The 144,179-nt window shown below is 37.1% G+C and overlaps 2 protein-coding genes across 3 annotated transcripts; one reads left to right on the top strand and one right to left on the bottom strand.

Moving 5' to 3' along the window:
• Positions 1 to 83,852: 83,852 nt before the first annotated feature.
• LOC133529282 (uncharacterized) lies at positions 83,853 to 86,076 on the bottom strand. Its single transcript, XM_061866979.1, has 3 exons — positions 85,690 to 86,076; positions 84,710 to 85,411; positions 83,853 to 84,226 (listed from the first exon to the last, which is right to left on the bottom strand). Exons 1-3 carry the CDS (start codon positions 85,811 to 85,813, stop codon positions 83,853 to 83,855), a joined length of 1,200 nt encoding a protein of 399 aa, XP_061722963.1. The 5' UTR covers positions 85,814 to 86,076.
• A 19,793-nt stretch (positions 86,077 to 105,869) lies between these two features.
• Positions 105,870 to 142,737, top strand: LOC133529047 (phosphorylase b kinase gamma catalytic chain, liver/testis isoform). 2 transcript variants are annotated; one of them, XM_061866657.1, is made up of 12 exons: positions 105,870 to 106,218; positions 106,835 to 107,010; positions 116,700 to 116,832; positions 120,239 to 120,390; positions 124,375 to 124,465; positions 129,553 to 129,582; positions 132,201 to 132,307; positions 132,988 to 133,085; positions 135,553 to 135,636; positions 137,723 to 137,884; positions 138,703 to 138,858; positions 142,485 to 142,737. In XM_061866657.1, the coding sequence occupies exons 1-11, from the start codon at positions 106,130 to 106,132 to the stop codon at positions 138,835 to 138,837; spliced, it is 1,257 nt and encodes a 418-aa protein (XP_061722641.1). In that variant the 5' UTR covers positions 105,870 to 106,129; the 3' UTR covers positions 138,838 to 138,858; positions 142,485 to 142,737. The 2 variants fall into 2 exon arrangements, with proteins under 2 accessions (XP_061722641.1, XP_061722642.1); XM_061866658.1 differs by lacking the exon at positions 135,553 to 135,636 and having other exon boundaries at positions 105,871 to 106,218.
• The last annotated feature ends 1,442 nt before the right edge of the window (positions 142,738 to 144,179 follow it).

The raw sequence follows: 144,179 nt of genomic DNA, 5'->3' as shown, positions 1-144,179 counted from the left end.
TTTTACTCGGTATTTTAAGTTTCACTGGTTTGGTGTTTTTTTATTTAATTAACATTTGTAATGCTTGTGTTTTTTTTAAACTAACGTGTGTTACGTGCTGGGATGTGAATGCTGTTCAAAAGGCTTTTTTCAAAGCCGCTTTTGTCATACTCGATATACACTGTTTACGTGAAGTCAGTGATGACTAGTATGGCAAAGGTGGTTTATGCACTAACTGCAAAAGGTCGCGCCCAAGGACACACATAGCGCACGCTTCACTTTTATCACGGAAAAATAAGTACATAATGTCAAGGTAAGTGTTTTTTTTTTGGTCCGAGTTGCCTAGCCAAAATTTCCACGCGCCGCTACTGCTAGATAGCAAATTTAATGAAATTACATTGACGAGGGGATTTATATATAAGTATCGCAGTCGTATTGTATAATCCGCCGTATTACATTACGGCTAGCCGATATCAAAATAAGGGCCATTTTGAAATGCGGCGGTTCAACGATTAAGGTATGTTGGGTAAATACCGGATGCGGGTGAAGAACGTAGGACATTCATTTCCCCCTAATTTGGCTTTATTTTTTAATGTTGACAACATTGTGTAAGACGCCATTTCATTGCGCCTCGACTGTCAGTGTCCCCGCGTCGCTCAGGGAGTCGGGCTTGTGCTATGTGCAATCACAGAGAGCAAGGTAAATTTCGCGAATTCTTCCTTCTATCCGATCTTCGCTCTGTAATTTATTTTGCGTATTGTGATGAAACTGTGTTTGTTTTTGTAATTCTGTTAACAGACCTAGCACTGCTGTAGACCGATATCCGATCTTGATCCTTCCAGGTAAAGATCGGACCAGAAACAATCAGATCTTTACCTATTTAAAAAACAGCAGTTATTATCAAACTTTAAATTTTCTTCAATTTACCTACTGACCTTAATTATCACATTTATTGTTTTCTTGATCACACTTTCGTACCATTATTTTTATCCAGTACCACTACCAGCGCGACGGTTACTGACAATGTAATTTTTTTAATTTCCGCAACCCAAAGGTTGCCTTTTAGCGATAAGACCGCATGTTGTTTACCTGTGCTTATGTGTATGTTTTCTTTTGTATTGTTTTCTTTTATTGAGGTGTGCAATAAAGAGTATTTATATTGTATAGGGATGATGATACATGTTGAAATTTATAACAAAATCGAGTAAAATAGATAGCAAATGAGCAATTTTTCGCAATAAAGTACCTACACATACGGATGCATATGTAGATGTGCACGCATACATACATTGCTAGTTTCGGATACAAAATAGAGATAGGGCTTCGAAATTAGTTTCCTTAAAATGCTTCAAGAGGGCTCTCTTTTCCTATATATTTAATTATTTACTTTACTCTTTACATACGATCCTTACATTTTATCAAAAAAAAAAAGATTGTATATCAACTATATATTGCAAAATTAAACCAACAAAATCGCAATTTTAATTATTTTCCATACTTCAAGATGGGCTCTCAGTGACCTTGACCTTTTTAAAGAACTACTTAGTCTTTTTGATTTCTAAGTTTGATTCTTATTTTTTTAGCGACCTTCATTAAAAATGACTGGGCACGATAATTTTTATTTTTATTTTTGTCCCTCCTACTTAAGTACTTAATATCTTCCAGTGCATTCCATTCAATAAACAATACATTTACACTTTCCCTAAACCTGTACAGTTCAGGAAATCTTAAATTGTCAAAACTTCGCAACGTATCTATTATTTTAGTAGTTTTTTTCTATTACTTCGGGTAAACCTTACAATAAGTAGTTTCTTAGCACATTGTTTACTTATCAAATTGCCTTATGACATAGGTATCAAAGTTTGAGAGCCACAATTTTACCAATTTTTGTATCAGGGTTAAGATCGGATACAAAAGGGTAGACACCGGACCTATTTCTTTGTGATACCTTATTCTCTTTCCATTAGAAGCAACTTTTTTTCACCATCCAATGTTCTCCCTTGATGGCAAAACACTCGTTACCATAAAAAAAAGTATGTCTCATCTTTACACAGGTACAAAGCTAAAACCGTTCTATATTGAAGATTACCAAAATTCAGGCCGAATTTACGGTTATTATTTAACGATTCGTTACGTACTTCAAGAATCTTTCACGTGTTGAGATCTTGAAAAAACATTTTTTCACGAGTTCTCTCAATTGGTCCCAAAATTGTCCGGCATTATCCCAACATACTTTACCCAGATTGTCATTGCGATACGTTCTTCAATAAGGCGGCCCAAGTTTAGCCCCATCGTACTACAAGTTAAATAGATTGTAGTTTAACCATAGGTATATTTATACCTACTTACAAAATTTCACAACACACCATGATCACTCCCAACTTACTGATACGGATAGGTACAGTCAAGTGTAAAAATATGGGTGTACACATCTTACTCAAAAATATGTCCCATAGCATCTTATTCCAGTGTAATAAGAGCGTAGTACCATATTTATGAGACGATTCTTTCGATACATATTTTTGCACTTGACTGTACAACGACAACCGAAGCTGAGACATCATTATTTTTTGCAGTTTTTACCTATATGGTAATTAATATCAATCAATCAATCAATCATTTATTATTTCGTCATCATAGGTGTAAAATACATTTAGTACAGGTGATAGGGTGTTTGGTATTAGGGTGTAATAGATACAGTATAATATAAAAATGAAAAACAATATTACGTGGTAACAACAAAAACAACTTGCGTCGGGCAGCGCAGAATAAATTCCGTCTGGCTCGCGGGCGATGTCGACGGAACGGCGCGCAATGAGCGAGCGCACGAGTCTCGCGTCTGTGTGCGCGCACTCACACTTATATAGCTCCGGCTCCCGCCCACCGCAGCGCGACAGAAACATAGCTTCAAAAATTCGAGATTTGAAAAGTTGCTCAGCTAGGAATTGCTCTTAAGCAATTTAAGTCTGAATTGACGTGCAGATATCGTTTGAGATACTATAAAATATTCAAGTTCTAAAAATATAAGGCAACGTCTGAAGAGAATGTCGAGGATAGAGAGAAGTGGAGAATAAAAATAAGGAAAGCTGATTTTAAGCTCGAAACCGAAACGAAACCGAAACCGAAAAAGTCCAGGGCTGCCAGTACACAAATTTTGATTATACAGTCCAACGTCAAAAATTATACGAAACTCGATTGCATTATACGAAAACGATTATACCCGACTTTTTTAATACTTACTTCAAAAACCACTCAAACCGTCACCGTATCGTATTATCAAGTTGGCAATCCATCTCTGTTAATCCCGTGCTGAAATAGAAATGCAAAATAACCATTCTTGTTCTTTCGTATCCAATTATACCGAACGACTACCTATACATGATAGATACAATAATCAGTCCGATTATACGAAATTCGTATCGAATTATACGATCTGGCGTTCCTGCTGAAGTCTCAGTCATGTCATCATGATATATCTTAGGCGCTTTTTCTGTAAAAAGGTAGGTGACTATGAATGACTTCCCTAAAATAAGGTTGACGAACCAAAGGTAGCCGACAATTATGGTGGATTACAAATTATCTCGACTTTTAATCAGGCCTATAGCAGAAACAAGCTCAAACAAACTGGTATACAATGCAAAAATAAAACAATAGCTCCGTAAACAATAATGAAGCTACAATGTTTTCTGCACGGGAAATGACTTTCATTATCGAGGACGTTACATTCCAGATTGAAGATTTTCAAATTCGAATGCGTGCTGGATTAGTGTCCGGTGTTGGACGGTGGGTTGATAAGGAGCGTTGGAAGTGACATAAAGGAAAGTGCAGTTTCCGATCTGATACGAGGAGTGGAGACGTAGGCGTAAGTCCACCTACGCGGCGCCCACTGCAGCGCTGAAATATGCCCCCTTTGTCGACTTTTGCAATTTAAATTGTCACCCTTCATAACGGTATTTTGCAAGAAATTAAACTGCTTAAGGGATCGCCCACATAGGGTTTATAAGCGGCTTGTGATTTAAATTTGTTTATTTCACGATAAAAATACACTATGAATGCTACGACGATAAGACGTGGCTAAATTTAGCTTGCTCAATGAAAAATACTAGTGTAATAGAAATTATCAGTCAATTCAATACTTCACCGTGTTAAAGCAAAACTGGCTATATATTACTTTAGTTTTTCTATTCTAATTCCTATGTAGAAATAGAGATGCAACACAGTATTGTATTGTATTGTATTTATTTATTTGCTGAATATGGGTTTACAAAGGTGTACAATAATATATTTTAGTCCAACCATACTCTGCTTAGTGTAGCATGCAAATTTAAGGTAGATATAGTCGCACTATAACATAAAATAACATGAAAATATTAAAAATAACATGCCAGATTAATTATTAACATTAGAAAAATCATGCTGCGATTTATTACAATTTCAAATTTCTATAACTGTTCAATTTCATAATCAAAGTATTCATGTATGGAATAAAAACACATGTCACAAAGCCATAAAAATATTTTTTTTTTAAACTTGTTGATTGGAAGGTCTTTTATGTCAGCTGGCAACCTGTTAAATATTTTTATGCACATATAAAACGAACTTCTAGCTGTTTGTTTGAGACAAGTTTTTGGCAAAAACAGTAGATTGCGCTGTCTAGAAATACGGTCAGTGTAACTTATCATATCACTGTTTTTTTTAAAAATAAGTTTCATTAAGGCGAACAAAGAGAGCCATTTCAAATATGTACAGTTATTTGAAGGAATACGACGAAATGTCCAGGCGCCATTTTGTTTCCATGAGCGCATTCCACAGACTGATTTTAAATATTGTACGTACAGCACTTTATTTGTAACCGACGAAAGGAATCCATGCTAGTCATAGATTTGTAAAGCAGAAAATACCATATCCTACTGAGTCCCAGAGGCTCCTTATTCCAAAATTTAATTTCAACTTTTATTAAATAAGACAAGGTTCCAAACTCATAAACAAAACTTAAACTTCTGGGACTTAGGGAATAGTCGAAAACATGCTTTTGTATGTACGTGAATGAGACAGACTAGCCTATTAGCGGTAGTACTATTAGTTATTCTGTGCTATTAGTTCCCGTTGTCGTAATAGTATACATTTGGTACGAGTTGTAAAGTACTTTATTATATGTATAAAAAAGAAAAACAATACAGGAAAAAACCCCCATCATTAGTACAAAGACTACAAAGGCTTTTAAGGGATCTCTTCCAGTTAAGGTTTGAGGGAGAATTTTATACGGTAGACAAAAGTACTGTACAAAACGTACAGTCATTTATTATATTAATATTAAGTTTCTCTATTCATTCGCGTTGATAGTCCTGTATTAAATACTTGTAGTATATAATATTAATGTATTTCCTTCGAAATAAGTGGGTGTAAAGTTGCCAAACCGGCAATATCGAATGGCGAGAGGACGTTGGCAGTCTAGCCCACGCCCAAGTCTAGGCGCACTGAGAATTAGGCCAGGAAAATCGATAGATGGCCGGAATCTATCGTGAGACGCCCACACTAAATTTGTACGGTAACACGCCATTGAAATAGAAAGCAAAACACACACGTCGTGTGTATTCGTGGTTTCTTGGTGTCGTACATGGGCCGATTTTTACAAGCTATCATTTAACTTGCGCTGTTAGAACTCGTATGTATGTTTGTGTGGGTCAAATCTTGAAAACTAAATTTGACCAACTTCCAGGTTTATAATTGAGCTGAAATGTCGCATACATATATAAGTTGGGTGACAATGCAATTTATGGTACCATCGAGCTGATCTGATGATGTGGACAGGAGGTGGCCATGGGAACTCTGTGATAGAACAACGCAACCTAATTGTGTTTGGGGTTTTTAGATTGTCTCGATGAGTATTAGATGCCTGTGACAAGAAAAACGATTATCTAATATACTAACTGACCATCGACCTTTTCTCTTTGAAATAAGGAACAGGTACGATTGATCAATCACTGTGTCAAAACGGTACGTGAAGTCAAGGTACGGGTAAAACTTATGTTAGGAAATAGTAACGTAATCTAGCTTATGCTCTTGGGACTCGTGGTTTACTGGTCGGTTACCAAACAAATTGCTTAAGTGTGTGGGGATATCTGTAGGCGTTGGTATCGAATTAGTTAATCGTCAATTCATTGTACACTTATGTCCGGTAACCCCCCCTATCCCTATACACGTATAGATTTATACGTCAGATCCGATGAGGTCCGACAGATGAGGGAATTAGGCACAGATGTGTTCCTCAGAAGATCTGTGTACAGTGTACACGTGGGATACGTACTCGTATAGCTGTAAGTGTAATGTATGTTAAAATCTGATTGTATGTAACGTTTTATATGGTACCTATGATATATGCCGGAGACATTTGTAACGTTAACCTTTCCATGAATTATGCAAATAAATGAAACAAGAAATATGTAGGTAGGCGATTGTACTCTTGTTGCCATGATCAACTTTAGCAGTAACTCTTGAAATAATAATAAAAAATCTGGTATCTATACAGTTTATTGAATTTTAGTACCCCTGGATTATTTTGGAACCCCTGATCCTTTTTTTGCAATTTCAGGGTACAAACATCTCTCACCGAGTACAGTTGCATATAATATACCTTGTATCATCAAAATTACACCCTTTTTCAAATTACACTTGAGATACAGACAAAGGTACCTACTGTTCACCAATCAACCCTTACTGCAGATGTAAAATGTTATTACGCAAGAGTTTCCAGCCTTTCCAGGTCGCAACCTAGAAACGTCTAGAAGTTAACTGGGTCAAGTGTACACCGGACCTCGTACAGTGGAGCTTTTTTCACACGAGCAATTCCCTGTCTGCACGTAATCGATATATTTGCTTTGCGGATCCTGCAGTGGGTGTGTATTCTTTATGCTGCATGTATCCTTGGTGAATTATTGCTGCGGTTGCATGAATTAGCTTCAAAAACACATCTTAAAATGTTAGCACATTAAATATTAATAAAAGTTATTAGTACACAATTATTCATATAGGAACTTGATACCGAAAAGTAAAACTATACGGTCTAATCTCCACTGCCTTGAGTGTTAAACTATAGTCCTTAATTCCTTACCTTTAGGCCTCTGTAGATCATTAAACCACAATTCTACTGCATACTTAATTGCCCCTAGGCCGTGGCGGCTTTTTGAATAAACACGCGATCAGCATGATGGGATAAAGATATCTGGAATATCTCTAGTCACTTTTGGAAAAGACGAGAAGAACAATGGGTTCCGAAGAAGTAATTGAGGATGCAACCATATAAATACCTACATAGATGAGATTTAAGGGTAAGTGCAGATCAGAACCGGAATGGGTGACTAAGTTTAATGATACCTGTTTCTGCATCTGATGGTCTGGAGCAATAAGGCGGAGTTTCTCTAAACTTACATACGAAATGGTATTTCATATTGTCAGCTGTTTTTCAATAAAGAAAAAGTGGAGACCCCAGCCCCTTTTACATTCAAAGACGGTCTGTGACGGGTGTGCCAGTGGTGGAACAGACATAGTAACAGTCTAATGATGACCACAAGATAATTAATTCAACGTGGGTGTTGAGATTCTTGAGGTTAATCTCACATGCAAGCCCGTACCTACTCAGGATCAGGACCATTATCGGATCAACGACATGACTAAGACAGCCTCGCGACCTTAAAAGGCCGCGTGAGCTGCGCCCGCGTCGCAACAGTCATTTCCGCCCACGCTTCCGTAAACAACTGCTATCATGTGGATAGGAAAAAACACGGCATATAGGAAAGGACACTGCCAAATGTCATGAGGAAAATTTGTGTAGGCCATCTTGATTATGATAATTTAATTCATCACAAAGAGATCGACATTTTGCAAGTGCTGTTTTATAAGTCTGTCTTTTTTTGGCGAATATGATGTGTGAAGCCGTACTGATCTCTTACAAATACTTGGTGATGAGTGCAACTTTTAAAGTCCGTTTTGTACTTAACGTACAAATAAGTAAGTACCACTTATTTTGTTTCTTGTATTTGTCATTTCTTTTGTCTTCCTGGTTGCCTTCTGTAGCGCAAATTTTATCTGATTTGTAAATGTCAACTTGTAATTTACATATCGATATTTAAAGCAGTTCATTATTCGATCCATTGCGTAATTAAATATTAAATATTAATGGCTTTTTAATTTGCCTACACTGAACTTTACGATGTTAATGAGTTTTAATTTAGGTTAGGCATTTATAGACACTAATCTTAAAAATATCTTTATTTTTAATACCACGTCGGTGGCAAACAAGCATACTGCCTACCTGATGGTAAGCAGTCTCCGTAGCCTATGTACCTACGGGTGTAACTCCAAAGGAGTTATAGATGCGCGACCTTGCCGTTGCCGACCCTAACACTGCACCCTCGTTGAGCTCCGGCAACCTTACTCGCCGGCAGGAACACAACACTATAAGTAGGGTCTAGTGTTATTTGGCTGCGGTTTTCTGTAAGGAGGAGGTACTTCCCCAGTTGGGCTCTGCTCTAGACCTGGAATGACATCCGCTGTGCTGTACCCTACCCAGGGATCGGAACCGGTTTCTTGCAAAAACAACGAAATAACCATATATTTCGGTTTATTTTATACTCAAAATGTAGGACTCAGTTGTGTTTTTAGATAACGACTTCGTATTATTAGATTGCCCGATTAGGAATGAAATAATTAACAAAGAACGAAAAAATACCGTTTTCGTTCCCATACAAAAAATACGGGTATCCGATCCCTGACCCTACCACACAAAGCGAGATGACATTCACAATGCCCATACCTCTCTTTTGGACTTAGTTTAAGGACGTACCCCCGGGTGAGTCCGAAAATGTAAACAGAGAATCTAAAGAATCAGAAGGACTAGGTATTTGACTAAATTATATTATTACTAATTATCAATCAATAGCAATCAATATGTTACTAACCCAACTCATTTCACAGATCACTCTGAGACAATATTAGATCTTATTTGCAGCAATTGTAGCGTTTCCAACTTGAAGGTTGATCACATCCCAGACCTTAGCAGCCATGCATTTATCTCTTGCAACTTATGCGTCAGAAAACCCAAGCCGTTGCCTAAGTTGATAGTGTACAGACCTTTGAAAGATATCGCTTTGAATGAATTTAATGCTTTTACTAAATCTTTCAATTGGGTTCGACTTTTAAACGATAATATCAACGACTCCGTCCAAGCTTTTAATGCGTACATACTGTACATCTATGACTCATTTGCTCCAATAAAAAAATGTCTAATTAAAAAACAAGGCTACCCGTGGATAACACCTACGGTTAGGGAAATGATGAGACTGAGAGATGAAGCTCACTCTAAATTTCGCACGTCTAAATTAGATTCCCATAAACTGTATTACAAGCAACTAAAAGGTGTCGTAAATGAGGCTTTGTGGTCTGAAAAAAAGGCATACTTTCAACATAAAATTAATAATACTTCAAAAAATCCTCGACAACTATGGAAAAATATTAAACGTGATATTGTTAGCTTCAATTCAAAAGAGAGTAACCTTCCTCCCAATTTAAATGACCCAAATTCAATAAATGCTCATTTCCTTACTCTCCCAGGAAATGATAGTGTCGCGATCTCTGAACTTACCTTTTATGAATTTAACCGCTTCAGCTCGTCTTCATTCAGCTTAAAGCCGGTGAGCGAAGATACTGTTTCCAAAATTATCATGAAAATTAAGTCAAATGCCCTAGGTGCAGATGGCATATCACGCGACATGATCGTACTGACACTACCACATACCCTAAATATTATTACAGCTTTAGTCAATAAGTCCATCCAAACTGGAGTTTTTCCGGATATGTGGAAGGAAGCTCGAATCAAACCAATCCCTAAAAATAATAACCCGGTTGATTACAAAGATCTCAGACCGATCAGCATTTTACCATTTCTGTCCAAAGTAATCGAAAAAATCGTTTGTCAACAAGTAACAGAGTACCTTAATGCTAACGGGATCTTGCCTGAAAAACAATCCGGGTTTAGAGCACGTCGTAGTACAGCTACAGCACTTCTAGATGTTGTCGATGACATTTTATCAGAGGCAGATCTTGGAAACGGAACGTTATTGGTTTTACTAGACTTTTCGCGTGCGTTTGATACAATTAATCACAACCTACTTATATCCAAGCTTGCTTACTATGGATTTGACTTCGTTGCGTTGAAATGGTTCTCTAGTTATTTAAAAGACCGTTCTCAAAAGGTTGAACTGTGCAGTGAAAGTGGCACTTGTAGCTGTTCTGTAGCCTCGCCTGTGACTCGCGGAGTTCCACAAGGCTCAATATTAGGACCAATATTATTCATTCTGTATAGCGCGGATATAATAAACTGTCTAAAGAATTGTAGCTATCACATCTATGCCGACGATCTACAAATATATTTGCCATGTCAACCCAGTAAAACCATATTCGCGGTAGACGCCATTAATCAGGACCTGAACCGTGTAGCTGATTGGTGCTTACGCAATAACCTAGTTTTAAATCCGATAAAATCTAAATTTATGGTTATAGGCACAAATAAACAAAGGCAAAAAATCAACGAGTTTGTACCGCTGTTGAAAATAGGAGATAACAACATTGAACAAGTTACACAAGCGAAAAATCTAGGAGTGATCATGGACGAAAACTTAAGATTCCATAATCATGTTTGTGATGTTGCTAGAAACTGTTTCTATAGGCTTAAGATTCTATATCAAGTTCGGAATTACTTATCCATAGAGCTCAGAATTACTCTATGCGAATCACTGATACTATCAAAACTTAATTATGCTGACACAGTTGTAGGTTCCTGCCTCTTATCTCACACAAAGAAAGTGATTCAGCGAGTCCAAAATGCCTGTGCACGTTATTGTTTTATAATTCCACCAAGAACTCACGTAACTCCCTATCTTAACAGAAGCGATCTAATGAACATGGAATCTAGGCGCTCTCTCCACTTTGCTTGCCTACTGTTCGGGATCGTGAAGTTTCAAGCACCTCGTTACCTGCATGAGAAGCTCCGGTTTTTGCAGCGCCAGAGATTATCTACTCTTCTCATGTGTCCCAAACACAAAACTGCAGCATTTCGTGGCAGTTTTAAGTACACCGCCACAAAATGCTGGAACAACCTACCACCACCTTTTAAGCAACTAACTTCTTTGCAGTCTTTTAAAATAAAAGTAAAAAGTTACCTTCTCTCTAAGCAAAAACTATTGTCAGAGTGATTGAGTGAAGCCATTACAAATCTTAAGTACTGTAACTAATTATTTATATTATTATTTTGGGTACATATATATATATTTTCTGGACCATGATAGTCATGCTAACATATGATGTCAACTGCTTCATTGCCGCTTTGTTTTTTACCGTCGTAATTATTATAGTTATCTCAGTAACTTAACTGTAGTTGGTAGCTGCGCGCAACTACGCTCCCTACAGGTGTCCACGGAAGACCAGCGTCAGCGTACTACTTCAGTAGGACCTGGCATTATGCTGAGTGTTCACCTTTTTCAGTATAATTATATACAGTGTACAAGTTAGTTATAAGTCATTTTTTCTCTTTCTTCCTCTATATGTATTGTATAACTGTGTACTTATACTGAAATAAATGATATTCTATTCTATTCTATTCTATTCTATTCTATTCTATATTTCCATAGATACATAATGCTGCAACGCCACTGGTTAATGACCAAAACACGTCTACTTTGTTTACATTATTTTAAGTTTTAAAAATAGACTAAATATTAGGCTTACAACGCACTGCGATTAATTTTTTTGGGGTTTCAGAACCGCAAAAAGTGTAAGGTACGGCATGCTTTATAAGCGCACGCACTTGCAAGTCTTGTATTAAAATTAAACGTACTAGGTATGATATATTATTAGATAGTTTCATTAAAGGTGAAGTAGATAGGAATAACATGCATGTTTGGGGCTCATTTTACACTAGTTCAATTGTACAGTTATGATGTGTAATTATACATAATTTGAATAAAATAAGTTTATAGCAAAAAAGAACATTTTTGGTGCAAGCTTTTATCGCTTCCTGTACTTTTTTAACCACAGGCAACTAATACTCATCGAGACAATTCTAAAAGCCTCAAACACAATTAGGTTGCGTTGTTTCATCACAGAGTTCATAAGGCCACCCCCTGTGTCCATCATCAGATCAGCACGATGGTGCCATAATATTGCATTTTCACTCGACTTACATATGTATGCATATTTCAGCCAAAACGGAAATCGGGAAGTAAGTCAAAAACTTCCAAGATTTGACCCACACTGACATATACATACATACCTAGCAAGCAAAATAAAAACCTGGTAAGTTACATAAAAGCTTGTAAATAAATAAATAAACAATTATTTCATGGGTAATATATCCTCTCCATGTCAACTGTGTTACGACGGGTAATTTCGTATGTCGGATTCCAATCGGGTGTAAATTACCCAAAATTCTATAATAATAATAATCCCTTTTCGGAATTTAAGCGGGGTTTTTAATATTCGGAATTATCCGAACACATCTTATTTTACTTCGCGTGCAACAGTCGTTTTAGTCCGTATGATATCAAAACAAAGTAAACAAACCATTACCATATTTCTAAGAAATGTAAATGTTCGTATAAATGCAAATTTAGAATTATATCATAAATTATGATACAATCACGAAGTTTACCTACTGACTTCGTCGGAAGTCGTAAAGGCTGATAATAAATATTTTAAACTGGTATTCAGGATTACATAGAGCAAATACCTACTCATTCGTTTAAAAAAATAAATGAAGAAGTAGAATTTCTAAAAGAAAATATCGGTAATGCTTGTTAGATGCGAGTTTGTAAATAAGTGAGTGAGACTCAAATAAAATTACTATTTCAACACGTGTTGTCTAAGTACCCTCAACACAAGCCTTATTGAGCTTACTGTGGGACTTAGTCAATTTGTGTAATTATGTTCTATAATATTTATTTATTTATTATTGACACACATATGTCAAATCGTTTAGAAATTCTCTGCTTATCTCTTAGGTATTATAACTCACTGGATGACAATGCATGTTAGATCCAATGAGCATTATGTGTTCCACTAACATTAATGTTAACTTTATTTTTAAGATTTTTCTTGTTATTTTACTAACACAGTCTTGTAGACAAAAATATGGATACTTGGTGTCTGAATTAAATATTTAATTTCATTTCATTATCGAACATCGCAATATCAGCCTTAAATTGTCTATAATCGAGTATACAATACAGGGTGTTTATTTAGTCACCTGCAATAATTTACGGGTGAATATATACGTCACATTGAACAACTTTCACTGTGGGACCAACAACCAATGCCGGATTTAGAGGTCTGGAGGCCTCGGGCAATAAAGGAGTGGAGGCCCCCTGGCCCCAAATTATTTTCCAAATAAAATGGTAAATTTTCCGAAGTCTCTATTGTGGGGGCCCTCTTTTGTGGAGGCCCCGGGGCTGTAGCCCCGGTCGCCCTCCCCTAAATCTGGCCCTGCCAATAACGAAATCGCGACAAAAAATTTACTCTCCCATAGAAAATGTCAAGATCAGACATCCGCCAAAATGTATGAAACTGCCATTTTTTTTTCGCGATTCCGGGGCTGGTTCCGTAGTAAAAGTCTAAACGTAGTAAACGTATATATTTACCCCGTAAAATATTGCAGGTGACTAAATAATCACTCAGTATAAGTTTTCATCGTTCAACAAGAAATTTCTCTCCAAATTAAGTATTCTTTTAACGCCCCAACTTCGGCTTTAACTTTCATTTCCCACACATTCCAAGCTTAAACACTCAATAAACTACTGAGACGGATGCAAGGCTCAAATAGTGATGCGCCATACGTTTGGGAATAAGCAACACGTGGCTTTATTCTTGATTTATTATTATTAATTCTTTATTTCAGATAAAAATTTATCTATATAATTGTTAGTATGGCTTATGGCTACGTTAGTAACTTAACTACTACGTTACTTATTTATAATTAATTGAACCCAAAATTTTGTGAAGGTACAATCCACCCTGTCAGCTATGACCTTGAGTATGCTGTTCTGACTGCCCCGCACCCGGCACAACAGAGACGCTATTCGCTTACGCCTGATGGCATAAAAGTCGTCAGATCAGCAGTCCGTTCTGCGGCGAACATCCCTGAAGCGCTGCAGTAACGAGGCAGTCGCAACAGCATCTTGAAGGCGTCATTATATTGGATTCGCAGGGCGTTGTATGTCTTTTGAGTATAGTTGACCCATAGGCTGCTCGTGAATAAATAAATAACAGTATGTGAAATTTAATAAATGACAGTATTGTACACAATTGTGACATAAAAGAGAGAACTAAAGACATCAACGAGTTTATTTTTCAGTAAAAATAAGCTCGTTGATGTTTTCTGGTTTTATCCGTTTTGCCCTCTTGCCGCGGCGCGACGCGATTAGTTAAATTCATTATAGCTCGCAAGTGTTTCGTAATAAAGTAATTTTAATTGAACCGGAGCACATTGTGAAAAGTATGCAATTATAGTGGTTTACGAAGTCTCCATCCAACATTGTCGACGAGTAGAACATTAAATAGTATGGGACAATGTTACACAAATCGACTTAGCCCCACAGTAAGCTCAATAAGACTAGCTTGTTTATTTATGTAGTCGTACGACATGTACAGTCACCAATGCTATTCGCTTAGCACCTTTGCATACGAACTTCTATGCAGGCGGGAGGGGGGATCACTTTTCTCTGCCGCTGACTGTAAGTGAGCTGCGAAATTGCACGGAGTAATTATGAATGAATTCATTGATAAAGTCGCCATGTAATATTACGGCTGATACTACATACAATCAAGTGACTGATGTGCCATATGTGACATAACCTTTTCTTGATAACATGCTAGATTTATCCGACTCCAAAAATTTGGAATTCTATTTTCTATAAATATTAATTCATAAACAAAACGATAGAGGTGTATATGTACGTACATTGTGTATGCATTCTAAGCTTTCAGTTTGACTCATGCCTGACCATTTTAAAATTATAACTCATCTTATCGAGGTACTTTCGGCGATTGCAAACTATTTAATTTATTGAAAATGAAACTAAAAAAATGAGATCTAAGTGTGATGCTAATTAATATTGAAAACACACCTTTTAGATCGGAGGAACATTCCTGGAAATATTTGCATAGCTACTTAATATTTTCGTGATCGGAAATATTTACGCCACATCACTAGAGTGAATGATTTTGTGGGAAGTGTCGCTTTTACTGTTAATGTTACGTTTCTCATTAGATTTTAGCGCTTGTGAGTACTGCCGATTCCAAATATATGTACACACTTTGGATCTTATTGCATCGGAATAAGGTGAGCACGTGTATAGAGATTTATGACCGTATGGCGGAGCAAGAACAAACCATTATGGTGTTATAACTTGCGTTGGTTGTATTCCCATTATTTCCCAGTCCCACGATACGTTTTGCATAAGAGCATTGTTAAAAGAGGAAACCAGAGACTGCCCTTTTGTAGATCCCGTAGTAACAAAAATATTTAAAAATGTGAAGAAAAACATGTACTCAAATTTTAAAATAAACTAAACTTCAGAGTCTCCAGATCACTTGACTAAAAAGCCGCACCTATACAATCGAAGTCACGCTCTCATTTCAAGACGACTTTGTGAAATGACATGAAACTTAGCATGGACATTGAAGTAATGCCATGGTTTGCAATAAATAAATGATTAAGATTATAAAGTAGATAACATATATGTACTTGTAGAAATTTTGTACAGTAGCGGCAAAAAATATTATTATTACGATACTATCTACCATATTATTATGACTTTACTATATTGCTTTTTTTTTTCAGACAGTAATTAGAAAATTCGTGACATTAGACTATGCTTACGTCCCACTGCACGTGGCAACAGGGAGCCACGTCAGCACAATGCGGATTGTGGACTTCATACACACCAATTAATGTATGTTATAAATATAGAATTTGTTATTAGAAAACATTCAATAGCGAATCTTACCAACAATACCTAGATGGATCGATGTTTCGCCCTCGTTAGCCTCTGGTTTGAAATAAAATCGAATCATTCATTACTTTACAATTTAAACCGGGCTACCACGTAAATTCAGGCAAACTAATTATTTAAAAATGTACCCTAGTTTGATCGAATTGTCGTTTTCATAGGTCGTCTCTATATTGTAAATTTCATCGAAATCGCTAAAGTAGTTCTTGAGAAATTACCGAAAAAAAATTATGCAAAAAAATTTGAAAAATATGATAGATTATTTGCCGCTACTGTATGTAAAACGTTTACTCGCTCTATTTTCCATTCCTGGCAATGAAAACTAGTGCAAGATACAGATATATGTAACTTGAATGTCCATGCCAATTTTGCCAAGTTCGATGTCATTTGAGTAAGTCGTATAAAATGAGAGCGTAACTTTAATCGTATGGCGGCGGCTATTAGGTTCTTATTAATCTCAATATTTGGCACTAAAACTGACTAAGACAACAATGTCAGTTATCTACAATGTAGAATCAAGGTAAGTCCTTCAAGGATAGTCTTAAGTGTCTAAACTAACTTTAAAGATAACTATGATAAGAAAGCACTTCGAAATAATCATCAAATGAAAATCATCCCATCTCTACACGAGATAATATTGCACGCGACTGTACAATCGTTTACACGAGAAACATACAGAGAAATATGCTATTGCGAATACACACTAAACAGTCCAAGTGCATTTGAAGTATTGGGACATAACATAAACGAGAATAGACTTTGTTGGACACTCTGTTTGAGGATAAATACGAGTACTTACTTACACAACCACTCTCATGTCATTCAAGAAAACGCTTGCCTTGTCTCGTATTGCCGTGTTATTAAAGGTTAGATTTGACAAACCTGTGCGTCATCGTGGATGACATGACCATCGTTAAACCTTACGTCTTCGCAATAAGTTTTACGAATTCTCAGTTAATAGTGGACAATGGTACAAACGCCAAGTGCTTTGCGAGGCAAAATATTTACTTAAACTTTCTGAAGTAACATTTAAAAATTCTCTCGTTTCTTTGCGCAACTGTCTTCATCTGCCGCGCGGTTTCGAATCGTATTTGTTTATAGATAAGGCCGATAGCAACAGTTATAATTAACACCAATTGTGACAACATTGGTGAAACAAGTAAACAGCTGATTGACCCAAATAAACAAGATGGCGATACGTCAGCGCGGCATGGGTGAATGGGACGGCGATGGGTGTCGGGACGCGGCGTACGTCACGTAGGCACGTTTCGATGGGTTAGATAAGAATCGAATCGTCCAGAGGTGAGAAATTTGATGGTGACGTAACGTAACGGTGTGGAATGCGTTATGAGGTCATAGCGTGGTCGTGGGATTAGTTGTACACATATGGGTGTGTACCGGTGGCGTGGTGTCAATTTGATTATTATTGACAGGATTAAGTAATTGACAGTTGAATTTTATAACCTCATGTCGCTTATCACTTAATATGGCAGAGGCATAGGTATATTTTCCACCATGACGACCTGGCCTAGTGGGTAGTGCCGATTATTAGGTTAAAAAACCGTTATCAACATTTTAATCCATTATTTTTATTTTATTAACTAAGTACCATAAGACTTTACAATTTATAGATTGTAATGTGGTACGTTCCATAATAAAAAATAAAAAAAATATTTACATTTACCTTAAGAGTCATTTATTTAAAAAATCGGCCAAGTGCGAGTCGGACTCGCACAGGAAGGGTTTCGTACCATTATCTATAAAAACGGTCACCCATCCAATTACTGACCCCGTGCTTAACTTCGGTGATTGGATGAGAACCTCGAGATTGGAAAGAAATGTAAATACCTATGTATGTATTAGCACTTAAGTTAGGTTTAAGGATAAAATTGCCATACCCATTCTGGGTCCATGAGATACTTACTCTTTCGCATGTAAATACCATTTTGTAATTACCATGGTGCAATAAAGGAAGGATAAAGAAAGAAATATTTATTTTATTCTGTTTTTAGTATTTGTTGTTACAGCGGCAACAGAAATACATAATCTGTAGAATTTTCAACTGGCTAACTATCACAGTTCATGAGATAAAGCCTGGTGACAGACGGACGGACGGACGGACGGACGGGCGGACAGACGGACAGCGGAGTCTCAGTAATAGGGTCTAGTTTAACCATTTGGGTACGGAACCCAAAAAAAATGGGTTATTAACAAAATCTCATAATGAACCCACATTTGGGTTTTACCTAAAAAAAAACTTGGAATCCCTTAAGTAATAATAAGTAAAGTAAAGCTGATTACCTAATTTTATTCTTGTTTAGCCTAATTCTATATACTATCCTCTCACATTTACTCGTACTTCTTGATATTACCACTTTTAACAAATTTAATCACTAGTGGTTCTGTGAGCTGTAGACCTCGCGAGCGCAACTTAAATGTATGGCTAAGCCATTTTGAAAAACATATCTCAGAAAACTGAATATACACAAAAAATCTATTTAATCGCCTGCTCACAGCTAGCGCACGGTCAACAAATATGATAGCCAATCTGCCACTTTCGCCAAAGGGGATTTTACTCGTAATATATTTATCGGCCCAATAACGTCCACTAATGTATAGTTGTTCTCGAGAACGTTCTCCGTTTTGTATGGGGAATGTTATCGTGCGAGAAAATTCCCTATAGTATAAAGAACATTCTCGAGAACGGCACATCTATACACTGATGACATCATAAACCTTCTCGAAAGATGTCCACAACGATCGAACGCACGCCCTCGCCCACCCGACTAGATGGAAACACAAGTCCAAATATCCTGTTATCCGCTATCAATTTATGTTCTATTCCCACCACATTATTAACTAACAATTCATCAACCTTATTGCAAACACATAAGGTGCACCAACGGTCAACGAGTGTTATTTTCTAGTACAGACAAAACACGCAACAGTTTAAGGCAGGTTAGGGCTTACACGCCGCGGTGGGGCTTCGCCGGTCTTCGTGCCCATTCAAGCGATGATTTGCGAGCACGCGAGTTTGTTTCTAGTAGTTCTGTTATGTACTGAGAATAATCTATTTTTGTTTACAATTTATTATATATATTTATGTAGAAATGTGGCTCTGGCTGGTAGTGGGTGGGTTTTGTATCTACAATTAAAAGGTGATTACATTACAATTTGATGACTTGAATTCATATAAGTTTAAGGAGTGAAACTAACTCAATATAATTTGGAATTTGGATTAGGCTCTTTTTCAATTGAAAGTGAAAAGATACCGTTTAGGTTTTGTCAATGTGGAGAAGAACGGATTTTTTTTGTTTGTTCTTTAACTCTCGTATTTACATACGCACGTCGCTTCAGACACATTCAGAAAGGAAGAACTTGACTCCTTGTGCTCAATGTGCTCTATCAACCTTCAGTAAGTGGAGTATGTGTAGATACAAGAGTTAGAAGCGACGGAAGTGCCAGTACTTTACTTGTAGACTATAGAGAAATTGTGGTCTAGTGCTAGTCTTCCCATAAAATTAAAAGACTTAATCATTTCAGGTTTAGACGGTGTTAATTATAACGGCCAACTCAGGCCAAGATACCAGGGTAACATAAGTAACAAAAGCATTGTGTAAATCGGTCAACGGTGCACCCGCTAAATCCACACTGATTAGAAGACACATGTTAATGCAGTTGACATTACTCTTTTGGCGCTCTGTTGCCCTAGTAACGCATGTTAAAATTATCGCTGTGACTCTAAGAAGGGTCCCTGGTCTATAAAGTATTAGTAAACACACAAGTTAATGTTCTATTCCATATTTCTTATTTTAGACTAACTCCATTCCATACCCATACCAATAGTACACACGCGAGGATGTTAACAAAGAATATGTTCTTTATAAAATGCAGGAGCATGATGATTAGTTAGAGTGAAAATAGCTTCTAATAGAATTATTGGGAACATATTCCCTCGAAAAATGATCATCGATTTAAGGTCCTACACCGGCAACATCTAAAATTTGAAAAATGTTATCTGCCTCTCTATCGCTCTTGCATATTCGAGCAAGAGAGGCAGAAAAACACATTTGGAATCCCTTTTTTCGCGGCAGGTCCTCTGATCTCAATTTCGAGGAATGGCCCAGGACAGGAACAGATACAGCGTAAGTCAGAAGCCTATGTTTCAGCAGTGGACTGGTTTATAGTGCCGATGTGTGTGGGCAGGTATGTTCCGATAAATAAATCCAGGTCGCAGACATAAAACGGACAAATTTCGGTTTATCGTCGCCTTAAAATAGAATAATGCGTGGACGGATTTTATTTTATCGACGATCCCGTAAGATGATTCGGCTAGCCAGACGGAAAGAGATCGATACATGCAAATAGACACTATATTTCCTATACAGTTTTCTAATACATCATACATACGAGTACGCGCCAATGAAAAAATTGGATTACTAGCCTTACGGCCAAATTTTCTACAGACCAACCATAATTTTGTATTGATATCAATCTCATAAAGATTAACGTGAATATTATCTTGTTCTTTTATACCTCATCTTAAGACATAAGTACGTCCTTGTTGTTGACATTCTAATTCTAATAATTGATAGCCTGTTTGTCACCTATATTACCATGAATTTAGATTGAACGAACGTGGCAACTAATGAGAGTGGGTGAATGAGATTATTGCATAAATACAAAATTAAACGGTTTAAAGCAGGGATCTGAACCGGTTTTTTGGAAAAACTTTGAAATAAACATATATTTCGGTTTATTTTATACTCCAAATATAGGACTCGGTTGTGTTTTTAGATAACGACTTCGTATTAATAGATTGCCCAATTAGAAATGAAATAATTAACAAAGAACGAAAAAATACCGTTTTCGTTCCCATACAAAAAATACCGGTTTCCGATCCCTGGTTTAAAGACCAATAACATTTTCTTAATTAACGGGACTTTTAAACTATATTATTCTAACAACAATGTCAGTAAGTAGATTATTAAATATTCCGTGAATAGAGGGGTACCATGGTACAAAATTGTCATCAGTTATCAGTAATTTAATAGTCCAATTTAACTGTGTTAATCGACCCACATTCGAGCCGTCTGCCACTCAAGGGGTCATTATTTAATTCTATTTTGAACAGTCAATCTGGCCATTATTCCTATATTGGGTGACATTTTAGGTGATATAAGATATTGTAATGTATTGTATTCATTTGTGTGATCATTTATCAACTTTTACTATAGCAGCAACTTTGAAATCACAAACAAAATCCAGAGCTCTATACAATTGTGTCGAAATGACCTGTTTTTTTTGTTTGCTTTAATAACAAAAGTTGCTTACAGTAATGAGTCGCGTTTGTGTGTACATATATATATATATATATATTGTGGCTTTCCCCCCATGGTTGTCATGTCGACAGCTGCCGTTAAAAAGTCCAATACCGCTCCAGGCATGTTTTGAAAGCTTTATTTTTATTACAGGACGTTCCGAACGGTTGCACAAAGTGCGCAGCAAAAACGACCCTGGACAAAATGGCCGCGACCTTGAACCGCAGGGAAGGGAGACGAATGCTGTCTGGACATTGTATACATTATGTGTATATGGCACAGACCAACGACGGTAATATCATTATACCAGTACCTATGTCCTATAGGTGATCGTAAACAAATGTAATATACATCAGTGATGGCCTGGTGGTGCGTGGCCAGCCATTTATAATAATTTGGCTTTTCTTTTCTTTATAAACTGTAGAAAATGTGTTCTAATAATTGTTATTAGGTAAGCCGGTGGGAATCTAGTTATATAGACGCTTCGCAATTGCTATACATTGAGATTCATCCGTTCGGGTTCACCCAGATTGGCCAGATTACTCCTAGTTCAGCAGTCCGGGTGTCCAGACGGAATTATTGAAAGCGTCAGGGTAAAATCCGGACTGCTTCTGTGAGAGGGATATTCCCACAAACAGTTTCATTATTGAAATAAAAGATATTATGCACAACATTTCTCAGAATACAACGAAAAAAATATTTGCGCCTGGACCATGGCTTTGTAAGGAACATAACGTAAAGTAAGGTCTCCAAACATAATCATTAATCACGTAACGTTTCGTTTTCTTGAATTAGAAAGACAACATTTAAAAAAGTTTTCTAATAACTTAATAATTCAACGCACACGTTGTGATTAATAAAAAGCTACAATTTGATTTCTTAAGGACAATTCATATAATTGTCGATAAAAAAACTTTTTGAAGCTAATTTTTATTCTTAACAAGATTACTTGACTAACAAAAGAATTTACTTTTGAAACGAGCTCAAGCGTAATGCAATCAGGAGAACATTGAAGCTACTTCGCGCGCAGAATTACTAAATATAACTGTGAGTGTCTTTTTAGGGTTCCGTAGCCAAATGGCAAAAAACGGAACCCTTATAGATTCGTCATGTCCGTCTGTCTGTCCGATTCTGTCACAGCCACTTTTTTCCGAAACTATAAGAGCTGTACTGTTCAAACTTAGTAAGTGGATGTATTCTATGAACCGCATTAAGATTTTCACACAAAAATAGAAAAAAAAACAATAAATTTTGTGGGTTCCCCATACTTAGAACTGAAACTCAAAAAATCTTTTTTCATCAAACCCATACGTGTGGGGTATCTATGGATAGGTCTTCAAAAATGATATATAAGGTTCCTAATATCATTTTTTTCTAAACTGAATAGTTTGCGCGAGAGACACTTCCAAAGTGGTAAAATGTTGAACGAGATCTAGTAAGTAGTTTTTTTTAATACTTCATGAAATTAAAAAAAAAAAAAATTTATCATACCCATACGTGTGGGGTATCTATGGATAGGTCTTCAAAAATGATATTAAGGTTTCTAATATCATTTTTTTCTAAACTGAATAGTTTGCGCGAGAGAACCTTCCAAAGTGAAAAAAACTGTCCCCCCCCCCCCCCTGTAACTTCTAAAATAACAGAATGAAAAATCTAAAAAAAATATATGATATACATTACCATGCAAACTTCCACCGAAAATTGGTTTGAACGAGATCTAGTGAGTAGTTTTTTTTTAATACGTCATAAAATTTAAAAAAAAAATTTTTCATCAAACATATACGTGTGGGGTATCTATGGATAGGTCTTCAAAAATGATATTTAGGTTCCTAATATCATTTTTTTCTAAACTGAATAGTTTGCGCGAGAGACACTTCCAAAGTGGTAAAATGTTGAACAAGATCTAGTAAGTAGATTTTTTTTAATACGTCTTAAATTGTACGGAACCCTTCATGCGCGAGTCCGACTCGCACTTGGCCGCTTTTCTTAAAGCAAAAACTGGACAGGACGACTGTATACAGTGCAACACAGATTTCACATACAGACATTATGTCCATGAGCAGAGGGTTCAACTTCGGTTAGTTAAGTATGCTGATGTTTCTGTGTCAGATATCTTGCTATGCGACTAATTGGTGTCTATCCTTTTCAATGCAGTGCTAGGGAAAGATTTTGCGATAGCCTTACTTGGACCTTGGATAGAACTATCAGTTAGGCCGCAGACTGAACGCACGCGGCGCGCGGAACTGGGCGGCGCGAGCGGTGGTTCGCGCGGCACGATAAAAAAAACCGAAATTCGCAAATTGCGGGGATCTTTCTCTTTTACTCTCACTAGGATGTAATTAGAGTGACAGAGAAAAATGCCCGCAATTGACGAACTTCGATTTTGGCGGTTATAAGCGCCTGTTTTGGGCGATAGCGGCGGCGGCTTGCCAAGTTGCCTCGCCGCCCGCCGCCCCACTCGGCGCGCCGCACGCCGCGTGCGTCCAGACCGCGGCCTTAAAAACGTTTAAAAACAAAAAAAATGCGGAATCCTGTTAATCCCATAAATACCCGGAGATATCGAGACTAAAGACAGGCCGCGTGGTTGGAAAAGCTTATCCCTAATCGAAACAAATAGGTAAGTAACTAAAAACGATTGCGTGAATTGCGTCAATCGAAAAAAAAATGTTTTACGGAAAACCCAAAAAGACTTAACCCCTAGGACAGAAATTAGTTCATTAGCAGGAAATTGCAGCAGTGATCACACAGGCAATTCTGCAACTGTCACCACTGTCATAATTGAAATGTCGGAGACACAGGCGTCTAATGGGACGGAAGACTTACCTGAGAAATTCTCGCCGGGAAGTTGTGAGACGAACAATTTTGCGAGTTTTCGCCAGGCTTATCGACTTAACTTATACGGCTGCGTGTCACGACTTACCTGTGGAAATATAACTTGAATTTAATGGCAGTAACGACAGATGGGCACTTACTGTCAAAATGTGGTGAGACAAGTAGAATGCACTTAGAACTTTATCATTAAAAGTACACATTTGCAGAGTAAGGTACCTGCACCAAAGAAGGCCCCTCGTTTTTTTTTCTTGTTATATTTTGTCTATGGTATTATACTTGCCGCAAAACTAACTGGCCACTGAGATCATAATGCTATCTCCTTTACCCTTGTTAAGACCAACCAAGAGTGAAAGAGATGGCATTATGACCTGACCGGCCAGATAGTTTTGCGGATAGTATAGCGAACATCGGCAAACGACATGATTGCCTGCGACGTTACAGTGGACGACACGTCCGATCAATCAATCAATCAAAATATTCTTTATTCAAATAGGCCTAGCAACAAGCACTTTTAAATCGTCAAATTTTACAAATATCATCTTAATCTAAATATCAGAGCAATTTATTGATGCAGTTATTATTGTTCTAAAAAAAAACATTGAACTATTATAGATATGGTAAACTTAATAATAAGAATTTCATAAAAAGATCGTCATACATCAAAATTGTATAAAAATACTAGTCTAGAACCTTTCTAGAATAAAATCTAAATGTCAAAAAATACGGTATATATATACATTGAATTATCAATTTCATCATTAGTAACATAACAATAAATAATTCATTCTTTACAATCACACTTAATCCCACGGTGTTTCATCATTCATGTAGTCTTGTGTGCTATAATAGGCTTTAGAGATAAGCTTACGTTTTACATAATTTTTAAATTTACTAACAGACAATTCAGTTATAATATTAGGAAGTTTATTGTAAAATCTTACACAATTACCCATGAATGATTTCTTAATTTTATGGAGCCTAGTGAAGGGCACTGCGAGCTTATGCTTATTTCTAGTATTAATATTATGTATTTCACAGTTTTTCTTAAAACTGGCAATGTTTTTATGTACATACAGAATATTCTCATAAATATATTGACAGTGTACTGTCATTATGTTAATGTCCTTAAACTTATCTCTAAGTGTGTCTCTATGGTACATTTTATATATTGCACGAATAGCCCTCTTCTGCAGAACAAAAATGGTATTTATCTCTGAAGCACTACCCCATAGTAAAATACCATATGACATAATGCTATGAAAGTAACTAAAGTAAACTAATCGAGCTGTTTTCACGTCTGTTAACTGACGGATCTTGCTCACTGCAAAAGCTGCAGAACTCAGTCTATTCGAGAGATTAGCAATATGGGGACCCCATTGTAGTTTAGAATCTAAAGTTATACCAAGAAAAACTGTGCTATCTACTAGTTCCAATTCCTCATCCTTGACAATGACACCTGTTTGCTCATTCCTTATGTGACTTGTAACAAACTTAATACACTTAGTCTTTTTCTCATTTAACAATAAATTATTAACATTAAACCAATTTACTACTTTAGAAATAGCATTGTTTACATCACTGCAAGCTTGTTGCTGTCGTTTGACTTTGAAAATAAGTGAAGTATCGTCTGCAAACAATACTATGTCATGGTGGGTCTTTACTAGGTAAGGCAGGTCATTAATGTAGATAAGGAACAGGAACGGCCCCAATATTGATCCCTGCGGTACACCCATAGAGACCAATGACCCCGGTGATCGCTGTCCACTCACATCAACCCTTTGTATTCTACCGTGTAAGTAAGACTTTATTAAATTCAGTGCCGAGCCTCTTACTCCATAATAGTGCAGTTTCCTGATCAATGTTTCATGACAGACGCAATCGAAGGCCTTAGATAAGTCACAGAAGATACCTAAAGCATCCTGTGACTCCTCCCAGGCATCGAAGATCTGTTTAATTAGCTCAACACCAGCGTCGGTTGTTGAGCGACCCCGTGTAAAACCAAATTGTTTGTTGTGCATTAGATTATTAATGTTAAAATGTTTCAATAACTGACTCAAAACTATTTTTTCAAAAATTTTGCTGAATGTTGGTAACACTGATATCGGTCTAAAGTTAGTGGGGTCGGATGTGCTACCTGATTTAAATAAAGGAGTGACTTTACTATGTTTCATTAGATCAGGAAACTCACCGCAGTCAACACTGTTATTAAATATAACTACCAGGTCAGGCGCTACAACTTCTATTAAGGATTTGACAGTATGAACGGAGACTCCCCAAAGGTCACTAGTTTTTTTTACATTAATTGATTTAAACGCCTTTAATATATCTGAGGCACTCACATGTTCAAAATTAAGGTTTCTAGTACATTCTGGGACATTCTCTTCTAACAGTGTAACGGCAGACGAGGGTGATGAATTTAAGTTCTTAGTTGTGGAAGCTGGTACCTCGGTGAAGAATTTTTCAAATTCTGTTGCTACATCTAAACTGGAATCTACGATTTTGTCATCAATTTTTAGTTTAAGATCTTTCATCCTTTGCTTTGATCTACCAGTCTCCACATTAATTACTTTCCACGTTGTTTTAATTATATCAGAGCTAGTTTTTATTGTTTGACTTATATAATTACGCTTAGCGATATGGCAATCTATTTTAAACTTCTTCGAATATTGTTTAACATATTCCTTAAATTCATCACTCGTATTGAACCGCCGTTCCTCATACAAGGCATACAATGCACGTCTTCGTTGATGTAACTCTGCAGTAGCCCACTCACTAAAAACTGATGCATCACTAACCATGACCGATTTTGTAGTAAATATCGCATTATAATTTTCCATAAAAGTGTGAAAGAATGAATTATACATATCATTAGGACTCATGTTGGAAGACAGAAAGGGTAGCGCCTGAATTAAACTTTGTTTCATTCGTTCCACGCGGTCAGAGGTTACTGGTACAAAAGTTATTTGTTTTCGCAAGGTATTTTTCCTTACAGCCTCAAACACCATTAATCCGATCGCGAGAAGGGGAAAGAAAAGATAAGGAAAGCAGACCCCACAATCAGATGGGAATAATAATGCTGCGGAGAGAGAGAGGTATTAGCGTCCATCGACGCAAAATTTGAACCCTCACACTAAAAGTATGAAATTTTTAAAGTAGGCAGGCTTAAGAACTAGATATTCTTTGGAGCAGGTACCTTATACGTCAAAACTCAGCTCAGCTTTTACGAAGAAAGAGTTAAATTAATAGTTTGCTAAAATAATAACATTAAAAATAACATTATTTAGTTGTGTTGATAAGCTATCGCCGGTCAAGTGTGAGATCAGCAGTACAAAGCAAACCAATACATTACATGAAATAGGTCAGGAACAAGTGAGTGAATTATATTTTTTTGGCGACCCATTTATTCACAAACGGCAAGATTCGATGGATTATTTATATTCGGATCAATTCATAGGAAATATGTGTCAATAGCTATTTGTTTTACAAGGGAGCAAAGTTGTTGTTTAACCGCTCTTGCTAATAATGATACCCGAGCAAACGAAAGATTCCAAAATTGAACCACGTGCGTAGCAAGGGGTTCGAAAAGTGGAATCTTGAGCGTTGCGAGGGTTTCAAAGCACGAGGGTAAACAAATTTTGCCAGCGAGTGAAACACAACATTTTTCACCACACTAACGCGAAGAAGATACTAACTGTAAAATATCAAACCAAATTTTTATTTTTCTTTATTGGATAAACTTAACAGAAATCGTACAATATCATGAAATATACAAGTGTATATCATGACTTAGAAACTAGCACAAGTCACAAGGGCGTCGGCAGTGCCGACTCGGCACCTAATATTATGATATTGATAATTTGGTACAGTCGCCATCACTTATATCGAAGCGGCCAAGGTGCTCACAAATATCTGAACACGCCTATTGCCAAGACGTTAGAGTGCATGTTCAGATATTTTTGAGCACCTCGGCCGTTCCGTTAGATATTGTAGATGTGAGGAAAAAAAACTATTTTTTGTAATACCTACCAAATTACGTTGAATATTTTTACAGCCATTAGTTTCCAAATTACTAGAGCAGCCCTAAGGGATGCGCAAACGCAAATACTGGATAATAAGTAAAAGAAGGCGCAGATATCCAGCTAGCTTCTTGCAAATCATGAGTTGTAACCCGAGCGACAAAGGAAGACCAACGGAGGTAATACACTCCTCACAACATTCATAATAAGTAAATAATAATAAATATTATAGGGCATTATTATACAAATTGACTAAGTCCCACAGTAAGCTCAATAAGGCTTGTGTTGAGGGTACTTAATTATTTATAAATACTTAAATACATAGAAAACACCCATGACTCAGGGACAAATATCCATGCTCATCACACGAATAAATCCCTTCGGCCGCGTACGCAACCAGAGCTTCGTAACCAGATGCGATCGAAAACTATTTCTGCCTTGTACGAAACCGGTTGCGATCAAAAACTAATTTCGTCTTACCCGTAACCAGTTACGATCGAACACTTCTCGTTCTTATACGAAACCAATGTCTGGGCCATCTAGCTATAGGTTTTTTTTTTTCAAATATTTTGTCATGATACTCATTATAATTTCTTATCCTGTGCATTTTTTGGAAACTATTGATTTAACAAAACTCAATATAACATATTTAGATCTTATATGAAACCTTTACAGTGGGTAATATAACAAATCACTAACCACTTAAACATTACTTCAAGTGAGTTCTAATAATCTGATTACTCTAGATAATGTCATTATATTGTTAGCTGTCATTAGTTATTATTCGCATGTCTGCAAATAATCTATGTACTTTGTAATAAAAATGAATGATATAAACGCTGAAATTGATTTTATTACGACAAGAAGAGGAGGGCGTTCGATGTTGTTGTTGTTAGCTGGTACAATTTTTGTGTTCTGATTTTTGACTAGATATATAATGTGTACAGTACTTATACTGTATAACAAGGTGTATAAATATAATCTTAACTTATTTTATCAAAGGTCGAAAGGTTTCGTACAACAAAGAAAAGTGTTCGATCGTAACTGATAACTAGTAAGACGGAATTAGTTTTTGATCGCAACCGGTTTCGTACAAGGCAGAAATAGTTTGCCTTCTCAATTTAGCAGGATAGTAATCTCATTAATATATTGCTACCCACTCTATATCCGTTAAACTTTATCACTTTTTTTCTTGAATAATCGTGGGTTATTTTCTTGTTTACTTTCTATTTGCGTCCCGATGTCATATCTGTGACATGACAGCTGTCAATAATTTACAACTTTTTAATTTTGTTTTTACGTTTCGTTTCACGCTCAATTTTATTGTCACTTAAATCATGTACATGTTTTTACTTTTTATTTTCTTATAGGATTGTGTGATGTACTTTTTTTTTTCCTTAAATAGTTATTAATATTAATTAACTGCTGGTGGATAGAAGACTTGGCGTAGTAGAGTTGGTATTACCAACTAATACCGGTTTTATTTATACAAACATATTTATATTTATATTTTTATATAAACATATTATATTTTATGACATTGGATTGCAGTATTGATAGTAATGTATCTACTGATAATTTTTCTTCTTGTACATCGGATAACGACACCGACAGTTTTTATAGTCTTCCTCCTCCCCTGCGTGATGTTCTTATTAATGAATTAAAAGATGTCTCTAAACATTTGAATATTATACATATTAATGCACAGAGCGTTCCAGCCCATTACAATGACCTTTTAACTTCTTTCGATTTATCCGAAATTCACGCTCTTCTTATATCGGAATCCTGGTTGAAACCATGTCTTCCTTCGACTTCCTACTCTTTACCGGGATTTCACTTGCTTCGTAATGATCGAATAGGTAGAGGAGGTGGTGGAGTAGCCATTTATCTTCGATCCCACATCACTCACTCCGTTATTTGTTCGTCGGTGTCATCTTCCTATGACGCCGAGTACCTCTTCCTTGAGCTAACGATTTCTAACTCTAAAATCCTTCTCGGAGTTTTTTACTCTCCTTCTATTCACATTGACTATTTCTCTTCCTTTGAAAAGGTACTTGAAGACCTTATGCCTTCTTATAATCACCATATAATTATGGGCGATTTTAACACTTGTCTTTTAAAAAACGATTTCCGGTCTAAATCCCTTAAGTCCCTGGTTGATGCGTGTAATCTTTCGATTTTACCTTCTGGTGCTACTCATCATTTTCCCAACTGTACGCCCTCTCTTCTTGACATCACTTTGGTCTCCTCTCCTTCGCTAGTTGCGAAATATAGTCAACACTCCGCTGATGCATTCTCCTATCATGATTTGCTTTGTTTGTCATATAAAATTCGTCCCCCTAAAGCTAAACCTAAAATTATTATGCAGCGCAATTTTAAAAGATTGAAGGTCGAGAAACTTCGTGAGGATGCCTATAATATTGATTGGAGTGTGATTGCTGATGCTGACACCGTAGAAGACCAAGTTGCACTTTTCAATTCTTTACTGATTCAGCTTTATGATGTCCACGCTCCGATTCGCCCAATCAAATTAAGGCATCTTCCTGCTCCCTGGTTGACTGACGAAATTAGGGCGTTAATTGATAAAAAGAATCAGGCTAAATGTAAATTTAAATTAAACGCTTCTGATAGGAACAAATCCAAATATCACGCGTTGAGAAATCATTGCAGCACTGTGTGTCGTGATGCTCAGCGGCGCCACATTCATAAGTCAGTAGAGGATGGTCAACCAACCAAAATTTGGAAATGCCTGAAGTCTTTTGGAGTTGGTAAGCCTGTTAATAATCCTTTACCTAATGATCTTAACTTAGATGAGCTTATCCAACATTTCTCTTCCTCTACTGTATTTAGCGGTCCAAATAAGGCTAAAACACTCAACTATCTTTCCTCCTTGCCAATTCCTGATTCTTCTCCCTTCTCTTTCACTAAATTCTCTGAGAGTGAGGTTGAGAAGAGCGTTATATCCATAACATCGAATGCTATTGGCGTTGACTGTGTGGGCCGGAATATGATACTCCCTTTACTAGACCTTCTTCTTCCCATTATCACCAATATCTTTAATAATTCAATTTCTCTATGTAGCTTTCCGAACTCCTGGAAAGACGCTGACATTATTCCCCTTCCAAAAAAGTCCAACCCTTCTTCCTTCTCTGATTTTAGACCTATATCCATTCTTCCATTCCTCTCAAAGGTTTTAGAGCGGCTTGTACAGTCGCAATTAACTTCTTTTCTAAATAAAAACTCCTTGTTTAATCCTTTCCAGTCAGGGTTTCGTTCCGGTCACAGCACGGTCACCGCACTAGTAAAGATTTCCGATGATATCCGTTCTGGCATGGATAACCGGAAGCTAACGGTATTGACGTTGTTAGATTTTAGCAACGCATTCAATACCGTTGACTTTGACATCTTGTTGGGGGTATTGCGTTCTCTCAATGTTTCTCCTGCAGCAGTTAAGTGGTTTCACAGCTACTTGGATGGTCGCCGGCAACGGGTTAAAGCTGATAACTCTTTATTTTCATCTTGGTGCAGTACGGTGGCTGGCGTTCCGCAGGGTGGCGTGCTGTCCCCTTTACTCTTTTCAATTTTCATAAATTCTATTACTTCTAATCTCCTTTCTTCTTATCATCTCTATGCCGACGACCTCCAAATCTACTCCCAAGGCCTGCTTGACGATTTACCCCTTGTTGTTCATTCCATTAACACCGACTTAGAACGCATTTCTGAATGGAGCTCTTGCTATGGTTTAAATGTTAATCCGTCCAAAACTCAAGTTATTATCATTGGCAGCCCGAGAAGCATAGCAAGAGTCGATTTCGAAAGTTTACCTGGTGTTTTATTCGATGGGGTACTCATTCCCTTTTCTAACCAGGTTAAAAATCTTGGCGTGATAATAGATCGAACTCTTTCTTGGTCTCCGCAGATCAGCGAGGTGAGCAGGAAGATCTTTGCTACAGTTGGTTCCCTACGTCGCCTTCGTAACTTCTTGCCTCTCGCCACTAAAATTGCGCTTGCTCAGTCTCTCCTTCTGCCTATTTTAGATTATGCAGATATCTGCTATTTAGACCTTACTGAAGAGCAATTGAACAAACTTGATCGACTTCAAAATGTTTGCATTAGATTTATTTTTGGATTGCGCAAATTTGATCATATTTCAAGCTTTCGTTCAAAGCTTAAGTGGCTACCTATTCGTTTCCGTCGCAACGCACATATTCTCTCCCTCCTGTATGCCACTCTGTTTCACCCCAATACTCCTTGTTATCTTAAAACTCGGTTTAAATTTCTTTCCTCTATCAGATGCTCTCAAAAACTGTTACTAGTTCCCCCTCCTTCCTCTTCGAAATTTTACATTAACTCTTTCAGTTTTCGCGCTGTCCGGCTGTGGAATGCTCTGCCCGTTGACATCAAACGTGCTAAATCGCTCTCTATTTTTAAAAACCGATTAAAAGAACATTACTTGTCTCTTTCATAAATGTAGTTGTTATTCTTGAAATTCTTCGTTATTTGTATGGCTTTTCCTTTGTCATTTATTTATATATTTATTTGTTATTTATATATAGTAATAAATGTAGTATACCTATATATATTAAATATTTGTAGTATATGTATTTTATTTTATTTTTGCACCACCCGTTACCCTGATTATGTTCGCCATTTCTCTATCTGAAGGTTGTCTGGAAGAGATCGCTGTTTAGCGATAAGTCCGCCTGTTGTTACCTACATATTTATACCTTTACATACTTTGTACCATTTTTTTTTTTTTGTAGTGTGCAATAAAGCATTTTATTATTATTATTAGTTTTCGATCGCATCTGGTTACGAAGCTCTGGTTGCGTACGCGGCCGAAGGGGAATAAATGCCCTTACCAGGATTTGAACCCGGGACCATCAGCTTCGTAGGCAGGATCACAACTCACTAAGGCCAGACCGGTCGTCAAATTCATGAGGGGCACGACCGTAAATATCGCGAAAAAATACAGTAGAAGATGAAAGAACGCAGTAAACAAAGCTATCATATCAGCGACCAACACTGGCGCCTCAATACAGATAGCGTTGTCGCCGCGATAACGGTACCGAAACTATACTTTTATCATTATCACGGCAGATTGTGTGAGTTGATAATATAATAAAGTACCTATAGATCGTGTCATTCACGAAGACGCGTGCCTTGACTAGTATTGTCATGTTATTAAAGGTTAGATTTGACAAATCTGCGCGTCATCGTGGATGACACAAACTATACCGTACAAACAATAGAGAATTATTTATACTGACACTGCAGATGGTAAGGTCCAGTTCGAATAATGCTTTTAAGATGTCACAGCGATACGCGATCTGTCAGTGTCAAAAGTGACATTTCTTATACCAACGTCACTTTTGACACCGACAGATCGGTAACGTATCGCTGTGACATCTTATAAGCATTGTTCGAATTGGGCCAATAGTACCATCTGTCCATCGGTGGACCTTATTACAAAGGGCATAAGATCCACCGATGGACAGTTAAGAGTGTAGCTGTTTGTACAAATAAATTTTTGTTCGTACCAAGTCTCATTCATATGATTGTCACTATCAACATCAACGGTACAGTAGCCGCCATCAGATATATCGGAGCGACCAAGACTACTCATAGTGTTGTGTTCCTGCCGGTGAGTAAGATTGCCAGAGCTCAACGAGGGGGGGGAGGAGGGTTATTAGGATCGGCAACGCGCATGTAACTCCTCTGGAGTTGCAGGCGTACATAGGCTACGGAGACTGCTTACTACCAGGCGGGCCGTATGCTTGTTTGCCACCGACGTAGTATATAAAGAAAAGGTGCTCTCAAATATCTGAACACGCCTCGTCAAGGCGCTCGGGTGTTCAGATATTTATGACCACCTCGGTCGCTCCGATATATCTGATGACGACTGTACATACCTACCTATGTAGTTCTAGGTTAGTAATTAGGAACGAATTCCAACACCATTATCCCCAAAAGTAAACGAAATACCAACATTAAGCCATATAATTACTCACGCATTTGATTACCAGTGACACGAATACGTATAACATCACACCTTATCCAATTAGGGTGAATATATTTTCACCACACCAACTGGTAAGATCCTCTTGATTGTTTAAATACGAATGAGAAAGTTGCATTTTATCCACATGTGGGGCAAAGTAATCAACTAATCAGATGCAAATTTTGAGTTGATTTATTTTATTATACGTTTTTGGTATTTTATAGTTAGTAGTTTCCTCGCGTTGGCGTGGTGAAAAATGTTGTGTTTCATTCGCAGGTAAAATTTGTTTAACCCTCGTGCCTTGAAACTCTCGCAACGCGCAACGCTTCCACTTCTCGAACCACTCGCTACGCTCGAGGTTCAATTTTGGAATCTTTCGCTTGCTCAGGTATCAAAATTAGTACGAGCGGTTAAACAACAACTTTGCCCCCTTGTAAAACAAATAACTATTTTATAACGCAAGTTTTGCTTCGCACACACTGGTTAACTGAGAATTTGTAAGCTTTTTTGCACATACATGAGGTTCATTTCATAGCCATGTACCGAAGCGAAACGTGGACAATGAGGCACCGTGATAGAGAAGCTGCAAATACTGCGTTGTTTCGTCACAGAGTTCCTGTATCCATCATCAGATCAGCTCGATGATACCACAATATTGCATTGTCACCCAACTTACCAAAAAATGTTATATGTGAAGTTCCAGCTCAATCAAAGAAGTGAGTCTAATTTAGCTTGCAAGATTTGACCCAAACAAACATGTTACTCGTACAAACAAACGTTGCAAGTTAAATAAAAGCTTGTAAAAAGTATGATGTTTACGTAACTTAACAGAAAGTTAAATTATTTTTCGGGGCAAGTTTTAATATCCTATAATATTTATCTCCCTCAGAATGAGGAGCTCTTCAAATCAGCTAATTTGTACCGAAATGTAACGAAACGAAAATCGACATCAAATAAAAATCGCCCCATTTATCAAAGATAAAACGCTCTCGAATGACCCAGCGATGGGCGTCGATACGTACTGAATTAGCCAAGGTCGCTGAAGCTGCAAACAGTGACATTCGCGGGAACCTTGACACTCGAGTGGGCGATCGGGTGCGAATGCTCCGTTTGGTATAATTAGAATAACTGGTTCAGGGCCCTGCGCAACTTCTCTTTAATTTTTTTTACATCTCTACTAATAATACTAATTCCTACTCGGCCTACTAATATTACAAAAGCGGTAATAACTGTCTGTCTCTTCTTGCTTAAGACGACGCATTGTAAATTTTGGCGTCAGGTATCTTGATTTATCTCAGCAATTACAAAACTCAAGAAAATATTGTTTGGTGAACTGGTTATTCATGGCATCGACCTTATTTCTGTAGTTGCCGTTACACGATTGGTAACTTTTATAGCAGAGAAAATCGTATCAAAGATACATTTCATTTTCATTGTACAGGCAAATGGGACCGATTCAAGCCTCTAAATTTTCCATGTAGATTAGTCTAAGCACACACTTCAATTCTGTAGTTGTGATTTTTCGATTATTATTTTTTACATTAAACTGTAAAACCTGTTTGCATACGACTTTATAGAATAAGCTAGCGGAAAAGCAAATTCACTACGCGCAAAGTATCGGGATAAGCGCGGGTTTCGGGAAACCAGCAAGCGCCGCATTTTTAGATTTTATTGTTTATCGATGCGTCACCTAAGTCACCTTGAACCGCTGAGCCGATTCTGATAAAATTTGGCATGGAGATAGTTTGAAACACCGAGAAGAACACTGGATAGTTTTTATCAATCATCGCATCATCCACGCAAACGACAAAGTTGCGGGAAAAAGCTAGCAACAAGATACAACTGAAAATAAATGAAAATTAGATATGTTTTCGTGATTATTTCTTGAGCCAACTCTAACCTTTTGAGGTTTTGGTTATTAGATTAAGATTCTAGTTTCCGTATGCTTTTTTAATGGCATTTGCTCTTGACACTCGAGTGGGCGATTAACGGGTGCGAACGCTCAGTTTGGTATAATTAGAATAACTGGCTCAGGGTCCTGGACCAAGAACTGTTCGTATTGCGACTTGGGTGAACCAGAGAATATGTGACCCCAAGAGTAGTGACAATTATGTGAAATTGAAGAGAGCCAAGTATACTGGCTTAATACAGGACTAATTTTGTCTACGCTCGGAAAGCCATCCGTTCCATACACTTAGATAATTCCAATAGATAAATAAACAAAACTAATATCATAACATCTTCAATAGGGTATTTGACTGCTTGTCAAATCAGTTTATTTTTTCGAACCGTCACAACGATTTGCTACTATGGAATTTATATGAAACACTAGCAAATGATGTCACTGATTCACGGTCAAGTTACCTACTTTTTAAGTTCATTAATAGAAATATTGTCCAAAAATATGTACCTGCTGTCTACTTTTCTCTATTAATGTTGTGAAGCTTTATTTCGTGCATGGTGTGAAATAATTTATTTTACAGTCATCCCTATTGTTTCGTCAGCGATAAAGGTATCCAAGCTAAGTAGAGTTAGACCGAGATAATTCTGCAACAATATTCAAAGACTGTGCAAGTGTTATTTATACGTTATTTCATAGAAATTTGACGTTTAAAATAACACCAACCACAAATAGTGCCCGCGATCGCTTGTGTCATTCTCGGGTTGTGTTGTGACGAATGCGTGCTGGCGTCAAAGAACTTCGAATGTGTCGCTGTCGCTAACTCATAATGGCCAAAATAAGGTGCGCAATACAAAGGACGATGCAGTTGCAACGTGCATCGTCAATTGCCATCAATGTCCGATCGGGTGAATCAACAATGATGTGTCACATGGCCATTTAAAGGCAATTAAAAACCTTTTTAATGCTACCGTTTTTCTGTTCACGAGTTGGCGCCATATATAACTTTGTTAGCATACTAATGTGTATAATAATTTAAGCAAAGTATATGCGTAATAAGACTGTGCGGAAAGAGAAGAGTCATGGAATGTATGGGGCCCAATACATTCCAAGACTTCTCTTTCCAAACAGACGCTAATTACATAAAAACACTTGAATTTTCCCTATATCTTCACATGCTGTCTCTACAATTGTAATATCCTATCGTTCTCGATTGTAGGTTAACAATAGCGGCATTTTCAAAGCACTTTACGTCATAATAATTGTCTCAGTCTTATCTCATTGTATTGTCAATACAATAACTAACAAAAAGTGCGTCTAGACCCGTTACGTGAACCAAAACAAAGATTTAGTCACCTAAAGATTAAAATAGATCGATGATTGATCAAATTGCGGTGTAGGATTTTATCGTGATATAGTTATTGATTAAAATATGTACCTTTAATCCATTTATCTTGATCCCTTAGTATTTCGTTTATCATTGTTTTCCTTTGAAAAGTAGTAGGCAGGCGGGTATGTATGTGATAGACACGTGCGCAAAGCGATAAGTGTTTCTTAAGGTATTTAGGGGCCTATCTAAGCTGACAATCGTACATCGAAAATACATAAATATCGGAATGACGTGAGTTTTGATGATGATAGAGAATTTCCATACATTATTTAAGTTTCAATTGGTATTTTCTATTAATCATTGTCATCTTGGCTAGGTCCCTACCCTAGGGAATAAGTTATATAAATCGGTAGCGACCTAAAAGATTGATTTCTCAAATACGGTTGGAATGATTTGGAAAATGCATTGTCCTGAAAATATCTAGGGGACTCTTCAAATATTAAACTGACCTTACACATATATTTGGGTATGATTTCTTTATATTTGAAAAAAAAAATTGACATAAAAAAATACATGTACTTAAAAGTTCCCCTGTGACCTATTTGCTGAATAAATGTTTGATGTATATTTACTCCCCCTCCTTTCGGAAAGCAGACCATTTGGTGAAATGAAACTGCTGATGAAAACCAGAAAATGTGAAACTGTAATGAAATACTATTTGAGCTGTGCCTGGACTGATTGTAAATTTTGATGCACTGTGAACATACATTTTTAATTCTTCTTTTCTTTGTTAAATATTATACTAGCTTCTGCGACTTTGTCTACGTGGAATGATCATGATGATGGTTGGTAAAAACTATCCTATGTCCTTCCTCGGGTCACAAATTATCTCCATAATTACCTAATTTTATCTAAATTGGTTCAGCGGATTAAGCGTGAAGCGATGACAGACAGAGTTACTTTCGTATTAATAATATTAGTAGAGATGGAGAAGTCATTGACATTCTAAGGACGGGCCTTACGGGCAATAAGAATGGGGCCAGTACAGCGATGTCACGTACACACCAATCATGCATTCTAACGCCACAACGCGATTGGTTGATGAGTTCGCGTCACGCGCACGATTGGTCGCAAATTGTAGTTGCGTTAGACTGCATGATTGGCTCGAACCGCTAAACTAGCACAATTCTAAGTGCCCGTAAGGCCCGTCCTTAGATATATGTCAATGGGAGAAGTGTATTTTATAAGCATAGTCGCTCACAATCGGAAATTCCCTTTCTATCTGCAAAATTTGACAACAAAGCTACTGTATGTATCAGTTTTTGCTACAATATGTGACCGCGTCCGGCAGAACGTCCCACTTTGTCGCTTCCCGTAAAGACACCTTGTCAGGTTATTCGTATACAAGCAAATCTCGTCCATATGGCAAGATATATATATATAATGGCCATATGACAAAGTGGGACGTTTTGCTGGCCGCGGTCACATATTGTCGAAAATACATTTTTTTTTAATACTACGTCGGAGGCAAACAAGCATACGGCCCGCCTGATGGTAAGCAGTATCCGTAGCCTATGTACGCCTGCAACTCCAGAGGAGTTACATGCGCGTTGCCGGCCCTAAACTCACCGGCAGGAACACAACACTATGAGTAGGGTCTAGTGTTATTTGGCTGCTGTTTTCTGTAAGGTGGAGGTAATTCCCCAGTTGGACTCTGCTCTAGATCTGGAATGACATCCACTGGCTGTGCCCTGCCACACAAAGCGAGATGACATTCACAATGCCCATACCTCTATTATGGACGTAGTTTAAGGACGTACCCGGGTCCAAAACCTTACAACTTGGCCATGGCAAATTATAAAGCAAAAGAGTCACAAGTTTTAATATATGTAGTTATTTATGTAGATAGTGATAAATAGAGTAATGAAATGATGCCCTTGAAACGAACAGCCAGTAAGGTCAAAACATGTTTAATGAGCGTTAAATAAAACTTGATTTATCTTATCTATTTGTATACAAAGATAACATTTCACATGTTGCTCTTGTACACATTGTTAATATATAATAATATAATATCGCACGATTTATATATGAGTTTTGTTATATCGGGTGTGGCTTGGCCGGGTGGCTCCTGGAACGACACTTTTGTAAAAAAATCAATTTTTTTTATGGCCTGGATGCTGGCCTTTTAAGCCAAATTGCATTTAAGCAAAATAGAACAAAACTAGAGCCATTTAAAGCCTTTTCGGGCGCCATCTATAGTTGACAGTTGCAAACCCTTTGGTGGTCAGCAATTTCTCTTTTGTATAAGTTGCCGTGACGATACGATAATATTTTTTTCTACTCGTCTACTGTAATGGTTGAATTATGATTTCGTATATCGAACTGTAATTGCGTAGTTTTCATGTATGGGCTCCCCAAATCAACTATAATATGTATTCATAAGCAAACGCTGTAATCAACTATAATGAAATTGACCAATCACGTGGCGCCGCAGTCCAGTCAAAAAGACACCAACGCGCGACTATTTAATGAGTAATATTCTTAGACAATGCGCACGCGTTGATGTCTTTTGTACTACTGAGATAATTACATAATTTTGTTTAATTATTTAGGTTTTATAGTAGAAAAAGTGTTATTTTAGATGACTCGTTGAAAAAGTATTGTATACAATAGTGATTGCCTAACAGAAATGGTCCCACCTTTACGTTTCGCAGGATGTTATGATTGTTATACAACTTCTGATTTCTCATGATTGCCTGGTTGTGTTGATTATCTCCAGAAAGATCTTTTATATTCATTACAATGTCAAGCGTTTTCGCGTCACCTTACGCTATCTAATTTAAAAGCTACCTTTTCAAGTCAAGTAGATTTTAGTAGTACATTGTTGAAGAGGTTAGAAAGTGAATAGATGGACGAGTTAGTTTAAGATCTGTCCGAGATATATTTCTCCAAGCTTTTATTTAACTTGCAATGTAGGGTGCAGACTGGACTCACTTCCCAGTTTTCAAAGAAGCTGAAATTTTGCACACATATGTAAGTTGGGTGACACTGCAATATTATGGAGACAGGATGTAGCCATTGGAACTCTGTGATAAATCAACGCAACCTAATTGTGTTTAGGGTTTTTAGAATTGTTTCGATGAGTATTAGTTGCCTGTGGAAAGAAAAGTACAGTCAGCAATAAAAGCATGTTTCAAAAATGAAAATTTTGGCAATAACTTAATACTTGAGTGTTCATGTGAAATTTCATGTTATATCATAATATCGTTTTAAAATGGGAGGTACGTGTGACTCTTCACCAGGCATATCTCAAGTTTAATAACAAATTTAACTGAATGAATCACGACACTTTGTTTATAAACTCATATACGAAAGTTAGACAGTAACATCGCCATTACACCTCCACGGCTGCTGAAGTGGTGTACACCAGAAGACCTACACGCTGAGGGTGTTCCATCTTTAATCGCGCCACTACGTGCACTTCAACTCTTTAGTGGTTGGTGGGCGTGCTGCGACCGCTGCAGGGGTCCATCGAATGCGCCGACATCTGGCCGAAAGGCTTTGTTGCCTACGTATTCTGGCAGCCTTTTTTTGACATCCCCAAACCACTTTCTTGGAGCTTATCGGTTATGTAAACTGCTTTTTCTACACAAATACTATCTGCTCTCTATGATGTATTCAGGGACCCAATGTTACGACCGCCATTGAAGAAATTAATGACTAATGATGACACTGTTGCAAATAACATTTAATTTCGAATAAAACGTACTCTAAAGAGAAAGACATCCAGAAAGAAATCTAGCCAACGTCAGTACGAGCGAACGAACCAGTCATGCGGAATGCAGTTAAGGCAGCTCGGCTAATTCGCTGTGTATTTTTATGCGACGCATCGCCCGTTGTTCCGATCGCCTTTCGAGTGCGGCTTACAGACCCAGCAGTGCTATGTTGCTATCGGTCACAAACGCACGTAATCATACTGAATGTCACACAATGGTACAGCGGCAGTCGTTTGAACTAATTTTACTGCATAAGATTTAACGTATTGTTTTCTGTATTGAGGTGTGCACAATAAAGACTATTTCTATTGTATTGTAGATCTGGAAGTTCTCTTCTCGGTGCACTCGGTAAGTCGTGAGAATACGACGAATGCGATCCGTCCAAATTTAAAAGGCGTGTCATTTATTAGATCACTGTACGCTTACACCCTTTTAATTCAGAGTTAAGCGATGCGTGTGCACGTATTTATAAATAGGCGGCATTCGCATGCGAAACGGCATTTTTAAATGACCGCAGTGTACAGCAAACTCTTTGATTGACGCTGGACGTTATATCTTTGAGATAAGGGTTATGATTTGTCAAGTCAGTAAGGACAATGGTACAGGTCAGTATCAGTAGCTATACGGTTCCACTGTTTACGTTTCGATTATGAATACAAAGGTATACGTACGATCGATAGTGTCACAATGATTAAACCAGGGGGCATAGCCAAGACAACGCCAAATCGTGAAAATTTATCGGGATATTCGGGATGACAGATGTAAACGATTTCCATAGATAAAACAAAGTTTCTATTGTAGTTTTAAACTTTTTATTGCAAGGCCCTAGGCCCACTGGTGATTAATTCTAATTATATAGTTCGTGTCATCGACGATGACGCGCGGATTTGTGAAATCTAACCTTTATTAACGTGAAAATACGACTCAAGGCACGCGTCTCCGTGAATAACACGATTTTACACGATCTATAGGTGGATTTTGAATGCCGGATTATGGCAGATTAAAATTATAGGTATACTTAATTACACTTTTGCACCTATGGGTATGAGGGTACAGATCGTGTGATTCACTAAGACGCGTGCCTTGACTAGAAGGTTAGATTTGACAAATTTGCACGTCATCGTGAATGACACAAACTATAATAATGTATGCATTATGCTTCTTACTTTTGGTGTCAAATGTGACAAAGACTTAAGCGCATCTCAGTGAAGTTCATTCTGCTAAACCTTATTTTTGTTTATGCTTAGGAAAAAATTAAGATCTATTCAAAAATAGACACACTTCAAAAATAACAATAAAAAATAAACTGTACTTCCAAATGTCCCCCGACAACAGGATATCAGAAAACAAAGGCATTCAAACATTGGTTGCAAGTTTTATGAGACTACGCAGCGGCAACAAATGCTTTGATGTCTGGCGCCTCCGCAGTTTGCATTACCATCGCTTCAAGCTCATAGATCGACCAGCAAAACGGTGAACTCGACATCCATAAGAGTAACAATAAGAAGTAGCAGTTTACTAGCAAACACAGATACAAAGGAGAACATTATGAAAAATAAAAACATAAAGGAGGAAGTGCCACCAAATGGTCTCATCTCAGCATGATGCTGGTGACTTCCAGCGCTGATCTTCCGGTGAGACGATTAGGTGAAAAATAACACGGCATCACGGCAATAAAGGGCGCTGCATGAGCAATTGAGATGTTTACAAATATAGAATACAGCAAGTCAGTTAGTCCTTGAAGATCGCATTTGCAAGTCTCAACGGACGGACGGACGAACTCGACGTAACACAAGTTGGTGGCGTTGGTGCCATTGTCAACAGATTAGGAATTCAATCATCAGGATAACGGGATCCTGAAGAAATCTAGGGACAATTCAACTATTTTTTTAGCAACTCGTGTATATTTTCGTGTGGTAAAAGGAACTTTAAGGCCTATTTAAGACCGGAATATAAAATGTATTGCTGATTGCAGGGAAGACCGGCATAGGGCTACAACTTGTATACGTATAAAATATCGCGCCTTTATGTTTCCGCCACGGCTGAAGATGTGGTGGAATATGTTCGCAAGAAGATTCGTTACGAGCTGAAAGTTTTCCAGCTGCGATTGCGCCACCACGTAAACTTCCGCTCGTTCGTGGTGTGAGTACCGCAGCCACTGGTGAAAACCATCACAAGCGCGGACTTCTGGTCGAAGAGTATTTCGGCGATTCCGTGGGAATCTGCCAAATTCTACACCGGAACATGCGACGCAACAGAAAACTGAGTCGCCGAAATGATTTTTATTATTGTATGTATGTTAGTAATGTATGTATACATACTTCGCTCAAACAAAGGAAGAGCTTCACTCCTTATCTCTATCGACTTTCTGAAAGTGGAGTAAAGCCCGACCAAAAATATATGATCATTGTCAAGAGGGCGCTGTTATTCTCATGTATAGGGTCAGTTCATGTATGGGCGGTTCAGTTTAGTATGAAAAATTTCGTTCCAAAGAAATACCGCAATAATAGCGACGAAAGAGGTGTATAAGCTCTTTCGTCCCTATTATTGGCTATCACGGTCTTCTCCACATTGACCTTACTGATGAAGACTATACCATGATGGCATACGGTTTTATGCCGTCCATTCTCTTTTATTAGATATTTATTTTGTTACACGACTTTGGCTAGGTTCTACTTATACTGGTTCCTCAAAAGCACTGCTTTGGATGGGAATAGGGAACGCCAGTTGTGAGGATTTTAATTATAGCAAGTATTTTTGGCTGCATTACGTGCCGCGATGCACGTGACAAGGGAACGTTTTGTGCTCAATGCTCATTTAGAGGGGAAATAATTAATCAAACGCTGAGGGACCACATTTTTGTCAGCAGTAATTTTTAGTCAAAAGATATAATTTCAAAGAATACAAACGAAAATGAACCGAAACTATAAGCTTTGAGTCTTCAAATCTGGGCGTGATTCGGGTGAATTAATTATAATTTCAGAATTTAAACAGATTTTTCCTTATTTTTGTTGGCAGAAGATTATCTAAGGTCAACCAGCTGAAAACCACTCGGCTATGAGATTATTGCATCTATTTTGGCTCTATCTACATATATATATACATAAAATAAATAAATAAATATTATAGGGACATTCTTACACAAATTGACTAAGTCTCGGTAAGCCAAGAAGGCTTGTGTTGAGGATACTCAGATAACGATATATAATAATACACAAAAACTCTCCTTGTCCAAGCTCTTGTTCTGCCTGTCCTTAATTATGCTGATGTTTGTTACACTACTCTCACTCAAGATTCTTTGAATAAATTTGACCGGCTCCTTAATACCTGCATTCAGTTCGTGTTCGGACTTCGTAAGTATGACCATTTCTCCTCTTTCCGTAGAAAACTTAATTGGCTCCCTATTCGAGAGCGTAGGTCCCTTCGTATTCTATGTACTCTCTACTCAATCTTGTTTGACCCGTCCGCCTCAAATTATCTACGTTCGAAATTTAAATTTGTTACCCTACGTCCAGGCACAGATCTTCGATCTTCCCGTAGTCTTAAGCTCATCGTTCCCCAACACCGAACGTTTCATGTCCAATTCTTTCACTGTTCAGGCAATCAGACTTTGGAACGTTCTCCCACTCTCTATCAGACAAGCGCAAGTATTTCCTTGACAAACTTTCTTCTTCATCAACTTAATGATTCACACATGGTATAATTATGTATGTATTAATATATGTATGTTTATTTGTATTAAGTATATGTGTAAGTTCATCAATATATTAGTTTATATTCATATATAGTCTCGGTTGCAAATTCATTTACTTTAAAAGACACTGCACCTACTTAAGCTTTCTGGTTTTACCCATTGGTTGACTGGTAGAGAATGCCTTAAGGCATTAAGTCCGCCATTTGTACCTTCATGTAATGTGCAATAAAGATTAAATAAATAAATAATATACAAATGCTTAAATACATAGAAAACACCTATGACTCAGGAACCTGTGCTAATCACACATAAATGCTCTTACCGGGATTCGAACCCAGGACCATCGGCTTCATAGGCAGGGTCACTACCCACTACGCCAGACTGGTCGTCTAATGAGTATGTTTCGTCATTGAACACACCTTTACATTTTACAACTAATAAATCTCTAATTTATCATTATCAGATATTTTTGTTCAAAATCATACATGGCCTTATTGATTCTCCCAATCTTTTGTCTAAAATTTCAATTAGATGTCCTGATCGGCGAACTCGCTCCACAAGCCTATTTGCAATTAACTTTGGTCGTACTACATATGCAAGAAATAAGTTCTTAGCTAGAGCGTGTAGAACTTATAATGAAAAATTTTCTGATATTGATATATTCCATTTATCATTACAGCAGTTTGTTTCTGCAATAAAATGTACAGCTAATAATAATATTGATTAGTTAGTATATTTCAGCATACTTGCCAATTTGTTAATATTGTTTTCAACAGTTAGTGTTATTTGAGTTTTGCATGTTTTAATATTAATGTTAATTTCTGAGCAACATAATTGTTATTATTCATTAGTGGAAACTGTTTGGCTTATGAATGTGTAATCTGATTAACTACATATATGTGTTGTTTTTGCCTGTTTGTTTCCCAAAGGTTTAAATAAATAAATAAATAAATAAATTATCATCTTTTAAAGGACTCTTATCATACTAATGTTGACAAGGAAGTTCGTACTCGTACTACAACCAAAATATCAAAGGATAAAACAATAAACCTTACGTCGTTAGCAAAAGGTTGAAAGTCGGTCAATTCGCGGATTTCAGGGTTATTGCCACAAGGGCGCATGCGCAGATGCACGCGCGAGGCCATTTTGTAAACAAATAAACAAGTTAATTTGTTTACCGAAATGATCGAGTCAATGAAACTGCAAGCTATAGCAAATACAGGGTGGTTATTTAGTCTAGTGTATAGGTCATATTAAGCAACTTTTACTATGGGACCAGTTCCGAAAACGCTAAAAAATTTAACTCTCCCATAGAAAATGTCAAGGTCAGACTGCCGTGTATGAAATAGCCAATTTTTTTCGCGATTTCGGGGTTGATCCCATAGTAAAAGTTACTCAGTATGAGTTATATTCACTCCGTAAATTATTGCAGGTGACTAAATAAACACCCTGTATGTAGTCTGTAGTCTTTTGGGACATGAGTGTAAATAAGGAATATCAGCCAAAAATTTACGCAATTTATACAATTAGAGGGAACCTAATACAGTAGAGTGGCGGCGCGTCAAACTATTTGCAGATTGCCAGACTCAATGTAGCTTTCAGTCGTAGAAAAAGTTGGTCAACTGACTGAAAACAGGCAAGGCGGTGGAAAGCGAGTATTATGGACCCTCAGTCACGAGCATCGTCAAAACCGGAGCTTTATACTTTTCTTGTACATTCAAAAAAGAAAGAAATAAGGTTTTTTTTAATCAAAATTTTATTGGACGTCTAAAAAATCTCCTATCCAAGGGATGCCCAATCTATGCGTCGCGATGGTGCGTCATGGTGATGACAGTGTTCATGCAGGAACATCGGAAATCGGTCGACAATGTCGACATAAATATTCAAGATAATCTAGTTACGTGCACACGTTCTCTATATCGTGCTCGTGCAGATATATTTACATTTAAAAAATAATCTCAAATAATTCGAACTTGTAAAGGAAGTTAACTAACACTAAGTTTGGAAACCGTGCCCTATCATATACAATTAACTAATAGGCAATAGCGCATATGTGTACTAGTGTAGGAACCTTATATTTCGTGCTAAATGCAATTATAACATAAAATTAACCAACAGGAAACTCCCTATGCATATAAAAAGATACAATTAAAACGCATTAGTATCCCACCATGCAAATAATCACCGCATTAATTATAACGTAATATCAATACCAATACTTGACATGATAATTGGGTGTGATGAAGCGTGAAGTTGCAATTTCCGAAATCAATAATACATACCGAAGTAGTGGCACGAGTTATTGCAGTTAAAATAATGATGCAGGGAAAGATTCAAGGTAAGACCGGATAAGAAGGAAGAATATTCTAGCTTCAAAATCTGTGGCAAAGGTTTTGAAAATCACACGTTCCGCTGTTTAGGTCTGCTGTGTCAAAGTGTAAGGTGTTTTGACTAAATTAATTTAATAGGTAATAATTTGAGGGTAATCTTAAAATCAGTTGAAAATTAGCTGTCAGTTATGGCAGGTTGGTGGGACAGGAAGTGAGAGCATGGCGGGCATTCTGGTGTTAGCGGCCGTACGGGTCTGACGCTTGGCACAAGCGAACGGTGTTCAGTTAAAGTTATAATAGAAAATACTTGTAGTACCTACAGCGTAATAGTGATCAATAAATTATATAATCTGTCATATCGTGGAGTTTTACTACAGATCAGACGTGGTAAGTACATGCCCACACATCTTTTGTTCAGTGTCTTGATTGATTTAAGTATGTACAGCGTGTGTGTATGTGTATAGTGTTCAAGAATATTAATTGTTTCACCTATAAACGTTATTACTACATGCGCGTGCAAAGTTAAAGCTATGTATAATTTTAAAATAATTTGACTTATAGTCGTTATTGCTGTGCATTTTTTTTTAACGGTATAATTTTTAAATCATAAAAGGTACAAAAGGTTAAAAGGTTATTAGGTTATAAGGTTAAAAGGTTAAAAGGTTATTAGGTTATAAGGTTAAAAGGTTAAAAGGTTAAAAGGTTATAAGGTTAAACGGTTAAAAGGTTAAACGGTTAAAAGGTTAAAATGTTGAACGGTTAAAAGTTTAAAAGATTAAAAACTTCAAAGAAATTATCGAAAACTTTGCATTTATCAATTAACTCCTTTGTATTATTACTTTGTACTATTTATTATACAAAATAATAATAATTCAGTGATTATACCAAATTGAATTCGATAAAATTACGCAATTTTTCATAAATGTTTTCTTATGACGTTATCAATCACGCAAAATTATCGTCCGTAAGCCGACTTTACAGACAACAATTATTTTTTTTATATTTTTACTTAAGAATCACACACTTTATTTAAGTTATTGAATGCTATATCAACCACGTGGTAAGGATTTGAAGGATGAAAGATTTTCTTTTCAGCAAATATATATATTTATTAAGCGTAGAGAAAGTAGGGTTGAGTTTAGTTTTACGAGAATAATAATGCATCGACCGCTGTACACATGTGCTCAATTTTATTCCGTGCAGAGTGATATGATAAATGATGAGTAACAAATACTAATGTTTCTCAATAAATATGTATAAATTAACTATGTGAAACTGAGACATGTTATTGTTTACGAGTTCCAGAATATGAGTGACAAGGAGCCAGACCGTAACAGGCGCTTACGCACGCTTAGCGATCGGCGCGAAAGCGGAATGAGAGAGGACAATCGCACCACCCGGAAAAGCCGAACTCCTGAAAGACGAGGGCATTCTCGCGGAAGTCGTACGCGTAACCGAAGCCGCAGTCCAATTCGGAGTGACAATCGAAGTAGTCGACGCAGCCGAAGTTATACCAGACGCAGCGGGCCTAATGGTAATCGCACTCGTCATAGGAGTCGCAGCCCAGATAGGCGCAGCGGAAGTCGTCGGGGAACAGGAGAGGACTTGCAACGAAAATGTGAAAAGCTGGAGCGTCTAATGGCAGAGCTACGCTCAGAGCAGCGGAGATTGCGTGGCACTACTAGTGAGATTTCCGTCGTGACAAGGCCGGGCAACCTAGGACACGGTGGTCGATCTTCGAAACCCCGATCTACGGAGGAGCGTACACGTCACGAGGAAGAGGAGCGAAGTCGAACGCGTGCTAAAAGGTCGGCTAGCCCTGGTTTGGTCCTGGTTTTTCTGCTAAAGATGTAGGTAGTATTTTAAACTCGATCGTCTCAGCCGCAGTCTGGCTCATTCGATAATAACAGCGGCAAATTAAACCATAAAAATATTCTACCAGAGTTTGACCCGTCTGTAAAGACGCAAACTATAGACACCTGGCTTAAGAAGGTCAATGAATGTGCCACCGTCTGCGGCTGGGACGACAAAACGATAGTACATTTTGCTGTGTAAAAGCTTCAAAGATTGGCCAAAACCTGATACGATCGCTTGCAAACCATTCCGTTCACTTAGACAGAGTGGCAGGATAAGCTTAGAGAGGCATTCCCGTATGAACAGAATTATGGCTAATCCCTTGAAAATATGCTCAGGCGTAAAGGTAAGTTCAATAAACCTATCAAAGTTTACTATTGCGAGAAAATTGCTCTTCTGAACCGATGTGGTATTGAGGGTAAAAGGTAAACATGCGGTGGACTGCATAATACACGGATTAAATGATAGAACTATGAGATCTGCAGCCAATGCAATTCGATGCTAACAACCCGACCAATTGCTACAGTTTCTACTTACAAATAAAGACATTTCTCAGAGTTTTGAGCGTCCTCTATTTAAGAATAGATTGGTTGCAGATGCCAAGTTCAGTAACAGTAACGTAGATCATAAAAATGGTGACAAATTTAAAATCAATAATCAAATTACTTGTTACAATTGTAAAGAGAAAGGTCACCCGTACTCGAGATTCCCTAAACCCCTATCTAAATGTGTAAATTGTAATAGGTTTGGTCATGCGGCTGACAACTGTCAAACTAAACTAGGCGGCACTGAAACTAAAGACGAGATAGCTCGCAAAGAGTTTTGCATTAATTCAATTGGATCAAACACTAAATTATAACTTTTGTTTAACAATACGCAATTTCCAGCTTTCATAGATTTCGGAAGTGCAGCAACCTTAATAAATAACAGAATTCGCGGCAAATTCGTTAGTGTTCGTATCTTACAATACCCCCCTGTCCCTTTTAAAGGATTTGGTAATACGATTGTGCGAGCTTACGGAAGTGTAGTTGCTGATCTATCTGTTGACCAGCTCAGACTATGATCTTAATTCTCCGATACTGGTAGGGCAGTCGTTCACGGAACTACCCCATATAATTGTCATTAAGAACTCCCAAAATCTGATGTTCTACGATATTGGAAAAGAAATACCAGTTCCAAAGAACGTAATAGATGATGATAGGTCTGTCGGGTTAAGGTTATGGCGTGTGTTGACATAAGTGGACCTGCTACTGTTAGAGTCGTTACTGAGCCGAGTATGGATGGAGAAATTCTCGTAAGTGGCAAAGTTGTAAGAAAACCGTGTCAACAGTATTATATATGTGAAGGTATTTGTTAAGTTAAAAATGGTCAAGCTCATTTAAATATCATACTCGTCTCAAGCCAAGTCCAACTGCTGGCCGGAATTACTTTCGAGCTTATCGAGCAGTACAACCTCAAATTGTCAAGCGTATTATTTCCGATAGCAATCCGATTTCGTTGCCGGAACCGAAATAGGAGAATGTACCAGTGATGCGGACAGGCTAGAGACTTTATGATATATTGCATATATAGTCATTGTTCTGCGTTTGAAATGAAAGAGCTAGGTTGTACTGATGCGGTCGAAATGTCTATTGAACTAAATAGCAAGCGTCCTGTAGTTTATCGCTTAACGCACAAAGAACGCGAACAAGTCCGCAGTATGATAAATGATATGTTAGAGTTACGGGAGAGCGTTTCGGAATTTGCGAATCCAATAATGTTAGTTAGTACGCAAAAAGGATGGTAAATTGTTCATGTGTGTTGACTAAAGGTTACTTAATTCAGCGACGGTTAAAGAACGTTACCCGATGCCAGTAATCGAAAATCGCGAGACTTTCCGGACAGGCTTATTTCATCACGCTTGACCTGGCATCGGGCTACTATCAGGTCCCAATATCGGAATCATCCAAAGCACTGACGTATTGCAACGCCCGCGAGGTAGTAATGACACTTTCCGTCCGGTAGCGTTTTATACCCGACAGACTAGCCCTGAAGAAAAACATTTCCATGCTTATGAGCTGGAAACTTTGGCAGTAATATGCTCCTTAAAGAAATTTCACGTATATTTGATAGGTCAAGACTTAAAATCGTAACGGATTGTAGTGCTTTAAAGAGTACGTTTTCTAAACGAGACATTGTACCACGTGTGGCTACTCTTACAAGAATTTTAATGCCCCGCCGAATACCGCTCCGGTACCTGAATGACACACGTAGATGCTCTATCTCGAAATTCTATTCCTGATAAAGAAACACCCGACACCTTAGACTCGTACTCATACTCATAGTAATGTCTATTACTAGTCACGATTGGCTGCAAACTCTTCAATTAAGGGACACTGAGCTAAATAGGATCAGGGACATTCTTTTTTCAGATATAGATGTTGATTAGTTGAAACACATTAAAGATAGCTACGTAATTCAGGGCAATAAGCTATACACATGTATAGAAGTCAATTGCGTCGGGATGTACCGAGGGGCGCGATATGGCAGTTGTGCTGTCTCAATCATGATGAGATGGGTCACTCTGGTGTTGAAAAGACACTTAATCGAATTAAAAAGACTTATTTGTTTCGAAAGATTATTTGTTTGACTTATTTGTTTGGTTGACTGGCAGAGAATGCCTTAAGGCATTAAGTCCGCCATTTGTACCTTCATGTATTGTGCACTAAAGATTAAATAAATAAATAAATAAAGATGGCTAAGTTTGTTCAAAAGAATGTAAACGCGTGTGTTCAATGTGCTTATGCTAAGAAGTCATCCCCTTCAAAAGAGGGACAGTTGCATGTCATTGGAAAGGTTGACATTGTTTTTCACACCATGCACCATGCACATTGACCATCTCGGGCCCTTTGTGCGGTCAAAACGGGGAAACACTCATTTATTAGTCTTGGTGGAGGCCTTTACCAAATTTGTCTTCATTCGTCCTGTCAGAAATACGAACACCGCGCGACTACAATTCTAGCGTTACAAGATGTGTTCTGTTCATTCAGGTTTCTAGACAGGTTGATTAGTGATCGAGGTTCGTGTTTTTACATCCAATGTTTTCGTAGATTTTGTCTTGATATGTTTTATGCCCTTAATAAAACATATTCTGAATGCCGTGGCGAGTCCGAGATCGAACGGACAAGTGGAACGATACAATCGTTCTATCTTGGACTCACTGTCGGCGCAAAACCTGAATCAATATCAACATAAAACAGAAGACAACTGGCAGGGCTGAGATCATTTTTGGAGTTCCAATGAATGTTGAGGCAGATCCGAGGCTTAATGAGATTAAGCAGAGTTTACAAGAAAATAGTGGCGTGATAGCCATTTGAGAAGAGGTTAAGGATACAATCAAGGAGAGCCAGATGAAACAGGTAAGACTAGGCTTACATAATAGGTAAGACTAATCTTTCAACAATGATGGCAAAAGCACAAAACATATGCCATCATATAATGGTCCTTATATAGTAGTTACAGTTTTAGTTCAGGATCGCTATAAAGTGACTGCTATTCCAGGGTTAACTGGTAGTAAACACAAGCGATCTACAGTAGTTGCGTCAGACCGCATGATGCCTTGGGTGCATATAGCTGCCCTTGAAGTTCAGGATAGCGATTCCCATGACATGATGATATAAGTTGCTCTATATCAGATGGTGATAATGATGCAAACATATTGTACTTGCGATTGAATATGTCGATTTTGCTGTTATTACGATTATATATGCATATTATGGTTGTGCTTGGTATCAAGTATACGAATGTAGAAGTTTTATGGATAAATGTTTAATATAATCTGTTAATGATTGATTGTCGATAATGTTATGTTGAACTGGTTGTGATATCTATTTTTGCTAATGTGGATTGGCTAACAAAATAAGATTTGATAATATACTCGTGAGAATCGATGGGTTCACGAGATCTGTTTTTGTTGTGTTTGGAACGAAATACATTTTACTAGAATGGATGGGTTAGTAAAATGATATTTCGTAAAATAATTGTGCCTCGTGAGAATGGATGGGTTCACGAGTTTGTGAAATTGATTTCGCTAAAAGAGAGAAAAATGGAAAATGGAAAATTCATAAGCGAAAAACAAAAGAGAGAAAGAGAGAAATATAGAATAACATGAAACAATGTAAGAGGATGATTGTTTCGTATTTGATTATTTTGTTGATTACATTGGTCGAATTGGACAAACTAATGTTAAACATTTGTTATAATAATATTGTTGTAATATTAATGTTCGTGATCATGACTTATATGTTACTTTAATTTAAACCTTTTGTAAACCCACGATGCTCTCAATTGCCGAGTGTAAGGTCAATGTGTAGTTTCTTTTAATATGACCACCCTGGCTTCGTGTATGGGGACATACACGCGGTCAGGATGGACGAGTGTAAGGTGTTTTGACTAACTCTACTAGCCAGTTAAAATTGTTCTCAAAACACGAAAATTTCATACGGGTGTCAGGTCCAAGTTATGTAAGTTATTGTCTAGAATGGTTTTTGAAATAGACGGCGCCAGGAAAACGTGACGGAAAATGAATAACAATGTTGCAGTTGTAGCGTTATTGTTTATGTTTTATAGATATAAGGTGTCGTCATTGGGTTATATATTAATATATTTTATCTTATATCTTATAACTGCAGTGATCGGAATAGGCAGAGTATAAATACCTCAACTTGGTAGAACAAAGTCATATGGAGACTGCCTTCCGATAAAAAAATCGGTATAGTCCCGTAAAAAGTACTAAGTTAATAACATTGTCATAAAAACGGTAAAAAGCAATGCATTCCTCGTTTTTGACCAATTTGATGGAAAGCGGTAGCTAATGGACGCCAGAAGAGTCACATACGCGTTACCACACAATACAAAAATAAACAGAAGGTCCGTTCCCGCCGTTCTTGAAAATACATACCTAAACTTGCCCGGCTTACTAGGGTTGCTTCTGTATTAATTTCGAATTTAAAAAAGGAGTAGGTTAGGTAAGTTTACAGGCATACATACATCGATTCGTTTATACATACATCTTATCATGTTAACGCCTGTAAATGTAACGTCTGTGTGCGTAAATGTCAAATCTGTGTGCGTGCGGCGATAATGGCACTTTATACTGAGCGGACTCTCTGCTCCGGCGCGCAACGCCGCTATTTACTTTGTGGCGTTACTGACTGTTTGGAAATCTGCACACTTCTTTACCTATAAGCTTTTGCCTATAAGTAGTTTTCGTACTTTTAAAAACGGGAAATGCAGGTAAAACCCCGTAGCTGACGAGACAGGAACGGGTCTTAACGATTGCTTTGAACTGATCATTTCGTTATTATACATTAACTAGCGAACCTCCCCTACTTGGCACGGGTTAACAAATAATTATATACCTAAACCTTCCTCCAAAATCACTCTATTGATAGGGGAAATCCGCATGAAAATCCGTTCGGTAGTTTTTGAGTTAATCGCCAACATACAGTTACAGACAGACAGACGCGGTGGGGGACTTTGTTTTATAAGGTATGTTAAATATATATTCAAGAATATCATTAGGACTTAAGATTTTAACGCATGGTTTCCGGTATAACAATGCAAGCAAAAAAAGCTTGCATGAATTGTAATTAGAATTATCATCATTAACAATGCTAAATATGCATTTTACGTTCTCCATTAGCTGCCGTAACATTTACACAAACATAATATTTTTTTTAATGCTTTGTCGGTTAAAATAAATTCCTTTTTTTATCTAGAATAAAAACCGAACAAGCCTTTGGGATTACCAGTGCTTAGTTTGACAAATTGGTCCCTGCTGTGACATTTTTTATACCCAAGTTTTACATTTTAATATTTTACCATACATATTTCATTCATGAACTTCATTTGGTATAGGTATTAGGTACTAAAGCTATACGTTTGTTTGCGTGGACATGAGCGGAGAAATTATGCGTAACTTTTCATTCTTGCGAACTCCAATAATAGATGTAGCTCGAAAAGCTGAAGTTAAAGTGGAGCTGGGCTGGTCATATCTGCCGCATGCCGGGGCCAAGATAACCACGGAGTGGGTGTCCCGTAAGTCAAACCGGGGATCCCGCAAACCTCGTCGGCGACTGCGGGATAACTTGGACTTTTTGAGAGACTGGCCAAATTTATAGTTCGTGTCATCCACGATGACGCGCAGATTTGTCAAATCTAACCTTTAATAACATGACAATTCGGGTCAAAGCACGCGTCTTCGTGAATAGCACGATCTATAGCTCAAAATCGGGTGCGAGTGGAAGAAGAGGGGACACTTCGCGGAAGCCTTCCCTCTACAGACGGAGCGTGCGTAGAAGTAAATTCTCTTGTTTCTTCTGTTTCGACAACACCATGATGACAACATACAAAGAAGCCAAGCTAAGCTTCACTTGTTTATAAACAGGGGTCGTACAAAAAGTGCGGATGACGTCAAACCACTTATAGGATGATTTCAAATAGTATTTTTGATTTTCATAAACAATTATCACTTATCATTTATCAACCTCTTTATTAAACGATATCGCCACTTGAAATGAGGCGAGACCCGAGGTCACAGCCTAAGAATTGTTCGCACTCCCACTACTACTAAAGCTGCATATCATTCTTTGTCCAACCGTGTCGTGGCGGCTTGGAACCGTTTACCGGATAGTGTTGTAACTGCTCCCTCGGTCAATGTTTTTAAAAACAGATTGGACAAGTGGCTTTTAAACAATAAGTTAGACTGATGTTACTTAGTGATGTGATACGACTTTACAAACTTTGAACTGTATAATACAGGACACTGTGTGACATAGGCTCATCAGCTAAATAGCTGCTCGCCTATAATTATATAATAATAATAATAAATAGGTTTAATAGTCAAAAGTGGGAACAGTAGGTAAGATTAGTAAAAATAAAAAAAGATAATTTGATGTTATGTTTGCTGCTATCATAAAATTTGTAAGGTTCATATTAAATTCACTTTGCCCTTTTTTTCTACGTTTCCGACATGTTTGGTTGTCTCCAAATGTCTTTTAATATTGCTTACCTTCGTTGGTGTATCTTGATTACAGCAAGAGCAGTATACGTGTTTGTCACGTACCTCCAAAAACGGAAAATTGCCACAATATTCGAGTAAAGATGACATTTTAGAGCGTTTTCTTATACATTAGTAAATATAAATTTTAGCTAAATATAATCGTGAAGATACAATAGCTAAACAATAACGAAGTCAATTTATTGTTCATCTGATTGACAATGTGTCAGTCAAAAACGTACTTACTCATTTCAAGTGGCGATATCGTTTAATAAAGAGGTTGATAAATGATAAGTGATAATTGTTTATGAAAATCAAAAATACTATTTGAAATCATCCTATAAGTGGTTTGACGTCATCCGCACTTTTTGTACGACCCCTGTTTATAAACAAGTGAAGCTTAGCTTGGCTTCTTTGTATGTTGTCATCATGGTGTTGTCGAAACAGAAGAAACAAGAGAATTTACTTCTACGCACGCTCCGTCTGTAGAGGGAAGGCTTCCGCGAAGTGTCCCCTCTTCTTCCACTCGCACCCGATTTTGAGCTATAGATCGTGCTATTCACGAAGACGCGTGCTTTGACCCGAATTGTCATGTTATTAAAGGTTAGATTTGACAAATCTGCGCGTCATCGTGGATGACACGAACTATAAATTTGGCCAGTCTCTCAAAAAGTCCAAGTTATCCCGCAGTCGCCGACGAGGTTTGCGGGATCCCCGGTTTGACTTACGGGACACCCACTCCGTGGTTATCTTGGCCCCGGCATGCGGCAGATATGACCAGCCCAGCTCCACTTTAACTTCAGCTTTTCGAGCTACATCTATTATTGGAGTTCGCAAGAATGAAAAGTTACGCATAATTTCTCCGCTCATGTCCACGCAAACAAACGTATAGCTTTAGTACCTAATACCTATACCAAATGAAGTTCATGAATGAAATATGTATGGTAAAATATTAAAATGTAAAACTTGGGTATAAAAAATGTCACAGCAGGGACCAATTTGTCAAACTAAGCACTGGTAATCCCAAAGGCTTGTTCGGTTTTTATTCTAGATAAAAAAAGGAATTTATTTTAACCGACAAAGCATTAAAAAAAATATTATGTTTGTGTAAATGTTACGGCAGCTAATGGAGAACGTAAAATGCATATTTAGCATTGTTAATGATGATAATTCTAATTACAATTCATGCAAGCTTTTTTTGCTTGCATTGTTATACCGGAAACCATGCGTTAAAATCTTAAGTCCTAATGATATTCTTGAATATATATTTAACATACCTTATAAAACAAAGTCCCCCACCGCGTCTGTCTGTCTGTAACTGTATGTTGGCGATTAACTCAAAAACTACCGAACGGATTTTCATGCGGATTTCCCCTATCAATAGAGTGATTTTGGAGGAAGGTTTAGGTATATAATTATTTGTTAACCCGTGCCAAGTAGGGGAGGTTCGCTAGTTAATGTATAATAACGAAATGATCAGTTCAAAGCAATCGTTAAGACCCGTTCCTGTCTCGTCAGCTACGGGGTTTTACCTGCATTTCCCGTTTTTAAAAGTACGAAAACTACTTATAGGCAAAAGCTTATAGGTAAAGAAGTGTGCAGATTTCCAAACAGTCAGTAACGCCACAAAGTAAATAGCGGCGTTGCGCGCCGGAGCAGAGAGTCCGCTCAGTATAAAGTGCCATTATCGCCGCACGCACACAGATTTGACATTTACGCACACAGACGTTACATTTACAGGCGTTAACATGATAAGATGTATGTATAAACGAATCGATGTATGTATGCCTGTAAACTTACCTAACCTACTCCTTTTTTAAATTCGAAATTAATACAGAAGCAACCCTAGTAAGCCGGGCAAGTTTAGGTATGTATTTTCAAGAACGGCGGGAACGGACCTTCTGTTTATTTTTGTATTGTGTGGTAACGCGTATGTGACTCTTCTGGCGTCCATTAGCTACCGCTTTCCATCAAATTGGTCAAAAACGAGGAATGCATTGCTTTTTACCGTTTTTATGACAATGTTATTAACTTAGTACTTTTTACGGGACTATACCGATTTTTTTATCGGAAGGCAGTCTCCATATGACTTTGTTCTACCAAGTTGAGGTATTTATACTCTGCCTATTCCGATCACTGCAGTTATAAGATATAAGATAAAATATATTAATATATAACCCAATGACGACACCTTATATCTATAAAACATAAACAATAACGCTACAACTGCAACATTGTTATTCATTTTCCGTCACGTTTTCCTGGCGCCGTCTATTTCAAAAACCATTCTAGACAATAACTTACATAACTTGGACCTGACACCCGTATGAAATTTTCGTGTTTTGAGAACAATTTTAACTGGCTAGTAGAGCGAAATGCTCGTTGTGTGTTGGAAGGATAAGTGTGCACGTGATTCCAATAATATGCAAGCAAGTAAACATACACGCGAATCGTGACGACTCGATAACATGATACATACGTATGACAAATGGGGATAAAGCGTTACTAATCAGAAAAATAGGGATCACTGGGCAAGTAATCGGAGACGGCTATATTTATTTATTATTCTATTAAATACAACAAATGGTCCAATCAGCAAGGGCAGATACATAGCTCACATAAATACATGTACAATATAAACTATATAATGTACACGGTGTTTTTTTTAACTCCGTTATCTTTGGGGTATTACTTTTGTTATGGCATATATAAAAATAAATCTTAAAAGTAATCAATAGCATTGTTGTAACACGGCCATTATATTTAAAACCACCAAACAATTGAAAACTATGACACTAAGTACTTGCGTTTAGTAGCAAATGTATGAACTCTAATCAATGTTATGTAAATAGGCACTATTAAGGCCCCTAAGGCAATACACGCTCGTAGGAGCCTTACCAGATAAAAATAACTCATTGATTATCCATAATGGAGTTAATTAGAATACCGGTTTCTTTGAAAAAGTTACTTAATTTAAGCTCAGGAATACACCCTTGACATAAACGGACTTAAAAAAAACACTATGTATAGACTGCTTAACTAACCCTTCCCAATTCAAGCAAAAAAATTAATAATATAAAAAAAAACATACAAAAAAAACTCTGTGAAATTCTATTCTTTAATTTTCTTTCCTATCTGTATTACCTACTCTGTTTTGTAAACCAGCCGCGGTAAACAATGTTGCACTAAAAGCAATTTCGTTATCAATATTATCGATACGTTATCAATGCAGTTGGCGCTTCCTAGATAAATAATACATATTCCTACCTGAGCATATGTGACCTTCGATAATATTCAATACTATTGATAGTATTTAGGATTTAGATAACATTGTGTGAGTTTAGTTAAGGCCCTGCATTGAAAAATAACGGGATCTTTGAAGCGTGGCAGTGGCTAGCCCCGGAAACAAACAGACGTGATTTTCGGATATATGTATCTTGACTATATGATAAGAGATATGATACTAGTCGAAACAAAAAGGCTTAAAATTTTCTCGATAGAATATAAATCCAAAGTTACATCTACATTTTTAGTGTTTACCTCAGTGCAACTAGAAAACACATCTTCATCCAGCATAATCCACTTTAAAGTAAAGGTTTTCATCTCGTCTTAAACATCATTCAACTAAATATTAACTTATTATCTTATACAAACGGATTTATTCTCGTTTTTGATTTTATGAATTCAACAGAAAACGCCCATTTTACGCAGTTCGACTTCTCTTTTTGTCATGCGTCAAAGTCATATATGCGTCCTTTATGCCAGTAATGTTAGATGGCCGTGGTGCCTCAAAGAGGTAAGACCTATGTCAAATCGCGCAGCGCTTCAAATTACGTAAAATCGACATATCCAATAAACGTTGAGTCGTAGCTCTATTAACTAGTAACGGAATCCGAGGTCTACTACGAATGGAGCTATCTTTACAGGCCTATACGTTACGCATGTGTGCGTGTTTGCTTAGCTACGTCAAAGTCAAATACTCTTTGAACAATTACAACGGGTAAGGAAGTTTCGACAGCATCTGTAATGTATCGGTAGCTGTGTGGTCGTGTAGACACCAAAGAAAAAATGCGAGACATCTATAGACCGATCGAATCTAATCGTAACTTTTTGTTTTCTTTTTTTGTTACTATATAATATCTTTATTGCTTATTTTCTATTTTATTGTAAAAGTAAATCTTGTCTGTCTTATACAGAAATAAAGTTATTCTTTTAAATATGTGTATTAAAAACATATTTTAATGACACGAATAATTTTATTTTATTCATACCAATTTTTCTATAGCCTAGGTAATCTTTATGTAAAACAAATATACTTATTATATAAAAAAAAAAACGAAAAAAATCAACATGTTTATTAGAAAAAAAAAACTCGTTTGCACGGGCCGGGGTTTGAACCAGCGACCTCTGATTTGTAATCCGCATGCCTTAAGAACAATTCACATAATTTATTTAACAGGATACTGTCAAAACGTCAATGACTAATATGACTTTTCAGCAAAGAGTAAAGTAACTATGCTTTTCAGTTTGATTTTACTTGACAAGGAGCAATAAGAAAAACGTACCGAATCGTCCCTTTCTTAAAATTGCCATTCAAAGAGAGAGATGGGCATTGTGATAAGAGAGGTATGGGCATTGTGAATTTCATCACGCTTTGTGTGGTAGGGTACAGCCAGTACAGAAAACCGCAGCCAAATAACACTAGACCCTACTCATAGTGTTGTGTTCCTGCCGGTGAGTAAGGTTGCCAGAGCTCAACGAGGGGGGGGGGGGGGGGCGAGTTTAGGGTCGGCAACGCGCATGTAACTCCTCTAGGCGTACATAGGCTACGGAGACTGCTTACCATCAGGCGGGCCGTATGCTTGTTTGCCACCGACGTAGTATAAAAAAAAAAGAAAATTCAGCTCGTGTGTGGTGCTATCTATAGTTTTTTTATATGGGTACGCTGACAGCTGTCGTTTCAATACGATTTTGCGAGATTTGGCGTTTTTAGGTTAATAATTATATAGAGATAACACCTGTCACCCTACCCATCGAGTTTGAAAAATACTATAAATGTTAACATATACAGGATGGTTTTTGATAATGTATATCTTAGAACTTACACTGTTTTTAATTTTTTTTTTCAGATTTTAAAATTATACTTTTTTACCTTAATAATATATCTTAGTCTTGACAAAGACGATTAAAGTTTTATACTTAGCAAAATCGCTTACTAACAATGTCTTTCCTGTAAGTTTAGGCAACTGCTATAGCAGATACCACCATTTAACAGCAGTATCAGTTCATTACACTTGGTTCGGTGCTTCAACCTCTTGTCTAACTGTCTGATAATTAAAGTAGTTCCTAATAGACGGCGTTGTGCAATTTTGGATATCCCGATCAAACTTTTCATTTCAGAGGAACGCGATTCTGTGTTGATAATGTTAGTCAATACTTTATTTGTCCATGCTCTTGAAACCATTAGCCAACCAATTAGCTTATGGCGGGCATTGAAGGGTCGTTCTTTGAAATCAGATTATTAAATATAATTTCAATATAAGCCCATCAATCGAATAGGCATACATTTTGGTCAATTTCTTACCTATCAGGGGAATAATAAAATCGATAAAAAGAATGTAAAAGCGACGAGGGAATGAAAAAAACCGATAAGGGAATGACAAGGAATGACATAATGACAATGAATTTCGGAACAATTACTTCCAAAATAATACACTGAATCATAGAACGCTCTTAGCAACTTAATGTTATTTTTAAGATCTATAGAACGAAGTACCAAACGTTGATTTTAGTTGAAACCCCAGTCCAAAGGCATTGAATGAGAACCAGGGGAAAAGAAATAATTATGTCTTTGATCGACTGTTATGATTACGATAATTTTTACTTAATCCATGTAAATAATCATTTACTTGACATATGATTTTACATTGTACATGCCCATGAAGAATACATTTTATATCAAAACACACGGGAATGAAAATCACAGTGAACCAAAGCCACGGGAACGATATTATGAAATCGTTTATTTCAGGTGAAAGACCCATAATTACATCACAAACAAAAGAAAATACAATACAAATTAACTTAAATTAAAAACAGTCAAAATAACAATCATAAATACATACGTCAATTTTGTGTTACCTGTAAGAATAGCATATATTTTTAAGAAAATAAGTAAACTAAATATCAATATCCTTAGTAATTTACCTCTAGTTTTATGTCAACCTAATATCCTAAGAGCATTTATTAGAAACATATTAAGAAGTTCTAAATGTCACGGAACGTGTAGTGTGACTTCCTCGGATTTTATGATATTTTATTTTTCTTTGAAAGTGTTTTTGGAAGAATTTTATATCAAATGTTAACACTTACACCTATTCCACAATACGGTTTAAAAATTGTATGGATATATAACGACTTTATAACAATTTTAATAACATACATCTTGTGATCAGTTTTCGTGTCACCGCCGCGCGTGGTAACATAAACATGCAGTACTCGGTAGAAAGTTACCTTTACGCCTGGCAGCCTTTTTAACGCTTTTTTTTTAGAACAGCAATACTGTGTTGGTGTCAGATTCGCAAATGGCTGAAGGGAGAAATGTTGTCGAAAATTATTTTTTTGTGTTAATTAAAAAAAAAAAGGTCAACCTTAACGCGTCACCGCCATGTTTGAGTTTTTAAAAGTCAGTGCTCATTTCACGTTATTGTTTGTAACATAAGATATACCTAATACATTCGAGATTGAGCTAATTATTTAATATTTGCAAAGTCAAAGGTAATTTTTAGGTAATACCGAACATGTTTCAAATTGTCACGACAGTGGCCTCAAAATTCTCTCCCCGCCACGGACTATTGAATCCACGTTCGTGTCATATAGATACGTGGTCGTGACATTCTCAATTCGTTTGATTAATTTAGAGGCATATTCACTCTTTAGAAATGGATTTTATTAGCTACGTTCATTTGTTATTATTGCCCAACTGCCGAAGCAGAAAAATGGTTTCCGCGTGTATGTGGATGTAATATGATGTGTATCCGATTCTTTGTCACGCTCTACAGCGTTAGTTTGACGAATTTCAACGTATGAGCTGTCATTCGATGTGTCGTAGTCATGGGAGTAACTTAGGCTATATTAAAAATATTGTATAATTCAAAATAGTGGAGTTGGCCGCCAAAATGCCGAAACGTCACGGCTGAGGGACACTTTGTGACAACCGTGATTATGTACTCATTTTATTTACCTTTCCTGAGGGTATTAAGCTTGACCATATGCATCAAAAAATGCTTTTTATACGTAACAATATGTGAAAAATATTTTTCTGGACACAATTTAAGAATCACCCTGATTGTTTGAGTAATTGTTTAAAAGTTTCACTTTTTTTGTAGTTTTCGTTGTTACCATATACTTACTTTTTTCTTTTTTATATGTAGGTGACAACTGTGATTCACTATCATCCGAAAAATTGGTCCTCGGAAAACGGCACCCTGTATTTCCTGCCTCAACAATATATTACTAAATAAAATATGATAACTAACAATGTAAGATACCGAATTTAAAAAGATAGGTAGTGTTATACCTACAATTATCTATACTATTGACATCTTCCAAAAATCAACAATAAAAATTGGCTATATTGTAGTCTCAGATTTATTACAATTTACAACAATATAATTTTTTATTTTCTAGTAGCAAGTAATAACGCCATCTTTATTATTTTCTAAGAATTAAGTTTCTGGCCGACCGCGTATAATCGTAGTTAACTTTTGTAACGCTAGATGGAGCTTTCACCTTCACGTGCGCCGCGGACTCCGCGGAGCGCTTCCATGTGTGCGTGCTAGCGGGGAGTGAGGAAGCTATCGGGCGTGGCTTACGAACCGGTATTCACGGCTTTAGTAGGCCCTTAAACCTTTCCGGCACATCAATGAAGTAATAAATAAAGTGTCATCAACGCCAAGCCACAAACTGCAAGTAAACAACCCGTATAACATGTCAAGTGGTGGCGTGTGGGGCACGAATTGTACTAACTTTATATCAAGTCGATGGCGGCGAAAAGGTTAAAGTAGGTACATAGTGAGAGCCGAAGATTACTCGCGTCCGCAAGTCCCCCGGGTAGTGCTAATGAGTAATCTACCTTGGCTGCTGTTTTGCTCTGGAAGAGTCTGGTAGCCTAACACTTACGAGTGAAAGCAGATTTTGATGCTTACCAGATGCAATTTGAAGGATACTGACAGGCATCGCAAGCCTAAAGGCGCTAAGCCGATGAAAAATTTACCTTGAAGTTTTGACTATATGTTGAACTCTTCTTCTTCGCGTTGTCGCTTCCGCGTGGAGTCCGCTTGACAACTAATCCCTAGAATTGGTATAGGCTCTAGTTTTTACGACAGCGACCGTCATCTAACCTTCCAACCCAGAGGGTAAACAAGATTTTATCAGGATTAGTCCGGTTTCCTCACGATGTTTTCCTTCACCGAAAAGCTACTAGTAAATATGGAATGACATTTCGTACATGATTAGCGAAAAACTTATTAGTACGAGCCGGGGTTTGAAACCGCGACCTCCGTATTGCAAGTTGCACGCTCTTACCGCTAGGCCACCAGCAGTTAGATTTGTTCAAATATATATAATATCACAAAATATAATGGAATGGAATACTATTTATAGGCCCTTGTGTTGCGTGGCGGACAAGCATTATTGACTATATGTTAACCATATTTTCAAAATCGGTAATATTTTCCGGGCACAGCCAATAAGAGGGAAACACGATGTCAGTAGATCTAAGACTGGAATAGGCATTGGAGCAAGAAATGGAAGACGCGGTTATAGCGGAAAGCGGCGATTTGCGGCCGTTTCTCGACAACCAATATTTCCTGTATTTAAAATAAATTATTTCACATCACATCATGCACGAAATAAAGCACCAGATAATTATTGCAAAAACCTGGAGAGCAGTTATTTTGAGTTTCATACAATTTCTATTTAATAAATCGGATGGAACTAAAAATTGTAGGTGATTTGACCGTGACTTGTGCAGTTTTCATATAAATTCCATAGTGTTTAATCGTTTTGACACATCGAAAAAAGAAACTGTTCTGACTAGTACGAAAGTGCATAGTATTACTAATATTTTATTGTAAAGGACGTATATTTTCGCAAATCACCTTTCAAAATAAAATTTATTTCTGAAATGTATTTTCTAAAAATATGACCAGGTCTTGACTTTCAAATATCAGACACAGAACGGTAAAATATTCGCGTCGTGAGAACGACAATTGTGACTGGCGTTTCGAATCATTTAGATACGTTCTAAAGAAAAATGTAGTCTTATGCAGATGTCTACAGTAGCTTTTTACGTTACAAAGTCGGTAAATAGAATAGAATAGAAAATATTTATTTGCTTCATTACGTAACAATCATCAGTACCCCTAGTGTAAATTTAGTCGATAGCGAAACGTGACGTACGCGTTTGCGTTAAGTCTCATTTTGTATGGGTTTTTAAACAGCGCGCCAAGCGTGACGTTTTGGAAAGTCAAAAATCTCATACAAAATGACACTTAACGCAAACGCGTACGTCACGTTTCGCTGTCGAAAATATTTACACTAGGGGTACTGATCTTATAAAATAGTTACACACAGTATTCAGTCGATACAACATGCAAAATATGTATGTATTTACAAAATTGTACGGTCACGTGTGAAAATATAGATACGAAAAAAGTGCCAAAAATATGTATACACGACTTTATTGCCCATAGATTAAGGTAGTGTATACATATTTTAGGCACATTTTTCGTACCGATATTTTCAGACGTGACTGTACATTACGGTACTAATTTACTAATTATTAACATTCAATCATTAAAACAATATAATTATAAACAATGTCAATGAAATTAAAATTGAAAAATAAAGTAGATATTACGGTAGATTATTGGAGACCTTAATTTTAATGAATTTATGAAAAAAATTAACTACTGAATATTATTATTTACATATTAGATGCTAGCGACTCGTCTCGGTTTCGCACGGGTTATACAAAAAAAAAAGACGTGTGGCACTCGGGGACTGCCGCGGTAAAGCTATTGCATAGCATTTTGTATCAACTTATGCAATTATAATTATTTATTTATTTTATTTATGCAGTATTTCTTTTTCTTTGATATTAATACCACCATAACCAACCACCAGTAAACCAGTATAACGATATGATCTCAGTTGATAGGGATCTCGAGGTTTCACTTCTGATGGTTTTTCGGAAAAGACAAGTACGCTTGACTAGAGATAATGTAAACACTGGTAATTCGTAGTTACTCCTGGTATTTATATATTCCAATCGTTCACCGAGCGCACGACTCAAGATAACCAATATAAAAGTGTGAACCTTGTTTATTCATAGTTACGATACGTATACGGATTCACTTATATTGGACAAGTTGTAAGTCATGGGAATAAGCGCCTTCAACGGCGCGGCGGTCTTTATTAGGTAGCGTCAGGAAACAAATATTTATAAAAAATATACGAAATTAAAATAAATAGGCACTTTATTTATTTTATGGAAAACAATTTTTTTTCGCTAACACATTAAATAAAATATGTAAAACTGTATGTATTTTATATGTAAAACCGATAGTTTATCTATAAAATTAAAAAAAATATGCGGAGAGGGCGGTATAAAAAGGAAAATTATAATGTATGGAGAAAAAAAATTTTCATCAAAAACGAAACCGAGCATCATTTTTAATTTTCACAATTCAATCGCTAGGCATTTCCACAGCTGCAGCTCGTTTTAAAATAGAAATAAGTGAAAGTTTTTTCTCTAAACATTATAGTTTTCATTTTTTTAACGTTAATACTGATTTTGAAGTTATATTTTTTTAAATCATTCCCTATCGAAGGCGAAATTAGCAATGTCCCACTTTTCTCGATTTGAGACGGCAGCGTGCCCTTACATTAGAATGTTCAATTTAAAGTATTCGTTCTGATTTTCATCGTTTTCATTTTCATCACCTTAGTTGCTCTACAAAGAGGACAAATTAATACAAATACTCAAACGGTAAATACGTAGTTAGGGAGTTTCGTTCTGTTTATCATCAGCAGTTCCACTACACTAATTGCCAGTTTTTGGATGAAAATGCTCAATTTGTAGACAAACAATACAAAAATCACTATATGTGTACCTATAAGATTTTAAGTGTTCCCTCAATTCTTCATGGATTCCATCATTAGAACTTTGAACCCGGGACGGGACCATCGGCTTTATAGGCAGGGTCACTGCCCACTAGGCCAGACCAGTCATCATACATTTTACTTGACAAATAGAGATGATTATTAAGCTATTGCATAGCTTCTATCGCGGGCCTTGAGCGCGGGGACCGAATCCAGAAATTCCGTAACGAAAAAACCTCACGCTCCCCACTTCGTCTAACGTCGTTTCAGTTCGGCAGTCTTCGACACGGCGTTGTGTGCGTGCGATTAGACTACTCAGAGACTTGTCATACGCTTCGCTTGACAGACAGATGAAGTGTGCGAAAGGGAAGCCATCACGTATATGAACAAGCCACGAGTGTGAAAGAGGCAGACTACATATGAGAAAACGTAACCATTTTTTGAATTCGAAGGCGGCCGAGGCGGCCAAAATCATATTGCCGTATTTTTTAACGTTAAAAATATACGAGAATCAAAATCAAAAATAAATATTAAGTAAGTAATTTAGTGAAGATGGTGTCATGTTGTGTGCCGGATTGTTGTGTTTCAGGGCCAAAAAACCCAGGGAAATACTCATTTCACAGGTAATTATGATAATCGTAGCGAAATTTTCGTAACGATATTATATCAAATTAACAGCATAAAAAGTGTAAAAAGCCAATTTATACAGTTCATTATAAGTTTTTCTTCAATTGTGTGTTAATATTTCATGATATTAGTCAATAATTTAGAATATTTTGTGTAAAAACCTAAACTGTTACTTTACGCTAGGGCTTGACAAAATGTTCATATGACTGTATCGATAACTTGTCGGTATATTAGTAGGTATGGAATTAGTTGTTCACAAGACATCATTAAGATATTAACCTTTATAACCGACGTAAAATAATAACGATTGTTATAATACCTTTTTTGAAGATGCACATGTTCAGCGATAAATTTAAACTTCACTTTCCAACACATTACTTACATTTTAACCACTTTTCCACGGCTTTGCCGCTAACACAAGGAAACACAAGACAGCGTATACACACCCAACCCAACTTGTCAGGCGGAAAAGGCGCGAATTTCAAATTTTCTTTGGTAAGTCAACTATTTGCGCCTACTGTTAACACTTAGCATGTGTTTGTGTTAACGACATTGCACATGTTACACCACTCACACCCGCATACGACAGAAACCTGCTTTATCAACGCGAGTCACCTGCTTTACCGACAGCGCCGGGTTCCATAATGCTTGATCGGACTACGTTAGTAATTTAGTCAAGTAAAAACGAAAAAACGTAAAAAGAGCGTACCTGGGTCGCCTAGCAGGACGTCCTATCGGACGCCCTAGGTATCGCTGGAGCGACATGGTGGAGGCGGATCTGCGCGAGCTTCGAGTCGACAATTGGCGAGAGGTCGCACAGGACCGAGAAAAGTGGCGCTGTCTTGTGTCGGAGGCCAAGTCTCATTTTGGGTCGCTGAGCCAACGGAGTAAGTAGTAAGTAAGTAAACGTCCCAGAACACCAAACCAGGTGAGAAAAATAAAAAATCGCAATGAGTGGCGATACGATTTTAAGTCGACACGAGTTTCGAATTAACTATTCGCAAATGTATTACAATACATATGGCCCTTAAAATGTTCGATATAGTTACGTAATGTGCTAATTATCGCACTAGTGCGGTAAAGTAGCTCCATATGTACTGTAAAATAAGTAACAATATATATTTGACCATTGTGACACATGTGTACCTATATATTTGACCATTTTGATGCTGACTGAAACGACTGTAACTGTAGCCTCGGTTATCACTATCAGTATTGTTATTTACTATGCGTCCGCTGTAAAAGAAAATTAAAGGTACTAAAGGCGCTAATAAGGTCTAATAGTAGTAATAATACTCATACCTATTACATTTTTTTATAAAAACAAACACATTTGAAAAAGTAGTCGATAAAGCAGTTAAACATCGATAGATTATTAATATGTTGTAACATGACATCACTATTTTTGTTCGCACATAGACAATTTACGCACACACTTGCATTTCATTTTTGGTCACACTTTTGAAGTTTGACAGTCGTTCTATACTATCCTATTTCTATGGTACTACTCTACGAAACTCGCACGAATCGAGACGAGCTGCTCCGAAATCGGACAAATACATAAGCAGCTGTTTATAGTAATCTGTATGTATCATTGATGTACGTAATAGGGGTAGATGAGGTACCAGGCGGTCGATCGTGAGCCACAAAATATAGGTTCCGGGACCTATATTGAATTAGTCGTATGTGTGACGCTGAAGTGTCAACATTGTCATCAAATTCGATAAAATATTGCCAAAGAATGCCGTGTTGCGCCTTTTTCCAGTGCTTCAATAGCTCCAAGCACAAAAACAAAGCTCACGGTATCACTTTTCATTCGTAAGTACTATTATAACATTTGAAAACATATTTTTTCTAAATAAAATTAAAAATTTCCTTGTTATTGAGTGAGCGCGACAGCTAAATAATGCATTACCCATGTGAGAAACACGTTTATCCGAGTGTCAAGTAGGCATGCCCGCTTCATGCAGTGCATGCATGCCCGAGTCAGCAATTTTTTTTATAAATAATGCAACTTTTTAAATCATGTGCTCCTATTCCTTGAAACTATAGAATGTAACCGGTTTTTATTTTAATATACTTACGAATAACCGGTTGTTAACCAAAAATCCAGTTTTTCTGATAGTATTGTTAAAACAATATCTTGCATTAACTTGAAACCCAAATATCGGGAATAGTCCATCAAAAATTACTAAATAGTACTTGTACAACAATAGGAAAACTATGGACAACATTTTTAACGAGAGCTCGGATTTACAATTTTAATATGCGAGTTATAGTGTAGTTTTTAGATGTATTTATGTATGTTGAAAACTGTGTGAAAAATATTTAGAACAGATATTAGATCAATCAAATTTAACCTTTTATCATAAACAAAAGAAATAAATAATAATCATCTCTATTTGTCAAGTAAAATGTATGATGACTGGTCTGGCCTAGTGGGCAGTGACCCTGCCTATAAAGCCGATGGTCCCGTCCCGGGTTCAAAGTTCTAATGATGGAATCCATGAAGAATTGAGGGAACACTTAAAATCTTATAGGTACACATATAGTGATTTTTGTATTGTTTGTCTACAAATTAAGCATTTTCATCCAAAAACTGGCAATTAGTGTAGTGGAACTGCTGATGATAAACAGAACGAAACTCCCTAACTACGTATTTACCGTTTGAGTATTTGTATTAATTTGTCCTCTTTGTAGAGCAACTAAGGTGATGAAAATGAAAACGATGAAAATCAGAACGAATACTTTAAATTGAACATTCTAATGTAAGGGCACGCTGCCGTCTCAAATCGAGAAAAGTGGGACATTGCTAATTTCGCCTTCGATAGGGAATGATTTAAAAAAATATAACTTCAAAATCAGTATTAACGTTAAAAAAATGAAAACTATAATGTTTAGAGAAAAAACTTTCACTTATTTCTATTTTAAAACGAGCTGCAGCTGTGGAAATGCCTAGCGATTGAATTGTGAAAATTAAAAATGATGCTCGGTTTCGTTTTTTATGAAATTTTTTTTTCTCCATACATTATAATTTTCCTTTTTATACCGCCCTCTCCGCATATTTTTTTTAATTGTATAGATAAACTATCGGTTTTACATATAAAATACATACAGTTTTACATATTTTATTTAATGTGTTAGCGAAAAAAAATTGTTTTCCATAAAATAAATAAAGTGCCTATTTATTTTAATTTCGTATATTTTTTATAAATATTTGTTTCCTGACGCTACCTAATAAAGAACGCCGCGCCGTTGAAGGCGCTTATTCCCATGACTTACAACTTGTCCAATATAAGTGAATCCGTATACGTATCGTAACTATGAATAAACAAGGTTCACACTTTTATATTGGTTATCTTGAGTCGTGCGCTCGGTGAACGATTGGAATATATAAATACCAGGAGTAACTACGAATTACCAGTGTTTACATTATCTCTTGTCAAGCGTACTTGTCTTTTCCGAAAAACCATCAGAAGTGAAACCTCGAGATCCCTATCAACTGAGATCATATCGTTATACTGGTTTACTGGTGGTTGGTTATGGTGGTATTAATATCAAAGAAAAAGAAATACTGCATAAATAAAATAAATAAATAATTATAATTGCATAAGTTGATACAAAATGCTATGCAATAGCTTTACCGCGGCAGTCCCCGAGTGCCACACGTCTTTTTATTTATTTCTTTTGTTTATGATAAAAGGTTAAATTTGATTGATCTAATATCTGTTCTAAATATTTTTTACACAGTTTTCAACATACATAAATACATCTTAAAACTACACTATAACTCGCATATTAAAATTGTAAATCCGAGCTCTCGTTAAAAATGTTGTCCATAGTTTTCCTATTGTTGTACAAGTACTATTTAGTAATTTTTGATGGACTATTCCCGATATTTGGGTTTCAAGTTAATGCAAGATATTGTTTTAACAATACTATCAGAAAAACTGGATTTTTGGTTAACAACCGGTTATTCGTAAGTATATTAAAATAAAAACCGGTTACATTCTATAGTTTCAAGGAATAGGAGCACATGATTTAAAAAGTTGCATTATTTATAAAAAAAATTGCTGACTCGGGCATGCATGCACTGCATGAAGCGGGCATGCCTACTTGACACTCGGATAAACGTGTTTCTCACATGGGTAATGCATTATTTAGCTGTCGCGCTCACTCAATAACAAGGAAATTTTTAATTTTATTTAGAAAAAATATGTTTTCAAATGTTATAATAGTACTTGCGAATGAAAAGTGATACCGTGAGCTTTGTTTTTGTGCTTGGAGCTATTGAAGCACTGGAAAAAGGCGCAACACGGCATTCTTTGGCAATATTTTATCGAATTTGATGACAATGTTGACACTTCAGCGTCACCCATACGACTAATTCAATATAGGTCCCGGAACCTATATTTTGTGGCTCACGATCGACCGCCTGGTACCTCATCTACCCCTATTACGTACATCAATGATACATACAGATTACTATAAACAGCTGCTTATGTATTTGTCCGATTTCGGAGCAGCTCGTCTCGATTCGTGCGAGTTTCGTAGAGTAGTACCATAGAAATAGGATAGTATAGAACGACTGTCAAACTTCAAAAGTGTGACCAAAAATGAAATGCAAGTGTGTGCGTAAATTGTCTATGTGCGAACAAAAATAGTGATGTCATGTTACAACATATTAATAATCTATCGATGTTTAACTGCTTTATCGACTACTTTTTCAAATGTGTTTGTTTTTATAAAAAATGTAATAGGTATGAGTATTATTACTACTATTAGACCTTATTAGCGCCTTTAGTACCTTTAATTTTCTTTTACAGCGGACGCATAGTAAATAACAATACTGATAGTGATAACCGAGGCTACAGTTACAGTCGTTTCAGTCAGCATCAAAATGGTCAAATATATAGGTACACATGTGTCACAATGGTCAAATATATATTGTTACTTATTTTACAGTACATATGGAGCTACTTTACCGCACTAGTGCGATAATTAGCACATTACGTAACTATATCGAACATTTTAAGGGCCATATGTATTGTAATACATTTGCGAATAGTTAATTCGAAACTCGTGTCGACTTAAAATCGTATCGCCACTCATTGCGATTTTTTATTTTTCTCATCTGGTTTGGTGTTCTGGGACGTTTACTTACTTACTACTTACTCCGTTGGCTCAGCGACCCAAAATGAGACTTGGCCTCCGACACAAGACAGCGCCACTTTTCTCGGTCCTGTGCGACCTCTCGCCAATTGTCGACTCGAAGCTCGCGCAGATCCGCCTCCACCATGTCGCTCCAGCGATACCTAGGGCGTCCGATAGGACGTCCTGCTAGGCGACCCAGGTACGCTCTTTTTACGTTTTTTCGTTTTTACTTGACTAAATTACTAACGTAGTCCGATCAAGCATTATGGAACCCGGCGCTGTCGGTAAAGCAGGTGACTCGCGTTGATAAAGCAGGTTTCTGTCGTATGCGGGTGTGAGTGGTGTAACATGTGCAATGTCGTTAACACAAACACATGCTAAGTGTTAACAGTAGGCGCAAATAGTTGACTTACCAAAGAAAATTTGAAATTCGCGCCTTTTCCGCCTGACAAGTTGGGTTGGGTGTGTATACGCTGTCTTGTGTTTCCTTGTGTTAGCGGCAAAGCCGTGGAAAAGTGGTTAAAATGTAAGTAATGTGTTGGAAAGTGAAGTTTAAATTTATCGCTGAACATGTGCATCTTCAAAAAAGGTATTATAACAATCGTTATTATTTTACGTCGGTTATAAAGGTTAATATCTTAATGATGTCTTGTGAACAACTAATTCCATACATACTAATATACCGACAAGTTATCGATACAGTCATATGAACATTTTGTCAAGCCCTAGCGTAAAGTAACAGTTTAGGTTTTTACACAAAATATTCTAAATTATTGACTAATATCATGAAATATTAACACACAATTGAAGAAAAACTTATAATGAACTGTATAAATTGGCTTTTTACACTTTTTATGCTGTTAATTTGATATAATATCGTTACGAAAATTTCGCTACGATACCGTATACGTAATTACCTGTGAAATGAGTATTTCCCTGGGTTTTTTGGCCCTGAAACACAACAATCCGGCACACAACATGACACCATCTTCACTAAATTACTTAATATTTATTTTTGATTTTGATTCTCGTATATTTTTAACGTTAAAAAATACGGCAATATGATTTTGGCCGCCTCGGCCGCCTTCGAATTCAAAAAATGGTTACGTTTTCTCATATGTAGTCTGCCTCTTTCACACTCGTGGCTTGTTCATATACGTGATGGCTTCCCTTTCGCACACTTCATCTGTCTGTCAAGCGAAGCGTATGACAAGTCTCTGAGTAGTACAATACGTCTAATCGCACGCACACAACGCCGTGTCGAAGACTGCCGAACTGAAACGACGTTAGACGAAGTGGGGAGCGTGAGGTTTTTTCGTTACGGAATTTCTGGATTCGGTCCCCGCGCTCAAGGCCCGCGATAGAAGCTATGCAATAGCTTAAAAATTATACACCTAAACCTTCCTCAAGAATCACTCTATTGATTGGTGAAAACCGCATGAAAATCCGTTCAGTAGTTTTTGATTTTATCGCGAACATAAGTACGCACAGACTGACGCGGCCGGGGACTTAGTTTTTTAAGGTGTAGGGAATTCTGTCTCCTAATAAATTATCAGAGCAATAACGCATTCTAACATATTTGCTTATTCTAAAACAAAATGCTCTTTCAAGATCATACCTACAAAACATGAATAATGAATCATAGGATTTTAACCTCATACATTAAAGTTAAGTGTACATATTTTTGGCACTTTGTCCGTATCGATATTTAATACCTTGACTGCACATATTTCATTTCATTCTAATTCAAACCTATCATGAACCAAATAAACTAGCATATCTTTTGTTTTATTCCTTAAACAAATGAATTTCTTCCCAATTTACTTATAAAACAAGATTCAAATTAAAAATAGGAAAATCTTGTATGGTTAGTACGACTACAGCCAAGAGCGAACGAGTTACTTGTGCAGTTTATCCGGCGATAAATCTGAGGATATGCAGAGGACTTAACGCCACAGACCGGTCACTTCGACTCGTTTGCGGGACATAGACATATATCATTTAAGGGTATAAAATTTATACGAGTATCAAAGCATTTGCACTTTAGTTAGTTAAGTTTAGTTAATAGTTTATATGGTTATAATTACCTCAAGTTACCAAAGGAAGAGCGGTGTCTCCCAACACAAGCATTTATTTTGCTTACAGGGAGACTCCATCCCTTTGATCATAATTTACGTGTTTTTGTTGAATAAAGAATTTTGTATTTGTATTTATACCCGTTTAATATGCGTATTTCTTGTTTGTCATTGACTATTTAGATACATTTTTCTAAGACAATAATAGTATTAGTTACAGTTATCATAAAGTATACCCGGTCAGACCTTTCAATGTACCTGTCAACCATCTATCTGACACATTATAATACTGTAGGGCTAATATGATCGGCTCTTTACCATTTGTCACCATGCCTGTCACGTTCTAGCAAGTATGTAAGTGCGAAAGTGACGGGCATAGTGATAAGCGATAAAAATGGAACCATGATGCCACCAGTAGAAAAAAATATAATAAACTGTAATTCTAGACACGAATGTCAATGAACACTTCTACTTTTTGTAACTTTGATAAGACAACTCAGAAACTATATTTCTAGTTTAGTACTTATATAAGTTATATGGTTTTCATATTCTAATTAAGGAGACTGTAAGTCTATAAATCTGATTACCCTATATTGTTGAAAATCAAACGAACTTACCAAGTGAAGTTCGATGACAATTATGTAAACAGCTTCATTCGACGCGATTTATTGTTTACATGCTGTAGTAGCGCCACCTAGCGTTAGCCTTGCACGGGTTTTTAGAGGGTCTTCTTTTTTTTTTTTTTTTTGTCTTACCCCCACTACTAAACCAACACTCCTGAACGGTCCGGTCGCCGCTCTCGAGTCATTTTGTTTAGAGTTACGTACCTACCTATTTTTCACATTTTATTATTATAGGGTAGGGCAGACAAACTTGTATTTGTATAGGGAGGGTTTGCATAAATCGCGTCGAATGAAGCTGTTTACATAATTGTCATCGAACTTCACTTGGTAAGTTCGTTTGATTTTCAATTATGTCTAACAGCTTCATTCTTTGCGATTTATTGTTTACATGCTGTAGATGTTCAGAGCACAAAATAAAATGTGAAATTCAGATACACCATTATAGGTGAGTAAACAAATAAAGAAGTAAACAATCATTAGTAGTCAATCACATTTATTATATGAATAATTATAAGTACATACTCATCACATAGCTTATCGGTAAGTATATTGTAATATTTCAGAATGAACGAATAAAACATTGTACCTTTAACCTCATCTATGTCAACATTACATCTTTAACATTATAACCATATTATATAGGTATACGTGTAATTTTTTTTTTTTTTTTTATTATTTACAGATTACTATTGGAAGAGAGGATTACATTTGCAAAATCATTGGGATTGGCACTAATTGGCCTATTGTAAAATCTAGCGAAAACTGAGGAGGAATCTGTCCAGCCTGCAGTTTTCCTTATGACATCTATACTGATCCCAGATCTATTGGCTGCAGACGTCGCTGCGTGTCGAGTACTATGCGCACTAAAAATGGTTGTATCTATTCCACTTTTAGAGAGCACATCTTTAATCCATTTACCTATGGTTTGAGAGGTAACCTTCAAATGAGGTTTTTTGTAACTTAAAAATAAATAATCATCCTTTCGAAACATTTTGGTTTTATTTATGTAGGATTCTAAGCATCTAGCTGGGCATATTTCAGGTCGGTCGTCAAAATAAGGTAACCTCAGAACTGGCTGTGCTAAATTGGGTTTCGAAGTTTTTATTAGATCAGGTATCGTAATCATAATTTCTTGGGAAAAATATATTTTAATATTGTTTAATTTAATTAAAGCAAGTGTTTGTATTCGGTGTGCAGTTACTAAAGCCAATAATGTTGCAGTCTTTTTTGAATGAGTTTCTAAATCAAGATCTAAATTAGGAAATTTCTGTGCTAAGTAGTCTAACACAATGCTTGGATTCCAAGTTAAATTGTATTTTGGATTTGTAGGGCGTAATTTGAAAGTCCCTTTCATAAAACGTTTTACCCTATCATCATCTAAATTACCCAGTAAAAGGGATAGTGCTGATTTATAAGAGTTTATGGTACCATATTTAGCACCCTTATTAAATATATCTGTGAGAAAATTTAAGACAATCGGGACCGAAACGGAATCATATTGATAATTATGAGTATTACAATATGATATCCATGTTTTGATACAACTGTCGTATTGTTTATATGTAGAGTCGGACAACGACGATAACATGATTTCCACCGTACTATTCGACAAGGATTTTTTCAAAAGAGTTTGCCTGAAAGCTTCGCGGCAACTAACTTCAGGCTGCGGTGTAAGTTGTGTTGAGTTCTGAAAGGAGAGATTAATAAATCAACATCCGGGCCGAAAAATAATAATTCAGAGTTTTTTAATCAATGAAATAAGGGGAACCAAGGTTGTGATGGCCAGTATGGTACCACGACTATTCCTTCTGCTTTTTCCTTAATAATTTTTTGCAAAACTTTAGTTATCAATGCGAATGGTGGAAATGCATAGAAAAACATATTTTTCCAAGATATTGTGAAAGCGTCAATAGCCCATGCTTCTGGGTCATTTTTCCATGTTACAAAGACATCACACTTAGCATTGCACCTGCTAGCAAACAGATCAATTTGAGGGAGACCAAAATAATAAGTAATATCACTGTAAACACTAGCATTAAGTTCCCATTCTGTGTCATGAAACTTTTTACGCGACAAACTATCAGCTTCACAATTGTCCTTTGTATTAATGTAAGACGCGAAAATCATTATTTGACGCCTCTCACACCAATGCCAGATTTCTCTGCATATACCATTTAAGTGTTCATACTGGACACTACCCATTCGGTTAATACAAGAAATGGCAGTTATATTGTCAATACGTAATAGAATGTTAATATGAAATTGATCTTTTGCGAAACTTTTTAACGCTAAATAAGCGGCTTTGAGCTCTAATTCATTGATATGCAAACATTTCTCGTGATCTTTCCAGTAGCCGAAAGCTTCCTTATTATTACAATAAGCACCCCAACCAGACAGAGATGCGTCGGAAAAGATTTCCATTACAAAATCATTACAATATAAAGGATTATTTCCCTCGTCAATTTTCCTTAACCACCAAATAATATCAGATTTTAATTTTTCAGGTATTGTTACAAGTTGATTGTAACTAGAGTTATTAAGTAAACATGACAATTTAAATTGTTCAAAGTATTTTGTATACAACCATGAATATCTGATTGCCGGACAGGCAGATATTAATAAACCGACAAATCTTGCGAATTCTCTCAATTTGCATGTTTTAGTTTTTAGCATGTTAGTAAGACTGTGTTTTATCTTTTCTTTTTTAGTAAGAGGCAATTTCATTATCAAATTCTCAGAGTCAAAAACAAAACCCAAAAATGTACACTGTGTTTTAGGCACAAAGCAACTTTTTTCGAAATTAATGAGAAATCCTAAATCCTCAAACGTCTGCTTAGTCAGTGCAACGTTAGATTCGCATTCAGAAAATGTTCCACCAACACAAAAAATGTCATCTAAATAAATAACTGAAATCATGTGATGTACTTTTCTTAAGTATTCCATAACTGGTTTTAAAAGTTTAGTAAAAACCAGCGGTGCAGTGCAAAGGCCAAACGGGAGGCAGTTAAATTCATACAAAAAATTATTATATTTAAATCTCAAGTATTTTCTATGTGATTTGCGCACTGAAATCAAGAAATACGCATCTTTCAGATCGATTGATGCCATGTAGCAATTTTTAGTAATTAATTTACACGCTGTTCGGTAATCTTCCATTTTGAAATGCTTATTGTCAACAAATTTATTGAGGCATTTAAGATTTAAAATAAATCTTTTATCTCCGTTTGGTTTTGGCACTAAAAAGACTGAAGAAAGGAATTCGCCAGGTTCATGATTACAGTGAGATATAGCGTTAATTTTAAGTAGTTTTTTAATACAGTGATCAAAATCTATTTTTTCCTGCTTGGTTTTAGGACAAACACTAGGGTTGTCTGTTCGATAAGGAGTCTTTTTGAAAGGGATAGTATATCCTTTTATCCAAGACAAGAGCATATTATCATCAGTAATTTGAGACCACTTGTCATAATATACCGTCAAGCTAAAGCTAAGACAACACCTTGTTTATCTGCTCCGTTGTTTTTAATTGTAAAATAATGTAAATAAGTGACTTTTTAAGAATTTTACCCATAAAATCTGTAGTGTGTATAGTGACCTATTCAATACTTTTTACCCTGTACAAAACGGACCAGTAATCAGTGAGTAAATAGAATAAATTTAAAAACAAATTTCTCGTCTGACCGGCGAGTCGTCGGCTGAGTACCCGCTTTGTTCGAGTTGAAATCTTGCGCGCTTTACCTTAAAGCGCTTGCAGCGCTGCACACCAAAAAAAAAAAGCGACCCAACATAATGCCGTATTTTTGTGGTGGGTGTAATGAAGAAATAAAACGACTGCGAGTAGCATGTCCCAAATGTAAAAATAGCTTTCACCAATCGTGTGTAGGTTACAAAGGAACTCTAACTCTTCCTGCAAGTAAAATTTCTGCTGATTGGCTCTGCCCTGATTGCACCATAAAAATTCCGCGCGTGGGCGACAACTCTAGCACGCCGGCACGAGGACCGGCGTCTGATACCAACACTGCCAACCCGCCGACGATTGAGGCGAACACAGAAACGTGCACTGACTCTGAGAACGAGGACTCGCTTGTGGCCCCGGAGGCGCGGAGAACCGTCTATCTGGACGAAAAGGTTACCAGTGCAATCCGCCTTGAAATAAGAAACGCTCTTAAGACTGAAGTGTCCATATTAATCAGAGGCATCCTGAAAACTGAACTAGCACCAATTCGACAGGACCTGCAAGAACTAAAGCAATCAGTTGATTTCAATAGCAATAGGCACGACGAGTTTGAAAAATCTTTGAACTCGCTAAACCTGAAAGTAGAAACAATTGGATCTTCTGTCAACCAAATTCAGCCGACAATTCAGAGCCTCGAGGATCGCGTTAACGACCTTGAGCAGCAGCTACGTGAATCAAATTTGGAGTTTCACGGCATAACCGAGTACGCAAGTGAAAAACTGAGTAACGTGATTCTACAGGTGGCTGAAACGGTTTCTTATCAGCTTTCGGAATCGGACATTGTTCATTGTACTCGCGTGGCAAAGCTGAATCGGGAGAACAAGCAGCCGCGTACAGTGATCTTAAAACTGAAGAATCGACTAAGCCGTGACGAGTTTTATTCGGCTGTTACCAGATTTAACAAGGCCCACCCATCTGACAAGCTAAACACATCCCATCTTGGACTGGCTGGTGAGAGGTCACCAGTATTCGTGTCCGAGCATCTGTCGCCATCTAATAAGAGACTGCACGCAGCGACTCGCATTAAATGCCGAGAGGCCCAATATAAATTCGTGTGGGTACGGAACGCTAGAATTTACGTCAGGAAAAACGAATCATCGCCGCCAATAATTATTAAAAATCTGTCAAATTTGGACTCGCTTTAAAGTTAAATTTTGATTTAGATTTGCTTTGTAGGTTTTAGGTAAATTTGATTTGTACTCTGCCGCTCATTATTAAGTAAGGTGGCTCTATCTGTGTACTATCAGAACGTACGTGGACTTAGGACAAAATGTTTGGATCTGTTTAATTCTGTTTTAATAAATAACTATGATGTAATATGTCTAACCGAGACGTGGCTAGATGAATCTATTAACTCTAATGAACTATTTGATGATAGATATGTGGTTTACCGTCGTGACCGTTGTGCTAGTTTTAAAAACTACTTCTCGAAGGGACATGGTGGTGGCGTCCTTGTAGCAGTATCCGTTAAATTTGCTTCTGAACATAAGCAACAGTGGCAGTCATCAATAGAAGATCTGTGGGTTACAGTTAACCATAATGGTATGAAGCTAAACATTTGTGTGGCATATTTGCCGTCTTACGTCCCTCTTGATCTGTTTGAATGTTTTCTGAACAATTGCGAGAGCAACGTGATGGCATCTCATAATAATTCTAAAACAATAGTGTTAGGTGACTTTAATTTACCAAATATAACATGGCAGAATGGCTCCATTGATATCACAAATATTCATTTAACAAATGATCCGAAGTGTTTGGCATTAAGGGATTTCATGGCTGCAACCGAACTGGTTCAAATTAATACTATTAAAAATATGAATAATCGCATTCTTGATTTGGCCCTGGTTCACTCGGATATTAATATCAGTGTTAATCAAACAAACCCTTTAAGTCGCATTGATTCTCATCACCCGCCTTTTGATATTGCTATTACAGTCTTAAAGCAACGCACACTTAAGGCAAATGCGTCATTTCCTCGTTACCTGTTTCGTAAAGCCGATTTTACTAAATGCTCGATGGATTTAATTAGCGTAGACTGGGATAGCCATTCAAATTTGAACTGTGACAGTATTCTGCAGTTGCTTTATAATACTATATGGTTAACCATAGAAAATAATGTTCCTAAGGCTAGAACTCGAAATACTCGGTATCCGGATTGGTTTACAAAAGATCTGGTGAGATTATTTAAAGAGAAAGATAGGTTACATCGGAAATACAATAAATATAAAAATCCAAGAGACTATGACGCATTTTCTGTACTCAGACAACGAGCTAAGCAACTAGTCACTATCTGTTTTGATTCCTACATATCACGTATAGAAAATGATTTGAATAATAATATAAAAGCATTTTGGCGCTACACAAAATCAAAGAGGGCCACTAACCAGATACCCCAACGTCTTGTGTATAACGAAACAACTGCAGAGAATGGTGAAGACGTTGCCAACTTATTCGCTAACTACTTTTCCTCTGTCTACACTACTTCTGATAATCTCACCTACGAACCTGATTTTCCGGAGAGTAATTATTGTATGAACACAATTGCATTCACGGAAGTGGACGTTCTAAACAGGCTGAAATCTTTAAATCCTGATAAAGGTGCCGGACCAGATGGTTTGCCGGCTATATTTATTAGATCATGTGCAGAAGCGTTAGCTAAACCCTTGTGCATTGTTTTCCGTAAATCGTTAGAGGAAGGTTCGTTTCCCGATCTCTGGAAACTGACGAAAATTACTCCTATCTATAAAGGTGGGGATAAAAGCAAAGTGTCAAATTATCGCCCTATCAGCATATTAAACTGCTTTGCCAAGGTATTTGAAGGTGTCGTTTTCACTCAGGTATATAATCACTTTGTCCATTTGCTTAGCCCGTGCCAACATGGGTTTGTAAAGAAGCGTTCAACGTCAACTAACCTTCTTACTTACGTGCAGGAGTTGTGTTTGACTTTTCAAGCTAAAAAGCAGGTCGATTCCATTTATACAGACTTCGCTAAGGCGTTTGACAGGGTGAACCATGCCATACTGTTGAAAAAAATGAATCATCTTGGAATCCATGGAAATTTACTGCGTTGGTTTGAATCCTATCTCTATCGACGTTCACAAATTGTTAGCATATACGGTTATGACTCAATTCCTTTTATGGCTGGATCAGGCGTGCCGCAGGGCTCTAATCTGGGCCCATTATTATTTGTTTTTTTCGTGAATGATCTTTTAAATAGGATTAAATCACAATGTCTCGCATATGCAGATGATATAAAAATCTATAAAGTCATTAATACGGAAAATGATTGCCTTATGCTCCAGGAAGATATTGAGTTGATATCTGATTGGTGCAGCACTAACCTCATGTCTTTGAATATCGATAAATGTCAGTCAATTACGTTCACAAAAAAAACCAACTGGATTAATCACGAGTATAATATTAATGGCAAACGATTAGTTAGGGTTTCTTCCATTAGAGATCTAGGAGTATTATTGGATAGTGAACTGTCGTTCCGTTGTCACTATGAGCATATGGTGTCAAAATGTAATCGCATGCTTGGTTTTATCAAGCGAACTGCTAAACCTTTCAAAGGGCCAAATAGCCTAATTGTTCTATACTCCTCATTAGTTCGAACTACGCTCGAATACTGCTCGTCGGTTTGGCAACCAATTTATAAGACACACTCTGATAGATTGGAATCAATACAGGCAAAGTTTTTACGATATCTTTCCACTAAAACTAAAACACGCCGAACGCTTCCTGAGTATTCAGATAGACTTTTAGCATATAATTTACAATCACTATCGTCCCGACGCGATGTCGTTGATATGGTTACACTTCATAAAATTGTGCATGGTGGTCTCGACAGTAACCTCATGGATTATGTTTCACTTAGAGCCAACAATAAGAGAACACGGAATCTAGAATTGTTTGCCTTGCCTATGGTTTCTAATAACAATGTATCCAATAATGCGCCTGTCTTTAGAATGTGTCGTGTATATAATAATTTAGATATTGATTTAGATATTTTGAACGTGTCTTTACCTAAGTTCAAAAATGTTTTGCTGTCCCAAAATTGTAAGTAAATATCTTATCGTAACAGTTTGTTATATTTTACTATATTCTTTACTGCCTTTAATAACAAGATTTTATAGTGAAAAATTGTATTTAGCTTAATAATTGTTCCGTGGTTGTGTTGTGTACAATTGTAATCGTGGTGTGGGTAGTGTATAAGATACTTATATATGGAATATTTTAAAATGTTGTTGCCTGCATTGTGTTATTGTACCTATCAAAATAAAATAAAAATAAAATAAAAATAAAAATATTGTAGTCTGCCAGCATATCGTACCTGATCAACTACTTCCGGTGATGTCCTCCCGCTGTCCTCGATGTCGTCGTTGCGCGGTCGCGATCGCGATCGTTGTGGCGTCGCGTACTGTTGTTGTGCGACATTTGCCTCTGCGGGTAAGCAGGGGCTCGACGGTTGTTGGTCTTCGTGTCCGTCTTGCGGTGTTGGGGCACGAAGTTTAAATTACCCCTATTTGCAATTGTTGACTGAATATTCGGACGATTATATCTGGGTTTAGGGGGATTATTCTTTAATGCTTCGCCAGACTGCTGAATAGTTTTTGCTGCCTTCAATTTTTCCGAAACATTTTCTCCAAACAACAGCTTGTCCCTATTGGAGTCGATCAGAGTCTGTTTTAATTTTGCGTTAATAGACGATATGACTGTTTTCATAATATAAAAATCTTGTAACTTGATAAAATGGACGCTCGATGTTGGTCTGGTCTGTCATTGCCTTTTAGTTCGTGTAGCTACCGTTGGCGCTTGTTGCGTATGCAGCTGTAATGTTCAGCCAAGGTATGGTTGGACCGGACCGATACAGTGTTATGTTTACGATGCTTGATATAAAAATAATCTTTACTTAATTTAGTCGTTATCTTTTATCTTTTATCTATTTTTCAATTTGTTCACTCTATATTATTTTGTCTTTTTCCTTCTTGTCTGTTACCTTTCGTGATTTTTCTCACTTGATGGTCTCATCGGAAGATCAGCGCTGGAAGCCACCAGCAACATGCTGAGATGAGGCCATTTCGTGGCACTTTATACTTCCTTTGTTTTTGTTATATCATGTAATTTAATGTGTCTTGTTTGTGTCTACGAATAAAAAAATATTCTATTCTATTCTATTCTATTCTATATAATGAAACCCCTGCGGGTTCTAGTCTCTGTAAAATGGCTGTCGCAGAGAATGCGGCAAGCATCACTGAGAGGTTTCAATAGTTTTTGTTTAGAAGTCTCGTTTGCAAGGACCATCTCAGTTACTGCAGCTAAAGCGGACAAGGCGATACCCAGTTGTTTTTGCTTGTACAGTAGTGACGTGTCTCTTTTTACCAGGGGGTCATGTAAAGCCACCCTAACTTCCGGGTTGAGAGTCGGGGCCAACAAAAGGTCACAATTATTAGGAATCAGATATTCTTTAGTTAGACTTTCCTTTAGTTCCTTTGTGAGGCCTTTGGCAAGAATATTTTGCCATCGACTGGCGATATCTTTATGAATAGGCGGTCCCATAGGGGTTTCTTCCCTTGGGGCATCGCCTAGTAACTGAAGAATATCGTCATCAAGTTGCAAATCATCTGGTTGATTTTCACCTGATGTACCTGGATTTTGTGGCAACGGCAAGGCAGGTTGCGGTGGTAACTGTGAGACAGGTTGCGGCGACAACTGTAAGACTGGCTGCGGCTGGTTGTCCACCTCGGCGGAATGCGGTGACGGCTGTCGTGACGTAGCTGAGTGCGCCGTCGACAGACAGGGCGCTGTCGGCTGTGGCGATTGTGCCTCGGATGTGTCCCATTCAGGTTGGCAATAATACGGTAACAACTCAGTGTAAGGTGTTTCCGAATACGGCACATCTGCAAGAAGTACAGTCCGTTTTAGAATACGTGACAGTATCAGCCCAGAAAGCAGTACGCATCACTATTATATTGACAGAGAGTACCCATACTTGGTAAACTCGCATCAAATTTAGGCAAAAGGTAGCCGAAAAGCCAATTATTTATCTAAGAATGTGACAGTAACAGCCCAGATTTAGCAGTACGCATCACTATACATTGACAGAGGTAACCCAGGTGCGGTATCCTCGCATCAAATATTGGCATATTCCCAAAATAGGGTATATTCAAAAACTTACCGTTAAAATTTTCTTCGGATGAACAGTAATGTTCCTGTTCGTTAGTCCTTCTTGCCAGTTTTTCTTGTAACTTTAGAATCTTGCGACGAATTTCGTCTTCAGTTTTATATTTCCTCTTAGGCATGCTTCAAGCGTGGGCGCCTACAATGTTCTTATAACGATTTAAATTCTAAAGTCCAGGAGACGTGCGAAGGCTTGAGCACGGAAACGCATAATGACTCGAGAGCGGCGACCGGACCGTTCAGGAGTGTTGGTTTAGTAGTGGGGGTAAGACAAAAAAAAAAAAAAAAAAAAGAAGACCCTCTAAAAACCCGTGCAAGGCTAACGCTAGGTGGCGCTACTACAGCATGTAAACAATAAATCGCAAAGAATGAAGCTGTTAGACATAATGATAACTTATTAACTATAAGAGACTGTTTCTGAATAAAGAAAATTAAAAATTTAGGTTTTTGCGTGTAAAAGCCTACGTCCCATGTCAAGTTTCTGCTCTCTGCCGGGTAGGAGTGCACATGCGACGTCTATTATATAAAAGTCTGCGTCTAGGATTTATGTAATGCATAAACCCCGGGGCCGACATCGATAGGGTTAAGTGCAATAAAATACGCAACTTGTTCGCAGTCAGAAATAGAAATATCAGGTTAATGGCCTCGTTTCGTGTGTACTATCGTTAACTGTACTCGACTGTTAATAAGCCTTATTTCAAAGACGTAAGGGTTACCAGTGGTTAATGAAGTGTTGTGAGTACACGATTTTCATGTTGGAAGCTTTACTTCGAAATTTGACAAAGGTTAAATGGTTTCTTTCGAGGTTTTATTCGAGTTTTGGTCACGTGGAGTTTTTGGAAGTTTTCCTGGGCAAAAAATGTCTTTCATTGAGTCTTTATGTAGCATAATCAAAGCCCAAAGGCAAGGTCGGTTTTAGAAATTTGAATGTGTACTGTGACGCAGGTGAAAAGGGGTGTGATATAAGTACATTTTGTATGAAATTGTAGGTTTTTATTCTTTTTACTAGAGCCAACAGTTGTGTATGTACGGGTGTTTCACTTTTGTATTGCGCCTAAAACACGACAAAAGCCCTTTTCCTTTGGGAACAGGTGGAAAAACTGAATTTTTTTAATTAGAACATTAATCGAGTAAGCAAAATCCAAGTTTAATACAAATTTTAAAGTTTCTTTATATGCTTGTTTGCCACCGTCGTGGTATAAAAAAAAAAGAAGGTTCAGTATCACACTACTCTCCGCTTTAATGGTAACCATTTTGTACCATCCGATGAAGTCGTTGGTTATTTAAAAAAAACCGGCCAAGTGCGAGTCGGACTCGCGCACGAAGGGTTCCGTACCATTATTTCTAAAAACGGCAAAAAATATATGTTTGTTGTATGGGAGCCCCCTTAAATATTTTATTCTGTTTTTAGTATTTGTTGTTATAGCGGCAACAGAAATACATCATCTGTGAAGATTTCAACTGTCACGGTTCATGAGATACAGCCTGGTGACAGACGGACGGACGGACGGACAGCGAAGTCTCAGTAATAGGGTCCCGTTTGACCCTTTGGGTACGGAACCCTAAAAAATCTCTTATTGATGTTGTGCAACCTCGATTTTTTTTTTAATATATTTTTTATCAGTGAGACCAAGAATTCGAGTGAAGTCAGATGAAAATCGAAAATTCAGAATAATGTAACACCCTAATTTGTACGTCCATCATGCACCGTAAGCTTTGGTACCCGGAACTATCGAGATGATTTCAATTAATTAAGGGAGTCAATCGGTTCAATTTTCAATTAGCTTATTCTTAAGGCTAGGGTGACTGTCAATAGACTTTTAAAGACGGAGGTAAGAGTCCGCAGCAAGCTCAGTTCTCCATACAAACGTTTGCTCTGAAACTTTGTACTTACAATAGGATAATGTATATCTATGCCTGTAATTAGTTTATGTAGCTTCAGATACTATAGTTAATAAAATACAGCGAATTAAATTTTTCATACAAAACTTGTTTTTGCTCTATTTCGTTTGTTTGTAGCTGTAGCTCTGCTAGATATCTCATGTCATTGTATATACAAAGTTTCATTATAATTCAACACGTAGTTTTAAAATGAGAACGAAACTCCGTTTGTATGAGAAGGTGAAATTCGGCCGAGCTTGCTGCGGACTTGTACTTCTATACCGACGAAAATCTCTTTTTTTTGTTATTTGTTTTTACCTGTTAATACACCTGTCTATTTATCTACGTAAGTACCTAACGAATACCTTCTCTGTTTTTTCTTAGTTTCCCAAATTATTTAAATAGATAAGCCCACCCATTCGTTGACTGTTAGAGACTGCCTTAAGTTAATTAAGTCCGCCATTTGTACCTTCATGTATTGTGCAATAAAGATTAAATAAATAAATAAGCTATTCCAAAATGAAATTAATACTTAATTGTTAACAAATTAACAATATAATAAAGTGTGTAGATCATTTAGAACGCCTTAACCGAATACAGCCACAAATGGGCTTTCAAAATCACGGAAGTGTACCGTCAGAAAAACCAGACGCTTTGCTATGAATAGATAACAATAATTGGCCAAATTTGGGAACTGGGATTCCCAAACGGGCATATTCTAAGGGCCATTATAGTTCGTGTCATCCACGATGACGCGCAGATTTGTCAAATCTAACCTTTAATAACATGATAGTAAGAGTCAAGCCGCGCTTTCCTGAATGGCACGATCTACATAATGTACTTGGGGAAAGGCCCAGGCGACGTTGTTACTTTTACGAGTACCTAACTTAGGAGAGAAAAGAAATTATGGTTAGACTTAATGCTGAGGAATTGCACATAATAGCATTTGATGGGCATCAAAGAACTAAAGAAGACATTTTCCACATAAATCCTAATTCGTCTTAACATTGAACCTACAAGTACAAAACCTACATATAAAATAAATGGAGTAAAAATGTATATATAGTTCAATTTATATATAGGTTTATACAAAATTTTATTTATTTAATCGTATGGCTACAAAACTGGTCGCTTATTAACAACATATTTGTGGAAATATAGATAATAATGAAGGGCTATAACTTAATATCTAGCTTCTTCACCCAACGGGCTGCGTTCACATCAGGGAAGAGCAAGTCTAGGGAATCTCCAGTGTATTTCCTCTTTGGACAGTCAGACAGCTCCGCAATCCCACGCCGATGACTATCTCCAGCCACACTTAAACATGTAGTCCCCGCAGAGTCCATGTTGTGTTCCAAGCCTGTTCAACTGGCACTAATCCCGTCTGGGGGCTGAGAAAATGCCTTCTGCATTACAGCTTATGCTCTCATAAGTTGCAACGTCTGTAGGTGGATTTGCCTTCCATTCGTCCTTCCATTTTGCTTTTATATCGAACGGCTGTTTGATGAGAAATTGTGCTGTCTGGTAGGGCGGATGTTGGGATTTGTTTCATGAGAAATTGTGCTTAGACCAATAGTGGGACCGGATTTTTGCCCTATAAGTTTCGATAATTCTAAAGAGTGAAAAGTGATGTTTATCTGGTATGGGACATATTTTTAAGCATATTTGTAATATATGAAGATAATTTAGAACGAGCGTTAGATATAAATAAGGTATTTATGTATTTTTATTGATGAATTTTGAATATTGAATTAAAGTACAAAATTTAAGCATCGTCTTTTATAATATGTATGAGGCTTTATGCTATCAAATTTTTAGAAAAAAAATCAACGTGCTACTTTGTCAAACTCAAATTAGCTTATTATTTTGTCAATATTGAATTAAAGTTTGAAAAATCCACAATATCATATCTAAATTCTTAAGTTAATAGGCAAGGCAAAAAATTAGAAGAATAGGATATGTGCTTTACAATTAATATGCGTTTTTTGTCCTGTAAGATCTAATATTGAATTAAAGTCCGTAGAGATAAGTCTATTACTATAAAATAATATATGCAGCCATTTTATGGAAAGGTAGAAATATCTGTGTGTAGCTTGCATTGTAATAGTAAAATCAACTTAAAAAGGCGCGAAATTCATAACCACGCCGCGCTGGTCCGTCAACATGTCGGCTCGGCGCGCGGGAGCCTATCGTAGCCGACCTAGTGAGCGATAGATACCTCGCCCCGCCCGCGCCCCCCGCTCAGCTTCGCAAGCGCTGTTTGTCTTTTCTTTCAAATCATTCATTTGTTTGTTTATCGTGCACATAAATTAAATGCGGACATTACATGAATTTAATTATAGAATAAAAGTTATTATGACTTCAAAATGAGTGAAAAATGTTTGATATGTGTACTGTACTGACTTAGTAACAGAGAAAAAACGAGGAATAGAGCAGTTAATAACTGCGAGCAAATAATCTTTCTTGGTGATGGGAAAGTTAAATATTTCTACGGGAAGGAGGAACTACGTTTCCATAAAAAGTGTAGATTATACATTGAGTCGAAGGCTATACCGGCGTACAAAAGATTAATGGAGGTGGCATCAGAGGGCTTACCGCGAACCACGTTCGACGTGTTGCCTCCCTGTCATACTTACGTACGAATTTACAAGTGCGGCAGAGAGGTAACACGTCGAACGTGGTTCGCGATAGGCCCTCAAATGTACAGCCAAGTGACGATGATGAAAATTACATTTTCAAAACTTTTGTCTTTTGTTACCATTGTGTTAGCCGCCTGTACTTACTTTCAACATATGTTAGTAGTTTATGTTACTGCTACATAATAAAAGGCATTAAAATACACGAGTGTGGGCTTAGGAAACGAACGAAGTGAGTTTCTTAAAAAGATCACACGAGTGTTTTAATGCCTAATTATCTTATACCTTTAAACGAGCAATTCTTGTACATATATATTTCCGGGATCTCGGAAACGGCTCTAACGATTTTGCTGAAATTTGGTATATGGGGGTTTTTGGGGGTAAACAATCGATCTAGATTAGTCTTATGTTTGGGAAAACGCGTGTTTTCGAGTTTTCATGCGTTTTTCTTTCGACGCAGAATATGGTCGCTAATTTCGTTTTGCCGGCCACTGTCCGTCTGGTCCAGCGGGTTAAGACGCGGACTGCTAAACGAGTGTTACGGGTTCGAATCTCGCCTGGTGACTAACTTTTGTTTTTTTTTATGTTCAATTTTATATATAATTTTTTAATTTTTATTGTTTTAGACAAGTTTAATTTAGTACCATATTACAATAAATAGTTATAACCGAGCAAAGCTCGGTCGCCCAGGTACTGTATAGTTATTGCAGGTAGTTCGCAATCACATTTTTAGCACAGGCATTATAAGAGAGGTATGGGCATTGTAAATGTCATCTGGCTCTGTGTGGTAGGGCACAGCACAGCGGATGTCATTCCAGATCTAGAGCAGAACCCAACTGGGGAAGTACCTCCACCTTACAGAAAATCGCAGCCAAATAACACTAGACCCTACTCATAGTGTTGTGTTCCTGCCGGTGAGTAAGGTTGCCAGAGCTCAACGAGGGGTGGGAGGGTGTTAGGGTCGGCAACGCGCATGTAACACCTCTGGAGTTGCAGGCGTACATAGGCTACGGATACTGCTTACCATCAGGCAGGCCGTATGCTTGTTTGCCACCGACGTAGTATAAAAAAAAATAAAAAAAACACACAATTAAAATATTTCATACGACATGTGCTAATTATTTGTCTCAGTGTAAACAAAAATATATCATAATTATGATATCAATTTTCAAATTCAAAATGGCGGACATGTTTTATAACTTATTTTAAGAAATTATGAGTAGTTTAAGACTTTAAAAAGCAAGAAATTGTTTCTTGCTTCTGTTTGTATATGTATCATGTAGTATTTGATGTTTTCATTATTTTTGAAAGTCCTCAGGGTGCCGATTACGAAAATGACATCCATTATGGAACCCAAGATGGCGGACATTCATTTTTCTTAAAAATCGGTATGGGTGTCATCTCCGAGGTTCTTCGAGGTTCCGATTACGAAAATGACGTCCATTTTGCAATCCAAGATGGCGAACATTATTTTTTCTTAAAAATCGATATGGGTGTCATCTCCGAGGTTCCTCGGGGATCCGATTACGAAAATGACGTTCATTTTGAAATCCAAGATGGCGGAAATTATTTTTTCGACTATGGGTGTCATATCCGAGGTTCCTCGGGATTCCGAATACGAAAATGACGTCTATTTTGAAATCCAAGATGGCGGACATTAATTTTTCTTATAAATCGATATGGGTGTCATCTCCGAGGTTCCTCGGGGTTCCGATTACGAAAATGACGTTCATTTTGAAATCCAAGATGGCGGACATTAATTTTTCTTAAAAATCGATATGGGTGTCATCTCCGAGGTTCCTCGGGGATCCGATTACGAAAATGACGTTCATTTTGAAATCCAAGATGGCGGAAATTATTTTTTCTTAAAAGTCGATATGGGTGTCATATCCGAGGTTCCTCGGGATTCCGATTACGAAAATGACGTCTATTTTGATATCCAAGATGGCAGACATTAATTTTTCTTAAAAATCGATATGGGTGTCATCTCCGAGGTTCCTCGGGGTTCCAATTACAAAAATGACGTCAATTTTGGCGGTTCTTGTTGGTGCAGATTTCAAAAATAGAGACCATTTTAGAATTAAAGGTGGTTGATATCACGGCTACACACATCGACACCCATTTCAAAAAGTAGCGTCCGCCATATTTATTTTCAAAATAGATGCCATTTTTGAAATCCACACCCCTAAAAACCCAGAAAACAACACCCATGACGACTTTTTCAAAAAAATGACATCCGCCATCTTTATTTCCAAAATGGACGTCATTTGTAAAATTAGTACACATACATCATACAACATGAAAACTAAAAACATTTCTATCCTCTTTTGGGCAGTTGTGTAAGTCTGTGATAACCCTAGGTAGGTACGGAGACCTTGAGCGGTGTCGGCATTTACGCAAACATCAAAGGCGTCGGCCCACTGTTACTTTTTACACTGTGCTTTTAGTGTGTAAACGAAAACGTCACATGATATTCAAAAGAAAAGTTATTTTATCTTATACCTTTAAACGAGCAATTCTTGTATATACAACGTGTCCCAAAACTCAACGATAAGCCGGCACCAGAGGATGGAGCTGCTTATGATTAGTCGAGAAAAAATAAGGAAAAAAATATATCTCAATTATTTTAGAAATTACAGAAAAAAAATGAAATTCATCGAAAATCGACATCCCTAATGGTATTTTTAACGACCATGTCACAAATATTCAAATATTACTGTTTTTTTTTTGTTTTTGGAAACTTAAGTAGCCCTGCTATCTAACACAGTTCTTAAAAATACCATAATACATGTAGTTTTTACACAAAAAATAATCAAAATTCATTTTGTCCCTACAATTTTGAAAGATTTTTTCTTACAGTCCACTTTCAATCATCATGGTGTAAAAAAATAGTATCGACACCACTATGGCAATTATTTTCAAAAGTTGACGCAACTAACCAAGATTCCAAAATGGTATAATACTTAAGGAAACCTAGTCACAAAAAAAAACAACGAATTTTTAAACAAGAATCGACATTATTTAATGTTGGCGGTAATCACTTTTACTGTACCCAAAAAAGGATTTTTGTTGTTGAAAAATGTTGAATAAATGCAAAGAAATGGTACAATTTTTTTTCCTTTTTTTTAAATTCATTTACTACATTATTAATACTACAGTAAATGTTCAAATTGCCTGCCACCGGCATTAATACAGACATGACATCGCCTTAGAAATGATCGTTTTATCCGTCGTGCATATCTTCTACCATTGATATGATCCGCAGCTTGTGTGATTTTTTGGCGAAGCTCGTCCAATGTTGCTATGGGTTTTGAGTAGATTTTGTCTTTAAGACAGCCCCAGTAGAAGAAGTCCAGGGGGTTCAGGTTGGGCGAACGGGGTGGCCACAAGATAGGACCAAGTCGCCCGATCCAACGCCCTGGATATTCTTGGTTTAAGTATTCTCGCACTGCACGGGCATAGTGAGCTGGGCAACCATCATTTTGAAACCACATGTTTTGTAAATCACGTAAAGGCACGTCTTCTAATAATTCAGGCAAGTCGTTTTGTAAAAAGGTCAAATAGCCATCACCATTAAGGTTTCCTTGTAACTCAAAGGGTCCAATTACATTTCCATTTAAGATGCCCGTCCATAAGTTAACCTTGAATTGATACTGAGATTTGTCTTCTCTCATCAAGTGCGGATTTTCATTGCTCCAACTTGTAAGTTGTGTAGATTTGAATAGCCATCTTTCTTGCAGGTTGATTCATCCGACCATAGAACTTTGTCTAAGAATTGGGGATCTTCCCTGTGCTTTTGCAGCATCACACGGCAAAATGCGACCCGATGTGGATAGTCCCGCGGTAGTAACGTCTGCACACGCCTGTAGTGATATGGGTGAAGTCTGTGACGTTTTAGAATTCGATGTGCAGAACTTTTTGGTATTCCCGTAGCTAGTTCTATGGCACGTACCGAGGTAGTTGAATCGTTTTCTATTTCATTGAGAACTTCTTCATCGCGTTCCAATCTAGGTCTTCCAGTGTCTCCTGTCAAATGGTAAACGACCTTCCGCAAAGGCTTGATGTACATTAATAAACACTCGATAATCCGGATGTCTTTGAACATTTGGGTACCTTTCTCGATACAATCTGCTAGCAGCGTTAGCATTGCATCGGCATTCTCCATAAATGAGATGCATATTAGCGTATTCCAACGGTGTGTACGGTAGCGGCATGATAAACGCTAAACAATCCAGAATACGGAAAAAGTCCAATACACAAAACACAATCACAGTCCAAAATAATGCCAGGTCAGTACAGTTTGCAGATCACCAGTCCAAAAAGCAAAGCCAAGAGTTGTTAGTATGAGAGCCACATCAATTAATACGGAACGGTGCACAGCGAACAAAGGATCAGAGTGTACTGACTTGAAAATTGTATTAACTACCCACATTTTCCATTGAAATTTTAAAACTTGCAACAACAACCCTTTTCAAAAGTGATTAATATCAACATTTAAAAATGTCGGTTCTTGTTTAAAAATTCGTTGTTTTTTGTTGTGACTAGGTTTCCCAAAGTATTATACCATTTTGGAATCTTGGTTAGTTGCGTCAACTTTTGAAAATAATTGCCATAATGGTGTCGATACTATTTTTTTACACCATGATGATTGAAAGTGGACTGTAAGAAACAATCTTTCAAAATTGTAGGGACAAAATGAATTTTGATTATTTTTTGTGTAAAAACTACATGTATTTTGGTATTTTTAAGAACTGTGTTAGATAGCAGGGCTACTGAAGTTTCCAAAAACAAAATAAAAAACAGTAATATTTGAATATTTGTAGACATGGTCGTTAAAAATACCATTAGGGATGTCGATTTTCAATGAATTTCATTTTTTTTCTGTAATTTCAAAAATAATTGAGATATATTTTTTTCCTTATTTTTTCTCGACTAATCATAAGCAGCTCCATCCTCTGGTGCCGGCTTATCGTTGAGTTTTGGGACACGTTGTATATATAATTATATTTCTGTGATCTCGGAAACGGCTCTAACGATTTCGCTGAAATTTGGTATATAGGGGTTTTTGGGGGTATACAATCTATCTAGATTAGTCTTATGTTTGGGAAAACGCGTGTTTTCGAGTTTTCATGCGTTTTTCTTTCGACGCAGAATATGGTCACTAATTTCGTGTTGCCGGCCACTGTCCGTCTGGTTCAGCGGGTTAAGACGCGGACTGCTAAACGAGTGTTACGGGTTCGAATCTCGCCCGGTGACTGACTTTTGTTTTTTATATATGTTCAAGTTTATATATAATTTTTTAATTTTTATTGTTTTACACAAGTTTAATTTAGTAAAAAAAAATGACCTATGTAATAAGAGAAATCGACAATAGATGGCGTTACTCTGTGACAAGTGCTGTAAGGTTAAAATCGATTGTAAATAATAATAATTGTCAGTTCACATTTTACTTTTTAAGTTTATGTAGATTATCACCACCATATTACAATAAATAGTTATAACCGAGCAAAGCTCGGTCGCCCAGGTACTATATTACTAACTGTACTAGGTTGCCTTTTTAACAAGTTGGTCCAGTCCATGGTTCCCTACATTTTATATAAAAATCGGTTAATCTAGGCGACCATTAACTGGACCAACTTTTTTAATACGGCAACTTTCAAATAAGCTTTCATTTGATATATCATACGATGAAATAACAAACAAAAAAACTATCCGTACGCAATCTTACAAGGCAACCTACTTGAAATGTATCACTGTGAATTTTGTCTTACATTTATTTCTTATCAGAAATAAATAACATGAGGGTGCATATACCTTATAACGTATCTCTATATAACTATCGGTTATCAATATTAGCATTAGCGGTTAACAACAACATTCCCCTTAAAACAAATAACTATCGCGAGGAAAATACCAAGTCCAAACATCTGAAAAAAATCGGGAAAGAAAAGCTGCAACTGGCTTTTAAAATGGTACAAGGAAGGGTGGTCATCTGTATGAGAATGTGTTTTTTTTGTCTCTATTTGACCCAATGGTTGACTGGAAGAGAATGCCTTTTGGCATTAAGTCCGCCATTTGTGTTTTTTTTTTGTTTGTGCAATAAAGTTTAAATAAATAAATAATATTCATGTAACGCGATAACGAATTCTACGTGAACGAAACCGCGGGCAATACCTATTATAGTAACAACAAAATAACAATTTTCTATTGCTATTAATTTAAAACACGCTTTAGGAATTTTTTTGATGGACCGTACGCAGTCAAGGGCACCCCGCTCCCCACTACCGTTGTTCGCTGCCTCCTGCCACAGCGCGCGGCGCGCGCAAACTTGCCGCGCGTTTGAAACGTAACGTATTTATATAAGCAAGGAATGCATACATATCAGTAATGAGTGTCGCCGTGATTTTATATTTCTAAATTTTTGTTTAGTAACTGAGATCATTGTTGATAATCGATTATTATTAACTCTACAAACTTTAATTCAATATTAGCTATACTGCTTAACCTGAAATCAATATCTAGACAAGCACATTGTCTACATGTCTAACTTTTTACTAGAATACTAAGTTGATCGACAATATCGTAATTTTGCAATATCAGCAACTCTAATTCTATATTTACAAAATAATACGTGTTTTTACGTTTACCAGAAAGCAGCTGTTCCAGATTTCTAAAAACTGAAAATTGTACATAAATTGAAGTGTTATTCGATATTCTAAAGTTTTCTGTAACTTTAATTCTATATTTACTTAGTTATTAGCAAAAATTAAAATATTTAAATATAACCGAAAGCTCAACCTTAAAATTTCTAACTTTTTACCAAAGTATTATTTAACATACTCCCAATGACATATCAAAAAAGAAAAAACTTTAATATTATCGAAACCCATTTTTGTTCAACCGCTGGTCTAGCTGTCTGGTAGAACGGCTGTTTCATGAGAAATTGTGCTGTCTGGTAGAGCGGATGTTGGGATGTCAGACGATGGGGACACAGAAACTCCTTGCAAACCGGTAGGTTTGGGTTGCTCACTATTTTCCTTGTTTCATTAAGTAATGCCTGTTGCTTTCTAAGATGTGGAAGAGATATATGGCTTAGAGCTAGGCCGAAAAAAACATTTTTATTTATTTAAATATGAAACAAACGGTCATACAAAAAATATTATTACAGTTTCTTCTCTTAATCTAGACCTATAGTTTCCATGTTTGCTAAACATATCTTTATATAGAAGCACGAAAAGTACCTATCTACGTTTAGGTTCAGCTAAATAGTAAGAGGTTACACAGAATTTGAGAAATCAGATTTACAAAACACTCAGTGAAAAGCACAACGTAAAGCACGTTCTACGTTTATAGCAATTTTTGAATAAGTATGAAGTATCGACAAACATGACATAATAATATTTATTATATCTTATTACTGTTTTCAATGAACTTATGGTACAATTAAATATGTCTACATTTTTTACAATGTTATGATCATTATAGAGGGCACATGCTCGTTTAATAAACATATTTTTAGAATAGTTAGTTCTACTACATGGAATGGAGAATAAATGTTTGTATCTGGGACGACATCGGCGCTCTTTATTACCTGGAACTCTTATACATATGTCTTTCAACAAGCTAGGGGCATCAATATAACCATTTATTATTGTAAATAATAGAACAGAATCAACGCAGTCTCTCCGACACTCTAGTGACTGCATTTTATGACGGTTTAAGGATTCAACATGTATAATCAAATGTATATTTACCATCATGCCGCGTACAAATCAGCCAGCTACGAGTATATAACAGTAATTATATATGTAATTTACATACCACTCTAGATCATAAATAATGTTCTGATTAGAGATTACAGATCACACGAGTCGCTAAGGCAATGGATTTACCCGTAATTAGGACTTTGACTGGTTCCACTTAGCATAAATGAACAAGTTCATTAAACTGTACACTGAAGCGGCGCGGCGCGGCGCGGGTGAATTCAATCCTTTGATACCTATGGAAGTGCCCTACGTGGGCGATCTCCAAATGCCGTTGGGCCGCCGCGCCGCGCCGCGTCGCATTCGCTAGTCAACGCCCACGTAAGCCGCGCTGTAAGATTACCAATGCGCCGTCGGAAATTTTCTAAAATTGCGAAATTTCCACATTGTAATATTTCAGAAAGTCCTGATATTTATATAGGAATTGAATTTTAGAAAATGATACAGTACGGCTAAGATGGTCGGTTTTTTGTCACCCGTCACCATGCCTGTTACATTTTAACAAGTATGCAAGTGCGAAAGTGACGCATGACATGACAATTGATAAAAATGCGACCATGATACCGTCGCTGGCGCTGTTCGTGTCATCCACGATGACGCGCAGATTTGTCATATCTAACCTTTATCGACATGACAATACGAGTCAAGGCACACGTCTTCGTGAATGACACGATCTATAGTTTCCTTTTGTTTGTGCATGTAGAGAATTACAAGTAGGTAAAAATTCAATTGTAGCTTAAGTAGATGTAAATAAAGAATAATAAGGATAACTGCTTCAAAATAAGGTGCAGACTACAGAGGTCGCACCAAAGAGGGCACGTTGTAAGGGCGCGGGATAAAAGTAACTTTTACATGGCCTTACCTTGACATGTTTAAGGGTATGTACCACCGGTTATTACTAGTATGTACTATGTACCTGTCGAGAGTCAGTTATTAATGTTATTATGTAGGGAGACTGGTATACAGTGAATCACCGGCCAGTAACTCTTTATAAATTTATTAAGAATTTATGAGGAGAGATATGGGTACTGTGAATGTCATCTCGCTTTGTGTGGTAGCGCACAGGACAGCGGATGTCATACCAGATCTAGAGCAGAGCCCAACTGAGGGAGTACTTCCACCTTACAGAAAACCGCAGCCAAATAACACTAGACCCTACTCATATTGTGTTCCTGCCGTTGAGTACGGTTGCCAGAGCTGAACGAGAGTGCGGAGTGTTAGGGTTGGCAACCCGCATGTAACACTTCTGGAGCTGCAGGCTACCATAGGATACAGAGTCTGCTTAGATGGCCGTATGCTTGTTTGCAGCGACGTAGAATAAAAAAATCCTACTTAGTAGATATAGGGCACGTCTGCCGAATGCATCCTGAACGCTGGGCCAAACTATCCCACAGAACACTTATATAGGCTAATAACATAGTAAATAAATGGGTATGTTACGGGTGGTGTTAGAAGGTTAATTAAACTCAGGTTACTGGTATGTGAACAGGAGCCTGAGGTGGCAGGGTACTGGTATAAAAGATAAGATAAAGATAAAAAATAAGTTTATTGCACACAAAACAGTATACAGAATCGATACAGAATTGGCGTGAAATCGGGTGGGTGCATATTAGCAAAGTTACGAGTACATAATAGGAGTTTCCACTCCAGGGGTCCCCGCACTAGGCTAGGCCTGTACCGCGGGAGACCAAGTATGCATTTGTATGTCATATGTGTGACCTAAGCATACATTGTTTTGTTAGTCAACTAAATAAAACTACGTTACATTAAGGTTTTACAGAAACTACTTTCATAATGGACACAGGTATAGATAGGGTTAACCTAACTATAACTTGGGTATAACTAGTATTACCCAAGCCTTTTGGGTAAAGTCCGAATTTAAACAACATTAATCTGTATTCGGCGTTATCTAGGTCTACCCAACACTGCCTGGGTAATGTTAGGTGTTGCATCATCACTACATTCACTGCTGACTACACTACCAGTGACCCCAGTGTTGGTTAGACCTAGATGTGTACGGGTACACACCGAATACAAATTAAAGTTAATTTAATTTTCGGGCTTTACCCAAACGCTCGGGTAATACTAGTTATACCGAGGTAAACTTGAGTTTAATTTTAACCTTCTAACATTTCCCGTAACAGATATAAACAGTGATAAGGATAGGTAACGATCCTAAATGTACCAGTTCGTAAGGTGCAAGATAAAAATAACTTTCAAGAGACTATTTTTGCGTTCAAGGTACCTATAGCCTGAGGTATCCTTTGCTGTTCTATGGTTCGATATGTTGATAACATAAGGGCCGTGGTACACAGTTGATCACAGGTCACAGTGAGCATTTGACGGTAGCAAATTTTATCGATGATAAGATTTATTTAATTACATTTAACAATGGTATAATGATAATCGCTTCATTATGAGGGTGCAAAGGGTTCAGTGTAAGAGGGATAATAATAGTATTCGTTATTGTTATCCCTAATTAATATGCTAATTGGTCCGAAATATTTGCAGTTATATGTGATAGTGGTTTACAGTGGATCACGGGTCACATAAAAGATACATTTAAATGTAAATTATATCGGTAAAGGTAATGATAATCGCTTGATTATGAAGGCTTACATTCTCGGTGTAAGTGAGGGATAAAAATAACTTTTATGGGCGCTAATCTACCTTGACACGGCTAAGTATGGCGACAGAATGGTAATTATGTACAGTCGAGTTCATAAATATGTACACATTGTTTCACCTTATTGCAATGGATTAAGGCGAAGAAATGTATACATATTTATGAACTCGACTGTACCTGTTGACTTTCACACGGTCAAAACAGGCCGTAGTAGGTATATCTATATAGACATAAACACTTTAATAATAGTTAAAATCGAATTCCTGTGAATAGGAATTTGTTCCTTGTGTGTGACATTTCATATATCCTTTCATTCATCTGTTTCATTCATTACTACTTAAGTTGCAAGACCTATAAGATACCGTCTACATATTTTTAAATTGGAACTTAAAATGGATTAACTTAAGGTTCAAATTTCTTCTATTTTATATATCGAGTTATCAACTTCTCGGAACGCTGTAGGGCCTGTCGGCTCTTTATCTTTTGTCACCCAGTCACGTTCTAACAAGTATGTAAGCGCGAGAGTGACAGACATAGTGACAAGCGATAAAAATGAAACCATGCTCCCACTGCAGGTCTTTATAAGCCCAATAAAAATATCGTAATTAACGTAATTATAACGTAATTATACCCGTCCTGTCTGCCTGAGCTCTGGCAACCTTACTCACCGGCAGGAACACAACACTATGAGTAGGGTCTAGTGTTATTTGGCTGCTGTTTTCTGTAAGGTGGAGGTACTTCCCCAGTTGGGCTCTGCTCTAGATCTGGAATGACATCCACCGGCTGTGCCCTACCACACAAAGGGAGATGACATTCACAATGCCCATACCTCTCTTTTGGACGTAGTTTAAGGACGTACCCGGGTCCAAACATTCATCTGTGCACACAGATTTCCTTATGTGGTTCTTTCCTTTCGAGGTATTTTAGACGATGGCTTCCCAGGAAGCAGCGGTGAACACCTACATTACCTACAATACAAAGTTGCTAATAATATTTTTGCGAACCGCTACTTTCTTGTAAATATAATAAACAAATGTAAATATAAGTTTTTACGCACCGAACCCTCCTTTTATAGGGTCTGACACGCACATGTATGCAGCCAATTTTTTGAAAGCTTTAACCTTTAGGTACCCGAATTCACAGGTAAGTAAACTCAGGTATAAATATAATTGAATAGAATTGGCCACCATTCATACTTGCGATAAAAATAAGTACCTAAGTACATAACTTATTGAATAGCCCCCCTAGGACCAGGGAGGCATGAAGCAAAGCATTGATCGAGGACAAACGTCCTTGGTCGTGTCCTTGTCCTGACGTTACGAAGTCTGTTCTAGCTCCTAAGCGAGACTATTCTGAAGGACGCGTAAGTTAAAATTAGGGAAGCAAAGGTATAAACAAAAGTGAAAGAGTTATTATTGCTATTAAGGAACTAAGTATGGTTTTGTTATGTGCCTTTTTTCAGTCTTTTTGCACCAAAGCAGATGTAGTAGTAGTAGTAGTAGATAGTAGATAATAGTAGATTACTACAGGACCAGGGAGACATAAAGCCCAGGCATTGATCGGGTACAGATGTCCTTGTCCTCACGTTACGTCTTTGTTCTAGCTTCTAGTAGGACTACTCTGAAGGACGCGTTAGTTAAAAATAAGGAAGCATATGTATGAACGAAAGTGAAAGAGTTATTATTGTTATTAAGGAACTAACTATGGTTTTGTCATGTGCCTATTTTCAATTTTTTTTTGCACGATAGTAGATGTAGTAATAGTAGATTACTACATTTACTACAGGACCAGGGAGGCATAGAGGCAAAGCATTGATCGGAATGATCGGGGACAGACGCCCTTGGTCGTGTCCTTGCCCTGACGTTACGATTCTTTGTTCTAGCTTCTGTAATTATACTCTGAAGGACGAGTAATAAGGTACTAGGGTAACATAGTTACGAAGGAGAGAAGGAGGGTAACATAGTTAGAAAATAAGTGGACCTTTTTTATTGGTTGTTTTTATTGTCTCTTTTCGTCAGATTTTGATAAAATGTGGTAGATAGATAAAATTCCCTATTGTGTACCATATATTAAGCATAATTTCACCGTAAGTCCACGATAACGATAACGTATGGTATTCCACACTCCATCCATAGTATGGTATTTTAGTAACTCGAGGCAAAATTACGTACCTATTACATTTTTTTTTGTCCCAAATTGGAATTCCGTGTTTCTTACACCGAGAATGAGGAGCTCTTCAAACTTAGGTATCAAAATCTGTCAAAAAAAACGGGCCATAAGGTACTAGAGTAGCATAGTTACGAACGAAAGTGAAAGAGTTTGCAGTATTTTTTTGCACAAGTGGAATATAATATAGAATAGAATAATTTATTGAAAAAAACCTTATTGCTAATGCGTGCACTTTTACTATTACGTGCATTGTTACGTGCACCTGAATTAAGAATACATATAATCCTGTATCTCAGGCAGAGATAATATACTATTTAAAGAACAATAAAACATATACATATAGCAGATACCTATATAAAATTGTTTTTCTTAAAAACGTAACTACCACTAGCACCATCTGAGAACCGGTGTGCAGACCACGGCTTATCTTGCTTTTATCGAGACAACATCAACTCTCATACTGAACCATACGATAAAACATACATTCTGTATACGTAAATATGTTAAAAATGCTGTTTTCTAGCCAACGTAACCAGTGGCGCCATCTATGCCCCGGTGCGCATATCCACTACGCATATTTTTAAGGTCAACCCATGCTAACCCTTTTACCTATCCAACCCGCATAGAAAATGTGTAAAATTAGCACGTAACCACTAGCGCCCTCCGTGACTCAATGTATCATCTTTTTATCTTAGCAAGGTCAAAGTATACTGGCTGACCCTTCAACCCTTCATACGTAACTACTGGCGCCATCTATGACGAGGCGCACGTATCACTACGCATCTTATCTTGGCAAGGTCAACATACAGTTTACAACATCAAATGACCTATCATCTGTCTGACTGGTTGTTCAAATTGTACTTATTTTCTATACACAAAACAACTTAGGTACTTAGAGTCCGAAAAGAATAGAAAAAAGTGAGGAAGTTTCAGTTTAAACACTAATGCCAATGCAGAGTTAGCTTGGTCTGACTCTATGAGAATTTCGCCAGATAGTTCACTTCAAAGCCATAACCGATAGCTAATAAATAAATAATGTGGGACTACCCAATCTTATATCAGGATCTCTAGGAAGGGTCACTAGGTCTAGGAAGCCATTCATTAAAAACAAGAGTATTTTTTTATATATTGTCTTTTCACTAGCTTTCATTTGACACCCATATTGCTATGTTGTTCAGATGTGTATTTTATTATTTGGTGCCCTGGGCCAGTGGGCCTGGCCGCCCCATATAATAAGCAAAAATATTTTTTTGTTAACATCTGGAAACGTGGGGATTACGTCCTTTGCAGCCTGCCTCCCCGGGACATGGTCCCCTTGGCCCTAGGGTAAATACGCGCCTGATGTTGTTGTAAATGGTTATGACTGCATTTCTTCTTTATGTCTAATTTGAAGTTACAAAAGTGTTAATGTGGTAAGTGTGTATTGCACCACAAGCCTAATGATACCACAATAGTTAAGTTATTATAACAAATTGATTGTGTGACCTATACAACCAATTAATGCAATCATACATTGTGGTTAATAAATGTGTCTGCTGTTATTATGAGAACTGTTGTGGCCTACTTGCCAGTTTACAGTGCATATTTATAAAAAATACTGATGCATTGAATAAAAATAAAAGTTCATTGCTCTGAAAAAATCAGGTCACCCAGTATTTAATTTTATCACAGTGTGGTTAATATAATATGTATTATATGTCATATACTTACTGTTTTTAGTTGAGTTGAGAGTAACCTAATACAATTTTAAGATGCATGTGTAAAGGAAAAGATCTTGAATTTTAACACAATTTGAATCAATGCCATCCAAGCCAAAGTATGTGATGTCATTTATTTACATTTTCTCATTATGTATACCAGCATTAGAGAAACTTTATTGTAATGTTAATTGATTTAAAAACTTTGTCTTTCACAAGTACTTCTAAATAATCAATAACAACACTGACATAACTTCATTATCCAAGAAAGAATCACAATCTGATTCTTGTTGTTCAAAATAATGACAATGCAGATAAACATACTGCATTATTTGATGATAATGGGACTATCGCGACCATTTGTTGCACGTAGGTTAAGTATAAACTCTTAAAAAATCTGGTGGGAGTCATTGGAAACCTATTAGAACTTAAATTGTTTCATTTTCCTCAGTGGGTAGCTGAACATCAGCTGTAGATCCTCGTTGGATGTCAGAGAAAGTTGTAAGTCATTCCAGTGCTAAATAACGCTAGAGCCCGCGAAAATCTCCTCAAAAACGGCAAGTAGTTGCCAAAAATCAAACAAAGAAAATAAAAATCTATTTGATAGATACCCTATTTCATTCAATACCTAGCTCAAGGTTGTCAAAAAGATGTATAATGTCATTTGGTAAGATCAAATTCAATGCGTAATAGTTGCTTACCTGCTTATTTGAGCTCCGTCCTGCGATGTAGCACAGTAATCCAAGTCCTGGAGTTAAATCACACAGAAACTAAACACAGGGGAAAACAGAAAGAAGCGAAATTTTCGTAACTTTATCAAATTGAAGACCATCGCACGGACGGAACAATAAGCGAAAACACGAGCGAGCGAGACAGTAACATAACATAGCGAGAGAGAAAGAGACACCACACATGCCATAATAAGTAGACGTGACCATAGATCACAATCAGCTGATGGTGTTTTTTTATAAAATAAAATTCCTGAAATAATTATACAAATTAATTAAACAATAGCAGAATTTTTTTATTTTTTTTTACTTTATTATCTTGAATTTGAATACTTTATTTATTTCAAACTATATCTATTGAATTAGTTAAGAATTGGATGAACAAAATTATCAAAGTCTAACTATACTAAAAAAAAAGACATAGGGCATTTACAAAGGTACATTCTTGTTAGTGCAACATATTTTCTGATTAAAATTTAAATAAAAAAAAAATGCATTTTTCTTAGTTCTTGATTTTTGTACTTTCATTTTAACAAAAGTAAAATGTACGTTTTTCTTTCATATTAAAGGTTTTTCTTAAAAGTAGTTGACTTTTAACATTCTGTAACCATCTTTTAAACGCACCAAATCTACTCTATTCTATTTGATTCTATTGTCTTGTCTTGTCTTTCAATTTATTTCGCGAGCTAGGTAGTCAATGTTATTTAATTTAATTATAAGACGCGAAATATACTATCATTCTAGGTTTAGTGTAATAGAGTCCTAAACATTTTTTAAATATTATTTTTCATATTATAGCCTTAATTCTTATGTAACTAGGGTAATTTATTCTAATATTCTGTGAGTGTTGTCAGCTGCTCACAATAACCTTTCGTCATTGCGAGCGAGCAATTACGCCTAATTAGTTGATAAAAAGTATAACAGCAACAGTGAACAGCATGGCGAAGGAAGAAGACGATGATTTGCCCGACAAGGATGCGGCGAAGGAGTTCTACGCAAAATATGAGCCCAAGGAAATAATAGGCAGGTGAGATCTATATTTGGGACGTAAAGTGTCAATCGCCAGGAACGTGATTTGTTTGGAGTTGCGAGGCTGCCAAGAGCGGCTAGTGGAAAAGAAAAGAGATCAAACGTCAGGCGTTGTTGTACTAAACAAGACATTACTCATAAGTGATGTTTTCTGTTTGACCTTGAGAATGAAACCTAACTGCCGCCGTCCGGCATCGATTTTTGAGTGAATCCGTTATAATTTGATATCCAGAGTTCAAAGACAGGTTTCATTGTTCAGTTAAATTTGACTCAATTGATGTAAAGTACTGTTTTATTGTAGAAGTTCGTTTAAAAGGTTGATAAGCTCATTTACAATAGGGCAAATTGAAGTACCTATGTCTGTATTAAATTTTAATAAAAATTCTACCTTACTCTTATATATAGTTCTTTTTTTAGCATTAAAAAAAGGTAAATAAGCTTGACATGTCTTTTTATTCGAAAAAGGCTTTTTAAAATTCAGTGACTATTACTTATGGAAGCAAAATAATGTAAATGATTATATTTGATTTATAATTGTTACATATTTGCTGTGAATTGTCAAATTCTACTTATTTTAACAATTCAAATGACTGTATGTACATTGCTTATTACAGGGGCATCAGCTCAACCGTCCGAAGATGCGTAGAGAAGGAGACAGGCCGGGAGTATGCCGCCAAGATCATAGATCTCAGTCAGGAGTCCATGGATGGAGTAGATACGCACACAATGAGAGATGCCACCAAGCAGGAGATACATATCCTGCGGATGGTAGCTGGACACCCTTATATTAGTGAGTGAGTTGTTATAACACAATAAAACTACAGTACTCTATCCTCGTGAGACCCAATGTGCAATACAATGTACACTCCGATGTAATCTAATTAAAACCTTCCATAAACCAAATAAGTAAGGTTGACAGAGCTCAACGAGGCGGGGGGGATGCTAGGGTCGGCAACACGCATGTAACTCTGCTGGAGTTGCAGGCGCACATAGGCTATGGAGACTGCTTACCATCAGATGGGCCATATGCTTGTTTGCCACTGATGTAGTATAAAAAAATAAAATAAAGTATAATTTCTTTTGTTTCATTGAGTTTTCAAACCAACGAAATGTATTCCAATGTACTATACATTATTATTTATTATTATTATACTATACAACAAGGTGTAAATAAAAAATAGGAAAATTGTGTATGGTGGGCCTTACGAGGGTAAATGAATAGTGGCAGAGGATGCTAAGCGGACAAGGTTTTCAAAATTAACTGATGAGCATACCCTAGGGTTTTGGGTGCAGGAATATTATACGCTAAGCAAACTAAACATAGGTAACAATTGTGAAAACAAACTAAGATTTCTATAGTAAACTATATTGTATTTTTTATGTCTTATTTAATGCTTGATAATTATAAGATGTAATGTTTTGAAAAGATGTGCTCTGCCGAGTTTCTTGCCAGTCCATATTAGAACACCCTCCAATTGAGGGGGAATTTAAATCTTCTCGGGACAGAGGTATAGGGTTAGAGCCGGTGTAGCTTTATTTGACGTTCATAAGCGCATTGTAATATGTCTACTTGAATAATAAACTATCTTTATCTTATCTTTAACTATTTTTACATTTCTAAGCACATTTGGACCTTACTACTCGTACCTTTTTTTTATTCATAGTTTTGTATCTATTCTACGATAAAAAATTATAAATACACGAAATCATTCCCACATCCAAAACCCCAGGCTAATGAGTCATTGCACAAAAAAGTAACCATCTATTTATAAAGAAAACCCAACAATACATTTTTAGAACCATATTTGTGACAGTCCACGGGTACCTTATGGCGGTTATTAACGACGCTCTAATACTATTAGCGCTGCTATGCGACATAAGCGCCTACCGCCATAAGGTTATAAGATCAATGAGGGTGTGGAGTGTTATGGTTGGCAAGGCGCATGTAACTCATACATACATAGCAGGTGCAGTCAGTCATACATAGGCTATGGAGACTGCTTACCATCAGGCGGGCCGTATACTTGTATGCCACCGAAGTAGTATTAAAAAAGGTATCTTTACATGTCACATTTATAAACTTAAGAGGAATTCCTAGTTGCGATTTTTCCATACAAACGCTCTCGACTGATTCCTCCCTGGATTTTTAACCTAGAGCAGTGATTTTTTCAAATAAGATCAATATCATCAATATCTGTGCCGCTATGTTTTGCTTTTTTGGATTATTTTATTTTGAAGAAAATTACAGCGCCTCGAAAATCGCAAAAACGGCTAAATTGAATTGGCTGTAAAAAAAGGCACAGTATACAAATATGACATAAAATATCCAAAAAATCAAAACATAGCGGCATAGATTATTTCTTCCTCTTGCAATTTCCAAAATTTCATAATGATTAGTTGCGTTTTGGAGGAGGAAACAGTCGAGAGCGAAACCTCGATTTTTGGGTTTTTTGCGAGTGAATTTCGGTCCGAGCTGCAGTTGTCCTTATCGCACGAATTGGAGGCGGAGACAGTTTCTAAATATACGTACACAGAAGGAATAGTGATGGGCATAACATCCTTATTAGGGATTGCAGAACCGGTACTGTTTTAAAGAACCGGGATTTCCCGGTACTTTCATTATTTTAAATAAAACGACAGCATTTTGCGATTTGACCACCTTTCGTATTATAATTTAATAATCACATTTTCTTTTATTACGTAGTAGGCAATTTTTTAGAAATATAGTATTTTACATTGCTCACACTTGTGCGTCACAAGTAAAAGGCTTTGATGTTTGCCACTAGATAGCAAATTTAATGAAATTACATTGACAAGGGGATTTATATATAAGTATCGCAGTCGTATTGTATAATCCGCCGTATTACATTACGGCTAGCCGATATCAAAATAAGGGCCATTTTGAAATGCGGCGGTTCAACGATTAAGGTATGTTGGGTAAATACCGGATGCGGGTGAAGAACGTAGGACATTCATTTCCCCTAATTTGGCTTTATTTTTTAATGTTGGCAACATTGTGTAAGACGCCTTTTCATTGCGCCTCGACTGTCAGTGTCCCTGCGTCGCTCAGGGAGTCGGGCTTGTGCTATGTGCAATCACAGAGAGCAAGTTAATTTCGCGAATTCTTCCTTCTATCCGATCTTCGCTCTGTAATTTATTTTGCGTATTGTGATGAAACTGTGTTTGTTTTTGTAATTGTGTTAACAGACCTAGCACTGCTGTAGACCGATATCCGATCTTGACCCTTCCAGGTAAAGATCGGACCAGAAACAATCAGATCTTTACCTATTTAAAAAACAGCAGTGATTATCAAACTTTAAATTTTCTTCAATTTACCTACTGACCTTAATTATCACATTTATTGTTTTCTTGATCACACTTTCGTACCATTATTTTTATCCAGTACCACTACCAGCGCGACGGTTACTGACAATGTAATTTTTTTAATTTCCGCAACCCGAAGGTTGCCTTTCAGCGATAAGACCGCATGTTGTTTACCTGTGCTTATGTGTATGTTTTCTTTTGTATTTTTTTCTTTTATTGAGGTGTGCAATAAAGAGTATTTATATTGTATAGGGATGATGATACATGTTGAAATTTATAACAAAATCGAGTAAAATAGATAGCAAATGAGCAATTTTTCGCAATAAAGTACCTACACATACGGATGCATATGTAGATGTGCACGCATACATGCATTGCTAGTTTCGGATACAAAATAGAGATAGGGCTTCGAAATTAGTTTCCTTAAAATGCTTCAAGAGGGGAAAGAGAGCTTTTCCGATATATTTACTTTACTCTTTACATACGATCCTTACATTTTATCAAAAAAAAAGATTGTATATCAACTATTGCAAAATTAAACCAACAAAATGGCAATTTTAATTATTTTCCATACTTCAAGATGGGCTCTCAGTGACCTTGACCTTTTTAAAGAACTACTTAGTCTTTTTGATTTCTGAGTTTGATTCTTTTTTTTTGGCGACCTTCATTAAAAATGACTGGGCACGATTATTTTTTATTTTTATTTTTGTCCCTCCTACTTAAGTACTTAATATCTTCCAGTACATTCCATTCAATAAACAATACATTTACACTTTCCCTAAACCTGTATAGTTCACGAAATATTAAATTGACAAAACTTCGCAACGTATCTATTATTTTTGTGGTTTTTTTTATTACTTCGGGTAAACCTTACAATAAGAGGTTTCTTAGCACATTGTTTACTTATCAAATTGCCTTATGACATAGGTATCAAAGTTTGAGAGCCACAATTTTACCAATTTTTGTATCAGGGTTAAGATCGGATACAAAAGGGTAGACACCGGACCTATTTCTTTGTAATACCTTATTCTCTTTCCATTACAAGCAACTTTTTTTCACCATCCAATGTTCTCCCTTGATGGCAAAACACTCGTTACCCTAAAAAAAGTATGTCTCATCTTTACACAGGTACAAAACTAAAACCGTTCTATATTGAAGATTACCAAAATTCAGGCCGAATCTACGGTTATTATTTAACGATTCGCTACGTACTTCAAGAATCTGTCACGTGTTGAGATCTCGAAAAAACATTTTTTCACGAGTTCTCTCTATTGATCCCAAAATTGTCCGGCATTATCCCAACATACTTTACCCAGATTGTCATTGCGATACGTTCTTCAATAAGGCGGCCCAAGTTTAGCCCCATCGTAATACAAGTTAAATAGATTGTAGTTTAACCATAGGTATATTTATACCTACTTACAAAATTTCACAACACACCATGATCACTCCCAACTTACTGATACGGATAGGTACAGTCAAGTGTAAAAATATGGGTGTACACATCTTACTCAAAAATATGTCCCATAGCATCTTATTCCAGTGTAATAAGAGCGTAGTGCCATATTTATGAGACGATTCTTTCGATACATATTTTTGCACTTGACTGTACGACGACAACCGAAGCTGAGACATCATTCTTTTTTGCAGTTTTTACCTATATGGTAATTAATATCAATCAATCATTTATTATTTCGTCATCATAGGTGTAAAATACATTTAGTACAGGTGATAGGGTGTTTGGTATTAGGGTGTAATAGATATAGTATAATATAAAAATGAAAAACAATATTACGTGGTAACAACAAAAACAACTTGCGTCGGGCAGCGCAGAATAAATTCCGTCCGGCTCGCGGGCGATATCGACGGAATGGCGCGCAATGAGCGAGCGCACGAGTCTCGCGTCTGTGTGCGCGCACTCACACTTAGATAGCTCCGGCTCCCGCCCACCGCAGCGCGACAGAAACATAGCTTCAAAAATTCGAGATTTGAAAAGTTGCTCAGCTAGGAATTGCTCTTAACTACCACTAAGTACAATTTAATTATAAAACTTTCATGAGACTGACATAGTATCTAAAAGTATACTTAATGGGCCACATAATAAAGTCCAACATCGCTCGGTTTATTTGCAAAGAGCTCACCCTGAAGTTCAGTGATCCGTTAAATATATGCAGCCTTGCTTGGTAATGCTATGGGTTCAGATGCCTATAGATGGAGAATGCCAAATTATTTGCGGTCACCACACATTATACCTACTGATAGCATAACATACTTTGACCTCTTATTTTATTTTATTTACGTTCAAGCCTGTCTCCTTAAAAGTATCACTAGTGGCTCTGTGGGCTGTAGACCTCGCAAGAATAGCTTAAAACTAAACAAAAGTATTTAATCATTGATTGCTTTCAAATGTACACTAGAATCGTTTCAAAATTGCGACCTGTAGAGAAAATCCGGGCATAAGATCGTACGAAAGCATTATTGCCCAAGCTAAAACGGTGACTTTCGCTGTCGTTTGGTCAATCAAATGCAAGTTTCAGGGCAAATGTTATGTGGGACGCAACTGATAAGTGCAACTCGTGTACATTCCAAGTCTTAGAAAACCTACTTAGGTATATGCGTTGTGGAATAGGCCCAGCAATAAGAAGTTGTAGAGGGAAATGCTATGGAATACAATTTTTGACTCCGTGACTTTGTTTGAACTAGTTAGGAGGTGAACATATCAAAAGTCCCCGCCGTCCCCAGCCGGGGGTAGAGGGGGGGTCCCTTCGCGTGCACGACCACAGATAATGATTTGAATTTTGACAACCCTAAATAGCCGAAACGGATAGTACCATACATAAGAAAAGGACGGCATGATACGTCCCTGAATCGCTGTCAAACTTCGGTTTTGTAGGAAGATTATTTTCTGTACGGTAGTCCTATTACTTATTCTGTGCTGATAGTAAGCGATTACCGATTACATACATGGTTGGTAAAATAAAATGTCAATGCATTGTGATATAGTCACATTTATAATGCATGCATAACGCACACTAAGGGTAATGAAACGCTTTTAAACACTGATAATTCAGCAATTAGTAATGCAAATAGAGGTGTGTCCTCGGAAAACAAATACACTTCAGAACATTGAAAATATGTCACCTTGCAGTTAGTTCCATATACAGTGACCTGTTATCATTATTATTGAGTGCATAATGTCTGATAAAGTGAATGTGGACTTTCTTCTTTTGAACTCCAGACATGACATTAATTTGTAAATTTGTTTTTGTGTTTCCGTGTGTGGAGCCGTGTCAATCAACGAATCATGCAGAACACTTTTTATTCAAATATATGTAAATTAAAATATTTAAAAGGGCATAGAGAATAGAGACTTTATATTGTACCTCCGAAAAGTTTAACCCAAAAAGTAGATGATAATAAAATTTTATACAATAAAAAAATACAAACAAAGTTTATATACTTACTCAATTAGATAATTTTAGTTTAATTTAATTAATATTTTTAATTTAATTTAATTAATATTTTTAATTTAATTTAATTAATATTTTTAATTTAATTTAATTAATATTTTTAATATAATAATTGTGAATTGTTAATTGTTTTGGAATATTTGAATACCTAAAACAATGCTACGGCAATCCGTCCAAATTAATGTTTGGTGAAAAAGAAATTGCCTCATGCGTTGGGTGCCAGCAAGGAGATCCGCTCGGGCCCGTCATCTTTAGCCTCGCTATTCACCCAATCATCACTCAGCTAAAATCAAAACTAAATTTATGGTATCTGGATGACGGGACACTTGCAGGGACGGCTTCTTCAGTATTAAATGATCTAAATATAATCTCAAGGCAGTTCGCTGAGATAGGCCTCACACTTAACTTCAATAAGTGTGAGGTTTTTATCTCAGAAAAGCTTTCAGCTAGCGCCCAGGCTGCTTTGACTCTAAGTCTCAACTCTGTCGCGCCCAATTTCACCTTTGTTACACGAGATTCCCTCGTATTACTCGGTGCCCCTATTTTCGAAGACGCCATCCCTTTAGCAATAAATTCAAAATTAGATAACTTTCACAACTGTTCAGATTTATTATTCAAAATTAACGCTCATACAGCCATTTACATCTTACGTTTGTGTTTATTTTCTCCAAAATTCTTATATATTTTACGTTGCAGCCCTGTTTGGAAATTCAGATACAGACCAGTAATATATACGGATAAGATTCTAAAATAATAAATTTAGCCTACATGCCCTTGCGAACGTGCTAGACTGCTCGCAGTATCGGAACCTGAGTCAGGGCATTGGCTGCGCGCGTTGCCGTCGCGGAACATTGGTTCCCTTTTGGACCAGGCGTCACTGCGCGTAGCCGTATGTCTCAGGCTAGGTTTGAAAGCCTGCGAGCCACACGTTTGCTCCCGCTGTGGAAGCCTTGTTGACGCTTATGGGCACCACGGACTCCACTGCCAGTCAAGCGCCGGCCGATTTTATAGACACTCGGCCCTAAACGACCTAATCCGCAGAGCACTCGGTACCGTCTCCATACCAGCAACCCTGGAGCCAGTTGGTTTATCAGCGGCAGATGGCAAAAGGCCCGACGGCTGCTCGCTCGTACCTTGGTTCCTGGGGCGGCCCCTGGCGTGGGATGTAACATGCGTTGATACGCTGGCCCCATCTCATGTCCGGCGCTCTGCCAGGAAGCCGGGGACGGCAGCAGACGACGCCCAAATTGCCAAGTGTCGCAAATATGCATTTTTAAAAAGTAATTATGTATTTGCGGCACTTGCGATTGAAACTTTCGGTCCTTGGTCGTCCGACACCAAGAAACTAGTAAAAGAAATTTCTACTAAACTAGTCTGGGCTAGGGCTCCTGATATCCGTGATACACGCCGATCCGTAGCTACGGGTTCTTAAGCCCGGCGGTACGTACCTCGTACCTGCGTTCGCGACCGGATTCACGTGACACGCCGTGACACGCCATGATACGTAGCCCATACCTGCGTTCGTGTGCGGAGCTTCGGGCTCGGTTCCGTTAGATAGGTACTTATTGCACGTCTCGTAGGTTCGACACGCCCGGGAGAAAAATAAATAAGGCCTAGGTATTATTGAATTGAGTTACCACTTAGTATATTGAATACGGGACGTTCGTCGGACTAACATTTACGTGTGAATTAAACTTAAATTGTATTTTTTGCATCGATTTGAATATAATGGTTATATCTAAATAATTTATGGGTTTATCCTGTTTTTTGTATAACCAGCTAATGATTAATAGTCAAAACTAGCGACCTGCTCGTTGCATAGCACTAATATAAATATAAGGTGTAAAACTTCCTAGTAAGTATCATTATAATTATGAACTTAAGCAACGCTGTGCTACTGGTTGTCATTATTAAATCAAGAGAAGACATTTTTTTCTGTTAAGTATTAATGAAATGAATGAAACATACTTGTAAAAGCTTGCTACTATCAAAGAATATAACGTAGCCTAAATATAAACAAGGCAATCCTAATCCAAAGAAACAAAAAAGGGTCTGCAAATCTTCGGTAGGTATGATAAAGGTAATACAGGTAAACAAATTCAACAAAAACACATGTACGGGGCCACGGAAAAAAAAGTACGCAGCTGCAGTTCTTATCAGTTTCGGACTTTCGGCACATTAAAGAGTACTGTTTATTTCTAGATTGAAGGTAATAATGACATATTATTGTTAGAGCGTTTTATTGTATGACTAACAAGCTAAGCCAACATACCGGGTTTTTTTTTGGAGATAAGAAGTGCAGTTACACGTGCAGACAAAGATAATAAGATTTGCGAGCGACTTATTAAAAAGAAACAAACAATATACATAAGTAGCTGTGGGCTTTACCTTTTATTCGTGAAGTTGAAAGAAGTGACCGCGATGTTTTGTTTTACAAATTCGTGGTATTTTTTATTTAATCTGGAGGGAGCAGTTTAGAATTTTGAACTCACATTCATTGTCATTAGTTACTCCTGACATCATAGTTGGTCTCCTGACACACAGTGTTGTTGTATTATTTTAGCAACTCGTTTATTAAAGTAGCTATTCATTGTAATTAATGTTTGGTTCGTTTCATTTATTACTCATTAATATTTAAAAGGCCTTACTATTGGAAATAAATTTTAATTGAAAAGTAATGAAACGGAAAAATCAATCAATCGGATGAATAAAAAAATCATGATAAATATTTATTCGTAGCTCTTAGAGACCGCATCGTATCTTCACTCAACGTCGCGGGCGGACCGAACCGGCGTGTTCTTAAGATACGTGAAGCCGTGATCACGCCTACACGGATCTACACGGATTCACGTACCCTAATTTCACGTAGCCGAATGTCACGTGCGGAACGGACCAGAAAACCGTTGCCGTGAATCACGAAACCGGGCGCACGGCTACGGGTTCACGAATCACGGACACGACCGCGAGCCCTAGTCTGGGCGTCTGGCGACCTACGAGCTGGCGCTTTTTTCGCACAAAAACTTAGCCTCACTGTGCAGAGAGGGAACGCGGCCAGTTTCCTGGGAACAATGCCTCAGGCTAATTTAGGCTTAGTTTTTTGATAATATAGCTATTGTAATTGATTATGTAAATATATAATTCATTTATAGCACGTCATAAAGTGTTTACTGAAACACTAATCGACTTATATGGATATATTGTCCGAAATTAAAGCTTTTTTTACAGATTTGGACTGTTGTAGAAAAACCATTGTGTTAGGTACAGTCAAATGTAAAAATATGAGTCCACTCAATGTACTCAAAAATATGTTCTAAAGCTAGTAATTTATCCACTTAAGAGCTAAGGGACATATTTTTAACCAACTTGTGTGCACCCATATTTTTGCACTTGAATGTACATAACTATGTTTTATAATTTCATTTCATTTATTTCCTTGCTTTGTGTGTACAGTAGGACTTATTAATAAATTATGTCTCAACACAACCCTGAAAGGCAATTCACTTACAAATAAAATATATATAATACAGTCGTCATCAATTTATGCAACCAGCCTGCCAGAGCATCTATGTTATCAAACTACTGCCGAATAATACTTTCAAATTTTAAATATTATTCTAGAATTATACCACTTTTAATTATCCTTTAAAAAATGTTTACCAACTAACAGTGTATAATTTTGTTTCAGTTGAATTACAAGATGTGTTCGAGTCGGAGACATTCATATTCTTAGTATTTGAGCTGTGCAAGAATGGCGAGCTGTTCGACTATCTCACTTCAGTGGTGACACTCTCTGAGAAGAAGACTAGATATATCATGAGGTAAATAGTTCACACTCTTTGTAAACTATTAGACTGCGAGCCGGGAACAAATTTCCATGACCAATCGCCTCCCGGGCGAAAACTTGTATAGTTAACGGCTAAGTATGATGAACCCTCGTGGACGTCAGCTGCCGCTGCGTTGGTGGGTTGAGGAATGGCAGCCACCAAAATACGTAAAAAAAAGAAAATTAGTCATCGCCTCCCGTTTGATACTTTGTCAAATGATAGTTCAGATGTTGTTTGTTTAAAAAATTGTCAGACGGTAATATCGCGTTGGTAAGAAAATAAGCGCCTTAACTTTTTATGATAGTATAACAAACTCATTAAAGTTTGTATGTAGCATTCCATCAGTCGTTTCAAATAAACGGAATACGCAATTTACGCATTAAGCATATTTTGCGGACATAAAGTGGTAAAACGCGTATTTTTACATGTTCATTTTACAATTGACGGTCTTTCCACCGCGATACAACCAGCTGACGGTTTTTAGGGTTCCGTTTTTTGCCATTTGGCTACGGCCATTTGCTTATGGATTCGTCATGTCTGTCAGTCTGTCTGGCCGTATGCCACAGTCACTTTTTTCCGAAACTATAAGAAACTTGTTGAAACTTTGTAATTAAGATTTTCATACAAAAATAGAAAAAAAAACAATAAATTTTGAGGGTTGTCCATACTTAGAACTGAAGCTCAACATTTTTTTTTCATCAAACCCATACTTGTGGGGTATCTATGGATAGGTCTTTAAAAATGATATTGAGGTTTCTAATATCATTTTTTTTTCTAAACTGAATTGTTTGCGCGAGAGGCACTTCCAAAGTGGTAAAATGTGCCCCCCCCCCCTGTAACTCCTAAAATAAGAGAATGATAAAACTAAAAAAAAATATATGATGTACATTACCATGCAAACTTCTACCGAAAATTGGTTTGAACGAGATCTAATAAGTAGTTTTTTTCAATACGTCATCATAAATGGTACGGAACCCTTTGGGACTATAAACTTTGGCCCATATTACTAGTGGCTCTGTGAGGTGTAGACCTCGCGAAAAAAAAACTGAATTGACAAAGGAAATAGTACATTACGATACAAGTACGAAAAATAGGAATTCGCACATATATCGTACAACGTTTTGACAGCACATATGGCCCTTTAAATTTTCGACATAGTCCATACATTTTGCGGTAACTGACTGTCAAAAGGTGACGTTTGTCAATTCAGTGACCACAAAACATATGGCGCAGTACAGCGCCATCTGTTTTGTATGTCAAACTAAGGGGTATGTTTTTTGCTTATACTTTACCTCTATATTATCAATTCTCTTAGGTACTATTCATAAATGAGTAAATAACTCTTTAATTTATAATTGTATTGCAATATTTGCGATTAGCGCCATCTTTCGATGACAAGCGAAACGTGTTTGATCCGATGCGCGTTAGATGGAAGCTCCTGCGTGTTCCTTCGTAATGTTGATGTGTTGAAACTGCATGATTTTTGCCACGGGGTTTTTTGCCCGGTTGACATAGTCTAGGTTTTTGATATACTATCATAGGGAATGACGTTCTGTACCCCTAGTGTAAATATTTTCGACAGCGAAACGTTACGTACGCGTTTGCGTTAAGTGTCATTTTGTATGAGATTTTTGACTTTCCAAAACGTCCCGCTTGGCGCGCTGTTCAAAAACCCATACAAAATGAGACTAAACGCAAACGCAGTCACGTTTCGAAATCGAATTTATTTACACTAGAGGTACTGAACTCATGTTTATGTTAGAAACGTTTTACTTGTGCAAATTAGATTTATTTTTTACGTAAGTTATATAGGTAAGTCTTATTGTAGACAAATAAAATACAGTCTAGCTCAGTATCTCCTTCATAATCGGTAAAATGAAGAAGATATAAAAATAATTTATACTTAGAACTTAAAACAAACTGAATACCGCCTTGTACAATTTTGCATTTATGAAATACAACCTGAGCTGACCAATTGAGAATCCTCTAAATCACTTTCATAAATCTGCGCGTACGTGACTTCACGCACCTAATTTCTAAATAGCCTCAAAGTAAAACAAAAGCCGTTTATAAAATTACTATCAACGAAATTAAACGTCAATCATTACACTCCATTAACGAAATAACCAAGTAATAATCGCACTAAAGCAACCACAAAGTACTTGAATGCGTCAAGATAATAGATTCGCGAACATCGCGCGCACTCGTTTGACCCAGTCGCGTACAAACTCTTGCACCGCTCTGTTCTCCTGGTGCCTCTGTACCGTACATTGCAAGTTTTTCTGCTAGTTCGTTGATAATAATGTCGTTGAGTGTGTGTAAAAATGTTCAAGAGGCGCCTGAGGAAATGTGTGTGCATTTTATTGGTTGGGATGTAGTTGTATTGGTTAAATATTATTTAAGGTAGGTTGTAGAAAACGCAATAGGTACTAGAAAACGTAGGTATTTCATAGTCACTCAGTTTACAAATAAGAAGATATTTTAATGTTTTATATGAAAACGTTAACGCTATCAATATTAAATTTAAACACCATAAATGTTCAGATTTCTAGAGTTTAGTTGTGTTCTAGTTTAAAGATATTGTCCTTTGTACTTAATGTAATACAATAAAAAATATTTACAGATATTTCTAGCGTGGTTCTGAACAACTTTAAAGGCAACCACTACAGTTGTTATAGTTATCGCTTTGGTTTGATCACAGTGATCACTGTTTGGAAAAATGAGTTTTTGTATTATTTTCGTTGGTAATTGATAAATTAAACATAACCTATTGAGGTTTTGCGAGAAGATGAACACATATGTACTCGTATTATGTATTGAGATCGAGCAATATTTAATAACAATTATTTTGAATTGATTTGGTTTTATTTTGTTTGACATTTTACAGTTAGTGTTTTAACACACATTTAGTATATATGTTTCAATTTTTTGCACACAATATTTTTTCGTGATTTTGGTGTTAGTCTCACAGTGAAAATTGTTTATGTAATTATGTAACATACATATTCACCTCGCAGCAAATGGCGAAGAGTTAGAAAAACACCATGTATGCAATTGCCACTTCAGTACATACAAATTAGATATGTTGACTTTATTTTATATCAATTATTTCACACCTTGCACGAAATAAGGCACTAGAAAACGATTGGAAAAACACATTTGTTTTTTGACATGCAACAAATCGCATGCGAATATACATTGCCAGCTTAATATGTGCATCCAATTCAATTGATGCATTATAAGCGGCAATGTATCAAAAATAGCATGAGATTTGTTGCAAGATGAGTAGAGGCCTTAAGTGATTTGACAGAAAAGTTAAAAAATAGAACCTAATTTGTTAAGACACAGTCAAACACCCTATTACGGATTGTTATGTAACCATTCTTCTGATTTGTTCCAGACAAGTCCTAGAGGGCGTGCGATACATACACAGCAAGAACATAGTCCATCGAGACCTGAAACCCGAAAACATCTTACTAGACGACCAGCTGAACGTCAAAATCACAGATTTCGGCTTCGCTAAAGTTCTTAAAGAGGGGGAGAAATTATTCGGTAAGTACAATGTTATTATCTAACAACTTTTTAACTCACGGACGTAAGTGTAGGACAGCTTAGTGATAGAGTGAGAAGGTAATATTGGTAGGTAGGTAGAAGGACTGTAGTCCATCGAGACCCGAAAACATCTTACTGGACGACCAACTGAACGTCAAAATCACAGATTTCGGCTTCGCTAAAGTTCTTAAAGAGGGGAGAAGTTGTTCGGTAAGTCAAAATGTTATGATCTGACAACTTTTTGACTCAGGTATAGCTTAGGTGTTAGATAGAAGGAATGTAGTCCATCGAGACCCGAAAACATCTTACTGGACGACCAACTGAACGTCAAAATCACAGATTTCGGCTTCGCTAAAGTTCTTAAAGAGGGGAGAAGTTGTTCGGTAAGTCAAAATGTTATGATCTGACAACTTTTTGACTCAGGTATAGCTTAGGTGTTAGATAGAAGGAATGTAGTCCATCGAGACCCGAAAGCATCTTATTGGACGACCAGCTAAGAACACAGATTTCGGCTTCGCTAAATTTCATTACGTAAGTATTGTATGATTAATCCTTTTAGTGCTAGTTCTTAAGCCATAATGTACGTTTCTCATGATAATGTATGATATCAGTTTGTGTACCCAATAAAGTAAAATGAAATAAAATTCCCCATGAGATGAGCAGTGTTGCATTGGAACCATCGTAAAACAAAATACACAGGTTTGTGTTGAAAAACTGTACATTAGTGGTTACAAGCAAATAACCGACTTAATTATGTAATAAAAAATAATGGTTATAAATTGTAAAACTCTTGTTCTCAGCAAGGTTTTTATTAAATATATACGTATGAAATAAAAAATTATTTGACCTAATATTGAAAAACAATGAAAATATACAGGTATTGCGTTTGTGCAAGCAATTAATTTTTCATATTTAAAATAAAACGTCTGATTCATATTTCCGATCGCTCTAGATATAAACGATTGCCGATAATGGGCTACATGCATAAAATAGTATTTTTCCTACTCCTCTACTGTTATCTGTCATTTATGCATTCATTAACACGAATATAAGAACATACATAAAAGGTTTCAAGAAAAGTCTATATTGTCTATTCCTCATAAAAGCTCTTGTGCTTTTAATCGCTATAACGTTACTGCGATTAATGGCTACCAACCTAGCAAAACCAAAACGAATACAGTTTTAAACTAAGTGCATTGCTGCCAACTTACAAAATATTCATTTGGTTGCATAGTAAAAATAATTACTTCATAAGTCAGAAACACGCATGTGACACCCGTAATATAGCAACACCCATAGACTACGAAGACCGCTTAGCGTTGCTTGTTAGTCTCCGTAGGCTACGGTGGCCAAAATTGAGAAAAAACTGTCCAAAAATTTAATTTAGCAAGTAGCAAGTACCAGGGCCTCATGAGTTACGAGGTGTCGCAGACCGGCCGGCCGCGGCCCGGGGCGGGCTGGGAGCGTACCAAGGTATGCTCGCGCGTCTTGGCTATATACTTTTGCTTTGTTTACCTAAATTAAGATTTATTTTTGTTGACTCGTAGGAAAATATTGTATGCAACGTTGTATAAGTAGTTCAAAAATGCTCGTGGCGTATTCCTTTACAATAGTAACTCACGCCACTCGCCTTTTTTGACCCATCTTATATGTACAACTGTTGCATAAAATACTATTATACAATCGTGATATAATAGAGAGCTTTTCAGTCGAGTACCGTGTTTAGGCAACGAAGCTTGCTGATTTGCCCAAGTAAGGTACGAGTTTGAAAAGCTTGATTATATCACTATTGTATACAATAGTTTTTCTACGAGTCATCTAAATTAATACTTTTTACTGTAAAACCTAAATAATTAATAATAAATGGTAAATATGTATTTCAGTAGACAAAAATATAGTACAAAAGACATAAACGCGCGAAACCATCGCCCGCCCGCCTTCCGTTTAGTTTTTTCTATGGGAGCGCGGCGGCACGTGATTGGTCAATTTTTTTTATAGTTGACTACAGCGTATCGAAGAGAATATGTTGACATGAAGAGTACGGAATTATAGTTTGGTATACGAAATCTAAATTCAACCATTACAGTGGACGAGTAGAAAAAATATTTTGTAATCCTTGTTCAATAAATAAGTTCAGCAATACGAAATTAACACATTCACTGCCAACGTTTTTGTAGCGCTACATCAGTAGAGGAAAGCGACTATGGCCGAGTGGGATCCCAGAAATCCACAGTAGGATTCCTCATCCAGAAGTATCCCGTGATTTTCCAAATGTCATCCACCCAACGAGCTAACGGAGTCATAAAGCGGCCACCAATCCGCCAACATTTTGGGCCACCTGCCATCACTCTGCCTGGCAATATGTCCCGCCCAATTCCATTTAAGCTTGGTAATGACGTCACCAACGTATCGCACCTTGGTGCGGCGTCGGATCTCGACATACACACTCGATCACAACTAAGAAATAGCTTTGCATTGTACATTTAACTGGGCTAAACATCTCGGATCTCCGAGAGACCTCCCCGAGGTCCTACTCAACATCAAAGGTTTGATAGGATTCCTCGAGGAGCTGGGCTGGCAGGACTAGCCCACCCCCAACATATCACGCAAAATAGGCGCAAGTCGTCGAGTTGCGGAAAAATCGCCCGAATACAATACAATACAATACAATGTACATTTAACTCTCCAGATAAAGGGGTTAAAGTTACATTTCGCTCAAGAGGTCACGGTCCGATTGCCGTACAATAATTAATCTCAGGTTAAATCAGGTTCGTACAATGTCGCAAGTCTATTGTTTTAATGCATGGTACCAGGGATACAGAAGAACAAAAGAGTATCGGTGTTGTATTAATGTAGTAAAGGAGTTGAGCGGTGTGAACATGCACTGATTGTTTGGTCACCTGGGGAGTATTTTTCGCACAGTCTACGAATTCCTCGCAATACTTCAGACAGATACTACGTACATAACCATCCCATCCATCCACCGTCCATCGACTTGCAAACAAATCACTTTCAGGTGCAAAATGACAAGCGCGTTCAGGAATTTTAGAGCTTGAGCGACAGGAGATTTTTGGCGTGCTACAGTACCTACGTAATTATAGTAGTAATTATTTATTTTTAAGATTATTACAATGTAATGAAAATTACCCAGGTATTGGCTGTCGTATTTATAAATGTTGCTATGTGTTTTTCATGTCACTATGATATAAGATATTACTGTAAATGTATGGACTTATAACAGATTAGCATATTTGACACTAATACGAAAATCCTCTAACGAGATACGCACTATCAGTATATTATATGTCAAGGTTTGGATATGCGGGTCTATAAATATTGGCATTATGCTAATATGACCACACCTACTGAATGCGGCGCTGTGATTAGCTGTTGAGATGGCATTATGACGTTGGTAATTACGCAGTTATCAGTGTTAACAAGGACTAGACGGTTAGATTCTAATTTTATTCTCTTCTTTAAAATTTTTTTTATAATAGCCGCAATGCAGTAAGGGCTTTGTTGTTTCACACTCTTTAAGAAACACCGTATATACACCGTGGGCCAATTAAACCTGACAGATTTGAAAGGTGTATTCTTGACCGCATTTACAGACTAAAATATCATACAAAGTTTGCTGAAATCGGTCTCGTTTTAGAGATAATGACAATTTTTGTGAAAAAATATTTCTTATAAAACTTAGTGAAAAACGCCTTTTTAGCACGCTGCCACTATGTGACTTGGTTTAGTCATACCTACTGATAGTCATTAAAGTTTTAAAGTAAACTCGCAACTTTTATCTGTAAATAAAAAAAAAAATACTTTTCTTTGTAATGATTTTTATTTCTGGAAAAAAAAAATATTTTTGTCGAATTTTCTAATTCTAGCGTTTTCCCGTTTTGAAGAGTAAAGCGACTGCGAACATAGCGCCCGCCGAGCGGGTTCCCGACACTCAATGTGTTAATATAAGTATGTAATTTGTTGCAGAGCTGTGCGGCACGCCGGGCTACCTGGCGCCGGAGACGTTGAAGGCGAACATGTTCGAGGACGCGCCCGGTTACGGCATGGAGGTCGACATGTGAGTACTTATAGTAACACCCTCTTTACGCCCTTTATCATGTTTGTTGTAGTGTGCGTGACCGCTAAAGATGGCGCCCCCGCGGCCTGACTACGCGGATGTAGGATCCTACATCCGATATCGGATCCTACGTCCGATATCGGATCGGACTATGTGAAAACGCTCATACACGGCTATACCTATTATGCCCATCTACTACAGGGACATCTGTTTTGAAAATATTAATGAGAAAGACAAGAAGAAGAAGATTGTGCAACAACAGGATTTTTTTATCCCAGCCCATTTGTCTGGAGCGAAACGAAGGCATAGGTCGAGAATAAGAGGGATATTTATGCTAGAATAGAATATAGGGTATTTATAACAGAAATCAAAACTGTTCAAGACAAATTTGAATTCGACAAAATAAAAATTCAAGATAATTGTATCCATTAAGAATGGAAAAGGCTTTTTTATAGGTCGTGGGCGTCTAGGATAAATTTATTTTATGGTATTTCAGTTGGAGAATTAAACTCGCGAAATAATTCAGAATCTTACTTTGATCGTAACTGCGTATAATACCCACTCTACTGTTTCCCAATCTGCACGCGAAAAATATCTACGAAATAGTTTATCTAGAATTACATAACTGATAACCCCCATATTATCTGAATTTAATTAACGGAGACGCTTTTCGCTTCGGTTCTGTGATGTCTCTTGGATACTGTGATAAAAACTTTAATTAATGTAGAAGTCATAGGCCGTATTGGTGACCTGGCGATAATGCGCGTGACTTTCAAACCGACGGTTGCGAGTATGAACTCCGTATAATGCGCGCGACTTTCAAACCGACGGTCGCGAGTATGAACGTATAATGCGCGCGACTTTCAAACCGACGGTCGCGAGTATGAACTCCGTATATTGCGCGCGACTTTCAAACCGACGGTCGTGAGTATGAACGTATAATGCGCGCGACTTTCAAACCGACGGTCGCGAGTATGAACTCCGTATAATGCGCGCGACTTTCAAACCGACGGTCGCGAGTATGAACGTATATTGCGCGCGACTTTCAAACCGACGGTCGCGAGTATGAACTCCGTATAATGCGCGCGACTTTCAAACCGACGGTCGCGAGTATGAACGTATAATGCGCGCGACTTTCAAACCGCCTCCGTAAGGTTAGTACGTCTTTCGTCGGGAACTGTACACGTTTTTATAACAAAGTTCCCACTGATATAGTGAATTTGCCTCTTAACAAATTTAAGTCACACGTTAAGAGCTCTTTGTTAAGTAAGGCGTATTATGCTGTGAATGATTTCATAGATGATAAGGATGCCTTTAAGCCAGTAGCTTGATCTTGATAGTATGATAAAAATGTCAGTAATAGTGTTTTCGTTTTCTTCCTGTGAAATAACCATACTAGCGTCCAGTAGAACTGACACAAGAGAACATCATGTTCTCGTTTGATTGTATTATTTTAGTTTTGGACACTTAGAGACCTTATACACCTCTAAGATTTTATTTTATTTTAAATTTCATTTTATTTTAATACCTATTTTAATGATTTGGACACTTAGAGACCTGTACATCTCTAAGTCAAATTAAATTTATAATTTAGTTTTATAGGTAGGCACTCCTTATGAATAATATGTAGTCGCGTTTATGTGGCGCTATGCCGTCTTTAATGTAACTTACAAGCACAAATGTTGTATCTCACATTTTTTTTTATTATATTTATATTAATACAACCCGGCAGCTTGAACATGTCATGCTCGCTTAAAAGTCTTTACTTACGGTGGCGTCGTTGATCGGGTCGCCACTTTCCCGAATGAAGGTTGAGGGAGGCGATGGCTGAGATACACGTCATACTCGTGAACGGGTGCTGTTTGTGGAGACCGGTCTGTTTAAGCTTACACGGGGTACAGGTTATGTTAAAGTATGTAACTTTACTTTTGAGTGACATTAACGTGAGACACTTCATTCGGTTCTTGTCTGTTTTAATTTTTTTGTCTTTTAATTATTTATATAAGAATTCAAGCCTTGGCGACCCTCTACATCTCTAAGGATAATTTAATATATATTTTTATATTTTATCTCTGACACGTAGAGACTTATACATCTCTAAAGAATTTTAGTATTTTATGGTTTTATTTTTTTATCATAGTTTTTTTTGTGTAATTCGACATTTAGAGACAGTATACATCTCTAATAAAGTATTTATTATTTCATAGATTCGATATTTGTAATTGTTTTTTTATTTTTTTATTTATTGTTTGTAAAAATGGACATGTAAAAGTGCCCCTGTGGCCTATTTGCTGAATAAATGTTTGATATTTGATATTTGACGGTCGCGAGTATGAACTCCGTATAATGCGCGCGACTTTCAAACCGACGGTCGCGAGTATGAACGTATAATGCGCGCGACTTTCAAACCGACGGTCGCGAGTATGATCTCCGTATAATGCGCGCGACTTTCAAACCGACGGTCGCGAGTATGAACTCCGTATAATGCGCGCGACTTTCAAACCCACGGTCGCGAGTATGAACTCCGTCGCGTATGTGGTTTTTGGAACTTCGTACTAAATATCTTCTTAGAAATATCTTGCTGTAAATACCAATCGCTTTTCGGTGAAGGAAAACATCGTGAAGAAACCAGACTAATCCCCAAAGAGTCGGAGATTTTTCCTTTGGGTTAGAAGTTCAAATGGCAGTTTTGTAAAAACCAGTTCTTGTGACAATTCTTGAGATTAGATTTTGGAACGAACCCCAGGGGCTCAAGTTAGCCGTGGCAAATTGTCGGAACAAGACTTAAGGCTCTGTTGGCGAACTATCGTAAAATAGAAAGAAGAGATTACGACTAAAAAAAAACTGACAATTAACTGTGCACGACGGCCGTTTGAATTTAGTATGAAAAAGTAATTACACATTAAAACATATTAATACTGGGACTATCGCGATGATTTATTTTGTGAACTTTACTTCCGACGACTCCTGGCCTAAAAACTGCGTCGAAACGTTCGAAATAGAGGAATTCGTGAAAGATCCGGTTACATGTCAGCGGCCGATCGTAATTGGCGGTTCATAGGCGAGTCCGACTCGCACATGGCCGCTTTTTTTATATCGGTTTGGTACTTTTGATAATTATTTAATTTTCAAGTTTATTTGAATTGTGTTGTTATTAATGTATTTTAGGAATAAGTACTTTGTATACCGTTAACCGGTTGATTGTGACACTTTCTATTATAACATACTATTGTAACATCTGTACTGACATGCACAATCTGACAATAAATGATTACTTACTTACTTAAAATCAGGCAGAGCGCAAAATTTCTAGACATATAGTGAAACGTTTAAATTTTTGTCTCGTTCCCTAAGCCGACGGAGCCCCAATACGCGGAGCTCCTGATGCAACTTAACGAACATATCCTATCTACTTATCTATTGGTTTAATGTGACTACCGTCAAAATATAAGACAGGGACATTAGGATCTGCCTGATATTACGATCGGCCGCTGACATATATATGTTTAATATGAGTACAAAACGCGAAACTTCTAAATGTTATAAAGTTACAGTTATCTACATAACTACAAACATAATTATCAAAAGCTGACGCATCGCCCTTTCATCTCCGATTCCTCATGCCGGACCTCTTGAACTCCAGATACCGATTTAGATCAACACTAGAGATATTTTCTGAAAATAAGCAATATGAGGGGCGTGTTCCAACATCGAGGTTATGTATCAATGTCATGATATGTTTACATAATACTTTACTCTTTTGTAATAAAACGTAGAATAAACTTATACATCTTTGACATTGAACGTGACAGCCCGTACAGCCTCCTGAAGACATTAGCAGAAATGAAAAAAAAAATGAAAAATATTGATTTAAGATAAGTAGGTACATTTAACTTAAGTAATCTATATATATACAAACTTATTCACTAGTTTATTATGTAAGGAACTTAACGTGCGATGCAAAATCGGTATCGGTGGTCCCCGCACTAGGCAAGCCTGTATCGCGGAGGCCAGTACTTGGTGTGGTACAGATAATGGAAGGTCGGTTGACACAACAGCCAAGTGAAAAAACTTGTATTTTGGAAAATAATTAAAGCTGTAAGGAATGAGTGCTCAATAATGCAACATTTAATTAAAAATACGTTGTCATTAGTTAGTTACGAATATTAACATAGATTTCAGGTTTTAACTTTAATAATACTAACAAATTTGTGGATCTTGTTGTCTGAATAAATAAACGTAAATAAAAATAAAAATTTGACGTTAACTGTACAGTCAGCATCAAAAGTAGCGGATTAAATAACGCTTCATAAGTATCTACCATTCTGTAACAGCTATACAAAAAGTGATGTCTTTAATATAGAACAACTAAGACTGTAAAAGGTATATTTTTGAACGCGAATTTTAGAAAATTATCTATATTTGGTAAAGTTATACGGAATATCAGATACTTTTGGCGCGTTGTTTCATCCGCTACTTTTGATGCTGACTGTACAATAAAGAACCGGCAGAAAACTATTAGTAGTAAATTTGCGTTCTGTATGCGTTATTATCGTAATGGTTTTCGATTAGGGGATAGAAAAATATGAAATGTTGTCAATTATTTTAAACAAGAGGAAAAAGTAAGAGGATTTGGCAATATTTTTCGAAGAGCATCCCAGTGGTTTTCATACATATCCTATTATATAAGCTGTATGTAGAAAAAAAAACTGAATATTATTTTAGATTTTTTTTTATGTGGTGGTGGCCGAGTGGATATGACGTCCGACTTTCAATCCGGAGGTCGCGGGTTCAAACCCAGGCTCTTACCAATGAGTTTTTCGGAACTTATGTACGAAATATCATTTGATATTTACCACTAGCTTTTCGGTGAAGGAAAACATCGTGAGGAAACCTGCATACATCTGCGAAAAAATTCAAAGGTGTATGTGAAGTCCCCAATCCGCATCGGGCTAGCGTGGGGACTATAGCCCGAGCCCTCTCGCACATGAGAGGAGGCCTGTGCCCAGCAGTGGGACGTATATAGGCCGAATTATTATATTTTTATACATATTGTGTATAATAGTGTTTTTTTTTTTACATTTCAGTTGGGCATGCGGAGTTATAATGTTCACATTGTAAGTATACAAGGTTTTTTTTTATGTTTGCGTTGCCGTCAGGTATATCCGATCGGCCAAGGTGCTCACGAATGTATGAAAATGCTTCTATTTTCAAGGCGTTAGGGCGTCTGCTAGCTGGCGCTGTTGCGCGAAGCGGGCTAACGAAAAATTGTAAGAGCAACGCTAACTGGCGTGGACGCGTGCGACGAATTTTACCTACAACGGCACCCGCATGTGAGCGCCCGCTTCGTGCACCCGCGCCAGTTAGCGGACGCCCTTAGACTACAGTGTTTAGATATTATTGAGTAGGTTGGCCGCTCCGATATATTTGATGGTGATTAACCATAACCTTGAATCTAGTATAACTGGACGGAAATGACCGAAAGGGATAGTCTTATATATCTTTCAGTAGGAGTAGCAGACAAAGCGCTATTATTATTTGCCATTGTCACAGTCTCATTTTTTTAAATTCCTTACCGTAAATTTTAGTATGGATTAAGTTGAGCAACAAATAACCTGACCAAATTACGAGGGTTATTTTGGTATGTCGTCAGGAATGTTAAAACGTGTTTTTAATTTAGTTGCAATGCGTATGTTCCGTCCATCACGGGCGCACACGTATAACGTATATGTATGTGATTAACCGATTATATTTACTATATACTTACTCAACCTCGTATCTGTACATATATTAGATACGTATATCAGACACGAGTTAGAGTAAGTATAGCGATATTTTGTTCAGGCGCGGATACAAGATTTGGCTTAGGGGGCCATTTTGAGAAAATCATATATTTTTGCACAGAAAATAAAATTTACTCAATTTAGTAATGTGAGAGCCAGGGTTTTTGGGGGGGGCCATTGCCCCTTTGCCCCCCCCCCCCCCCTTGTATCCGCGCCTGATTTTGTTCATGCAATATGAAATCTGTTTTATCAAAATGATGACTTATATCCACACATAAATGAAAACACAACTCATAACGTCGATTAAGTAATATCTGATAATCGTCATGAAATAGTTAGTCATAATAATCAATCATTACTTGAATTACTCAGAAGTCTACTTGTAATCGCTGCAGAAGTTTATTGCACACGTTTATAACAAGTAAACAAGATTTAGGTTCAATGATTGCATACTATCTTTGTTACTGAGCATGATGTTTACATCTTAACTTCTTTTGTTACAAGTCAGTAATTACATAAACAAATTTAATGTGATTTGTTTTTGCTTCAAAGTGATTCTTAAAAACAATTACTATTTCTGCGCTAGAACTAAAAATGGTTGTCAGCAACCATTTTTTTTATTGAATTATTGGGGTTGATTCAAACTTGTGTAATATATGCTCTTGCTTTCTACTTGGAATGTAATATATACCAAAATTGCGTTTTAGAGTAGCGTAGAGGTCGTTTATTCGTGGCAAAATAAAAGAGGAATACAACAAGTTACATAACGTAACATATAAGCGATTGAATGGTCCCGACTCAGCATGGTGCTAGCCTGGCTAGGCTAGCACTGGTCTTCCGTCAGGGCCATGACCGTGTGCAGCACGAAGCGTAACACAATATTAAAAAAAATATTAAAAAATGACATGAATGACGCTTCCTTCACTTTCATGACATTCCTCATACACGCTCGTCGGTTTAGGGTGCTCTTGACCTGGCCTTTCTTCAGGATTTCCCCGATTTAATCAGAGAAAGTCCGCCGAGGTCTACCCCTTCCAGCTCCCTCTTCTACTTCTCCCTTATTCCTCAGTGAAGGAAGCGAAAGAGGTATGTCAGGATCGTAGCAAGTGGAAATCCGTGGTCCCTGCCTACCCCTTCGGGAAATAGGCGTGATTATATGTATATATGTATGTATAAATGACGCATGTCCTTTCATAATCATAGGTAAAAAATGGTGTTTTATTCAATATATTCTTTATTAAATTCTTTACAGTAGTTGCCTTTGAACTTTGAAGTATATTGCTAGGAATTACAGTTTTCAAATTATGCGAGGGGCGACTTTTGTCGAGGGATTTTATTCTGCAATACGTCATAGTATGGGCAAGATGAGTAAACTAAACCAAGCAAGAAAAGCTTTATATGTTAAGAGACACGCTATGGACTGTCTATGACTTTAAAAGAACGCTTAATGTTGATTTACAGTACTTCCCTTGACAAATAAAACTATTGTTGCTAAGCCTATGTCCCACGACGCCCATACTGCCCGTACAGCGTCGTACCGCATGGTAGAAAAATATTTTGGGTTACACATTATTCGAAAAGTATAATACCTAGCAACATACTTTAAAGGCAATTATTGTAGAATATATAATGGGAAATATTTTGTTAATTGATAGTTTTAATATAACTTTAGACATTTTTCTAAAAATAATGAATATCTGGAAAATGGGACACAGAAACGGGGAAAAGCACTTGAAAAGTTGCTTCCCCTTCTATCTTTATCCTTAGCTACATAAGCTAAATGCCAAGTATTCTGTAGGAAATATACTTTAGGGAAATGAGCCGAACAGACGCGTTTGGACATTTGGCGTGGTCCCTTAAGAATCTTCTTAACTAGGTTTTACTGCCAGAGATCAGTTCTACATTTACTAGGTTATCATGGTTCATGAATAACTAGAAACTTTAAATCCCAGACTAGTGGGCTGCCCGCCGTTCTGGCACCGGAAGCAGATGGTGATGCTGCGAAACATCATGGAGGGGAAGTACTCCTTCACCAGCCCCGAGTGGGCTGATATATCAGGTACTATTATAAAAAAACTTATGTTGTCCCGGGCCAGATGGCCTACCACGAACATCTTCGACCTTTATTTCATCTATTTGCCGTAATGAACCTTCGTATGTCTCTTTGCCTCGAAGATTCGATAGAGATGCTAATACACAAACCAGAGAACGAAGATTTTGGCTGTAGCTCAGGTCGGACTTAGTCTACGACTCTTGCTTGGTCATTGTGTCCCAAGTTGCTGCTACTGTCTGGTTTGTGGGCTACCCGCCGTTCTTGCACAGCTTATGGTGATGCTGCAGAACATCATGGAGGGGAAGTACTCATTCAGGAGCCCCGAGTAGGCTGGCATATCGGGTACTATTATAAAAAAACTTTTTTTTATATTTTTTTTAAGAAAAGCAACTGTCCACAATCTCACCTGATGGTAACTGCCGATGCGGTCTAGGCTGAAGCATGCTTATCTAAGATGTCTATTCATTCTCGATTTCATAAGTTCCAAGAAGCTATAGTGGGCTGGAAATGTTGTCCCGGTCCAGAGGGCCTACCGTGAACCTGTATCGTTCTTTCGTGAATTTGCCTCTTGAAGAGATTGTACAAAAATCGGTGTATGTATTGTAATAATATATGTACGCACCGCCCTTACTGACACTTGTGACCTGCTTCTATTATAGATTTACATAACTTTCTGATGTTTTCAGATGACCCTAAAGACCTTATCAGGAGGCTATTAGTAGTAGAGCCCAGCCAAAGGCTGCCCATAGAAGACGCCCTCAGCCATCCCTTCTTCAACACAGTGGTAAGAACTCCTACTATGTCATGTTACCCTGGTACCTTCAGCATCAATAGTAGCGGATGAAGCAAACTGTAAATACGTTTTTCTTATGATACAAAGTATACATGACTGTACTCATTACTGTGACCAATTTTTTAAACAAATAAATCGTAATAAATAGGTGTTCAATACTAAAGTTCAATTCAACAGAATATGTTCTGGTTCTGGAGACCAGTATTGTTTTGTGATGCTGCTAAAGTAAAAGTTAAGGAATGGCATAGTATTATTTTTTCGTAAAAAGTAATTAATAGTGTTGGACATTATATTTAAAGTTACCAAACAATTGAAAAACTATGATATATGAATGACATTTCGAATATGGATCGTAAGGTAAGATAGTACTTGCATTTAGTAGCAAATGTATAAATTCATACCAAATACTAATCAATATGTAAGCAGGTCCTAAGGCAAGTGTATATATATTATCGGATAAAAAATAATCATTATCTTCAAAATGGAGTTAAATAGAATACCGGTTCCCTTGAGAAAGTTACTTAATTTAAGCTCAGGCAACCCTTGATATAGACGTACTTAAAAAACACCGTGTATAGAATGAAATGAAATGACAGACAGTGACAGACAGTGTGGCAGACAACTTTTTTCAGTAAGGGTAGTGTAAAAAATAATAATATCTATCCCTCTTTTTATTGTTACAACAATACAACAACTCTAGTATAACGTTGGCTATAATGTAATGAAATGGTATTAGGTACATACTTTTAACGGACGATCAGAAAAAGCCATTCTCTCTGCCCATACTAACTATATTTTTTTAACATATAAGACTCTGCGTTTACAAAATATAGTTTATTAGAGAGTTGCAGATACTTCTATGCGCTATTATTGATGCCTATTGTACAAACTTCAGTATTTAAAACATCCTTAAAAATAGCTAAAAACAAAATGTTCATAGTATTGTTAGTCAGCTTTGCAAGATCTTTTTTATTTTATTATTTTAATTCTGACTGCATCTAAGTATTTTTCTTTCGCTTACCTAAACCGACATACGTACTCTTACTGTGTATGCACTATGCACTTCTTTGCTTAGCAGCACTTTTTAGTTATTGTGGTATTATGCGTTCCTATTTCAATTTCTTTCATATTTATATATTATTTCATTATACACAAACCCCCTTATTCATAAACGTCTACTAAAGTTGACAAGCCGCTAATAATCTTTTGTCCCTTTCCCTCATACCAATACGTCGGAAAGGGACAAACGATTATTAGCGGCTTGTCAACTTTAGTAGACGTTTATGAATAAGGGGGTTAGACACTAAAGAGTGACCCAGGAGGCGTAACCTTAGCAGCAGATGTCAAGAAAAAGTTAATATACACATTAGAAGTAAATTTATTAATTTAGATTATTCCTATATTGGAAATGATCTTTTGACACATTCTTGTTTCGTCCTATTATTTTTCGGCCTATTCTTGATTCGACACAATCATATTTCGGCCTTCGGCACGTTTTTGTTTCGGCACATTCTTATTTTAGGGCCTAAATATTGTTTCAAAACAAGAATCTGCTTATACCAAAGATGTGAACAATCAAGGGCCGAAACCGGAATAATTCAAAATACAACTATCAACGATACCCTAGAACTAGGAACGCATAACTCTCATACAAAGCAGTGGCGGATTTGCCCTAAAGATCTAGTAGACCCGGGTCCAGGGAGGCCAGATATTATAGTCCGTTTTTTTAGAATTAGAAAGAAGGTAGGTTGATGTGCCTTTTTATTGAATAACACTTTTGAATAATAAGTCACGGCAAAAATGTAAGATTTATAAATCATATACGATAATTTACATTATTTTGCTTTTATAAACAATAGCAAATATAATTTGAAATTGAGGTTTATTGTCAAAGAAAACTTTGTAGCCACAGTACATTTACTGCCATCTTTCGACACATGACTAGAACTTTTAGAACGCCATTTGACTTTGATCCTTATTATTTTATTGATATGTACTAAATTTCTTTCATATCAAAAAGTGACACCATCTAATAGATCAAAGGCCAAAGGTATGGAAGCATCGTTTCGAGCAATGGCGCCATAACCTTTAGGCTGTGCCCGGTAAGATGGCGCAACTTTTTGATATATAACAAATGTAACACATATCAGTGAAAGAATAAGGATCAAAGTCAAATGGCGTTCTAAAAGTTTTAATCATGTGTCGAAAGATGGCATTAAATTTACGTGGCTATCAAGTTCTATTTTGGCAATACACCTCGATTTCAAATTCTCTTTGGAAACAGTGTCTGATTTTTAAAAGATTGTTGACCTTTTTTTCTAATGCAAAAAAAACGAACTAGGTGAAGTCAGTTGTGAAAACCAAATTGGAAAGGGTCTAGGGCGGCCAACACTGCAAATCTGCCACTGCATATAGGTAAGCTACATGTTAATGCACACTACATGTATTCTTCGGTTAGCTCTGGGACCAGGACATGACGCCGCTCAAGAAGTCGCTCTCGAGCACCAGCCGCCGGATGTCCAGGATCGAACTCATCACCATGGTAATTGTGTTGTTTGGTCATACACCTAACACTACACATATTGATACAGTTAAAATTAAGATATCTGGATTGTAGGATGAAGTCTAAAGGGGCCGACTGATTACCAGTTACGCCCCGGCCACGACATCGCGCGGCGGCAGCGGCGAGAGGCGAGCATAGGTTGGAGCGAGACACAGCGATCGGACCTTTCGTTTCCACTTATGGCCGCCGCTCGCCGCTGCCGCCGCCGTGCGAAGTCGTGGCCGGGCCGTTAGCCGGACGATATCGGCCTGTCAGTCATCTGACAGGTCGATATCGTCCGGCGAACTGGTAATCAGTTATCATGGGACCAACACTTTATAACTCACCGACTGACATAAAGAAATCAAAAAGTGACACAGCATTCAACAAAAAGCTGAAATCATTACTTCTAGAACATGCTAATTATTCAATTGAGGAATTTATATTATCTATGCAAAACAACAATTGATTCAACACAACGTACTGAATGGAGTCCTAGTCTCCTATTCCTAACTTATAATATACCATGTTGTTTTATGTTATATTCGGAACTTATTACATTATTGTTAATAATATTTTTTTAGACCACAATACGCTTGTCAAAAATTTAATTAGCAATCTTGAGAATTTTCTTTAGTGACTTCATCGATTCCAATCCTGATTTTTTTACATTTATGCACAAAAACTAATATGTAAATTGCTTCTAAAATGTGTAAAATTTTATTTTTGAGGGAACTCATTGATAACTTATTTCTGTGAGACTTTACATGAGATCCGCGGTTCCGAGCACACACATCCGTCTCGCTCACGCTTACGTTCAGTGAGAGATAGAGAAGAACACGAACCTACGGGGCTTTGAGTAACATTCGAAAACCTTCATATTTTCGAACTTTACTCTTACAGCATTTTAAACTTCGCGATAACTGTTAAGTTAGTTAAATGTTAATTTACTTAGGTGTATTAATATCGTATTCCAAACTCAAATTAATATGGAAAAGTCATCTAACAACTAACTCAATTACTACTACTTTTGAGTTTTTACACTAAACAGAATTTGCATAAAACACATAGCACTAGGAGGAACACACACTTGCACAGTGATATGATAGCACTGTCATTACATTGTGTTAATGATTGCAATTTACATAATTACACTGATTAGAACTGAAGGTAAGTAAGATTGAAAACACAAGAATCACGCTTTTTACTTTCTTGTAAATAATGTGCATGCTGCATGTTTGTGTACAGCATGGTCATGCATGATATGATACTCGTAGTATTGATCGTTTTTATTTGAAAATAATTCTCTCCCCATTCCCTATGAACTATAGGCACCGGTAGGCAGAGTTGTTTCTATCTCTATCGCATGATGTCCCGCTTGCATAATCGCATTGATCTCCGAATTATAAGCGGGAGAGCAATATAATTACGCGCTTGCGAGAGAGATAGGAACAGGCGAGTCAATGGACGCAATTCTTCGAGCTTATCGTCCTAATTTTAGGCTATTGGTATTCTTGGAGTTACCCCAGATAAGGATGTCGTAAGACAACAGCTAGTGAACATGTGCAAAATATTTTTTTTTTTAACAAATAATTATTATTTGGGGACCATTGTACACAAATCGATCTAGCCCCAAACTAAGTAAAGCTTGTACTATGGGTACTACGCGACGATATACATACGTATATAGATAAATGCATACTTATATACATATAAAACATCCATGACTCAGGAACAAATACCTGTGTTCATCACACAAATAAATACCGGGATTCGAACGCGGAACCATCGCCTTCATAGGCAGGGCACTATCCACTTGGCCAGACCGGTCGCCATTAGCATAGCATGTCTTCTGGGATTAAACATTTTGAGGTCCCTTGCACCAAACTGTCTGTCGGGAAGTTTCATAGATTATTGGCGTTGATGGGCCAAAAACGAGTTCCAAAGTTTCCATATATATTCCGTTTCTTCCATTCCGTTACGGAACGGAATAAAAATCGGAATCTTGTGGTTGGTGCAACTGGACCTTAGTCTTCGCAACGCAAACATTGTACCGACGACTTATTCCATCCTTGTCAATTTATAGGCGAAAAAGCAGGGCAGCTTCAACGCGCGAGCCAAGCTACGTATGGGTCTGATGGCGGTCCGCGCTGCCGTGCGCCTGCGGAGACTGCCACACACAGCTGCCCGCGCCGTCTCGTTGCACGCGGCTCTGGGGGACCCTTACACCATGCGCGCGTTGAGGAAGGTGGGTACTGGAGAAAGCTATATGCCTGCGAACACTGCAGACACCGCCGCCCGCGCCGTTTCAACATGCTGCCCTTAACAGTAACATTGCCAGATTTTATGAATCTGAAATAAATATAATTCATTCATTACATGCTGTTCTCGGGGAGTTGTTGAAGGATAGTAGGTATTGTAATTAGGACGGTTGTGTTAGACAATAAAGAAAGCCATACGCCTGCGAAGACTGTGATCTCACAAGACCTCATTTGTAAACCGTATGAAGAAACCATTTAGATTTCAATAGTTTACTAATTCACTTATTTTAACTCCAATTATAAGTAACTAACTAACAAACTGCAACATATAAAGTCAGAAGATATTAGAACTCGGTGGCTACAAATAAGTGTTTAAAAAAAATGTTTATTTCAGACAGAATCCATATAAAAATGTTTTTTTTTTTTTCATTCAGACATATCTTCTTCCTTGCGTTGTCCCGGCATTTTGCCACGACTTATGGGAGACTGGGGTCCTCTTGACAACTAATCCCAAGATTTGGCGTAGGCACTAGTTTTTACGAAAGCGACTGCCATCTTACCTTCCAACCCAGAGGGTAAACTAGGCCTTATTGGGAATAGTCCGGTTTCCTCACGATGTTTCCCTTCACCGAAAAGCGACTGATAAATATCAAATGATATTTCGTACATAAGTTCCTAAAAACTCATCGGTACGAGCAGGGGTCTGAACCCGCGATCTCCGGATTGCAAGTCGCACGCTCTTACCGCTAGGCCACCATATATTGTTCAGACATATATTGTTCTAAATAATATGTTTATGTTCCAGGTGATAGACGGCTGCGCCTTCCGAGTGTACGGGCACTGGGTCAAGAAGGGCGAGGGCCAGAACCGCGCCGCGCTGTTCGAGAACATGCCCAAGACCGAGCTCAAGAGTCTGTACGTCAGCAACCTCAGCCGATAGCGAGGGCTGGAGTGCTGACAGGTATGTTTTATTTATATTAGGTACTTATAATAAATAATTATAGAGTAATGTCAAGTGTCTTTGCCCAAAGGGCTGCCACTTTGCCCATGTGTCTACGTCTGCCCATAGAGTTATGTCTTTGCCCTTAGGCCTGTGACTTTACCCATTGCACTGTGTCATCCTTAAGTGCGAGTATTTTCCATTAAACTTCCTGTTTGATGATGACGTTTTATGTGATAATTATTTTAATACCCCACGGTCACACTCTGGTATATAATTATGAAAATCCTCTAGCATTGTAGATACACAGTTCTGGGTTAAGAAGGGCGAGGGTCAGAACCGGAAAAAATCTACTAAAAAAAGAAGTTTTTTGATCAGCCTTCAAACTATGACCTGCGGGTGAGCAATACAATCTGATCTGCGAAAAGGAAGGGGAGGTGGCTGTACTGGGGGCAAGTTTTGAGACCCCTGTTTTAGATTGTGTCCGAGACTGAGATAAACCACACACCTATCATGCGCGGCGTGTCATCGTGAACATTGTCGGTTTTTTTTTAATACTACATCGGTGACAAACTCGCATACGACTCGCCTAATGGTAAGCTGTCTTTGTAACCTATGGACGCCTGCAACTCCAAAGGTGTTACAGGCGCGTTGTCGAACCTAACAATCCGCCCCCTCGTTGAGCTCTGGCAACCTCACTCACCGACAGGAACACAACACTATGAGTAGGGTCTAATGTTCAAATATCAAATATCAAACATTTATTCAGCAAATAGGCCACAGGGGCACTTTTACATGTCCATTTTTACAAACAATAAATTTAAAAAAAAAAAACAATTACAAATATCGAATCTATGAAATAATAAATACTTTATTAGAGATGTATACTGTCTCTAAATGTCAAATTACACAAAAAAAACTATGATAAAAAAATAAAACCATAAAATACTAAAATTCTTTAGAGATGTATAAGTCTCTAAGTGTCAGAGATAAAATATAAAAATATATATTAAATTATCCTTAGAGATGTAGAGGGTCGCCAAGGCTTGAATTCTTATATAAATAATTAAAAGACAAAAAAAATAAAACAGACAAGGACCGAATGAAGTGTCTCACGTTAATGTCACTCAAAAGTAAAGTTACATACTTTAACATAACCTGTACCCCGTGTAAGCTTAAACAGACCGGTCTCCACAAACAGCACCCGTTCACGAGTATGACGTGTATCTCAGCCATCGCCTCCCTCAACCTTCATTCGGGAAAGTGGCGACCCGATCAACGACGCCACCGTAAGTAAAGACTTTTAAGCGAGCATGACATGTTCAAGCTGCCGGGTTGTATTAATATAAATATAATAAAAAAAATTGTGAGATACAACATTTGTGCTTGTAAGTTACATTAAAGACGGCATAGCGCCACATAAACGCGACTACATATTATTCATAAGGAGTGCCTACCTATAAAACTAAATTATAAATTTAAATTGACTTAGAGATGTACAGGTCTCTAAGTGTCCAAATCATTAAAATAGGTATTAAAATAAAATGAAATTTAAAATAAAATAAAATAAAATCTTAGAGGTGTATAAGGTCTCTAAGTGTCCAAAACTAAAATAATACAATCAAACGAGAACATGATGTTCTCTTGTGTCAGTTCTACTGGACGCTAGTATGGTTATTTCACAGGAAGAAAACGAAAACACTATTACTGACATTTTTATCATACTATCAAGATCAAGCTACTGGCTTAAAGGCATCCTTATCATCTATGAAATCATTCACAGCATAATACGCCTTACTTAACAAAGAGCTCTTAACGTGTGACTTAAATTTGTTAAGAGGCAAATTCACTATATCAGTTGGAACTTTGTTATAAAAACGTGTACAGTTCCCGACGAAAGACGTACTAACCTTACGGAGGCGGTGGGCGGGCACAGCAAGTTTATGCTTGTTTCTAGTGTTATAGTTATGGATATCACTGTTAAGCTTGAATTCGTTAATGTTTTTCCGAACATACATAATATTCTCAAGTATGTATTGAGATGCAACGGTAAGAATGCTTGCATCTTTAAATTTCTCTCTTAGGGATACTCGAGCGCCCAGTCCATAGATTGAACGTACAGCTCGCTTTTGCAGTACAAATATTGTCTGAATGTCTGCCGCTTTTCCCCACAACAGAATTCCATACGACATAACACTATGGAAGTAACTAAAGTATACCAGCCTGGCCGTCTCTACGTTTGTTAGCTGTCTGATTCTCCTCACTGCATAGGCTGCTGAACTAAGTTTGCCGGCTAAAGTGGCTATATGTGCATGCCATTGCAGTTTTGAGTCTAAAGTGACTCCCAGGAAAACAGTTCGATCTTCAAATTCCAGCGTATCACCTTTTATTTTAATCTTGCTGTTATTTACCTGCTTGACGTTAGGTAGCGTAAATTTGATGCATTTGGTTTTCTTTGCGTTCAAAAGCAAATTGTTTGCCGTAAACCAGTTTAATACGGTAGATAGCGCGTCATTAATGCTCTCGAATCTATTTTCCTTTCTGTTCACTTTAAATATAAGGGAAGTGTCATCTGCAAACAACACTATATCATGTCTTTCTTGCACAACTTTTGGTAGGTCATTGATGTATACCAAAAACAGGAAGGGACCAAGAATTGAACCTTGCGGCACTCCGAGGGCTACCGGGGACCCAGCCGATTGAGTTCCATTAATAACTACTCGCTGAGTTCTATTCGAAAGGTACGATGAGACAAGGTCAAGGGCACTAGTTTTTATCCCATAGTGGCTTAATTTTCTCTTTAAATTTTCGTGATCAACGCAATCAAATGCCTTCGACAGATCACAGAAAATTCCAATAGCATCTTGAGCTTTTTCCCAAGCGTCAAAGATGTGTTTTAGAAGTACCACACCGGCGTCAGTAGTTGATCGACCTCTGGTAAAACCAAATTGATTGCTATCAAGCAGTTTATTTCTGTTGAAATGTGACTATAGTTGATTTAGAATAAGTTTCTCGAACACTTTGCTTAATGCCGGTAGTATTGAAATAGGTCTAAAGTTTGTGGAGTCGGTTCTTGTTCCTGATTTAAACAACGGGATAATTTTGCTATGTTTCATAATATCTGGAAAAATTCCAGCATCAATGCATCTGTTGAAAATCTCAGCTAAGTATGGTGCAATCGATTCAATAATGGAATGTAATACTTTGACTGACAGACCCCATAGGTCTTCTGTTTTCTTTATATTTAATGACCTAAAAGTCTTAAGAACTATGTTCGGAGTGACATACGAAAATTTGAAAATTTCTGTACATTCCGCCACATTTGTCTTCAAAATTTCTTCAGCGACGTCTGGCGATGAATTAAGAGACTTTGTTGTTTCTACCGGTATATTTGAGAAAAACCGCTCCGCTGTTATTTGTCTGCGGTTTTCTATAAGGTCCTCCACCTTCTACTTCCCCAGTTGGGCTCTGCTCTAGATCTGGAATGACATCCGCTGTGCTGTGCCCTACCACACAGAGCGAGATGACATTCACAGTGCCTATACCTACCTCTCTTTTGGAGACTTTTAACAGTTGCCGATGTCTATTTTTAACTAATACTTTGATTAAATAGAAACTTACCTTTATGTATTGTTTTTTTTTTTCAGGATTTGTAAACATACCAGGGTAAAGGGATAGTCACTTCCCGCCGATCCGCAGGCCGAGTGCACGACGTAGTACACCGCACATTGTAGGTACGCCACAGAGGATAAACTACCCTTTTATCGGCTCCACCTATGATTGGCACTTTTATATAGGTTATAAAACCTTATTTTAACACGCGCACTGCGATACGGGGTCCATTCGACTCCGTGATAGAGCTATGGGTTTAGCTAATTGGGTACTTGACACAATGTTGAATATTATAAAAAAATTGAGTTAAAGGGATAGAAAATGAGCCATCATAGTCATTTAAAAAAACATTGAGACTATTAAAAAAAAATACAAAGCTCCGAAGTATCAAAAAAAAATTCTTTCAAAAAGAAAATAATACCATTCGATTCCTTACATTATATTGAAAAATAAATTGTATGACAACTATTGTATACATGAACGCTATATTACAGGGCAAAATAGCAATTTTCTTGACCTTCCATACATTTAGGACAGACTAATTGTAATTGTAATGTGACGTCACATTACAATATCATTTTGGCACAGGCGTTTCAATCGCGATCAGCGAGCGTCAGACTTTAACTCTCATTTCTGACCTTTGTGTTGCTTAAATGCCATGAATCCTATATAGACATTTGATCAAAGATCGATTGACATTATTTACAAAAAACTGTCAAGTAGCCAATTGCTTCAGATAACATTTACATCAAGGTTTTCCTACAAAACTAGGCGGTTATTACGAATAAGTACGTTATAGTGACAATCATTGGGTAGTTTACCCCAACCTAGTTCAATTGTATCGCCGTATTGTTCAGAACTAGTTATTAAATGTAGTTTATTGAGATTTGTTCATTTTAAATTGTCTTCTTTGATTGTAGTTCACATTATTTCATTTGGATGATAAAACACTCCCAGTTTCATATCTTGACACGCAAAGGAATACTAAAATACGTTAAGTAGTGCGAAATATTGTTGTCCCAATTTTGAGAGCTAAAGTAGATAGCCATGTATAGTCCCATACGTTAGGGCTTGTGCGTAAATCACGTGAGGTTCGATAGAGGGGGGGGGGGGGGGGTTAGAAAAAATCACGACAGATCACTTTGGGGGAGGGGGAAGAAGGAGACCTCACGTGTATTTTTGTACAGTGAACGAAACTAAGAAAACATTTACTATATAAAATACTATGTATCTTAAAATTTGGTCTTATGAAAAAAATTAATAAAAATGCACGTGAGGTTATGTGGGGGAGGAGGCAGGTAGCCAAGAACCTCACCAAATATCACCAACGGTGAGGGGAGGGGGTTAAAATGTAGCCGAAATAACCTCGCGTGATTTGTGCACAAGCCCTTATGCGGTGAAAATATTGTCAAGCGCTTATGTTTTACAGAAGGGGACAGTGTCAATACCAGTGGCGTAGCGTGCCTTGGCGGGGCCCCGTATAAAAATTTGTTTGGGGGCCCTTAGGAAGGGTAAAGATTTCCCACAAAAACGCACGTTGGGGGCCCCGTATAATTGATACGGCAGATACGGCGGTAGCTACGCCCCTGGTCAATACCTTAACCCCCTTATTCATAAACGTCTACTAAAGTTGACAAGCCGCTAATAATCATTTGTCCCTTTCCGACGTATTGCTATGATGGAAAGGGACAAACGATTATTAGCTTCTTGTCAACTTTAGCAGACGTTTA

Source organism: Cydia pomonella, chromosome 20 (genome assembly GCF_033807575.1).
Source record: "Cydia pomonella isolate Wapato2018A chromosome 20, ilCydPomo1, whole genome shotgun sequence".
Classification (NCBI taxonomy): domain Eukaryota; kingdom Metazoa; phylum Arthropoda; class Insecta; order Lepidoptera; family Tortricidae; genus Cydia; species Cydia pomonella.
This window is presented reverse-complemented; position numbering and strand designations above follow the sequence as displayed.

What these genes read in the sequence shown, in the direction of transcription:
- LOC133529047 (XM_061866657.1), top strand. Translation starts at nt 106,130, where the DNA reads ATGGCGAAGGAAGAAGACGATGATTTGCCCGACAAGGATGCGGCGAAG. An exon ending in CCCAAGGAAATAATAGGCAG is followed by an intron (nt 106,219 to 106,834) that starts GTGAGATCTATA and finishes TGCTTATTACAG; the next exon opens with GGGCATCAGCTCAACCGTCC. An exon ending in GGATCGAACTCATCACCATG is followed by an intron (nt 135,637 to 137,722) that starts GTAATTGTGTTG and finishes GTCAATTTATAG; the next exon opens with GCGAAAAAGCAGGGCAGCTT.
- LOC133529282 (XM_061866979.1), bottom strand. Translation starts at nt 85,813, where the DNA reads ATGCCTAAGAGGAAATATAAAACTGAAGACGAAATTCGTCGCAAGATT. An exon ending in ATCCGAAGAAAATTTTAACG is followed by an intron (nt 85,412 to 85,689) that starts GTAAGTTTTTGA and finishes TACTTCTTGCAG; the next exon opens with ATGTGCCGTATTCGGAAACA. An exon ending in AGAGACTAGAACCCGCAGGG is followed by an intron (nt 84,227 to 84,709) that starts GTTTCATTATAT and finishes TTATGAAAACAG; the next exon opens with TCATATCGTCTATTAACGCA.